The sequence below is a fragment of the Coenobita brevimanus genome, chromosome 91, assembly GCF_032717465.1.
Source record: "Coenobita brevimanus isolate Jiangsu-jjx chromosome 91, ASM3271746v2, whole genome shotgun sequence".
NCBI classification, from domain to species: Eukaryota; Metazoa; Arthropoda; class Malacostraca; order Decapoda; family Coenobitidae; genus Coenobita; species Coenobita brevimanus.
Window position 1 is genome coordinate 3,721,716 of NC_137044.1, and position 144,179 is coordinate 3,865,894.

The following is a 144,179-nucleotide window of genomic DNA, read 5'->3' on the forward strand; positions in this document are numbered from 1 at the left end:
CTCCAGTTCAAAAAATTTTCCCACAAAGAGAATAAAATTGTCCGTTCAGTTTTCCCGGTTTTCTTCTCCTTTCCTTCCCTCCTTTTTACATTAATTTCCTTTTGCAGCATTATTGATAAGCACAACGGATTTTTAAAAAAATCGAATAGGAAGAGTCCCATGATATCCCTAATCATTATAGCTCCTGATGTTTCGAGGTAATTTTATCATATATACTGTATATATATATATATATATATATATATATATATTATATATATATATAATGTGTGTGTGTGTGTGTGTGTGTGTGTGTGTGTGTGTGTGTGTGTGTGTGTGTGTGTGTGTGTGTGTGAACAGTACTGACAAGAAAATGTCAAGCAAGCGATATGTGTGTCATCCTTACGACACCAATCGTATCAACGTAGGGCAGAATTAGGTGGGATTGTGCAGTAGCCATCTGCTGTAGTGTCATTGTTTCGCGCATATGTGTATACAAATATTTTGTTATCCACCGTACAGTTCAGTTTCCCAGGTCAAGAAAACATTTATGGACGATTGTACCAAATTATCCAAAGACCACAGCTGATTTGGGTGACTTTAAAATAATGACGATATTGGAGAGGGATGCCTTCATGTGGTGGCTTTAATATAACTGGGTGGATCTACTGTCCAGTTACACAAACTTCCCTCATATCCCTCCCAGGTGCCCGAAAGAAGAATGGTGGACTGTCGGAGAAGGGTAACTCCAGCCTTCAGTCCACCGGGTTTGTGTTTTAGACGAACCAGAGGCAACAATATTACTGCAGAAATATTAGTCTCACACATCCGAAAGCCATGTAGGTGTTATACTCTTTTTACTCTAACTTGGCCCAGATTTTTGTCCTTTTTCAGCGTATTTCACGTAGCTTAATGGCAGACGACAATGCTTCGAGTCTTTATCCTATTCATAGCACTTAATGACTAAGGTCTTTGTCCAAGTGTTGATCAATTGTTACAGCTCAGTATTCAAGATGGAAGCGTAGGAAATTTAGGCCAAGTTAGAGTAAGAAGAGTAAAGTATATTTTGGTTCAACAATCAACAGGACAACGCTGCTGTGATTGTACCCAACTACCTACCCGTTTATTTATTTACCTGCCTACTTGCCGATCCACCCACCCACAATCTACTATAACCTACCCACCATCAACTCTTCGTATTTACCGGCTACCTGTTCAATTGTCTACCTACCTGCTCATTCACACCTACCTGCCTGTCTGCGTGTTTATTAACCCATTAACCAACCCACTGTCTACCTTCCTTCGTACCTACCAGTCCACTTACCTGCTTACCAGTCTGCCTCCCTTGCTGCATACCTATCTACCTATCCACTTACCTACCAGTCTTCCTCCCTTCATACCGACCAACTTATAAACCCACCCACGTATCCACTTACCTGCGTACCGGTCTCCCTCTCTACCTTCCAGCACACGCACCTGCTAACCAACCAACCTGCTGACTCACCTACTTACCTACCACCCTCCTACCTGCTACCTTTCTACCTACCTCAGTACTTACCACTTCCCTACCTACCACCTTCCTACCTGCTACCTTCCTACCTACCACCACCTTCCTGCCTACCTACCGCCTTCTTACATACCACCTTCCTACTTACCACCTCACTACCTACCATCTCCCTACCTACCACCTCCCTACCTACCACCTTCCTACCTACCACCCTCCTACCTACCACCCTCCTACCTACCACCTCCCTGCCTACCACCCTCCTACGTGCTACCCTCCTACCTACTACCTTCCTACCTACCACCGTCCTACCTACGTAACAAACTGCTTAATTAACTAACCAATCACCGCCCTCCCTCGTGCCGTAATGTAGGTAAACATTCTCCATAACTTGATTATTTTCTTCCTCCACCTCCCATTCCTCTTCTTCCACCTCCCTTTCCTTTTCCTCTTCTCCTTCCATACCCTTTCCTCTTTCTTCACCACCTCCTCTTCCTCCACCACGTCCTCCTAGGCCTCCACCTCCACCTCTTTTTCCTATACTTCCACTTCTTCGGTTTATACTTCCTCTTCCTCTTCGACTTATACTTTCTCTTCCTCTTCGACTTATACTTTCTCTTCCTCTTCCACCTCTTCTTTCTCTTCCTCCCACTCCCTTCCTCCTCCTCTTCCTTTACCAGTATCTCCTCTGTCTTCACCTCCTCATCCGGTTCCTCCTACACCTTTCTTTCCTCCCACACCTGTCGTACCCTTTTCCTCCACATCCCCAGTCTTTTCTGTCTCCTGGCATTGTATTTTCTCCAACGCACCTCCTCCTCCTCCTCCTCCATTCTTCTTCCTCCTCCTCCTCCTCCTCCTCCTCCATTCTTCTTCCTTCTCCTCTTCTTCCATTCTTCTTCCTCCTTCTCCTCAAATAATACCTCTCCTACATTCTAAATCCCCCTCTCTCCTGGAAGCTTAAAATCTCTCTTTCCTTACCTCTCTCTCTCTCTCTCTCTCTCTCTCTCTCTCTCTCGTGTGTGTGTGTGTGTGTGTGTGTGTGTGTGTGTGTGTGTGTGTGTGTGTGTGTGTGTGTGTGTGTGTAATCCTGTCCATCTGTTTACCTACCCATTTATCAGTCTAAGTTTATCTATGTATCTATATATCTCTCTCTCTATCTGTACGTCTGTCTATCTATCTCTGTAATATACATAAATAATTATACCTTCTACCCACTTCTCATTCTCACCCCTTTTATTCATCGTCCCATACATTACTCCCTTCCTTCCTTCCTTCCTTTCTACCGCACACTTTCCACTCTATCCTTCACTCCCTTCTTCCTCTTCTCCTCCCTATTATATCCTCCCTTCTCATTTCTTTCCCCTCTTCCCTATTCTCTCTCTCTCTCTCTCTCTCTCTCTCTCTCTCTCTCTCTCTCTCTCTCTCTCTTTCTCTTTCTCTTTCTCTCTCCTAATTTGTGTTCACCTTCCTCCTTTCTCGCTCCCTATCCTCCCTTCCCATCTCTTCCTTTCCCCTCTCACCCTTGCTCCATCCCTTCCTCCTCCCTTCCCCTCTCTGACTCCCCTCCCTTCCCCTCCCTTCCCTCCCTCCCCCTCACTTCATCCCTTCCTCCTCCCTTCCCCTCTCCGACCCCCCCTCCCCTCTCCGACCCCCCCCTCCCCTCCCTCCCCCTCACTTCATCCCTTCCTCCTCCCTTCCCCTCTCCGACTCCCCTCCCCTCCCTCCCCCACCTCCCCCCACCAATTCTTTTGTCGGCGTCTCCCTTCTAATTATAACCCCAATCTACCTTTGCTCTCTGCCTCAGTGGAGAGAGAGAGAGAGAGAGAGAGAGAGAGAGAGAGAGAGAGAGAGAGAGAGAGAGAGACAGACAGACAGACAGACAGACATAGCAATTGTCAGATAGCAGTTTCCATCAACCTAACGTACCTTGTTTTTCTTACCTGGCTTCAGTGATTAGGTGAAGTTACCATAGAAACTGAGAGAGAGAGAGAGAGAGAGAGAGAGAGAGAGAGAGAGAGAGAGAGAGAAGGGGGGGAAGGATGAAGGAGGGGGATGGTGGGAGAGAAGTAGGGAGCGTAGATGACAAGGCATCCAGTCAGTAGCAAGATAGACCAGGGTGGCCACATTTTTTTACTCTCTCTCTCTCCTCTTTCGTCCGTGCTGTTATTACGTATTTTTGCTTTCCACAGTTGCTCCTTCCCTTCATTAATACTTTCTTCACCATCCTCTGTTTTTTCCTCTTCTTTCCTCTTTTCATTTTTCTTCCATGCCTTCCTTCGTGCATGTTATTCCTTCTTTTTTGCCCTTGATTTTGTGCTTCTTTCCTTCCTTCCTTTCCTTTTCTTGTTCCTCATCTTTTACTTCCTTTTCATCTTGTTTCCGATCTTCCTCCCCTCCCTTTCGTCCATATTCTTAAGTCTGACCTTCGTTTCTTCCTTCCTTCCTTCCATCACTTATTAATTTTACTTTTTTACCCCCCTATTCTCTCCTATCCTTCCTTCATATCAAAATCTCCGTTTAGTTCTCACTTCTGTTTCTTCCTCTTTAGCTTCCCTTTTGCCTATTCTTCTTCTTTCCTCCCACTTCTCTGCGCACCTTTCTTCCTCATTTCTTTCCTTCTTTTCTTGTCTCTCCTTCTTATCAATTTCTTTCCTAATGTTCTTTCTTCCTTCTTCCTCTCTTTCTTATTCTTTGTCTTGTGTTTTTTCTTCCCTCTTTTCTTCCTTCCTTCCTGCCTGTCCAGTTTTTCTCCTTCCTCCCTTCCCTCCTTTCCTGCACTCTGTTCTGTATTTATCATTCTTTCATAACTCGATTCGGTCCTTTCGTACCTTTTCTCCCCTTTATCTGTTCTTCCCTTCTTCCTTCCTTCCTTCCTTCTTCCATTCCCTCCTTCCTTCCTTCCTCCATTCACTCCTTCCTTTAACTTTCCTTCATGTCACTTCTTCGCTTCCCTCTCCTTTTCTTCCATTCAGTTTCCTTCCATTCCTTTCCTTTCCTTTCCTTCCCTTTTCTTTTCTTTTCCTTTCTTTTCCTTTCCTTTCTTTCGTTTCCTTTCGTGTCCTTTCCATTCCTTTCCTTTCCTTTCTATTTTCTTTCGTTCTTGCTTGCTTGCTTGCTTCCTTCCTTCCTTCCTTCCTTCCTTTTCTCTCGTCCTACCATTTCTTCCTTCCCTTCTTCATTCCGTCTTTCCTGCCCTTCTTATTTCCTCCCTCCCTCCTTGCATTCTTTCTCCCTGCTTTCTCATTCCCGAAAATTGTTTGTACCTTTGATAACAGAAGCCAGCGACAGGAAAAAAGCGCAGTGAAGGTGTCTTTAGAAATCCGAGTAAGGAGAACGTGATAAAAACAAAGATACGAGTGAGAGAAGGGAAAGTTATCAAGAAATTTGTGAAGGTAAACTGAAGAAATGATAAAAAAAAAGAGAAAGGAAATATAAAGTGGGAAAGTGAGGAGAGTGAAAAGAAATATAAAAATAAGAAATAAGTGAAGATAGAGGCTCTGAAATTGACGATTAATATTAAGGAATTGAAGTGAAAACACGTGAAAGGACGATTATGGTCATGTGAAAAATCCGATAATATATATGACGAAAAAATCAGTATAGATATAGAGATAGAGATATAGATAGATAGATATAGTTGGATAAATATAGATAGATAGATAGATTGATTGATATAGGATGTAAGAGTCAAATAAGTGACTCACAGGAGCGACGAATAGAAGTAAAATAGCAAGGGAGAGAGAGAGAGAGAGAAATTAGTGGGTCACTGGAGTACTGCACTTCCTAATAACTGGAAGGGAGGTAGGTAGGGTTAGGTAGACAGGTAGGTAGGTAGGCAGGAAAGTAGGTAGAATGGTAGACAGGTGGGTAGGTAAGGACGCAGGCATGCGGGTAGGCAAGATGGGTAGGCGGGCGGGTAGGTATTGACGTAGGTAGCAAGGTTGATAGATGGGTAGGCAGGTGGGTAGGTACGGAAGTAGGTAAGGAGGGATGTAGGCAGGTAGGTAGACAATATGATAGGCAGGTTTGTAGATAGGGAGGTTGGCAGGTAGGTAAACAGTAAGGTAAGCAGGCAGGGGAGTAGGAAGGTAGGTAGAATGTGAGGTAGGCAGATTGGTAAGTAGTTAGACAGGCAGGCAGGGAGGTAGGAAGACATGTAGACAGTGAGGTAAGCAGGAACCAGGAAGAGAAGCAGGTAGGAAGGGTGGCAGTCAGGCAGGTAGGTAGATAGGGAAAAGGGGCAAGTGAATAAGAAATAGGCAGTTGAGCAGGTGGGAAGGTTGACAGTTGGGTAAACAATAAGGTAGGCAGGCAGGGAGGGTATGTAGTAAGGTGAGCAGGCAGGTTGGCAGGTAGGCAGGTAAATAGGGAAGCAGACCGGGAGGTAGATGGGCAAGTAAACAGCGAGGTAGGCATGGAGGGGGATAACAGACAGGTAGGTTGTAAGGAGGGAAATAGGCAGAAGGTAGACAGGATGGTTGTTAGGTAAGAAGGTAGACAGTTAGGTAGACAGGTGGGTAGGAAGAGGGGTACTGTAGGTAGGGGGATAGATTTTTGTTATTGTTATTGACGTTGCTAGTGTTGTTGCTGAGCCTCGATCTTTCTGCCCCAGCAGACTCGTCGACCGCAAATAAACAACTGCCCCTATGGAGTCTCCCCATAGATGCCCTGCACCATTGATGTTGTGTGGCATGTGTTATGCAGTGATCCATAACATATACTGTGATTCGGGGCCTCTTGTACAAGCGGGGCACGTGTCATCTGTGAGTCCACCCAACCTGAATCTAATGTGGTATCTGAGGAGGGCTGGAGTGGTGAATTAATCTAAGAGTAGTTAGGCGAACTCGATCAGCTCTGTTTAACGATGCCTCTGATGGATGGATGGCTGGAGGGGAGGCTTGCAGTATAGTGTTCTGATCGAGGTGTATTACGGTCCTGCATGTAAAAGGAGTATGTGTTTCACTGCTAATACTGGAGTGTCTGGAGGCGATAGATGGGTGTTGGTTGGTGGCAGATAGGTGAGCAGATGGGTAGATAGCCAAGTAGATAGGCAGGTGGATGAGTAGGAAGGTGTGCAGACTAGGAGGTAGGCAAGTGGGTTGGAGGGTGGGTAGGCGGGAGGTAAGCAGGTTAAGAGGGAAGAGGCGGAGAGGGCGACGAAGAGGAAAGCAAATATAGTCAGGCGTGCTTGGGAGAAGGGAAACAGGAAGAGAAGGACGCACGGAGGGAGGAAACGAGGGAAGAAAGGAAAATACAGAGGAAAAGATAGAGAGGTCAGAGAATGGAAGAAAGGAAAAAAAAACGAGCTTGAAGGGAAGGAAGCATACATACATCCACACACCCATACATACATGCAGAGAGAGAGAGAGAGAGAGAAATATGAAATGGTGTGAAAGGAAGGTGCTGGCGGGAAATTGTTAAAGGTGGTCAGTATAAAGACACGAAAGAAATACCTGTAGACAGAAGTAAAGGAGAAATGAATATGTTTAACGAGTGAACCGCTTTATTAATGTAGTGTCATTTTAATTAAATTCCTGCTACTACATGAAAGTTTTATTAATCGTAGGAGAGACTTTTCGAGCTGGTATGGTTAACTTTTGTCCTTATCTCTTCATGGCAGGGGGCTTTAGTAAGGTAAATAAAATCGACAAGGAGCAGAAAGAATTTGCAAAAAAGAAATGTCGCCTGGTTCAAGGGGTTAATAACAGTGTATATATGTATTTTTTTTTTTTCTTTTTACAAGTGATCTCATCCATAAGACAGAATCCCGTCCGTCACCATCACCACACCCCTCCATGCCCCACTGCCCATTCTATCCCCTCCCACCTCGCCACGTCTCACCCCTCACCCCGCCCAACCTCTCCATCTCACCCCATTTCGTGCTCCACCCCACCCCACCCCCACTCCACCCCACCCCACCCCACCCCCACTCCACCCCAACCCAACCTCACCCTCGCGATGAAAACGAACAAAACACTCTCGCTATTAACCCCATTATCTCGATTTGCTAAACTTGGCATTTCGTTCTGGTCTTACTAATGCCAGACGATTTTATTCTGTCTTGGGCTACCTCTCCTGTCCCCCGCGGTGGATGGTAAAAAAGAAGTCCATATTTTACCCTCTCATAGCCAAAGCAACTCGAGTATTCAATTCCACGTAACACCAGACCGTTTTATTCAGAGGAAAATGAGTCACATCGGTATGACAGTCTTACACAGAGGTTGTTCAAAGATTTTTCTCATCATAATTCACTTATATGGAGGCGTGCGTGTCGTAAAAGGTGGTTAAGATCTTAGGTGAATATTCTGCAGGTAAATATAGGTACAGTCGGCAATATTAGTAATGTCGCCATCACCACTTTTCACGAACGAGAATCGGCCTTTTAACCTTTTCACTGCGATGACTTTTCGTACAGTTTTCAGACGATTTAATGGAGCTTTTTATTATTATTATTATTATTTTTTAGAACTGGAAGGCTTGACTTACATTAACCCCTTTCACTTGAACAGGTCCATCCTAATTTGAACAAAGCCGTTTGGTGAAAGCCTTACTAGAAATACACAGACGACATGGTGCTGGAAGGGATAAATTGGTGATAGTCAACAACAACAACAGGTCACTGCGATGACTCTTTTTGCGTTTTCTTACAGCTACTTCCAGGCAGTTTAATTAATCTGTGTAGAGGTTTTTCAATCTGAGGAGGTTAAAAATAGATCCCACTAACCCCACCACCGATCCACATAAATCTTCTAGTGTTATTAAGAACATATCAATAAAATACTATAACCCGCTTCAACGGATTAGCACTGTGGAGGATGCGTGTGTTCGGTGAGTTTCTGGATATGTATTTTTAGTCCTTATCCAACCAGCAATTCCCTTCTAGTATTGAAATGGGGACCTGGATTGTAAACGAAAGAGTACCGTAGCGTATCAGTAAGAGGGAATGTTTGCTGGGTGATATCCTTGTCAGTTACTCTTGTTTGCTTTAGAGTTCGACCCCTTGAATCTGGTGGATATTTTCGTTCTTTTGCAGCGTATCAGTAGGAGGATAAGACACTAATGTACATCCTTTCCATAGTACTTCTTCGTGACTAGCATCGTATTGTAATGTTCGTATTTTGTTACAGCTCAGCATTCACAATGGAGAGATAGCATCTTTAGGCCAGGTTAAAGTGGAGAGAGTATAGTTCCCCTCGTCCCTAAGGAGAGGAGAAACAAGCAGGCATGTAGGAGAGAGAGAGAGAGAGAGAGAGAGAGAGAGAGAGAGAGAGAGAGAGGGTGGGGGGGAAGGGAGGCTGAAGAGCCTTCTTCTTTGCTATCCTTATCTCATTCTAGTAGTTCAGTTACTCTTCTAGGAGCTGCCTAGCATGGGCCAACCGGCCTACTGCAGTTATCCTCTCTTCTTATGTTCCTAAGAATTATTAGCCAGTAAGTCTTGTCGTAGAGAAAGTAATCAGCTTAGAGAACATGATGTGAATGTCCACGTCATAACTACAGTAGTCTTGTGAGAGTTCGTATCTCTGTCATTCGGAAGATGTGTGTGCTTAGGTGTGGGTGTTATAAAACACACACACACACACACACACACACACACACACACACACACACACACACACACACACACACACACACACACACACACACACACACACACACACACACACACACACACACACAAAATATATACGTTCACTATATATATTTTTTGAATATATATATATATATATATATATATATATATATATATATAAAATTCCCTTAAAACGATGATACATTTTTTCCTCTTTGCTAAAGAAAGAATTTCATTTGGACTAGGGCAGACCTTGTTTATTAAGGGGCTTATGAAGATCTTTCAAATCCATTCATTACGATGAGTATCTGCTGAGCTGAATAGAATTGTCTCATGGTAGTAAGAACGAGGAAAAAAAATTCTTGCAGAAGGAATTGAGCCAGGGTCCTGTGCCACGATAGGTATTTATTAAAAGTGAGCGCGGGAAGGTGTAGACAAACTCCTAAACTGTAAGGATGTGGATAGGAAATGTTTAAGCTGCTTTCCACTATACATAACACTGTCAGCAACGAGGAAGAATGGTCAGTTTTCATTTCGTTTCACTAACGACGTCAAAAAATGGGTTATCTGTGTTCCCTTTCGTGATCTTGGGTGTACTGTTTATCTTTCAAAGTAATGTTCGTCTCTTACAATGAATATATTTATCGTATGTACTGTAGTTTATGCATCAGCTCTTTTTTCATCTTTGTTAGGCTGTACCGGTGTAAGTTCTTGAGTATATATTTTGCATCATACACGTGCGCGCGCTATAATTATTTGTTATTTCATTCATTAGTTTATTGGTTTATACAATATCCATCTGTCAGTTAACCACTTTAATCTTCAGCCCATCAGTTCAAGAACGGTACCTGTTTATTTACTTATGTCTCTCTTGGTCTGCGTCCGTCTATAACCCTGCCATCCATGTGTGTGTGTGTGTGTGTGTGTGTGTGTGTGTTTATGGTATATGCCTTTTTGTTTACATATCTGCCTGTCTACCTGTCTATCTATCTGTTTATCTATCTATCTAGTGCAATAAGTAGAGTGGTTCCAAGATACCAAAATGAGATGGAACTTCCTTGCTTCTCCGAACTGGACAAAAATACCCCCTAGACTGTGATTGGCCGAGTGAGTCAGATATTACTTTCGACTGGGAGAGAGAGGGAGAGAGAAAGAGAGAGAATGATGGAGGGAGGGAGAAAGGGGAAGGATGGAGAGAGATGGAGGGAAAGATAAATGTCGAGATGAAGGTGAGGGATTATTGAAGAACCAGCTGATTTTAGGTAGGACTTGAGGGGATGAAGAATGGGGGAGAGGGAGAGAGAGGGAAGGGTAGGGGGAGAGAAAGGGGGAGAGAGAAGTGGAGGGGGGAGGGGTAGGGAAGAATGGGAAGGGACTGAATAATGAAGAAGCGAAGATTGCAGGGTAATGATTTTTTTTTCCAATTTTGAGCATAGGCTTGGTAGCTCGTCTCTTAAGGCCCAGTGGTCTTACTATGTGCCACACTCCTTCACATGTCACCACTTCATCACCAATACCCACCGTCCTTACAGAATATGTGATAAGGAAGTTTCATTCACGACTTGTGTGATGGTAGAATTATGGATGTTTTTGGCATGTTTCCGTGTCCCAGCCAAGGTTGGAACTCTCATCCTCCCAGACAACAGACCACTTCTCTGATTGTGGGGCAGGGGGGAAGGAAGAAGAGAGGAGTGGAGGTGAGAGTGAATGAGGGAAGAGACGACAGAAAGGAAAGGGAGAAGAATGGGGGAAGGAAAGGAAGGGGAAGAGAAGTGGAGAATAGGGGAGGGGTCGTGAAAGAAGGGGGAGGGAGGAGAGTGGGTTAACAAGGGGAAAGTGGGTTAAGGAAGGGGGGAGTGAAGAGGGGGGAGGGGAGAATGGAAGAGAAGGAGAAACAGAGTGGGAAAGGGAAGGTAGGTGGAGAGGATAATGTAAAATGGTGGGGAAGAGGTAAGGGGGAGAGGGAGGGAATGGGAAGAGAGGGGTTTTGGAGGGGGGGTTAGTGGGGGAGAGAGCTTCAGGTATAAGAGAAAACGATGAGAGAAAACGAAAATGAGGGAAGTTGTCGAGGAATAGGGGATACTTATGTAAAAAAAAAAGTAAACTTAAAGAATCTGAAGGTAAAGTAGGAAGGAGATAAAACGGAGACAAGTATTATAAGGAATGATGGAGAAATTTTACCCCCTCATTACAGTGAATAATTAAATAAATAAATCCTAAATGAAGAAAGAAAATGGAGGTAGTTTAAATTTAATTAGAAAATCGTACTGAAGGGTTATATAATAGTTTTTTTTTTATAGCCCTTTCACTACGAGAGATTTTCCCCGGGTAAAATGAAAAATTGTTCATAGATACGTAGAATAGAAAAAAAGACTTCATCATTTTGGAACAGTTTACGTTTAAAAGTGAGAGAGAGAGAGAGAGAGAGAGAGAGAGAGAGAGGATGAAAATGGGGGTTACCAAACTTTAAAAGGTTACTCTGTTAGCTTTTACAACCAGTCCAATATCCCGATTTTGTGATGGTGGTAGCTGTGGTTAGAGTGGGAATTGTGGTAGCTGTGGTGATAGTAGTTGTGGTTAGATTGGCCATTATGGTAGTTGTGGTGAGGACGGTGGTAGTGGTGATGTTGGTAGTTCTGGTGATGATGGTAGTTATAAATAGGGCGATGGTGGTTGTTGTGATGGTGGTAATTGTGGTTTGATTTGCAGTGGTAGTAGTTGTGGTGATGGTGATTGCGATTGTTATGGTAGAAGTAGTAGTATTGGTGATGGTAGTTGTGATAGTTTGATATATGGTAGGGATGGTGATGATGATAGTGGTACCGTAATATTAATGACTAGTTGTAGTAGTATTAGTAGTAGTGGTAGCTATGGTAGTGAACTAAGGTAATACTAGTAGTTTGAGTAGATAAATTAATTGATAGAATTGATGGTGGTAGTTGTGGTAGGTGGAGTTCTGGTGATACTACCGATTGTAATGGTTGGAGGAAGTGTGGTAGTATTGATAGTATTGGTGGTGGTGTTTGTGGTAGGTTAAATATTGATGATGGTAGTTGTGGGTGGTATTTGTAGTGATTGTGGTAGTTGTGGTAGGTGAATTATGGGCTAGGGTGTTGTGGTAGGTGTGGTGGTGGTGATGGTAGTTGTGGTATGTGATGTACTCATGGTAGTGTTTGTATTAAGTACGGTAAAGATTATAGTAGTTGTGATTGGTGTAGTAAGGATGCTGGTAGTTGTGGTTGGTGTACTAAGGACCATGATAATTATGGTAGGTGTTATAAGGATGCTGGTAGTTAAGGATGCTGGTAGTTGTGGTAGGTGATGTATTAGTGGTAGTTGTGCTGGTGCAGTAAGGATGCTGGTAGTTGTGGTTGATGTAATACGGATGATGGTAGTTATGGTAGGTGCAGTATAGTAAGTGTGACGGTGGTTGTGGTGGATTATGTAAGGGTGTTGAGGGTGAGTCTATGAACGCAGTGTGATCATGTATCTGGAAGTGAATGTATCTAGATTTTTTAACGCACATCCTTCAACTTTTCCGTAAAATAGACAACTTTGGCAGTCTGCAGGCCTTTGTTTCTTTCTTTTTATGAAGGAAAATAATGGCAATAGTTCTCGTATGCAGAACGAGTGTCTTGTACCCTTTTTAACTCTCTGAAATAACCATCTCTCCATCTTGGTTACGGAGATGTGGCGAGAGATTACCGATAGAATATGGTGCTAGTCACGAAGAAGTGCTGTGGAAAGGGTGTAGAGCTGCAGTAATTTCTTCTGCCAATGAGCTACGTGAAATAAGCTGCCAAAGGACGAAACTCTTGGCCAGGTTGAGGTAAAGAGGCTAAAGTATTGATAATTTAGGCGTTGTGGTTGTAAAAGAAGTATTGGTATTGGCGTTCTGTCGATTCTCTTGCAATAAACACGCTATCCTATCATATCCCCAGTTACTACGTCAATCACGGCACTCTCTCTCTCTCTCTCTCTCTCTCTCTCTCTCTCTCTCTCTCTCTCTCTCTCACACACACACACACACACACACACACACACACACACACACACACACACACACACACACACACACACACACACACACACACACACACACACACACACACACACACACACACACACACACACACACACACACACACACACACACACACACACACAAAAGCTGCGGGACAGACCATTAGTGAGATCAATGCTTAGAAGGGAATTGAGTATTGGGCACTGATCCACTTCATCCCACCGAGAGAGAGAGAGAGAGAGAGAGAGAGAGAGAAGGGGCGGGGGTGAGGGGTAATTGACTGATAGCTCCGGTTCAGAACGCTTGGAATATTATGTTGTCTGAATCCTGTGAATATCCTCTCTCTCTCTCTCTTTGCCTTCCCATACTCCTCTCACTCCTCTCTCCTTTCCCATATCATCTCATCCCTCACTTCTCCTCTCCATGCTCCTCTCATCCCTCTTCTTCCCTCCTTTCCTTTCTCTCCTTCCTTTCTCTCCATTGCTCTTTCCTTTCGCTTCCCCTCTTCACTCCCTCACATAATCCCTCAGGCATAATTTTTTTTTTTTTTGGGGGGGAGGGGGGGCGGCAAAGGTGGAGCGGAGAATTTCGAATGTTTGAATGAGTGACTGAACTTAAGGCTCCTTTTGCTGGACACTTTGATCGCTGCCTCTACTTATGCACGTGCAGGCTTCTGGATAAGTCCCACGCCTTGAATAAGTGGGGCGTAGGACTCTGTTGCTGGTAATGATGGTGATGATGATGATGATGATGATGATGATTTCTAGCTTTAACTTTGATACTCTAGTTCTTGACAAAACGTTAATAAAATGGTGATGATTATAACGATGATGATGATGATGATGATGATGATGATGATGATGATGATGATGATGATGATGAGGAGGAGGAGGAGGCTTTTCAGACTCTAACTTTGGAAATCTAATTGTCAGGAAAATATTAATAAAATGATGATGATGATGATGATGATGATGATGATGATGATGGTGATGATTTCTAGCTTTAACTTTCATATTCTAATTTTTGACAATGTTAATAAAATGATGATGATTATAATGATGATGATTTTCTAACTTTAGCTGTAATTTTGATTCTTGGCAAATTGATAATAACCAGTATTTTAGAACTGAACAGCCATGATTTCCATTTTTGCGGCAGCGAGATGGTGAATGTTAGAAAAATTAGGTAACAGTTAGACTCTAAATATTTCTCCTATAAGGGTGGAATTCCTGCATGAGCGATAGAAATAAATGACACGCGAGTTTTAAGACTAAGGATGCATTAGTGAGCTTTGAGAGAGAGAGAGAGAGAGAGAGAGAGAGAATGTGTGTTTGTGTGTGCGTGTGTGCGTGCGGGAATGGGGTTCGTGTGGATATCTCCAGTTGGGTAAATGTCAGTGGAAGGTTGAGTTTGGTTAATTCATCCCCTCCACTCGGACCCGAAAGGAGGGGAGTGGGGAGGGGGAGGGGGAGTAGAAAGGAGAGGATCGGATGGGAATGGAAGAGGTAGAGGGGAAGAAAGAGGAAGTGGAAAGAGTGATGAAGGTCGAGAGAGAAAAAGGGAGGGAGGAACGGATATGAGAGAGAGAGAGGAATTAAGAGTGTATTGGAGGGGAAAGGAAGACAGAGAGGAAGAGAGAAAGATAGTAAAAGAGGAGAAGAGGAAGTGAGGGGAAGGAAAGAAATAAGGGTGGGGAAAGGAGAGAGGATGGGGAGAATGGAATGGTGAAAAAGAGGAAGGAGAGAGGAGGACGAGAAGACATGAGAGAGGAAGAAAGAAGACAGTAGGGATTAGGAAGATGGGTACAAGAGGGGAAAAAAGGGAAGGAAAAGATCTGAAGGGGAGAAAGGGAGAAAAGTGGATGGGGAGAAAACGGAAAAGGGTTGAAGGATAAAGTAGGAGTAGGGGAAGATAGGAATGTGAGTGGAGGAAAGAGGGAATGGGGAGGAAAAAAGGAAGGGGAAGGAAAGATGATGATTCAGGTTTAGAATCAACAGTTCAAAGGCAAAGAGCAGAAAACAGTGAGAAAGGAAAAACAAAGAGATGAGAGAAGGAAAAACTGAGGATGGAATGAAGTCGAAGAGGAAGGTAAAGGAGGAGGAAAAGAAGAATTAAGCCTTAGGAAGAAAATATTGACTGCAGGACGACGAAGACAGAAGGAAAGAGGGTGAAAAAAGAAAAGAGAAGGAAGAGGAATAGAGAGGAAGGAAAGAATAATGAAAGATGAGAAATGAGCAAAGGGCAGTGAGGAATAAAATATAAGGCGGAAAGAGAGAGAGAGAGAGAGAGAGACGAATGTTATCAAGACCCTGAGGATATTAACACATTTATCTGTTGAAAAGTTGACAGTGACGCAACACCACACCTTCCTCATAACCTCACACTCTCCCCACAACCCTACATGCTACCCACAACCCCACACCCTTCCTTCAACTCCACCCCTCCCCTGCCGCCCCACACCCACATCACAACCTCACACCGTACCCACAGCTGCACACCTTACTCACAGTCCCACACCCACAACTTCACACCTTACTCCCTACTCACAACCCTACACCCTACCCACAGCCCTACACCTTACCCACAGCCCACACCTTACCCACAACCCCACACCCTCTCCCCAGTCCCACACTCTCTCCTCAACCCCAAACCCCCACCTGAACCCCACCTCAGTTATACACGGACACACGCAACTCATCCTAACCCCAGCCTCACCCTAGCCCCAGCCTCACCCTAACCCTGACCACTTATTTTGAACCTCACACCCCACATCTAACCTTTCTGATTTAGAAAAAATAACAAGGTTAATTTGGCATTTCTGCTTTCCACACCCTCACACTCTGCTTTCTCTCCCTAACCCCGTACCTCGCTCCAGATCTCGCACCAGTCCAGAACCTCACACCTTTCCCACTTCACTTCATTCTCTTACCTCATCCCAAACCCCCCATCTTCACCCCAGTCCCAATCTTCACTCCTGCCAAACCCAACTTTCCCCCCACTCTCCCCCGCCCATTAAACTGACCTAACTCACCCCAATCCTTAAACTCGTTACAGTCCCCAACCTCTCCCCAACACAAGACTTCATTCCACTCTCACCCCAGCTTCATTTCAACTCCTAATCCCACTTAACAACACCTCAGACTCCAACCTCACCCCAATTGCAGCCTCATCAAAACCCTGCAACCTCACCCGAACCCCCAAGCCTCGCCTCACCCTCCCAATAACGCCCCAGTCTAACCTGAACATCCCAAGCGCACCTCATTCCAATTTCACTCCATCCCAACAGTCCTAGAGCACGCGAATTTCACCCCAACTTCCAACCTCATCCCAGCCCCCACCCTCTCCACAACTCATAGCCTCTCATCAGCCCTATCCCTAACCCAAACCCCTAACCCTCTTCCAACCCCTAACCCTTCCCCTAACCCCTAATCCCACCCCTAACCACACCCAACTTTAACTCAGCCCATAACCCCACCGCATCCCACCCATAACTTCACCCCAACCCACCACTCACTTCCTCACTCCAGCCCATTACACAGCCCTCACAACCTATCCCCACAACTTCTGACCCTAATTACTCCCTCACTCTAACCCCACAACCCCCCCTAACCCCTAACCCGAACCCTTAACCCGACCCTAACCCCCACGCCCTGTTTAGGCTCCGTGTTCCCGAAACTTGGAAACAGTATTCAATTATTAGGCAGAATCTTGGTGGGTTAGCCTGCCCTGGACACAATGAACTGCATATCGTGTTGCCCCTATCAGATATTGAGAGAGGGAGAGAGAGAGAGAGAGAGAGAGAGAGATGGGGAGAAAGTTATAACCAGTAGATGTGTAGGCTGATGGATAAATACTGATTGATTAATTATATTGAAAAGATCGTGGCATCGTAACAACAGAGGTCATTGATAGCTACCTGATAAAGACATACAGACAGACAGACTGACAGATATGACAATGGACTGAGAGAGAGGGGGGGAGGAGGAAGGTACTCATATAATAAGGGGAAGGTGGATGAGAGGGGATTAGGAAGGCGATGAAGAGAGAGAGAGAGATAGAGAGAGAGAGAGAGAGAGAGAGAGAGTGAGAGAAAAGGGTGGGGTGGGGGGAATAGAAGGTAATGGAAGAGGACGGAGGGAGGGAGGAAGGATTGAGTTACTGGAAGAGAGTGAAGGAGGGAAGGAGGCAGGGGAAGGGAGATAGGAGAGATGAAAGGAGGAGGGGGGAGGGGAGGATAGGTGAACGAGAAGGGAGGGAGAGGGGAGAGAGTCACTGGTAGAAGGAGGGAGGGTGGGAGGAAAGGTAAAGGGGGAGGGAGGGGAGGGAGCACATCTGAGTCAGTTCGTGTGTGTGAGTGATGGGGAGAGGTGGTGGTGATGGGGGATGGTGATGGTGAGGGAGAGGGGTGGGGGTGGGTGAGGACAAAAACCAGAAGTGGGGATGTTCTTGGAATCTGGGGTGCTAATGAGAAAGACAGTGTTGTTTTGGTGATGATGGTGGTGAAAAAGATGGCGGTGGTGACATTGATGGTGATGAAGTGATGGTGATGGTGATAATGGTAGTGTTGGTGATCTTGGTTGTGATGATTATGTGGTTAAATCATAATCTGGTGATGAGAGAATGTGGATTAGCTAGTGGTGATGACTTGTTTGATGTGTTGATAATGAATGTAGTTGGTGATAGTGAGGTGATGATAGTGATGATAGTGGTAATGGTGAGGGATGGTAATGGATGAGTGTGGGTTAGTGTTGATGGCGGTGAGATGTTGATGCTTCGGTGTCAGATGGTGATGTTGGTGATGGTGATAATGGCGGTGTGGGTGATTTTGGTGGTGATGGTGGTAGGATAGTGATGGGAGAGTGACATATTAATAGTAAGCTACTTGGTTCCTCAGTGACGGTAATGATGATGGTGATGATAACATGGTTGGTGATGGTGAAAATGAGGTATTGTGGTGATGCTAATAATGTCAGTGGTGGTAATGATGATGCTGGTACTATGTTGGTATTTTAGTGATTATAATCGTAATGATTTTTGGAGACGCAGATGACAGTAGTGGTGATGAAGATTGATAGTGATGATGACTTGTGATGAACATAATTGAGATAATGGTGGTCTTTATGGCCAAGTTTTTTGTTTATTTATTTATTTTTTGATATGGAAGAGATTTTTATATCGGTGATATGAAAAAAGTGATTGTGATCTTGAGAGTAGCTTCAGAAAAGACAAAGACACTGGCTTGAAAATGAGTGAAAATGAAGGTTTCTGATGGCGACAGGTGAAACAGAATAATCACGGTGGAGACGATGGCTGCACGAAAATGAGTGAAATTGTAAGTGCCTGGTGTCGATAGTGAAGGTAACAGTAGCCATGAAAGTGACAGTGGACGATAATAGCTCGAAGATGAATGTTATGAAAGTGACTGAGGATGATGATTAATGTGACTTGTGAAGATAGTGATCATGATGTTGTGAAAGTGACTGATGGAGATGCTGTATATGACATGTAATGATGATGGTGATGATGATGATCATGATCATGTTGATAGTGATGACAGCGATAGTGATAGTTCGGTGGTGAAAGGATATTGCAATGGTGAAAATGATAATTATAGCAGTAAGAGTAGTATAGCGATAATGAATGGGATAATACTGTATAAGTGAGATCTTTACAAAGGTGATAGTGGTGGGGAAAACTGCAATACGATGATGATGATGATGATGATATGAAAAAGAACGGTAATTGCGGTAGTGGTGAGGATGGCAGAATGATGATGATGATGATGATGATGATGATGGTGATGACGATTGTATATGAGATAATGATAGTAGCTGCGCACCTGATTAAGGTGATGGGATTGTAATGAAGATAAAATTAGGGGACTAGTAATGAAAGTGATGGTGTTTATCATGACGTACAAAAATAATGATAGTGACGGTAAATGAAGCCGATAATGATGATGCAGGAGTGACTAGCGTTGATGGTAATGACAGTGATAATGATAGATAAGGACGCCTGATATGATAATAGTAATAATTGGAACACACAAAAATGGTGACAATGGTGATAATTATGGTGAAAAAAAAAATAGCGGTGAGATCAATTACAGTCAGAATGTAATTGGGGTTTGAAAGAAAATTGCCCTGTCAGTAAAGGTCAGAACTACTGTTTGGAAAGGTACCAACAATGACCTTTTCACACACACACACACACACACACACACACACACACACACACACACACACACACACAGTAGCGCCATCAAATCATCCAGTAAAGGAATGTGGGGCAACCACACTTTTGCTCTCACTTCGTTGACATTGTATAGATGAATAGATAGATACAGGTAGTAGATACCGTATGGATATTTTGTATGCATGAGAGAGAGAGAGAGAGAGAGAGAGAGAGAGAGAGAGAGAGAGAGAGAGAGAGAGAGAAAGAGAGAGAGGGTGGGCGGGGGTTGAATATTGAGTTTCATGAGGATATCGGCTGACGAATGAACATTTGCGGGAATTGGTGTTGGGTATGAGGTTGTTTGGGAGAGTGGGGCTGAGGAAGTCTAAAGCAATGGTTCCTAAATTTTTTCGATTTGTGACCCCCCTCCTATTTCTTCATTCGAAAAAACAGAGCAACTTCGCTCGAATGATCATTTTCGATGAAAAATTGTAACAATTCTGGTATTTAAACATGGGGAGAAATTGAACAGAAAATCTAGTTTTACCGCTGAACTTGCATTTTTGCCACCAGTTTGGTTATCACTCGTTGAGAGACAGTATGGGTGAAGAAGAGGTCATCCACTGGGAACTGATTAAACGCCTTCTATTTAATATTTAACACCTTCGAAAATTCTGCTCTGTAGAAACAGGTAAACAAGATCAACAAAAGCACAGACAGTCAGTAAGTTGTAGCGTTCTATTCTCATCTAAACTCCGCCAAGTTCTTTTCTCCAGTTATTCTGTGGCAAATGAGTCATTTCGAATTTGCAGGAATTTAGCCAGTTTTGCCCCCAGCTGTGGTGTGCGTGAGATAGTAGACAGAAAAGGAAAGGGGATATATTTCACATAGCATGTCAGGAAAATGACCGTAAAGTTCTTTCCCCAGTGAAAAACCACGTACTTCAGATTACCCCAGAGCTTCCCCGGGGAATACACTGTGAACCCCAACTACTGGTCTAGAGGAATGAGGATATAGAGGCAAGGGGTTGAGGAATTGGGGATTGAGATTGGGGAATGAAGGGGGTTTCAGAAGTGAGGTTAAGGAATAAAGTGGTTTGAAAAGTGGGGCTGAGGAATGAGGGATTAAGGGAGGGGGGGTGAGGAATGAAGGACTCGGTTAGGGAAGTGGGCTTGAGGAATGAGAGGGTTTGGGGAGTGGGGTTGGAATGAGAGGGTTTGGAAAATGGGATTGAGGAATAAGGGGTTTGGAGAGCCGGGTGAGGAATGAGGGGTTGGGTTAGGGAAGTGGGGGTTGGGGAGTGAAAGGGTTTGGGGAGTGAGGTGGAGGAATGAGGTAAATGTGGGGTGCTGAGAGGGAACAGCTTTGGTCTCGATGTCAACACACGACTAAGAGTGGCTGCCTCTTGACCTGAGAGAGAGAGAGAGAGAGAGAGAGAGAGAGAGAGAAACCTCACCTCATTTGTGGGTAACCCCTAGGAGCATCAGAAGTCATCATTACCTCCCATCTTCTTCCATCTTTATTACCATTAACACTGTGATAAAGGTGGGGGGGGGTGCTAATGATGGGTGCAGCGTGATGGTGGGATATGAAAGAGGTAGAGATGTGGTGATAGGGGAAATGATAGGGAGTAATGATGATGATGATGATGATGAATAGAGATGATGATGGTAGGAAATTAGTTGTGAAATTAGTTTTGATGATTGGGGGATGATAAAGAGCGGATGATGATGATGATGATGATGATGATAATGATGATGATAATGATGATGATGATGGAGTGGATGGTTAAGGAGTTGTTGATGATGATAATGGTGGAGAAATAATGTGATGATACTATGGGAGGAGGATGGGTAAAAAGGTTGTGATGATGATGATGATGATGATGCTGTTGATTACGATGATGGTGATGATGATGGGAAATGAGCTGTCGTGATAGGAGAATAATGAGGGGTGATAGTGATGGAGAGTGATTTCATGAGAGGAAAATGACAGGGGAGGAAACGATGATGCTATGATGATGATGATGGAGAAGGAAAGTGAGATGATAGTGGAGATGACGGCAAGAAGGTGGTGATGACAGACATGAAGTGATGCTATGGGAGTGATGAGAGAGATAATGATGGTAGGTGAAGATGATGATGATGACAGTTATGGAAGTGTAATGATAGTGAAATGACAGGACGGAAATGAAGATGGAGGGGGCTTGTGATGGTGATAATAATACTGATGACGATGGTGATGGAGGGAAGAAGTGTCAGTGTGATGATTGGGAAGGAAATGATGGTAATTGAGGAATGAAATGTGATGCCAGCATGAGAAAACGATTACAGAAGGAACATGATGGAAGACGCTGATGATAACGATAGAGAAATGAGGTGAAGATCAGACGTACGAGTAGTGATGAAGAACTGAGGTAATAGTAGTGTATGTTGTGATGAAGGATGGAATGATGATGAGAAATGAGCACAGATGATAGCCTCAGAAGATGCAGAATGGGAAATGAGAGGTGATGATAAAGGACAGAGATAAAGTTATGACTGATTTGTGAGGAGTAATGACATAGTTAATATTTAGATGAAGTGTGATGATAAGAAGGTCATCACTAACATTATCGAGAGAAGAGATGATGATGATGATGAGACTTATGACAGAAGGATAAAAGGTAATGATAGAGGGATGAATTTATGATAGATGAATTCGAGAGAGGGAGAGAGAGAGAGAGAGAGAGAGAGAGAGAGAGAGAGAGAGAGAGAGAGAGAATAGACAAGTGGGGAAGATGTCAACATGGAAGGAGAGACGGATCTTGTGAGAGGGAGAGGGAGGGCAGAGAAAATAGAGGGAGAGAGAGAGAGAGAGAGAGAGAGAGAGAGAGAATAAAGGAGAAGCACAAGGAAGGACATCTGAAGCATATATTATATAGTAATATAAAGACAGAGAGTGTTAACAAATTGAGACAGTTAAAAGAAAGTTCTCTAAATTAGTACGGTACCGGTATGTGTGTGTGTGTGTGTGTGTGTGTGTGTGTGTGAGAGAGAGAGAGAGAGAGAGAGAGAGAGAGAAAGAGAGATCAGTAATGCTGGGTGACCTACACTCTCAGATCGAAGGTTATTCTTGGTGGGGGAGGGGGAGGGGTTGGGGAAGAGGGGAAAGGGGGCAGGGAAGGGTGGTGGGGGAGGGGGAGAGTAGGGAGGAGGGGAAGAATAGCGGGGAGGAAGGGAGGGGAGAGGAGGGGGAATGAAGGCAAGGGTGGGGGAAATGAGTGGATCTTAGATGAATGGGGAGGAATGGGAAATGTGAAAGGAGAAAATGTCTTAAGATAGAGATTAAGGATTAAATTATTATGTGGAAGAATGAGAGAGAGAGAGAGAGAGAGAGAGAGAGAGAGAGAGAGATTCACCAGGGGAGAAAGAGGAGGGGTGAATGACAGGATAAGTTAACTGACATGTACAGGGTTGATGAGTGGGAGAGGGGATGAGAGGGAAGGGGAAGGGAGGGAAGGAAGGGGTGGGGAATTGGGGTGAAGGGTAGGGAAGGAAGAGGGAAGGGTAATTTAGGCATGAAAGGAAGGAAGGAAGGGGAGGGGAATGGAAAGGGGAGGATGGGGATGTGGGGTGAGGGGTAATGGAAGGAGAGGGAAGGGTGATAGGTATGGAAGAATGGAGGGCAGGGGGGATGTGAAAGGAAGGGGAAGAGGGAGTGGTTGGTGGAGACTAGAGGTGGATGGGAGGGGAAGGGAGATAAAAGTGAGGTGGGAGAGGAAAGATAGATAGGGGAGTGAGATGGGGGAAGAAAGAAAATGGTTGGGGAACACTGGGTTAAAACGGTAAGGCAGGAGGGTTGTGTTCATGGGCTCACGTGGGAGGGGGAGGGGTGAAGGGGAGATGGGAATGTTGAGCGGGGGAGCTGAGATTACTGAGGGGGAGGCAGATAGGTACACTGACCCTTTCCTTATTCCTTACGATTTTTTTTAAAGATGAATGAAGCCCCCCGGTACTAAGAAGATTAAAAGCAAAGGTCGTGGTCTTGTTGAAGGGAGTAAAGGGAGGAAAGGTGAGGATAGTAAAGGAAGGGAGGGGAAGGGAGGTTATTGGGAGGATGAGATGGGACAGAGGGAAGAGGGGTGAAAGAGAGGTGGGGATGTTAAGAAGAGGGGAAGTGAGGTGTGGAAATTAAGGGGGTTGGGAGGTGGGGTGAGAATATTGAATGTAGGTGGGGCGGTAATATTGAGAGGAAGGCAGGGGAGGGGAGGGGAAGGAAGATGAAATGGGAATATTTTCGGGGGTAGGGAAGGGAGGTGTGATTGGAGTATTGAGGGGAGGGAAAGGACGTGGGATGGAGTGGGAGTACTGAAGAGAGGGGAGGGGAGGGGAGGGGAGGGGAGGGGAGATATATTGGGATATTGAGGGAAGAGGAGGGGAGAGTCGGGGAGGGGAAGTAGGGTGGGAATATTGAGAGGAGGGGAGGGGAGAGTCGGCGTGGGGAAGTAGGGTGGGAATATTGAGAGGAGGGGAGGTGAGATGGGGATGTTGATGAGAGAGGTAGGAAGGTTGGGAGAGGCATATTGTGTCAGGGAAGACGGTGATATGATGAACGTATAGGAGGGAGAAGCAGAGAGGAAGATTAACAAAGACCACGAACGAAAAGAGAAAAAAATTGCTTAAAGAAGGGAAGCAAAAATACTGTTGAAACTTTTAACCGCATCACTACATTATCGTCTTTGATTAGTTCTTACAGCCTTGAAACGCTTTGCTAAGGAAAATCATACTGTACTGAAATAATGAAATCTGTATGTAACTCCACTATTTCGGAAAACATATATCAAGAGTAGAGAGAGGTTGAAAGAGGATAAGAGGCCGTGAGTAGTAAGCAATAGCATATCCAGAAGCATCATTGACCTGTTAGTCTGAGCTTCATTTATAATCCTCATTACGAGAGAGAGAGAGAGAGAGAGTCCCCAGGTCTAAAGATTCGGGGTAGAACTTCGTGATGGGGTTCGAGTGGGTTCGAGTGTCAACGATAACGAGACAAGACTTGACCTGACGATATTGGAGAGAGCCAGTGGAGAAAAAGGAATAATGTTTGTGTGGATTTTCGTTTTATTTAGCCCCGGTGACTGATGTTGAGTGGGAGGAGGAGGAGGAGGAGGAGGAGAGGAGAGGAGGTGGGATCTAGAGGATGGAGCTTCAGTCGCGCGTGGGATTCGAACCCGAGGGAAAGATTATACCGGGAGTTGTGTCGTGTGGGTAAGACAAGGAGGGAGAACAATAGGGGGAGAGAAGCAGAAGCGTTGGAAAAAAAAAGTTGAGATTAAAAAGAAGCATTGAAAAAACAGGAAATGAAAGAGAGAAACGCTGAGACAGTAAGGAATGTTGAGGAAAGTACGAAACGTTGATGAAGTAGAGAAACTGAAAAAAAAAAAAGGTTGAAATGTAAAAAAAAGTGAGAAACATTGATAAAGTAAGGGAACTGATAAACAAAAAAGTTAAAAAAAAAAAAAGAGAAATGTTGATGAAAGTAAGGAATCAAAGAATAGTAAGGTTGAAAAGTAAAAAATGTAAGAAATGTTAATAAAGAAACGTTGAATAATAAATTAACGTGGAGCAAATATACATTGAAAAAAGAAACGTTAAAACAAATAAGAAACATTGAGAATCTTTACGAAAAACAGGAAACCATGAGAAAATTAAGAAACAAAATGTAGGAAATAAAGGAGCGAAAAAAAATGGTGAAAAATAATGAAATATAAGAATTCATACATCTGTACCTCATCCAGTCCTTTGTTTTTCAGTCAGGAGTTTGGAGGATAAAGGATCTAATATCTTGTTTTGGAAATAGTACAGTGGCAGAAAAGAAACAAGAGCTAGACAACACAAATGACTAGATGAGAAAAGAGTTGCCGAACAAAAGGGAGAGAGGGTGAGAAAAAAGAAAAGTTTGAGTACAGGAAAATACTGTAGGGAGAAGATAAAGAAAGGATTATTATAGAATGAAAACTAGAACTAAGTACTGTAAGATATCCAAGTATTTAAACTGCACATGAAGGACTAGAGACATATGTGACTGTGACTGAGTAAAGGAGAATGCAGAATGAGGGAACAGTACTAAAACACGTAGCATACACTTTAAGACTGGGCGAATAATAGAGGGAGAAGGAATGAGAGGAGGAAGAAAATAAAGAGAAGAAAATTAAGAGAAGGTAAAGAGGAGAAGAAAGCAAAGAGGAGAAGAAAATAAAGTGGAGAAGGAAGTAAAGAGGAGACGAAAGTAAAGGGAATGCAGAATGAGAAAACTGAGGTAGTTGCTTGACCCATAGAAGACAGTGACCGGAAGGGTGAAAGACTGGAGAGAAAAGAAAGTGAGAGAATACAGAATGAGAAAGCCTAGGTAAATATTTGACTATTCCGTAGGTATGACAGCGAGAGAAACGGTTGGATAGAATTTAGAGAGGAAAGAGAATATGGAATGAGAAGACAGATAAATTTTGTATACGTACGTTAGACAGCGACAGGAAAAGAAAAGTGTGAGAGGAGATTTAAGAAACTGTTTAGTGAGTAACGGGGCAAAATCAGTAACAGTTTCATTAAAAAGCAGCAGCAGGGAGAGAACTGAGGAGAAAAAAGAGTGATATAGAGAAAAAGTACGAGAAAGCAGAATGAAAAGACGAACCTGAGTGCTTGACACGTGCTTTAAAATGTGCTAAGGAAGAATAAAGAAGAGATACAGATTTAAAAGTGGCAGAGACTGGATAAGGGAAAAAAAGGTGTAGTGGTAAAAGGGAACTAAATAATTAACATCTGCATAAAAACAAGTGACAGAAAAAGTAAGAGGGGGAGAGAGAGAGAAAAAAAAAGCGAGATTAAAGAGAGAGAGAAAAAAAAAATGGGAGAGAAATAAGAACATGTCCAGTGGAAGGACGAGGTAAATAAAAAAAAAAAAAACATACACTAAAACACAGACCGAAAAGGTGCAAAAGGAGGGAGAAAACTGAAAAGAGATAAAGTGAACAGGTGGGAAAAACGGGAAAAAGAGGATATGATATAGATAAAAGTGGGAGAGGACATGTAAAGGAAGGGGTTAGCGAAAACCAATGGAAGAATGGGAAGAAAAGCTAGAGAAAAAAGTGGAGGAGAAATAGACCCAAAAGAGAACCAGGAAGTGGGAGAGAAATAAAGAGAGGATAAAAGTGAGAGAGAAATAAAGAGAAGATTAGAGTGAGAAAGAAATAACGAGAAGATAAAGAGTAAAAAGTGGGAGCAGGGGAAAGGAAGAAAAAGGAAACTAAAGAACACAAAAGGCTGGATGAGAAAACAGTAGCTGAAGAGGAGGAAGAGAGAGAGAAAGAGAAAGAAAAAGAGACGTTAGACAGTAAGAAAAGCTAGAAAAAGAAGAGGATAAAGAGAAGAAGGTGCGAGGAGAAAAAACTAAAGAAGATAGGGGAAGCGAGAGAAGAAAGCAGTCGCTGAAAAAGTGGGAAAGAGGGAGAGAGAAATAAAAAAGTGAGGACTAAAGAAGAGCGAGAAAAGAAAGCTGTCGCCATGGAAACGCCGAGGGGGGACGCCGGACCTCCTCATCGGCGTGGCTTCAGGTAGGCTTAGGATGTGAATAATGTCTGGCCTGCTGAGTATCGGTTCTCGCGCGGCCAGTGTGCGTCGCCACCGCCGTCAGCAGCAACTACAAGGATTATCGTCATCAGCCTGCTCCTCCGCCCGTACCTCGCCCACCCGCGCCCGCAGCTTCTCCAGTTCCGCCCGTACCTCACCAACCCTCGGGTATTCCAGGTCTCTTCGTGCATCGCCCACTCGCAGCTTCTCAAAGTCCGCCCACACTTCCCCGACTCTTGGCTACTCCAGGTCACTCAGCGTCAATTCATCCCAGAGTCGTGGCATCTCCAAATCTACCCACACTTCTCCAACCCAGACCAAGGCCTCTAAATCATCTCATACGTCACCAACCCAGGCCCACACCAAATCCGCCTGTACCTCTCCGACCCAGGCCCACACCTCCAAATCCGCCCGTACTTCTCCAACCCAGGTCCACACCCCCTACCCCCTGCACTTATCACCTGGCGAAGCTCTCCTTCCCCCAGCTCGCAGCGCCCCAGCCAGTCCCGGCCCTCGCTCCCCACCTGGGTGTAAGGGGGACGTGTTTTCTTACCCTCCCGCTCCACCCACACGCCCCAATAACCTGTGCCTCCTTGCCCCACCCGAGCACCTCCTCCCTCCCGTGGTGAAGAGTGCCCCTAACACGCCTCTGCTCAGGCGGAGACTTTCCAGCTCTCTTTCACCTACTCCTTCAGAAGCCTACAATAGGTCACTCTGTTCAGTTCCCAGTAGCAGGTCCCATACGCCCTCTGGTTCACCCAGGAGGTCACCCACACCCTGTAATTCTCCAAGGAGGTCACCTACGCCCTCGCATTCCCCAGAAAGGTCACCCACACCCTCCTATTCCCCAAGGAGGTCACCCACACCCTCCCATTCCCCAAGGAGGTCACCCACACCCTCCCATTCCCCAAGGAGGTCACCCACACCCTCACATTCCCCAAGGAGGTCACCCACACCCTCCCATTCCCCAAGGAGGTCTTACTCAAATTCCCCTAAAAGGTCGCGTACTTCCTCAAACTCCCCAAAGAGGTCACGTGCGGCATCACTCTCGCTCAAGGACTCACCCAGTAACTCAGCTTCTTTTGAAAGGTCACCCACGCCCTCGGTCTCGCCCAAAAGGTCACCCAGCGCCTCGTCATCGTCACAGTATAGGTCAAGTGGCTCCAGAAGGTCGCCGACTCACTCCCCTTCAGCTGAAGGATCACCTACTCACGCCACTTCCGCTAGAGGGTCGCCTTCCCACTCTAAGTCGTCGCAAGGCTCACCCACGCCCTCCACATCGGCACAAGGTTCACCTGTACATCATCCAGTGAGAGGGGTGCTCAGTCGCGCCTACTCGATCAGGGAATCCCCAACGTATTCTCCTCAGTTGTCCCTAAAAAGAGGCGTACTCACTCGCTCGTTTTCTATAAGAGGCTCCCCAACGCATTCGACGTCTTTACGAGACTCGCCCACCCACTCCATCTCGGTTAGGGATTCGCCAACGTACTCTTATTCGCTGCGTGGGTGTCGAACTCCCACTTCCACTGCCTCCACTCCCCTCACGCCGGCGCCTTCTGCCTCTGCCTCATACAGCACCTTCGACTCCCTCCCCTGGGGCCTCACGCACGTCCACTACCAGGTAAAATGATTCGTCGTACTGAAAGATTCTCACTTACACACCGAGACCATTATGTCACTCTCATTCTCATTGCCCCATCCTCATTCTAATCCTCACTGATTCATCCTAAACAGTCATTATTCAGTCACTTATTTATTCATGGATTCTTACTCACTCAGACCTCATTCTTTTGCCGATCCTCACTGACTCTCCAAGACCCAGTCCCCACATGATATACTATTACAGACTTATGCACATGTCATTCTCACTTTGATCCTCACTGATTCACCCAAACTTACTGTTTTCTCATTCTGATTTATTGGCTTATTGTAAACTACCTTGACCTATTGTTTCTCACTCAGCCTTCCCCCCATCCCCCCGATCCTCTCTCTCTCTCTCTCTCTCTCTCTCTCTCTCTCTCTCTCTCTCACGGAGGTAGATAGCCTGGTTTTGTATTCGTGGAAGGTATGTTGTATAAGCAGGGTTTAATAGAGGTGTTGGATTAGAGAGAGGTCGCCTCAGGGAACAAGAGTCCTCGACGAACTTGCCATTATTCTGAGAAGGATGGGTGATTAGCTTGGATGAGAAGACGACTCCCGCTTTGATTTATTCCTTTCACACACCCTCACGAGTGTACACATTAATAACATGCGTCTGTTAAACTTTGATTCCATAATTTCTTAACATCTTCATTGTTTGTTTACTCTGTCATATACTTTCTCCAGATGCATGATGGCAACATCCACCTTCCTTCACTTCATTTTTGTACTACGCATCTCAGATAGATCTCGTCGGCACTTCTCTTCTCCTTCCATAAATCTCCATGTTCCTTTCCAGTCATTCCCTTGGTTGGCTCCCTCACTTTGTCAGTAACTATCTTAAGTCTTTCCTTCTACATTAAGAATACCCAGCTGATTGCCACACAAGCCGCTGTTCCTCATTCTCATCGTTCAAGGAAAGTAGTTTGCCTCTTGACACATTACCATTCTCTCTGGTCATTTTGCATATTTTTCCACATACAGTCAGTCACTGTCTCTCTCCTGTGTTTCAACATTTCCCATCGCGCATCATCACTCCCTGTGCATAAATCATAATAATTAAAACATCTATGGTGAGGTAGACTTCTCAAGATTAAATAATATCACTTAGCGTTAGCTGGAAAATAACACAAATACTGTACGTCCCTTTTTCTGACAGCGTAAGTTACTATTAAGCCTTTTCACTTTGGTAGTTTTGCTGCCATTGTGTAAACATAGTCTAGACAATTTTTGCTGTGGTAAGTTTCTTTGAGTTAATGAAATCGTCTGATGTTTGCTGGAGTGAAGATCAAAGGTCATAGTTCATTGTCAGCGGTTTAATGATGTCATTTTCCGGGCTATTGACGCGCTCAGGTAGTTTAATCAGGCCAGCACCAGACGTTATTAGGTATTAAGGAAATCCAAGAAGTCAGATGGTTGAAGTGATCCTGGTGAACTTGGTCTTTGGTTTGGCTGCACACTGGTAATTAACATTTAGCCAAACACCAAAGTGCTTACGCCACATGAGAGAATTCCCAGAAGAGAACTAGGCTGAATGAGTCTCTTCCTTGATATGAAATAATTAGGCATTTTCTGTAGGTTAAAAACCAGACTGGTTAGTCAACTAAGCTGTTCTGACACCATAAAGATGATCTCGATTATCCGCTTTGTTGTCAGAGGCACATACTGAGCTTGTGGTGGCAATAATAAGACGAAAACCTTATCATCGTTTTGAAGCCGGGTAGGTCATTCCTGAGCTGAACTATATCGCATGGAGTTAGCCAGAATAGAATAAGCATTGTCCGCCTAAAGGAGTTACCCCATAGCCTGCCGTGAACGAACAGAAGCCTTTTATCCTGGCAAACGACGTGCGATTCGGGTCAGTTGCGTGAAGTTTTAATGACGAAAAGCAAACTATTCTGATTAACCTTTTCGGCGGTGTGGACCATATTGTGCATGTTACTCAGGATAACAAGGGACAGTTTTGTTGAGTCAAACTTTAAACCGTTTGAGAAGTTATATTGGGATGCACTCTAGGATGTTGTGTCGTTTGCCTGTTTGTATTGGTCTTGGTGACCAAGTGGTGGCATGTGTCAGGTGCTTGACAGGACCGTTGGTCCAGGGCTAAGCTACCGTGGTTCATATTATTATAGCCATAAGGGATCATCCTATGTCCCTGGCAGCGTTTCCATGATAGAAAAACTCCGATGACCTCTTGAATTTAAACGCAGGCGCGTAAAGCACAGCCATCACTCTCATGTTACCTAGAGAGCGAACTGACAAATAAATCCCCAAGGAAGACATTGTACACCACCACCACCACGACCACGACTCCTTTCAGCGTCTAAAAACTGGATGAGGTACGAGCTAGAAACAAGGAATGAGAACTTACAGTGTGGGAGAATTATCAGAAGTATGCCCAGTGAAGTGGGTCTCTCTCCCTCTCTCTCTCTCTCTCTCTCACACACACACACACACACACACACACACACACACACACACACACACACACACACACACACACACACACACACACACACACACACACACACACACACACACACACACACACACACACACACACACACACACACACACACACACACACACACACACACATACGTACCTACGTACGTACATTTAAGTCACGAAATCCTTACTTCATTTCACAGAGTAAGTACCATATACGGTATACGTACCGTGTGTGTGTGTGTACATATATATATATATATATATATATATATATATATATATATATATATATATATATATATATATATATCTGTTTCTCCACATTCTCGCAACGACTTGCAATTACGTAAACTCTTCTTGGTTCATAATACATGGAGAAAGGTGCCGGCTTTTAATCTCACCTGCAGTGTTGATTACAGGGGAGAGAGTGAGGTGGTGAGTGTCAGGGTGTGGCAGGTGACCATTGCCCTGCCTGAATTAGAGAGGGAACTCTGTAATTGTGCTCACTCTTCCTACCCTTGTAATTTTAATTCACACTATTTTTACCCGCCGCTGAGAGGTACAGTCAGCGTCAGAAGATTGCAGAGTGTCCCTAGCCAGCATTATGTTTACTAATATAATGATTTAATTCCTCTCTAAACGAAAATAGTGTTCTTCTTTCTCAAACATTCCTGTCGTGTACCAGTTATTGCATGTTGCTGTCTGTCCTATAAACGATCATGTGCTTTCATCGCTACAGCCGTCATGGAAATATTGGCGAAGATTTGATTGTGGGAGTGACTTGATTAAAAGTACGGTATTCGTAAGTTCCTCTTTTTAACATTCTGAGTCAGCGGATTATGCTGTAAAACACTGTGTGTTAACTTCTCATACATGTGTATTCGTGTTGTTTCTGGTAATTCAATGTAATGATGGAACTTTATATACATGTGATTTACGCTTTCCTTTAAGAAAACATAGCAGACAGAAACAGTGCTCATTGTGGTTAACAATACTGCTTTAGGCATGGTACTATAGAGCGGGTGAGTGTCTTAAAAGCTGCGTGGGTGTGAGGTCATTCCCCAGTCCCTGCCCCTGCTGCCATCGTTATCCCCACTCCTGTTTCCTTGACCGACCTTCTACCACCTTATGTAAGCCTTGAGAATCGTCTTGCGAGAACACAAGATAGTGAAATATTGTGACTAGGAACCGTAGACTTTTCAAATTAATTGTGGTGCACACCTCTGACTTTGAAATTGTACACACACACACACACACACACACACACACACACACACACACACACACACACACACACACACACACACACACACACACACACACACACACACACACACACACACACACACACACACACACACACACACCAAAGCAAAGCACAACACAATACACAACGGGCAAATTGAACCAGCAGTTATCGTAAAAACATTTGTTAGTTCCACGCAGTACTTTTTTGTCTGCTCAGGTTTATTTCCTGAAGGACCTGTATGTCGAAACTTGCACGTGCATAGGATCTGTTAGTGCTGAACGAGTCTTTGGAAAAATATCAGTTTTCTGGCATTTACTTGAAACTCAGATTTGTTTTAAGAATAAATGCACAGCCCACTGCAAAAGTTCCGTTTCCTTTCCTGACCTTCAGTATTGTATTAGTGTAGGTAAAGCTGCATGTAGCCACTATCGGTTTGGTTAAATTAAGCAGGTACTTGTAGCTAGCGGTTACTTTTTTCTCCCTAACTGATTTAAAGTTATGAGTTTCTGAGGGGAAGTAGAGGAACCAAACTTTTGCTTGCAGCTGTACTTAGGACTTTTATCAGAAGCACCAGTACCGATATTTAGAGACTGTTGGTTTTCTTGTCCTATACTTGTGTGCATTAGTTATTCTCGAGAGTCGACCGTGTACGCAAATAACTACCACACATAATTCCAGCCAAACTTCAGGCATTGGACGCGGCGTCAACTTGTTTTTAAACGGTGACCCATGATACTACTGCGCAGTGATTGCCACACGAGACACTATACTTTTTTGTTGTTCTCAGGCTTCACAATGAAACCATACATCGTCTTGCGTAATACCGGCTGTGCAAATTATGTTACATTTGATAAGCTGCATGAGAATTTAAGCTTGTGGGATGGAACAGAGAATTTCAAATGACTAAGTGATGAGGGAATGGCTGTGCAACACTTAATGCCGTATCTGTCATTTTGCTGTTTTTTTTCTTGTTGTTGGTGGTGGTGGTGGTGGTGGTGGCGGCGTTGTTGTGGTTGGTGGTGGTGGTGGTGGCGGTGATAATGGTGTTCGACAACCTCACTGATCACCATGAGTGCGTATGCCTGCTGTTTGATGTTTTCCTCTACTTGGTATGGGTTATCTCCAGTCTTTAGAAACAGTGGGAGGTGGAGCTAGGAAGATGATGATGGCAGTGTTGATGACGACGACAGTGATGATGATGATGATGATGATTGTCTGTCTGTCTGTCTGTCGCCTTAATCCCGTATGAGGTGACCACAGACGAATTGTCTCCATGTCACCCTTTCCATTGCCATCAGGGTGCCCTTTCTCCAGCTCACACCTACGTCTCCCGTATGCCTCTCCACTCTATGCCTTATCTCATCCTTGGTCTCCCCCTCCTCCTTACTCACTCCACTTCACTCACATCACTCTCCTAGTCAGTCTAATTCTCCCTCTTCTTCACAAGGCAAAGTGCTCTTCTGTATTCAGATAATGAAGATACAACCCACTTTACAATAATGTAGACTTAAATATGAAAGTTAATTATTCAGCCATCCACACCCACACAGAAGCCACATAATCATTTCAGAGACAGAGGAGACTTGAGGTGATTAACTCTTCTTATTCCCCCTCAGGACGTGCTGTGTGTGTGTGTGTGTGTGTGTGTGTGTGCGTGTGCGTGTGCGTGTAATATAGGAGGTACGTGGGCGCCTGAGTCTATCTACCCCTTACCTTTTAATCGCCAGGTGTATACCCTCTTCTCTTCACCTTTCGTCCTTTTTATCTTAGCCTGTTTTTTTTTTTTTTAATCACAGCTTCTTTCAGTCATCACCATGTTATTACCTCCACCTTTTTTTCACGTTTTACCTTTTACCACCTTCACCTACTTGTTCACCTTTGTCGTTTTCACCTTTTTGTAATTATCACTTTCACCTTTGTCACATTGATCTTTCACTTTCACCTACCTTTGGCATGCTGTTTGTTTTCATTATGCTGGACTTTCATCTCTTTTTGCCCTATTTTTTTTTTTTTTAATACGTACACCTCTTCTTAGCTTGATAGATAGATGAATTCATTGATTGATTGACTGATTATTTAATACAGATAGATAGATAGATAGGTCGGTAGATAGATATTCATTGACCACAAAGTCCTAACTCTCGTCTATCATGTATTTATTTTAGTTATTTATTTTCCTGTTTCCCTTGGTACGTTCACTTCTTTCCTTTCACTTTCTTTTCACTTTGGTTAATTTCCCTTGTTGTACGTCCACCTCCACCTTGCTTCCAGGCCATTGTTTTATTTTTAGAGCTAAATTGGTTGGGGACAAATTTTCTTTCTTTTTCTTTTATGCTGAAAGGACACCAAAGGAAGACCCCCTGAATAACTGGTACCTGAGAGAGAGAGAGAGAGAGAGAGAGAGAGAGAGAGAGAGAGAGACTGACAGACAGACAGACAACAGAGAGACAGACGGACAGACGGAGGGAAGGGGAGAGAGAGAGAGAGAGAGAGAGAGAGAGAGAGAGTAAAATGATTGTATCCACCTCCTCGGGGCGGCTTTACAGTGGATTAATTCAGAGGGGAAAAATCTACGTCACTGCCTCCCACGTCACTTACACGCGCTGAGAGAGAGAGAGAGAGAGAGAGTACAGCAACAACAAGGGCTGTGATGAAAGGCAGAATATAATAGCGTTGAGAATGAGAGGTATAAGAGTACATGAAAACATCGATAGTGATAGGAATGAGGGTACGTAGAGATAGGAGGAAGGAGTAGGAGGAGGTGGAGGAAGAAAGAATGGAGTAGAGGGATCTGGAGAAGAAAAAGGAGAGAGAGAATGCAGGGAAATGGAAGAAAGAGAGGGATGGAGGAAGAGATACGTAGGAGGAGGAGGAGGAAGAGGAAGAAGAAGAGGAGGAGGAGGAAATAGGAAATATAAGAAGGAGAGGAAGTTAAATGAACGGAAACGAAAGGAAGAGAGGGAGGAGGAAAGGAAGGAATGAAGAGACAGGGAAGGATGAAAGGAGAAGGGGAGATGACAGGAGGTTGAGGAAATGAAGGTGGAGCAAGAAAGGTAGGGAAAGAAAAAGAGAGCGTGGAGGATAATGAAAAGGAGGGAAGGAAGAGAGGAAGAAGAGAGGAGAGGAGAGTGTGTGTAATCTGTAATAAGAATCGTGAAGTACATGTGAAGCTGTGAGGAGAGCCTTAGAATTCCTGTGTGGGAGGAGGAGGAGGATGAAAGAGGAGAGAAAGGGAGAAGGGGAGAGTGGAATAAGATGAAAGTAGGATACACGTAATCTGCAATAAGAGTCGTCAAGTATCAATATACGTAGCCTAGAGGAGAGAATTTCTTGCGTATGGGAGGAGGAGGAGGAGAAAGAGGAGGAGGAGGAGGAGAAAAATACTGGACTAGGAGGAAAATTGAGAAATGAATAGATGGATATGAAAGGGAAGACAGTGTTGAAAGGTGGTACGAATCAGAGGGAGAATTTAAAGTGAAAGGAAGGAAAGAGTGAGGGGAAGTGAGGAGGAAAGGAAAAGAAAGAGGGAGAGGCAAGAAGGAAGTGGTGTGAAGGAAAATAGAAAAAGTAAAGGGGAAAGGAAGGAAGAAGGAAAAAAAGAAACAAAGGAAGGAATTGGTGGAGGTATCGGGAGAAATGAATGGGTGTGAAAGAAGGAAGGCGTGAGAGGAAGAAAGGAAAGTCAGATGGAAGGAGAGAGAGGAAGCAAGAAAAACGATGAAGGAAAGAATGAGAGGAAAGAAAGAAGAAATGAGAGGAAAACAGGAAAGACATATGAAAGGAGAGAGGAAACGTAAGAAGGGACAGGAAGAAAGAAGATAATGAAAGTGAAGGAAGTAGGAAAAGGAAGGAAGAACTGAAGAGCAGAAATAAAAGAGGAAAAGGGAGTATGGAAATTAAATGGGTTAAAGGAAAATTATTGTTTTTGTCAAAGAAAATTCATCTGTCGCTTTTGTCAGAGAAATTTTATTGGTTTTGTCGATCTAACAATTTATCCATCAGTTGCCATGACAATAATAATAATAATATGATGATGATGATGATGATGATGATGGTGATGATGATGATATTATTATTATTATTATTATTAATAACAAGCCGGTAGGCGACGATGGCCAGCTTAAAGCGGACCAAGCATTGTCAGCGACCAGAAGTGAGTTTCGACTCTAAGTCATTTCTGTATGGAAGTACTCCAATGCAACATTCCACCCAAGAATCATGGCCCTGGCTTAATAATCTTCGGAACCTTAGCATTTTGCGCGAGCAAGGTCGTAATTTTATCGCTTTTCATTTTTTCTGCACGTGATGACCTTTGTCCCCTGACCTGGCGGATATAGGTCATGCACGTACGAAGCACACTTGTAGTACTCATTGACGTCTATCAGCAAGCAACTTAAGTGGCACTTAAGTGGCATTAAAGTGGCACTTAAGTGCCACTTTAGTGGAACTTGAACTTAGTGTAACTAAAGTAGAACTCTTCCGGATCGGTGCCATCTGAGTGCCACTTTAGGCACTTAAGTTAGCACTTAAATTGGGACAAGTTGGAACTTAGTTGGCACTTGAGTTGGGACTTTAGTTGGCGCTTGAGTTGGGACTTAAGTTGGCGCTTGAGTTGAAACTTAAGTTCGCGCTTGAGTTGGAATTTAAGTTGTCGCTTGAGTTGGGACTTAAATTAGCGCTTGAGTTGGGGCTTAAGTTGGCGCTTGAGTTGGAATTTCAGTTGGCACTTGAATTGGGACTTAAGTTGGTGCTTGAGTTGGGACTTATGTCGGCGCTTGAGTTGGGACTTATGTTGGCGCTTGAGTTGGGAGCTACTTTGGCACTTGAGTTTGGACTTACGTTGGCGCTTGAGTTGGGACGTAGGTTGGCGCTTGAGTTGGGACGTAGGTTGGAGCTTGAGTTGGGACTTAAGTTGGCGCTTGAGTTGGGACTTAGGTTGGTGCTTGTGTTGGGACTTAATTTGGTGCTTGAGTTGGGACTTAAGTTGGCGCTTGAGTTGGGACTTAAGTTGGCACTTGAATTGGGGCTTGAGTTGGGACTTAAGTTGGTGCTTGAGTTGGGAATTAGTTTGGCGCTTGAGTTAGGACTTAAGTTGGCGCTTGAGTTGGGACTTAAGTTTTCGCTTGAGTTGGGACTTAAGTTGACGCTTGAGTCGTGACTTAAGTTGGTGCTTGATTTGGGACTTAAGTTGGCGCTTGAGTTATGACTCAAAGTTCGCGCTTGAGTTAGGACTTAGGTTGGCGCTTGAGTTTTTACTTAAGTTGGCGCTTGAGTTGGGGCTAAAGTTCGCGCTTGAGTTAGGATTTAAGTTGGCGCTTGAGTTGGTGCTTCAGTTGGGACTTAAATTGGTGCTTCAGTTGGGACTTAAGCTGGTGCTTGAGTTCAGAGCTACTTTGGCACTTGAGTTGAGACTTAGGTTGGCGCTTGAGTTGGGACTTAGGTTGGTGCTTGTGTTAGGACTTAAGTTGGTGCTTGAGTTGGGACTTAGGTTGGCTCTTAAGTTAGGACTTAAGTTGGCGCTTGAATTAGGAATTAAGTTTTCGCTTGAGTTGGGACTTAGGTTAGCGCTCGAGTTCGGACTTAAGTTGGCGCTTAATTTGGGACTTAAGTTGGCGCTTGAGTTAGGACTCAAAGTTCGCGCTTGAGTTGGGACTTACGTTGGCGCTTGAGTTGGGACTTAAGTTTGCGCTTGACTTGGGACTTAAGGTCGCGCTTGGGTTGGGGCTTAAGTTTGCAATTGAGTTGAGACTTATGTTGGAACGCTTGAGTTGGGACTTAAGTACGCGCTTGAGCTTGGACCTACGTTGGCGCTTGAGTTTTTACCCAAGTTGGCACTAAGGTTTCACTTGAGTTGGGATTAATGTTGGTACTTGAGATGCAGCATAAGTTGGCGCATGAGTTGGGACTTGAGTTGACTCGTGATTTGAGATTTATGTTGGTGCTTGAGTCGTTACTTGCGTTGGCACTTGAGTTGGGACATTAGTTGGTGCTTGAGTTGGGACTTCAGTTGGTGCTTGAGTTGGGACTTCAGTTGGTGCTTGAGTTGGGACTAAAGTTGGTGCTTGGATTGGGACAAGTTTACGCTTGAGTTGGGACTTAAGTTGGCGCTTAAGTTGGGACTTAGGTTGGTGCTTGAGTTGGGACTTCAGTTGGTGCTTGAGTTGGGACTTAAGTTGGCGCTTGAGTTGGGACTTAAGTTGGCACTTGAATTGGGGCTTGAGTTGGGATCTACTTTGGTGCTTGAGTTGGGACTTAGGTTGTCGCTTGAGTTGGGACTTAAGTTGGTGCTTGAGTTGGGAATTAGTTTGGTGCTTGAGTTAGGACTTAAGTTGGCGCTTGAGTTGGGACTTAAGTTTTCGCTTGAGTTGGGACTTAGGTTGGCGTTTGAGTTAGGACTTAAGTTGGCGCTTGAGTCGTGACTTAAGTTGGCGCTTAATTTGGGACTTAAGTTGGCGCTTGAGTTAGGACTCAAAGTTCGCGCTTGAGTTGGGACTTACGTTGGCGCTTGAGTTGGGACTTAAGTTTGCGCTTGACTTGGGACTTAAGGTCGCGCTTGGGTTGGGGCTTAAGTTTGCAATTGAGTTGAGACTTATGTTGGAACGCTTGAGTTGGGACTTAAGTACGCGCTTGAGCTTGGACCTACGTTGGCGCTTGAGTTTTTACCCAAGTTGGCACTAAGGTTTCACTTGAGTTGGGATTAATGTTGGTACTTGAGATGCAGCATAAGTTGGCGCATGAGTTGGGACTTGAGTTGACTCGTGATTTGAGATTTATGTTGGTGCTTGAGTCGTTACTTGCGTTGGCACTTGAGTTGGGACATTAGTTGGTGCTTGAGTTGGGACTTCAGTTGGTGCTTGAGTTGGGACATCAGTTGGTGCTTAAGTTGGGACTAAAGTTGGTGCTTGGATTGGGACAAGTTTACGCTTGAGTTGGGACTTAAGTTGGCGCTTAAGTTGGGACTTAGGTTGGTGCTTGAGTTGGGACTTCAGTTGGTGCTTGAGTTGGGACTTAAGTTGGCGCTTGAGTTGGGACTTAAGTTGGCACTTGAATTGGGGCTTGAGTTGGGATCTACTTTGGTGCTTGAGTTGGGACTTAGGTTGTCGCTTGAGTTGGGACTTAAGTTGGTGCTTGAGTTGGGAATTAGTTTGGTGCTTGAGTTAGGACTTAAGTTGGCGCTTGAGTTGGGACTTAAGTTTTCGCTTGAGTTGGGACTTAGGTTGGCGTTTGAGTTAGGACTTAAGTTGGCGCTTGAGTCGTGACTTAAGTTGGCGCTTGATTTGGGACTTAAGTTGGCGCTTGAGTTATGACTCAAAGTTCGCGCTTGAGTTAGGACTTAGGTTGGCGCTTGAGTTTTTACTTAAGTTGGCGCTTGAGTTGGAGCTTAAGTTCGCGCTTGAGTTAGGATTTAAGTTGGCGCTTGAGTTGAGACTTAGGTTGGCGCTTGAGTTGGGACTTTGGTTGACGCTTGAGCTGGGACCTAAGTTGGCGCTTGAGTTGGGACTTAGGTTGGTATTTGTGTTAGGACTTAAGTTGGTGCTTGAGTTGGGACTTAAGTTGGCGCTTGAGTTGGGGCTTAAGTTGGTGCTTGAGTTGGGACCTACTTTGGCGCTTGAGTTGGGACTTAGGTTGTCGCTTGAATTGGGACTTAGGTTGTCGCTTGAATTGGGACTTAGGTTGTCGCTTGAGTTGGGACTTAAGTTGGTGCTTGAGTTGGGACTTAGGTTGGCTCTTAAGTTAGGACTTAAGTTGGCGCTTGAATTGGGACTTAAGTTGGTGCTTGAGTTGGGACTTAGGTTAGCGCTCGAGTTCGGACTTAAGTTGGCGCTTAATTTGGGACTTAAGTTGGCGCTTGAATTAGGACTCAAAGTTCGCGCTTGAGTTGGGACTTACGTTGGCACTTGAGTTGGGACTTTAGTTGGTGCTTGAGTTGGGACTTCAGTTGGTGCTTGAGTTGGGACTAAAGTTGGTGCTTGGATTGGGATAAGTTTACGCTTGACTTGGGACTTAAGTTGGCGCCTGAGTTGAGACCTTAGTTGGCGCTTAAGTTGGGACTTAAGTTAGCGCTTGAGTTAGGACTTGATCTCGTACTTGTGTTAGGACTTAAGTTGGTACTTGTGTTTGGACCCAAATGGTACCTGTGTTGGGACGAATTGACACTTGAGTTTGATCATTAGGTGGTACTTGAGTTGGGATTTAAATTGGCGCTTGTGTTGGATTTAATTTGGCACTTTTTTTAGGACTTAAGTTGGCACTTGTTATAGGACTTAAGTTGGCACTTATTTTGGGACTTAATTTGGCACACAAAGTTTCATTCGATTCCATCCACCCACTGTGGAGCTAGGGAACTTGAAATTCGTAGAATGGCCTCCGAGAGGTATAACTTCTAGGAGGCGCTACCAGCGACTGGAAGTGAGTTTCAACACTAAATGTCATTTTTATATGGAGGTGCTCCAATGCAACAATCCTCCCAAGAATCATGGCCCGGGCTTTATAATCTTCAGAGCTCTAGCATTTCGTACGAGCATAGTTGTGATTTTAGCTATTTTCACCTTTCGCATTTAATAACAGTTAACCCCTGACTTGGCCGATGTAACAAATAGGTGTACATTAGAAAGTTGTAGTACTATAGTCTGTCTCAGGAAAAACGAATGTAGAAAATCGTCTATTTTACTCCAAAGTCACTGTCAAAGGCCGAAGGCATCTGATTTAACGACCTGTGGGAATACAGGCTGGCCAGGGACAAGGCCTGAGGCCAAGAGGCACACACACACACACACACACACACACACACACACACACACACACACATCAATGAATGGGTATAAGTGACCCGCTATGCTCACAGGTCAATATGAACTTAGGTTCCTGTTTTGGATGCAACTTTTTTTTTTTTTTTTTTTTTTTTTGTTACAAAGCGCTAAAAATAAACGATAAATATTGGACCAGTTATTCGTTGTATATTTAGATTTAATGGCATATTATTCCTTTTATTATACTTTTTTTTTTTTTTTTTTTTTTGAGCTTGATTCGCCTGTCATCAAGAATTTGTAAGTTGGCATCTCAGGTCACAGCACCTGACTGACTCCTGGAAGATGACAAGACAGAGTTGTCTGCAGTTTTCCCCTTGCTTCAATCAGAGCTGGATATCCATATTCGCATTTCATCAACGGACTTACCCCCTCTCTCTCTCTCTCTCTCTCTCTCTCTCTCTCTCTCTAAACCCCTGCTTCCCTCCTTTCTTCTCTCCCTCCTCCCTCCCCCATCTAGCATCTCTCTCTCTCTCTCTCTCTCTCTCTCTCTCTCTCTCTCTCTCTAAAAACCTCTGCTTCCGTCCTTTCTTGTCTCCCTCCTCCCTCCCCCATCTACCCTCTCTCTCTCTCTCTATAGTCAGATTAGAGGACTGAATAGACTGTAGTCGCGGAGCAGGACTCTGAGGTTGTCATTATCGTACCCTGGCAACCTACCATTCGAGAGTGCGTCCGATTTCGTATCATTATACACGAATCATTATATGGACGAATATATTATGCACGAATATTATTATACACGAACATATTATACACGAATCATATTATTATGCACGAATATATTATACACGAATATTATTATACACGAACATATTATACACGAATCATATTATTGTGCACGAATATATTATACACGAATAATATGACACACGAATATAAGTATGCACGAATATATTATACACGAATAATATTACACACGAACATATTATACACGAATCTTATTATTATGCACTGATATATTATCCACGAATATTATTATTCACGAACATATTATACACGAATATTATTATACACGAATATTATTATACACGAACATATTGTACACGAATCATATTGTTGTTCACGAATATATTATACACGAATAATATTCCACACGAACATATTATGCACGAATCACATGCGTCTGATATACGCGAAATCACGCACTTTTGAATCGTAGGTTGCCAGGGCACGATAATAACAACCTCAGAGTCGCGCGCCGCGGCTATAGTAACCAAAGAGACTCATTTTTAAAGGAGGAATAAAGCTGACTAAATTTCATGGAACCACAACATAATATTCAAGCTGTCAGTGGCCCACTTCCGTCAGATAAACACAAATTTACAGTAGAATTAGTGTTGTTTTTGTTAGCATTATGATGTTTAGTTTGCTTCATGTTTACGTCTGTCCGATAGCACGATAACTCTCTCTCTCTCTCTCTCCCTCTCTCTCTCTCTCTCTCTTTTGTCTGCCTGTCTCGAAGCTTTGTGGGAACGACCTTGCTTCTTTTTACGTCTCAGGCTAATTCCTTCTTTCCTTCCCTTTTTTCCTTAATTCCTTCCTTTCTTCGACGTCTCCTTCTTTCCCTATTTCCCCTTCCTCACTTTTTCCCATCCAGTTCCCTTTTCCTCCTCCTAATTCTTTTCACCATTTCCACTTCTTTTCCTTCCTTCTTCCTTTTCACATCCTTCCCTCTTCTCCCTCCCTGTTCTTTTCAGCATTTCCTCCCTTCCTGCCATTATCTCCTTCGCCCCCTCCTTTTCTCCCCTCCTTGCCAGTCCTCGTACCCTCTCCCCCCCTCCTCTCCTCCCCCTACGACTCCCCCCTTCCTCTCCTCCCCCTACCCATCCCCATCCTCTCTGCACAAGGGCCAATTTAAATCCCAACTCCAGTACGAACTGACGTTCAAACTCAAGTGCCAACTCAGGTCCCAACACAGTTACCAAACGCAAGTACCAGCTTAAGTCTTAACACAAGTACCAACTCAAGTCATAACTCAAGCGTTAACTTAGTCCCAACTCAAGCGGAAACTTAAGTATCAGCTCAAGCGTCCCAACCCAAGCGCCAACCTAAGTCCCAACTCAAGTGCCAACGTAAATTACAACTCAAGTGTCAACTTAAGTCCCAACTAATGAATCAACTTAAGTGCCAACTCAAGTGACAACGTGCCAACTCAGGTATGAACATTAATCCCAACTCAAGTGAAACCTTAAGTGCCAACTCAAGCGCCAACGTAGGTCCCAACTCAAGTGCCAACCCATGTCTCAACTCAAGCGCCAACCTTAGTCCCAACTCAAGCACCAGCTTAATCATAACTCACGGGTCAGCATAGGTCCCAACTCAAGTGCCAACGTTAGCTCCAACTCAAGTGCCAACGTAAGTGTCAACGAAAGCTCCAACTAGTGCCAACGTAAATGCCAATTCAAGAGCTAACTTAAGTGCCAACTAAAGCGCCAACTTATGTTGCAACTGAAGCGCTTACATATCTCCCAACTCAAGTGACAACATAAGTGCCAACTCAAGTGACAACATAAGTGCCAACTCAAGTGACAACACAAGTGCCAACTCAAGTGACAACATAAGTGCCAACTCAAGTGACAAAATAAGTGCCAACTCAAGTGACAAAATAAGTGCCAGCTCAAACGTCAACTCAGGTCCAAACTCATGCGCCAGCTTGGGTCTTAGCTTAAGTTACAACTTAAGTCCCAACTCAAGCTCCATCATGTTTAATCTCAAGCGGAAACTCAAGTCCCAGTTCAAGCACCATCTTTAGTCCCAACGAAAGGGCGAGCTTGCGTCCCAACTCAAGCATCAACTGAAGTTCCAATTCAAGCACCAGCTTAAGTCCCAACTCAAGCGCTACCTTAAGTCCAAACTTATCTGCCAACTTAAGTGCCATATAAAGTGTTATCGTAAATGATAAGTGCAAATGTGAGTGCCAGTTCAAGTGCCAACTTAAGTGCCAACTCAAATGCAAACTTAAGAGAAAACTCAAATGCCAACTTAAATGCCAACTTAAGTGCAAACTCACGTGGTGACGTAAGTGCCAATTCAAATGTTAAGCTCCGACCAAAGTGCCAAATTAAGTCCCAAAATAGGTGCCAACTTAAATCCTAAGACAAGTGCCAGCTTAAGTCCTAAAACAAGTGCCAACTTAACTCCAACACAAGCGCCAATTTAAATCCCAACTCAAGTACCAATTATAGCTCAAACTCAAGTGTCAACTCAAGTCCCAACACAGGCACTACTTGGGCCCATTCACAAGTACCAACTGAAGTCCTAACACAAGTACGAGCTCAAGTCCTAACTCAAGCGCTAACTTAAGTCCCAACTCAAGTGCCAACTAAGATCAACACAGGCACTACTTGGGTCCATTCACAAGTACCAACTGAAGTCCTAACACAAGTACGAGCTCAAGTCCTAACTCAAGCGCTAACTTAAGTCCCAACTCAAGTGCCAACTAAGATCCCAACTCATGCGTCAACTTGTCCCAATCCAAGCACCAACTTAAGTTCCAACTCAAGCACCAACTGAAGTCCCAACTCAAGCACCAACTGAAGTCCCAACTCAAGTGCCAACGTAAGTCACAACTCAAGTGCCAACGTAAGTTACAACTCAAGCACCAGCTTAAGTCCCAGTTCACAAGTCAACTCAAGTCCCAACTAAAGCGCCAACTTACGCTGCATCTCAAGCACCAACATTAATCCCAACTCAATTGAAACCTTAAGTGCCAACTTAGGTCAAAACTCAAGCGCCAGTGTAGATCCCAGCTCAAGCGCAAACTTAAGTTCCAACTCAAGCGCCAACTTATGTCCAACTCAGGCGCCAACCTAAGTCCGAACTCAAGCTCTAAAATACGTCTCAACTCAAGCGCCAACTCAAGCGCCAACTTAAGTCCCAACTCAAGCACCAACTTAAATCCCAACTCAAGCGCCAACATAAGTCCCAATTCAAGCGCCAACTTAAGTCCCAACCCAAGCGCCAACTAAAGTCCCAAGTCAAGTGCGAACTTAGTTCAAACTTGTCCCAATTTAAGTGCCAACGTCAAGTGCCTCAAGTGGCACTCAGATTACACCTATGTGGAAGCTTTCTACTTAAGTGCCACTTAAGTTCAAGTTCCACTTAAGTGCCACTGAAGTTCCACTCAGCTTCCTCTTAAGTCGTTCTTAAGTGCAACTTAAGTGGCAATTAAGTGGAACTTAAGTTCAACTTAAGTTGCACTTAAGTTCCACTTAAGTTCCACTAAGTTCCACTTAAGTGGAACTTGAACTTAGTGGAACTAAAGTAGAACCCTTCCGGATAGGTGCCATCTGAGTGCCACTTTAGGCACTTAAATTGGGACAAGTTGGAACTAAGTTGGCATTTGAGTTGGGACTTTAGTTGACGCTTGAGTTGGGACTTAAGTTGGCGCTTGAGTTTGGACTTAAGTTAGCGCTTGAGTTGGAATTTCAGTTGGCGCTTCAGTTGGGACTTAAGTTGGCGCTTGAGTTGGAATTTAAGTTGGCGCTTGAGTTGGGACTTAAACTGGCGCTTGAGTTGGGACTTAAGTTGGCGCTTGAGTTGGAATTTCAGTTGGCGCTTCAGTTGGGACTTAAGTTGGCGCTTGAGTTGGGACTTATGTTGGCGCTTGAGTTGGGACTTAAGTTGGTGCTTGAGTTGGGAGCTGCTTTGGCACTTGAGTTTGGACTTAGGTTGGCGCTTGAGTTGGGACGTAGGTTGGAGCTTGAGTTGGGACTTAAGTTGGTGCTTGAGTTGGGACTTAAGTTGGTGCTTGAGTTGGGACTTAAGTTGGCGCTTGAGTTGGGACTTAAGTTGGCACTTGAATTGGGGTTTGAGTTGGGATCTATTTTGGTGCTTGAGTTGGGACTTTGGTTGTCGCTTGAGTTGGAACTTAAGTTGGTGCTTGAGTTGGGAATTAGTTTGGCGCTTGAGTTAGGACTTAAGTTGGCGCTTGAGTTGGGACTTAAGTTTTCGCTTGAGTTGGGACTTAGGTTGGCGCTTGAGTTGGGACTTAGGTTGGCGCTTGAGTTGGGACTTAAGTTGGCGCTTGAGTTGGGACTTAAGTTGGCGCTTGAGTTATGACTCAAAGTTCGCGCTTGAGTTAGGACTTAGGTTGGCGCTTGAGTTTTTACTTAAGTTGGCCCTTGAGTTGGGGTTTAAGTTCGCTCTTGAGTTGGGACTTAAGTTGGTGCTTGAGTTCGGAGCTACTTTGGCACTTGAGTTGAGACTTAGGTTGACGCTTGAGTTGAGACTTAGGTTGGCGCTTGAGTTGGGACTTAGGTTGACGCTTAAGTTGGGACCTAAGTTGGCGCTTGAGTTGGGACTTAGGTTGGTGCTTGTGTTAGGACTTAAGTTGGTGCTTGAGTTGGGACTTAAGTTGGCGCGTGAGTTGGGGCTTAAGTTGGTGCTTGAGTTGGGACCTACTTTGGCGCTTGAGTTGGGACTTTGGTTGGCGCTTGAATTGGGACTTAGGTTGTCGCTTGAGTTGGGACTTAAGTTGGTGCTTGAGTTGGGACTTAGGTTGGCTCTTAAGTTAGGACTTAAGTTGGCGCTTGAATTGGGAATTAAGTTTTCGCTTGAGTTGGGACTTAGGTTAGCGCTCGAGTTCGGACTTTAGTTGGCGGTTAATTTGGGACTTAAGTTGGCGCTTGAGTTAGGACTCAAAGTTCGCGCTTGAGTTGGGACTTACGTTGGCGCTTGAGTTGGGACTTACGTTGGCGCTTGAGTTGGAACTTACGTTGGCGCTTGAGTTGGGACTTACGTTGGCGCTTGAGTTGGGACTTAAGTTGGCGCTTGAGTTGGAATTTCAGTTGGCACTTGAATTGGGACTTAAGTTGGTGCTTGAGTTGGGACTTATGTCGGCGCTTGAGTTGGGACTTATGTCGGCGCTTGAGTTGGGACTTATGTTGGCGCTTGAGTTGGGAGCTACTTTGGCACTTGAGTTTGGACTTACGTTGGCGCTTGAGTTGGGACGTAGGTTGGCGCTTGAGTTGGGATGTAGGTTGGAGCTTGAGTTGGGACTTAAGTTGGCGCTTGAGTTGGGACTTAGGTTGGTGCTTGTGTTGGGACTTAATTTGGTGCTTGAGTTGGGACTTAAGTTGGCGCTTGAGTTGAGACTTAAGTTGGCACTTTAATTGGGGCTTGAGTTGGGACTTAAGTTGGTGCTTGAGTTGGGAATTAGTTTGGCGCTTGAGCTAGGACTTAAGTTGGCGCTTGAGTTGGGACTTAAGTTTTCGCTTGAGTTGGGACTTAAGTTGACGCTTGAGTCGTGACTTAAGTTGGTGCTTGATTTGGGACTTAAGTTGGCGCTTGAGTTATGACTCAAAGTTCGCGCTTGAGTTAGGACTTAGGTTGGCGCTTGAGTTTTTACTTAAGTTGGCGCTTGAGTTGGGGCTAAAGTTCGCGCTTGAGTTAGGATTTAAGTTGGCGCTTGAGTTGGTGCTTCAGTTGGGACTTAAATTGGTGCTTCAGTTGGGACTTAAGCTGGTGCTTGAGTTCAGAGCTACTTTGGCACTTGAGTTGAGACTTAGGTTGGCGCTTGAGTTGGGACTTAGGTTGGTGCTTGTGTTAGGACTTAGGTTGGTGCTTGAGTTGGGACTTAGGTTGGCTCTTAAGTTAGAACTTAAGTTGGCGCTTGAATTGGGAATTAAGTTTTCGCTTGAGTTGGGACTTAGGTTAGCGCTCGAGTTCGGACTTAAGTTGGCGCTTAATTTGGGACTTAAGTTGGCGCTTGAGTTAGGACTCAAAGTTCGCGCTTGAGTTGGGACTTACGTTGGCGCTTGAGTTGGGACTTAAGTTTGCGCTTGACTTGGGACTTAAGGTCGCGCTTGGGTTGGGGCTTAAGTTTGCAATTGAGTTGAGACTTATGTTGGAACGCTTGAGTTGGGACTTAAGTACGCGCTTGAGCTTGGACCTACGTTGGCGCTTGAGTTTTTACCCAAGTTGGCACTAAGGTTTCACTTGAGTTGGGATTAATGTTGGTACTTGAGATGCAGCATAAGTTGGCGCATGAGTTGGGACTTGAGTTGACTCGTGATTTGAGATTTATGTTGGTGCTTGAGTCGTTACTTGCGTTGGCACTTGAGTTGGAACATTAGTTGGTGCTTGAGTTGGGACTTCAGTTGGTGCTTGAGTTGGGACTTCAGTTGGTGCTTGAGTTGGGACTTCAGTTGGTGCTTGAGTTGGGACTAAAGTTGGTGCTTGGATTGGGACAAGTTTACGCTTGACTTGGGACTTAAGTTGGCGCTTAAGTTGGGACTTCAGTTGGTGCTTGAGTTGGGACTTCAGTTGGTGCTTGAGTTGGGACTTAAGTTGGCGCTTGAGTTGGGACTTAAGTTGGCACTTGAATTGGGGCTTGAGTTGGGATCTACTTTGGTGCTTGAGTTGGGACTTAGGTTGTCGCTTGAGTTGGGACTTAGGTTGTCGCTTGAGTTGGGACTTAAGTTGGTGCTTGAGTTGGGAATTAGTTTGGTGCTTGAGTTAGGACTTAAGTTGGCGCTTGAGTTGGGACTTAAGTTTTCGCATGAGTTGGGACTTAGGTTGGCGTTTGAGTTAGGACTTAAGTTGGCGCTTGAGTCGTGACTTAAGTTGGCGCTTGATTTGGGACTTAAGTTGGCGCTTGAGTTATGACTCAAAGTTCGCGCTTGAGTTAGGACTTAGGTTGGCGCTTGAGTTTTTACTTAAGTTGGCGCTTGAGTTGGAGCTTAAGTTCACGCTTGAGTTAGGATTTAAGTTGGCGCTTGAGTTGAGACTTAGGTTGGCGCTTGAGTTGGGACTTTGGTTGACGCTTGAGCTGGGACCTAAGTTGGCGCTTGAGTTGGGACTTAGGTTGGTGTTTGTGTTAGGACTTAAGTTGGTGCTTGAGTTGGGACTTAAGTTGGCGCTTGAGTTGGGGCTTAAGTTGGTGCTTGAGTTGGGACCTACTTTGGCTCTTGAGTTGGGACTTAGGTTGTCGCTTGAATTGGGACTTAGGTTGTCGCTTGAATTGGGACTTAGGTTGTTGCTTGAGTTGGGACTTAAGTTGGTGCTTGAGTTGGGACTTAGGTTGGCTCTTAATTTAGGACTTAAGTTGGCGCTTGAATTGGGACTTAAGTTGGTGCTTGAGTTGGGACTTAGGTTAGCGCTCGAGTTCGGACTTAAGTTGGCGCTTAATTTGGGACTTAAGTTGGCGCTTGAATTAGGACTCAAAGTTCGCGCTTGAGTTGGGACTACGTTGGCACTTGAGTTGGGACTTTAGTTGGTGCTTGAGTTGGGACTTCAGTTGGTGCTTGAGTTGGGACTAAAGTTGGTGCTTGGATTGGGACAAGTTTACGCTTGACTTGGGACTTAAGTTGGCGCCTGAGTTGAGACCTTAGTTGGCGCTTAAGTTGGGACTTAAGTTAGCGCTTGAGTTAGGACTTGATCTCGTACTTGTGTTAGGACTTAAGTTGGTACTTGTGTTTGGACCCAAATGGTACCTGTGTTGGGACGAATTGACACTTGAGTTTGATCATTAGGTGGTACTTGAGTTGGGATTTAAATTGGCGCTTGTGTTGGATTTAATTTGGCACTTGTTTTAGGACTTAAGTTGGCACTTGTTATAGGACTTAAGTTGGCACTTATTTTGGGACTTAATTTGGCACACAAAGTTTCATTCGATTCCATCCACCCACTGTGGAGCTAGGGAACTTGAAATTCGTAGAATGGCCTCCGAGAGGTATAACTTCTAGGAGGCGCTACCAGCGACTGGAAGTGAGTTTCAACACTAAATGTCATTTTTATATGGAGGTGCTCCAATGCAACAATCCTCCCAAGAATCATGGCCCGGGCTTTATAATCTTCAGAGCTCTAGCATTTCGTACGAGCATAGTTGTGATTTTAGCTATTTTCACCTTTCGCATTTAATAACAGTTAACCCCTGACTTGGCCGATGTAACAAATAGGTGTACATTAGAAAGTTGTAGTACTATAGTCTGTCTCAGGAAAAACGAATGTAGAATATCGTCTATTTTACTCCAAAGTCACTGTCAAAGGCCGAAGGCATCTGATTTAACGACCTGTGGGAATACAGGCTGGCCAGGGACAAGGCCTGAGGCCAAGAGGCACACACACACACACACACACACACACACACACACACACACACACACACACACACAATCAATGAATGGGTATAAGTGACCCGCTATGCTCACAGGTCAATATGAACTTAGGTTCCTGTTTTGGATGCAACTTTTTTTTTTCTTTTTTTTTTTTTCTTTTTTTTTTTTGTTACAAAGCGCTAAAAATAAACGATAAATATTGGACCAGTTATTCGTTGTATATTTAGATTTAATGGCATATTATTCCTTTTATTATACTTTTTTTTTTTTTTTTTTTTTTTTTTTTTTGAGCTTGATTCGCCTGTCATCAAGAATTTGTAAGTTGGCATCTCAGGTCACAGCACCTGACTGAATCCTGGAAGATGACAAGACAGAGTTGTCTGCAGTTTTCCCCTTGCTTCAATCAGAGCTGGATATCCATATTCGCATTTCATCAACGGACTTACCCCCTCTCTCTCTCTCTCTCTCTCTCTCTCTCTCTCTCTCTCTCTCTCTCTCTCTAAACCCCTGCTTCCCTCCTTTCTTCTCTCCCTCCTCCCTCCCCCATCTAGCATCTCTCTCTCTCTCTCTCTCTCTCTCTCTAAAAAACTCTGCTTCCGTCCTTTCTTGTCTCCCTCCTCCCTCCCCCATCTACCCTCTCTCTCTCTCTCTATAGTCAGATTAGAGGACTGAATAGACTGTAGTCGCGGAGCAGGACTCTGAGGTTGTCATTATCGTACCCTGGCAACCTACCATTCGAGAGTGCGTCCGATTTCGTATCATTATACACGAATCATTATATGGACGAATATATTATGCACGAATATTATTATACACGAACATATTATACACGAATCATATTATTATGCACGAATATATTATACACGAATATTATTATACACGAACATATTATACACGAATCATATTATTGTGCACGAATATATTATACACGAATAATATGACACACGAATATAAGTATGCACGAATATATTATACACGAATAATATTACACACGAACATATTATACACGAATCTTATTATTATGCACTGATATATTATCCACGAATATTATCATTCACGAACATATTATACACGAATATTATTATACACGAATATTATTATACACGAACATATTGTACACGAATCATATAGTTGTTCACGAATATATTATACACGAATAATATTCCACACGAACATATTATGCACGAATCACATGCGTCTGATATACGCGAAATCACGCACTTTTGAATCGTAGGTTGCCAGGGCACGATAATAACAACCTCAGAGTCGCGCGCCGCGGCTATAGTAACCAAAGAGACTCATTTTTAAAGCAGGAATAAAGCTGACTAAATTTCATGGAACCACAACATAATATTCAAGCTGTCAGTGGCCCACTTCCGTCAGATAAACACAAATTTACAGTAGAATTAGTGTTGTTTTTGTTAGCATTATGATGTTTAGTTTGCTTCATGTTTACGTCTGTCCGATAGCACGATAACTCTCTCTCTCTCTCTCTCTCTCTCTCTCTCTCTCTCTCTTTTGTCTGCCTGTCTCGAAGCTTTGTGGGAACGACCTTGCTTCTTTTTACGTCTCAGGCTAATTCCTTCTTTCCTTCCCTTTTTTCCTTAATTCCTTCCTTTCTTCGACGTCTCCTTCTTTCCCTATTTCCCCTTCCTCACTTTTTCCCATCCAGTTCCCTTTTCCTCCTCCTAATTCTTTTCACCATTTCCACTTCTTTTCCTTCCTTCTTCCTTTTCACATCCTTCCCTCTTCTCCCTCCCTGTTCTTTTCAGCATTTCCTCCCTTCCTGCCATTATCTCCTTCGCCCCCTCCTTTTCTCCCCTCCTTGCCAGTCCTCGTACCCTCTCCCCCCCTCCTCTCCTCCCCCTACGACTCCCCCCTTCCTCTCCTCCCCCTACCCTTCCCCATCCTCTCTGCACAAGAGCCAATTTAAATCCCAACTCCAGTAGGAACTGACGTTCAAACTCAAGTGCCAACTCAGGTCCCAACACAGTTACCAAACGCAAGTACCAGCTTAAGTCTTAACACAAGTACCAACTCAAGTCATAACTCAAGCGTTAACTTAGTCCCAACTCAAGCGGAAACTTAAGTATCAGCTCAAGCGTCCCAACCCAAGCGCCAACCTAAGTCCCAACTCAAGTGCCAACGTAAATTACAACTCAAGTGTCAACTTAAGTCCCAACTAATGAATCAACATAAGTGCCAACTCAAGTGACAACGTGCCAACTCAGGTATGAACATTAATCCCAACTCAAGTGAAACCTTAAGTGCCAACTCAAGCGCCAACGTAGGTCCCAACTCAAGTGCCAACCCATGTCTCAACTCAAGCGCCAACCTTAGTCCCAACTCAAGCACCAGCTTAATCATAACTCACGGGTCAGCATAGGTCCCAACTCAAGTGCCAACGTTAGCTCCAACTCAAGTGCCAACGTAAGTGTCAACGAAAGCTCCAACTAGTGCCAACGTAAATGCCAATTCAAGAGCTAACTTAAGTGCCAACTAAAGCGCCAACTTATGTTGCAACTCAAGCGCTTACATATCTCCCAACTCAAGTGACAACATAAGTGCCAACTCAAGTGACAACACAAGTGCCAACTCAAGTGACAACACAAGTGCCAACTCAAGTGACAACACAAGTGCCAACTCAAGTGACAACATAAGTGCCAACTCAAGTGACAAAATAAGTGCCAACTCAAGTGACAAAATAAGTGCCAGCTCAAACGTCAACTCAGGTCCAAACTCATGCGCCAGCTTGGGTCTTAGCTTAAGTTACAACTTAAGTCCCAACTCAAGCTCCATCATGTTTAATCTCAAGCGGAAACTCAAGTCCCAATTCAAGCACCATCTTTAGTCCCAACGAAAGGGCGAGCTTGCGTCCCAACTCAAGCATCAACTGAAGTTCCAATTCAAGCACCAGCTTAAGTCCCAACTCAAGCGCTACCTTAAGTCCAAACTTATCTGCCAACTTAAGTGCCATATAAAGTGTTATCGTAAATGATAAGTGCAAATGTGAGTGCCAGTTCAAGTGCCAACTTAAGTGCCAACTCAAATGCAAACTTAAGAGAAAACTCAAATGCCAACTTAAATGCCAACTTAAGTGCAAACTCACGTGGTGACGTAAGTGCCAATTCAAATGTTAAGCTCCGACCAAAGTGCCAAATTAAGTCCCAAAATAGGTGCCAACTTAAATCCTAAGACAAGTGCCAGCTTAAGTCCTAAAACAAGTGCCAACTTAACTCCAACACAAGCGCCAATTTAAATCCCAACTCAAGTACCAATTATAGCTCAAACTCAAGTGTCAACTCAAGTCCCAACACAGGCACTACTTGGGCCCATTCACAAGTACCAACTGAAGTCCTAACACAAGTACGAGCTCAAGTCCTAACTCAAGCGCTAACTTAAGTCCCAACTCAAGTGCCAACTAAGATCAACACAGGCACTACTTGGGTCCATTCACAAGTACCAACTGAAGTCCTAACACAAGTACGAGCTCAAGTCCTAACTCAAGCGCTAACTTAAGTCCCAACTCAAGTGCCAACTAAGATCCCAACTCATGCGTCAACTTGTCCCAATCCAAGCACCAACTTAAGTTCCAACTCAAGCACCAACTGAAGTCCCAACTCAAGCACCAACTGAAGTCCCAACTCAAGTGCCAACGTAAGTCACAACTCAAGTGCCAACGTAAGTTACAACTCAAGCACCAACTTAAGTCCCAGTTCACAAGTCAACTCAAGTCCCAACTAAAGCGCCAACTTACGCTGCATCTCAAGCACCAACATTAATCCCAACTCAATTGAAACCTTAAGTGCCAACTTAGGTCAAAACTCAAGCGCCAATGTAGATCCCAGCTCAAGCGCCAACTTAAGTTCCAACTCAAGCGCCAACTTATGTCCAACTCAGGCGCCAACCTAAGTCCGAACTCAAGCTCTAAAATACGTCTCAACTCAAGCGCCAACTCAAGCGCCAACTTAAGTCCCAACTCAAGCACCAACTTAAATCCCAACTCAAGCGCCAACATAAGTCCCAACTCAAGCGCCAACTTAAGTCCCAACCCAAGCGCCAACTAAAGTCCCAAGTCAAGTGCGAACTTAGTTCAAACTTGTCCCAATTTAAGTGCCAACGTCAAGTGCCTCAAGTGGCACTCAGATTACACCTATGTGGAAGCTTTCTACTTAAGTGCCACTTAAGTTCAAGTTCCACTTAAGTGCCACTGAAGTTCCACTCAGGTTCCTCTTAAGTGGTTCTTAAGTGCAACTTAAGTGGCAATTAAGTGGAACTTAAGTTCAACTTAAGTTGCACTTAAGTTCCACTTAAGTTCCACTAAGTTCCACTTAAGTGGAACTTGAACTTAGTGGAACTAAAGTAGAACTCTTCCGGATAGGTGCCATCTGAGTGCCACTTTAGGCACTTAAGTTGGCACTTAAATTGGGACAAGTTGGAACTAAGTTGGCATTTGAGTTGGGACTTTAGTTGACGCTTGAGTTGGGACTTAAGTTGGCGCTTGAGTTTGGACTTAAGTTAGCGTTTGAGTTGGAATTTAAGTTGGTGCTTGAGTTGGGACTTAAATTGGCGCTTGAGTTGGGACTTAAGTTGGCGCTTGAGTTGGAATTTCAGTTGGCGCTTCAGTTGGGACTTAAGTTGGCGCTTGAGTTGGGACTTATGTTGGCGCTTGAGTTGGGACTTAAGTTGGTGCTTGAGTTGGGAGCTACTTTGGCACTTGAGTTTGGACTTAGGTTGGCGCTTGAGTTGGGACGTAGGTTGGAGCTTGAGTTGGGACTTAAGTTGGCGCTTGAGTTGGGACTTAGGTTGGTGCTTGAGTTGGGACTTAAGTTGGTGCTTGAGTTGGGACTTAAGTTGGCGCTTGAGTTGGGACTTAAGTTGGCACTTGAATTGGGGTTTGAGTTGGGATCTATTTTGGTGCTTGAGTTGGGACTTAGGTTGTCGCTTGAGTTGGAACTTAAGTTGGTGCTTGAGTTGGGAATTAGTTTGGCGCTTGAGTTAGGGACTTAAGTTGGCGCTTGAGTTGGGACTTAAGTTTTCGCTTGAGTTGGGACTTAGGTTGGCGCTTGAGTTGGGACTTAGGTTGGCGCTTGAGTTGGGACTTAAGTTGGCGCTTGAGTTGGGACTTAAGTTGGCGCTTGAGTTATGACTCAAAGTTCGCGCTTGAGTTAGGACTTAGGTTGGCGCTTGAGTTTTTACTTAAGTTGGCCCTTGAGTTGGGGTTTAAGTTCGCTCTTGAGTTGGGACTTAAGTTGGTGCTTGAGTTCGGAGCTACTTTGGCACTTGAGTTGAGACTTAGGTTGGCGCTTGAGTTGAGACTTAGGTTGGCGCTTGAGTTGGGACTTAGGTTGACGCTTAAGTTGGGACCTAAGTTGGCGCTTGAGTTGGGACTTAGGTTGGTGCTTGTGTTAGGACTTAAGTTGGTGCTTGAGTTGGGACTTAAGTTGGCGCGTGAGTTGGGGCTTAAGTTGGTGCTTGAGTTGGGACCTACTTTGGCGCTTGAGTTGGGACTTTGGTTGGCGCTTGAATTGGGACTTAGGTTGTCGCTTGAGTTGGGACTTAAGTTGGTGCTTGAGTTGGGACTTAGGTTGGCTCTTAAGTTAGGACTTAAGTTGGCGCTTGAATTGGGAATTAAGTTTTCGCTTGAGTTGGGACTTAGGTTAGCGCTCGAGTTCGGACTTTAGTTGGCGGTTAATTTGGGACTTAAGTTGGCGCTTGAGTTAGGACTCAAAGTTCGCGCTTGAGTTGGGACTTACGTTGGCGCGTGAGTTGGGACTTACGTTGGCGCTTGAGTTGGGACTTACGTTGGCGCTTGAGTTGGGACTTACGTTGGCGCTTGAGTTGGGACTTAAGTTGGCGCTTGAGTTGGAATTTCAGTTGGCACTTGAATTGGGACTTAAGTTGGTGCTTGAGTTGGGACTTATGTCGGCGCTTGAGTTGGGACTTATGTTGGCGCTTGAGTTGGGAGCTACTTTGGCACTTGAGTTTGGACTTACGTTGGCGCTTGAGTTGGGACGTAGGTTGGCGCTTGAGTTGGGACGTAGGTTGGAGCTTGAGTTGGGACTTAAGTTGGCGCTTGAGTTGGGACTTAGGTTGGTGCTTGTGTTGGGACTTAATTTGGTGCTTGAGTTGGGACTTAAGTTGGCGCTTGAGTTGGGACTTAAGTTGGCACTTTAATTGGGGCTTGAGTTGGGACTTAAGTTGGTGCTTGAGTTGGGAATTAGTTTGGCGCTTGAGTTAGGACTTAAGTTTTCGCTTGAGTTGGGACTTAAGTTGACGCTTGAGTCGTGACTTAAGTTGGTACTTGATTTGGGACTTAAGTTGGCGCTTGAGTTATGACTCAAAGTTCGCGCTTGAGTTAGGACTTAGGTTGGCGCTTGAGTTTTTACTTAAGTTGGCGCTTGAGTTGGGGCTAAAGTTCGCGCTTGAGTTAGGATTTAAGTTGGCGCTTGAGTTGGTGCTTCAGTTGGGACTTAAATTGGTGCTTCAGTTGGGACTTAAGCTGGTGCTTGAGTTCAGAGCTACTTTGGCACTTGAGTTGAGACTTAGGTTGGCGCTTGAGTTGGGACTTAGGTTGGTGCTTGTGTTAGGACTTAAGTTGGTGCTTGAGTTGGGACTTAGGTTGGCTCTTAAGTTAGGACTTAAGTTGGCGCTTGAATTGGGAATTAAGTTTTCGCTTGAGTTGGGACTTAGGTTAGCGCTCGAGTTCGGACTTAAGTTGGCGCTTAATTTGGGACTTAAGTTGGCGCTTGAGTTAGGACTCAAAGTTCGCGCTTGAGTTGGGACTTACGTTGGCGCTTGAGTTGGGACTTAAGTTTGCACTTGACTTGGGACTTAAGGTCGCGCTTGGGTTGGGGCTTAAGTTTGCAATTGAGTTGAGACTTATGTTGGAACGCTTGAGTTGGGACTTAAGTACGCGCTTGAGCTTGGACCTACGTTGGCGCTTGAGTTTTTACCCAAGTTGGCACTAAGGTTTCACTTGAGTTGGGATTAATGTTGGTACTTGAGATGCAGCATAAGTTGGCGCATGAGTTGGGACTTGAGTTGACTCGTGATTTGAGATTTATGTTGGTGCTTGAGTCGTTACTTGCGTTGGCACTTGAGTTGGGACATTAGTTGGTGCTTGAGTTGGGACTTCAGTTGGTGCTTGAGTTGGGACTTCAGTTGGTGCTTGAGTTGGGACTAAAGTTGGTGCTTGGATTGGGACAAGTTTACGCTTGAGTTGGGACTTAAGTTGGCGCTTAAGTTGGGACTTAGGTTGGTGCTTGAGTTGGGACTTCAGTTGGTGCTTGAGTTGGGACTTAAGTTGGCGCTTGAGTTGGGACTTAAGTTGGCACTTGAATTGGGGCTTGAGTTGGGATCTACTTTGGTGCTTGAGTTGGGACTTAGGTTGTCGCTTGAGTTGGGACTTAAGTTGGTGCTTGAGTTGGGAATTAGTTTGGTGCTTGAGTTAGGACTTAAGTTGGCGCTTGAGTTGGGACTTAAGTTTTCGCTTGAGTTGGGACTTAGGTTGGCGTTTGAGTTAGGACTTAAGTTGGCGCTTGAGTCGTGACTTAAGTTGGCGCTTGATTTGGGACTTAAGTTGGCGCTTGAGTTATGACTCAAAGTTCGCGCTTGAGTTAGGACTTAGGTTGGCGCTTGTGTTTTTACTTAAGTTGGCGCTTGAGTTGGAGCTTAAGTTCGCGCTTGAGTTAGGATTTAAGTTGGCGCTTGAGTTGAGACTTAGGTTGGCGCTTGAGTTGGGACTTTGGTTGACGCTTGAGCTGGGACCTAAGTTGGCGCTTGAGTTGGGACTTAGGTTGGTGTTTGTGTTAGGACTTAAGTTGGTGCTTGAGTTGGGACTTAAGTTGGCGCTTGAGTTGGGGCTTAAGTTGGTGCTTGAGTTGGGACCTACTTTGGCGCTTGAGTTGGGACTTAGGTTGTCGCTTGAATTGGGACTTAGGTTGTCGCTTGAATTGGGACTTAGGTTGTCGCTTGAGTTGGGACTTAAGTTGGTGCTTGAGTTGGGACTTAGGTTGGCTCTTAAGTTAGGACTTAAGTTGGCGCTTGAATTGGGACTTAAGTTGGTGCTTGAGTTGGGACTTAGGTTAGCGCTCGAGTTCGGACTTAAGTTGGCGCTTAATTTGGGACTTAAGTTGGCGCTTGAATTAGGACTCAAAGTTCGCGCTTGAGTTGGGACTTACGTTGGCACTTGAGTTGGGACTTTAGTTGGTGCTTGAGTTGGGACTTCAGTTGGTGCTTGAGTTGGGACTAAAGTTGGTGCTTGGATTGGGACAAGTTTACGCTTGACTTGGGACTTAAGTTGGCGCCTGAGTTGAGACCTTAGTTGGCGCTTAAGTTGGGACTTAAGTTAGCGCTTGAGTTAGGACTTGATCTCGTACTTGTGTTAGGACTTAAGTTGGTACTTGTGTTTGGACCCAAATGGTACCTGTGTTGGGACGAATTGACACTTGAGTTTGATCATTAGGTGGTACTTGAGTTGGGATTTAAATTGGCGCTTGTGTTGGATTTAATTTGGCACTTGTTTTAGGACTTAAGTTGGCACTTGTTATAGGACTTAAGTTGGCACTTATTTTGGGACTTAATTTGGCACACAAAGTTTCATTCGATTCCATCCACCCACTGTGGAGCTAGGGAACTTGAAATTCGTAGAATGGCCTCCGAGAGGTATAACTTCTAGGAGGCGCTACCAGCGACTGGAAGTGAGTTTCAACACTAAATGTCATTTTTATATGGAGGTGCTCCAATGCAACAATCCTCCCAAGAATCATGGCCCGGGCTTTATAATCTTCAGAGCTCTAGCATTTCGTACGAGCATAGTTGTGATTTTAGCTATTTTCACCTTTCGCATTTAATAACAGTTAACCCCTGACTTGGCCGATGTAACAAATAGGTGTACATTAGAAAGTTGTAGTACTATAGTCTGTCTCAGGAAAAACGAATGTAGAATATCGTCTATTTTACTCCAAAGTCACTGTCAAAGGCCGAAGGCATCTGATTTAACGACCTGTGGGAATACAGGCTGGCCAGGGACAAGGCCTGAGGCCAAGAGGCACACACACACACACACACACACACACACACACACACACACACACACACACACACACACAATCAGTGAATGGGTATAAGTGACCCGCTATGCTCACAGGTCAATATGAACTTAGGTTCCTGTTTTGGATGCAACTTTTTTTTTTTTGTTACAAAGCGCTAAAAATAAACGATAAATATTGGACCAGTTATTCGTTGTATATTTAGATTTAATGGCATATTATTCCTTTTATTATACTTTTTTTTTTTTTTTTTTTTTTTTTTTTTTTTTTTTTTAGCTTGATTCGCCTGTCATCAAGAATTTGTAAGTTGGCATCTCAGGTCACAGCACCTGACTGACTCCTGGAAGATGACAAGACAGAGTTGTCTGCAGTTTTCCCCTTGCTTCAATCAGAGCTGGATATCCATATTCGCATTTCATCAACGGACTTACCCCCTCTCTCTCTCTCTCTCTCTCTCTCTCTCTCTCTAAACCCCTGCTTCCCTCCTTTCTTCTCTCCCTCCTCCCTCCCCCATCTAGCATCTCTCTCTCTCTCTCTCTCTCTCTCTCTCTAAAAACCTCTGCTTCCGTCCTTTCTTGTCTCCCTCCTCCCTCCCCCATCTACCCTCTCTCTCTCTCTCTATAGTCAGATTAGAGGACTGAATAGACTGTAGTCGCGGAGCAGGACTCTGAGGTTGTCATTATCGTACCCTGGCAACCTACCATTCGAGAGTGCGTCCGATTTCGTATCATTATACACGAATCATTATATGGACGAATATATTATGCACGAATATTATTATACACGAACATATTATACACGAATCATATTATTATGCACGAATATATTATACACGAATATTATTATACACGAACATATTATACACGAATCATATTATTGTGCACGAATATATTATACACGAATAATATGACACACGAATATAAGTATGCACGAATATATTATACACGAATAATATTACACACGAACATATTATACACGAATCTTATTATTATGCACTGATATATTATCCACGAATATTATTATTCACGAACATATTATACACGAATATTATTATACACGAATATTATTATACACGAACATATTGTACACGAATCATATTGTTGTTCACGAATATATTATACACGAATAATATTCCACACGAACATATTATGCACGAATCACATGCGTCTGATATACGCGAAATCACGCACTTTTGAATCGTAGGTTGCCAGGGCACGATAATAACAACCTCAGAGTCGCGCGCCGCGGCTATAGTAACCAAAGAGACTCATTTTTAAAGCAGGAATAAAGCTGACTAAATTTCATGGAACCACAACATAATATTCAAGCTGTCAGTGGCCCACTTCCGTCAGATAAACACAAATTTACAGTAGAATTAGTGTTGTTTTTGTTAGCATTATGATGTTTAGTTTGCTTCATGTTTACGTCTGTCCGATAGCACGATAACTCTCTCTCTCTCTCTCTCTCTCTCTCTCTCTCTTATCTTTTGTCTGCCTGTCTCGAAGCTTTGTGGGAACGACCTTGCTTCTTTTTACGTCTCAGGCTAATTCCTTCTTTCCTTCCCTTTTTTCCTTAATTCCTTCCTTTCTTCGACGTCTCCTTCTTTCCCTATTTCCCCTTCCTCACTTTTTCCCATCCAGTTCCCTTTTCCTCCTCCTAATTCTTTTCACCATTTCCACTTCTTTTCCTTCCTTCTTCCTTTTCACATCCTTCCCTCTTCTCCCTCCCTGTTCTTTTCAGCATTTCCTCCCTTCCTGCCATTATCTCCTTCGCCCCCTCCTTTTCTCCCCTCCTTGCCAGTCCTCGTACCCTCTCCCCCCCTCCTCTCCTCCCCCTACGACTCCCCCTTCCTCTCCTCCCCCTACCCTTCCCCATCCTCTCTGCACAAGGGCCAATTTAAATCCCAACTCCAGTACGAACTGACGTTCAAACTCAAGTGCCAACTCAGGTCCCAACACAGTTACCAAACGCAAGTACCAGCTTAAGTCTTAACACAAGTACCAACTCAAGTCATAACTCAAGCGTTAACTTAGTCCCAACTCAAGCGGAAACTTAAGTATCAGCTCAAGCGTCCCAACCCAAGCGCCAACCTAAGTCCCAACTCAAGTGCCAACGTAAATTACAACTCAAGTGTCAACTTAAGTCCCAACTAATGAATCAACTTAAGTGCCAACTCAAGTGACAACGTGCCAACTCAGGTATGAACATTAATCCCAACTCAAGTGAAACCTTAAGTGCCAACTCAAGCGCCAACGTAGGTCCCAACTCAAGTGCCAACCCATGTCTCAACTCAAGCGCCAACCTTAGTCCCAACTCAAGCACCAGCTTAATCATAACTCACGGGTCAGCATAGGTCCCAACTCAAGTGCCAACGTTAGCTCCAACTCAAGTGCCAACGTAAGTGTCAACGAAAGCTCCAACTAGTGCCAACGTAAATGCCAACTCAAGAGCTAACTTAAGTGCCAACTAAAGCGCCAACTTATGTTGCAACTCAAGCGCTTACATATCTCCCAAGTCAAGTGACAACATAAGTGCCAACTCAAGTGACAACACAAGTGCCAACTCAAGTGACAACATAAGTGCCAACTCAAGTGACAAAATAAGTGCCAACTCAAGTGACAAAATAAGTGCCAGCTCAAACGTCAACTCAGGTCCAAACTCATGCGCCAGCTTGGGTCTTAGCTTAAGTTACAACTTAAGTCCCAACTCAAGCTCCATCATGTTTAATCTCAAGCGGAAACTCAAGTCCCAATTCAAGCACCATCTTTAGTCCCAACGAAAGGGCGAGCTTGCGTCCCAACTCAAGCATCAACTGAAGTTCCAATTCAAGCACCAGCTTAAGTCCCAACTCAAGCGCTACCTTAAGTCCAAACTTATCTGCCAACTTAAGTGCCATATAAAGTGTTATCGTAAATGATAAGTGCAAATGTGAGTGCCAGTTCAAGTGCCAACTTAAGTGCCAACTCAAATGCAAACTTAAGAGAAAACTCAAATGCCAACTTAAATGCCAACTTAAGTGCAAACTCACGTGGTGACGTAAGTGCCAATTCAAATGTTAAGCTCCGACCAAAGTGCCAAATTAAGTCCCAAAATAGGTGCCAACTTAAATCCTAAGACAAGTGCCAGCTTAAGTCCTAAAACAAGTGCCAACTTAACTCCAACACAAGCGCCAATTTAAATCCCAACTCAAGTACCAATTATAGCTCAAACTCAAGTGTCAACTCAAGTCCCAACACAGGCACTACTTGGGCCCATTCACAAGTACCAACTGAAGTCCTAACACAAGTACGAGCTCAAGTCCTAACTCAAGCGCTAACTTAAGTCCCAACTCAAGTGCCAACTAAGATCAACACAGGCACTACTTGGGTCCATTCACAAGTACCAACTGAAGTCCTAACACAAGTACGAGCTCAAGTCCTAACTCAAGCGCTAACTTAAGTCCCAACTCAAGTGCCAACTAAGATCCCAACTCATGCGTCAACTTGTCCCAATCCAAGCACCAACTTAAGTTCCAACTCAAGCACCAACTGAAGTCCCAACTCAAGCACCAACTGAAGTCCCAACTCAAGTGCCAACGTAAGTCACAACTCAAGTGCCAACGTAAGTTACAACTCAAGCACCAACTTAAGTCCCAGTTCACAAGTCAACTCAAGTCCCAACTAAAGCGCCAACTTACGCTGCATCTCAAGCACCAACATTAATCCCAACTCAATTGAAACCTTAAGTGCCAACTTAGGTCAAAACTCAAGCGCCAATGTAGATCCCAGCTCAAGCGCAAACTTAAGTTCCAACTCAAGCGCCAACTTATGTCCAACTCAGGCGCCAACCTAAGTCCGAACTCAAGCTCTAAAATACGTCTCAACTCAAGCGCCAACTCAAGCGCCAACTTAAGTCCCAACTCAAGCACCAACTTAAATCCCAACTCAAGCGCCAACATAAGTCCCAACTCAAGCGCCAACTTAAGTCCCAACCCAAGCGCCAACTAAAGTCCCAAGTCAAGTGCGAACTTAGTTCAAACTTGTCCCAATTTAAGTGCCAACGTCAAGTGCCTCAAGTGGCACTCAGATTACACCTATGTGGAAGCTTTCTACTTAAGTGCCACTTAAGTTCAAGTTCCACTTAAGTGCCACTGAAGTTCCACTCAGGTTCCTCTTAAGTGGTTCTTAAGTGGTTCTTAAGTGCAACTTAAGTGGCAATTAAGTGGAACTTAAGTTCAACTTAAGTTGCACTTAAGTTCCACTTAAGTTCCACTAAGTTCCACTTAAGTGGAACTTGAACTTAGTGGAACTAAAGTAGAACTCTTCCGGATAGGTGCCATCTGAGTGCCACTTTAGGCACTTAAGTTGGCACTTAAATTGGGACAAGTTGGAACTAAGTTGGCATTTGAGTTGGGACTTTAGTTGACGCTTGAGTTGGGACTTAAGTTGGCGCTTGAGTTTGGACTTAAGTTAGCGCTTGAGTTGGAATTTAAGTTGGCGCTTGAGTTGGGACTTAAATTGGCGCTTGAGTTGGGACTTAAGTTGGCGCTTGAGTTGGAATTTCAGTTGGCGCTTCAGTTGGGACTTAAGTTGGCGCTTGAGTTGGGACTTATGTTGGCGCTTGAGTTGGGACTTAAGTTGGTGCTTGAGTTGGGAGCTACTTTGGCACTTGAGTTTGGACTTAGGTTGGCGCTTGAGTTGGGACGTAGGTTGGAGCTTGAGTTGGGACTTAAGTTGGCGCTTGAGTTGGGACTTAAGTTGGCGCTTGAGTTGGGACTTAGGTTGGTGCTTGAGTTGGGACTTAAGTTGGTGCTTGAGTTGGGACTTAAGTTGGCGCTTGAGTTGGGACTTAAGTTGGCACTTGAATTGGGGTTTGAGTTGGGATCTATTTTGGTGCTTGAGTTGGGACTTAGGTTGTCGCTTGAGTTGGAACTTAAGTTGGTGCTTGAGTTGGGAATTAGTTTGGCGCTTGAGTTAGGACTTAAGTTGGCGCTTGAGTTGGGACTTAAGTTTTCGCTTGAGTTGGGACTTAGGTTGGCGCTTGAGTTGGGACTTAGGTTGGCGCTTGAGTTGGGACTTAGGTTGGCGCTTGAGTTGGGACTTAAGTTGGCGCTTGAGTTGGGACTTAAGTTGGCGCTTGAGTTATGACTCAAAGTTCGCGCTTGAGTTAGGACTTAGGTTGGCGCTTGAGTTTTTACTTAAGTTGGCCCTTGAGTTGGGGTTTAAGTTCGCTCTTGAGTTGGGACTTAAGTTGGTGCTTGAGTTCGGAGCTACTTTGGCACTTGAGTTGAGACTTAGGTTGGCGCTTGAGTTGAGACTTAGGTTGGCGCTTGAGTTGGGACTTAGGTTGACGCTTAAGTTGGGACCTAAGTTGGCGCTTGAGTTGGGACTTAGGTTGGTGCTTGTGTTAGGACTTAAGTTGGTGCTTGAGTTGGGACTTAAGTTGGCGCGTGAGTTGGGGCTTAAGTTGGTGCTTGAGTTGGGACCTACTTTGGCGCTTGAGTTGGGACTTTGGTTGGCGCTTGAATTGGGACTTAGGTTGTCGCTTGAGTTGGGACTTAAGTTGGTGCTTGAGTTGGGACTTAGGTTGGCTCTTAAGTTAGGACTTAAGTTGGCGCTTGAATTGGGAATTAAGTTTTCGCTTGAGTTGGGACTTAGGTTAGCGCTCGAGTTCGGACTTTAGTTGGCGGTTAATTTGGGACTTAAGTTGGCGCTTGAGTTAGGACTCAAAGTTCGCGCTTGAGTTGGGACTTACGTTGGCGCTTGAGTTGGGACTTACGTTGGCGCTTGAGTTGGGACTTACGTTGGCGCTTGAGTTGGGACTTACGTTGGCGCTTGAGTTGGGACTTAAGTTGGCGCTTGAGTTGGAATTTCAGTTGGCACTTGAATTGGGACTTAAGTTGGTGCTTGAGTTGGGACTTATGTCGGCGCTTGAGTTGGGACTTATGTTGGCGCTTGAGTTGGGAGCTACTTTGGCACTTGAGTTTGGACTTACGTTGGCGCTTGAGTTGGGACGTAGGTTGGCGCTTGAGTTGGGACGTAGGTTGGCGCTTGAGTTGGGACGTAGGTTGGAGCTTGAGTTGGGACTTAAGTTGGCGCTTGAGTTGGGACTTAGGTTGGTGCTTGTGTTGGGACTTAATTTGGTGCTTGAGTTGGGACTTAAGTTGGCGCTTGAGTTGGGACTTAAGTTGGCACTTTAATTGGGGCTTGAGTTGGGACTTAAGTTGGTGCTTGAGTTGGGAATTAGTTTGGCGCTTGAGTTAGGACTTAAGTTGGCGCTTGAGTTGGGACTTAAATTTTCGCTTGAGTTGGGACTTAAGTTGACGCTTGAGTCGTGACTTAAGTTGGTGCTTGATTTGGGACTTAAGTTGGCGCTTGAGTTATGACTCAAAGTTCGCGCTTGAGTTAGGACTTAGGTTGGCGCTTGAGTTGGGGCTAAAGTTCGCGCTTGAGTTAGGATTTAAGTTGGCGCTTGAGTTGGTGCTTCAGTTGGGACTTAAATTGGTGCTTCGGTTGGGACTTAAGCTGGTGCTTGAGTTCAGAGCTACTTTGGCACTTGAGTTGAGACTTAGGTTGGCGCTTGAGTTGGGACTTAGGTTGGTGCTTGTGTTAGGACTTAAGTTGGTGCTTGAGTTGGGACTTAGGTTGGCTCTTAAGTTAGGACTTAAGTTGGCGCTTGAATTGGGAATTAAGTTTTCGCTTGAGTTGGGACTTAGGTTAGCGCTCGAGTTCGGACTTAAGTTGGCGCTTAATTTGGGACTTAAGTTGGCGCTTGAGTTAGGACTCAAAGTTCGCGCTTGAGTTGGGACTTACGTTGGCGCTTGAGTTGGGACTTAAGTTTGCGCTTGACTTGGGACTTAAGGTCGCGCTTGGGTTGGGGCTTAAGTTTGCAATTGAGTTGAGACTTATGTTGGAACGCTTGAGTTGGGACTTAAGTACGCGCTTGAGCTTGGACCTACGTTGGCGCTTGAGTTTTTACCCAAGTTGGCACTAAGGTTTCACTTGAGTTGGGATTAATGTTGGTACTTGAGATGCAGCATAAGTTGGCGCATGAGTTGGGACTTGAGTTGACTCGTGATTTGAGATTTATGTTGGTGCTTGAGTCGTTACTTGCGTTGGCACTTGAGTTGGGACATTAGTTGGTGCTTGAGTTGGGACTTCAGTTGGTGCTTGAGTTGGGACTTCAGTTGGTGCTTGAGTTGGGACTAAAGTTGGTGCTTGGATTGGGACAAGTTTACGCTTGACTTGGGACTTAAGTTGGCGCTTAAGTTGGGACTTAGGTTGGTGCTTGAGTTGGGACTTCAGTTGGTGCTTGAGTTGGGACTTAAGTTGGCGCTTGAGTTGGGACTTAAGTTGGCACTTGAATTGGGGCTTGAGTTGGGATCTACTTTGGTGCTTGAGTTGGGACTTAGGTTGTCGCTTGAGTTGGGACTTAAGTTGGTGCTTGAGTTGGGAATTAGTTTGGTGCTTGAGTTAGGACTTAAGTTGGCGCTTGAGTTGGGACTTAAGTTTTCGCATGAGTTGGGACTTAGGTTGGCGTTTGAGTTAGGACTTAAGTTGGCGCTTGAGTCGTGACTTAAGTTGGCGCTTGATTTGGGACTTAAGTTGGCGCTTGAGTTATGACTCAAAGTTCGCGCTTGAGTTAGGACTTAGGTTGGCGCTTGAGTTTTTACTTAAGTTGGCGCTTGAGTTGGAGCTTAAGTTCGCGCTTGAGTTAGGATTTAAGTTGGCGCTTGAGTTGAGACTTAGGTTGGCGCTTGAGTTGGGACTTTGGTTGACGCTTGAGCTGGGACCTAAGTTGGCGCTTGAGTTGGGACTTAGGTTGGTGTTTGTGTTAGGACTTAAGTTGGTGCTTGAGTTGGGACTTAAGTTGGCGCTTGAGTTGGGGCTTAAGTTGGTGCTTGAGTTGGGACCTACTTTGGCGCTTGAGTTGGGACTTAGGTTGTCGCTTGAATTGGGACTTAGGTTGTCGCTTGAATTGGGACTTAGGTTGTTGCTTGAGTTGGGACTTAAGTTGGTGCTTGAGTTGGGACTTAGGTTGGCTCTTAAGTTAGGACTTAAGTTGGCGCTTGAATTGGGACTTAAGTTGGCGCTTGAATTGGGACTTAAGTTGGTGCTTGAGTTGGGACTTAGGTTAGCGCTCGAGTTCGGACTTAAGTTGGCGCTTAATTTGGGACTTAAGTTGGCGCTTGAATTAGGACTCAAAGTTCGCGCTTGAGTTGGGACTACGTTGGCACTTGAGTTGGGACTTTAGTTGGTGCTTGAGTTGGGACTTCAGTTGGTGCTTGAGTTGGGACTAAAGTTGGTGCTTGGATTGGGACAAGTTTACGCTTGACTTGGGACTTAAGTTGGCGCCTGAGTTGAGACCTTAGTTGGCGCTTAAGTTGGGACTTAAGTTAGCGCTTGAGTTAGGACTTGATCTCGTACTTGTGTTAGGACTTAAGTTGGTACTTGTGTTTGGACCCAAATGGTACCTGTGTTGGGACGAATTGACACTTGAGTTTGATCATTAGGTGGTACTTGAGTTGGGATTTAAATTGGCGCTTGTGTTGGATTTAATTTGGCACTTGTTTTAGGACTTAAGTTGGCACTTGTTATAGGACTTAAGTTGGCACTTATTTTGGGACTTAATTTGGCACACAAAGTTTCATTCGATTCCATCCACCCACTGTGGAGCTAGGGAACTTGAAATTCGTAGAATGGCCTCCGAGAGGTATAACTTCTAGGAGGCGCTACCAGCGACTGGAAGTGAGTTTCAACACTAAATGTCATTTTTATATGGAGGTGCTCCAATGCAACAATCCTCCCAAGAATCATGGCCCGGGCTTTATAATCTTCAGAGCTCTAGCATTTCGTACGAGCATAGTTGTGATTTTAGCTATTTTCACCTTTCGCATTTAATAACAGTTAACCCCTGACTTGGCCGATGTAACAAATAGGTGTACATTAGAAAGTTGTAGTACTATAGTCTGTCTCAGGAAAAACGAATGTAGAATATCGTCTATTTTACTCCAAAGTCACTGTCAAAGGCCGAAGGCATCTGATTTAACGACCTGTGGGAATACAGGCTGGCCAGGGACAAGGCCTGAGGCCAAGAGGCACACACACACACACACACACACACACACACACACACACACACACACACACACAATCAATGAATGGGTATAAGTGACCCGCTATGCTCACAGGTCAATATGAACTGTGGTTCCTGTTTTGGATGCAACTTTTTTTTTTTCTTTTTTTTTTTTTTTTGTTACAAAGCGCTAAAAATAAACGATAAATATTGGACCAGTTATTCGTTGTATATTTAGATTTAATGGCATATTATTCCTTTTATTATGCCTTTTTTTTTTTTTTTTTTTTGAGCTTGATTCGCCTGTCATCAAGAATTTGTAAGTTGGCATCTCAGGTCACAGCACCTGACTGACTCCTGGAAGATGACAAGACAGAGTTGTCTGCAGTTTTCCCCTTGCTTCAATCAGAGCTGGATATCCATATTCGCATTTCATCAACGGACTTACCCTCTCTCTCTCTCTCTCTCTCTAAACCCCTGCTTCCCTCCTTTCTTCTCTCCCTCCTCCCTCCCCCATCTAGCATCTCTCTCTCTCTCTCTCTCTCTCTCTCTAAAAACCTCTGCGTCCTTTCTTGTCTCCCTCCTCCCTCCCCCATCTACCCTCTCTCTCTCTCTCTATAGTCAGATTAGAGGACTGAATAGACTGTAGTCGCGGAGCAGGACTCTGAGGTTGTCATTATCGTACCCTGGCAACCTACCATTCGAGAGTGCGTCCGATTTCGTATCATTATACACGAATCATTATATGGACGAATATATTATGCACGAATATTATTATACACGAACATATTATACACGAATCATATTATTATGCACGAATATATTATACACGAATATTATTATACACGAACATATTATACACGAATCATATTATTGTGCACGAATATATTATACACGAATAATATGACACACGAATATAAGTATGCACGAATATATTATACACGAATAATATTACACACGAACATATTATACACGAATCTTATTATTATGCACTGATATATTATCCACGAATATTATTATTCACGAACATATTATACACGAATATTATTATACACGAATATTATTATACACGAACATACAGTATTGTACACGAATCATATTGTTGTTCACGAATATATTATACACGAATAATATTCCACACGAACATATTATGCACGAATCACATGCGTCTGATATACGCGAAATCACGCACTTTTGAATCGTAGGTTGCCAGGGCACGATAATAACAACCTCAGAGTCGCGCGCCGCGGCTATAGTAACCAAAGAGACTCATTTTTAAAGCAGGAATAAAGCTGACTAAATTTCATGGAACCACAACATAATATTCAAGCTGTCAGTGGCCCACTTCCGTCAGATAAACACAAATTTACAGTAGAATTAGTGTTGTTTTTGTTAGCATTATGATGTTTAGTTTGCTTCATGTTTACGTCTGTCCGATAGCACGATAACTCTCTCTCTCTCTCTCTCTCTCTCTCTCTCTCTCTTATCTTTTGTCTGCCTGTCTCGAAGCTTTGTGGGAACGACCTTGCTTCTTTTTACGTCTCAGGCTAACTCCTTCTTTCCTTCCCTTTTTTCCTTAATTCCTTCCTTTCTTCGACGTCTCTTTCTTTCCCTATTTCCCCTTCCTCACTTTTTCCCATCCAGTTCCCTTTTCCTCCTCCTAATTCTTTTCACCATTTCCACTTCTTTTCCTTCCTTCTTCCTTTTCACATCCTTCCCTCTTCTCCCTCCCTGTTCTTTTCAGCATTTCCTCCCTTCCTGCCATTATCTCCTTCGCCCCCTCCTTTTCTCCCCTCCTTGCCAGTCCTCGTACCCTCTCCCCCCCTCCTCTCCTCCCCCTACGACTCCCCCCTTCCTCTCCTCCCCCTACCCTTCCCCATCCTCTCTGCACAAGGGCCAATTTAAATCCCAACTCCAGTAGGAACTGACGTTCAAACTCAAGTGCCAACTCAGGTCCCAACACAGTTACCAAACGCAAGTACCAGCTTAAGTCTTAACACAAGTACCAACTCAAGTCATAACTCAAGCGTTAACTTAGTCCCAACTCAAGCGGAAACTTAAGTATCAGGTCAAGCGTCCCAACCCAAGCGCCAGCCTAAGTCCCAACTCAAGTGCCAACGTAAATTACAACTCAAGTGTCAACTTAAGTCCCAACTAATGAATCAACTTAAGTGCCAACTCAAGTGACAACGTGCCAACTCAGGTATGAACATTAATCCCAACTCAAGTGAAACCTTAAGTGCCAACTCAAGTGCCAACTTGGGTCAAAACTCAAGCGCCAACGTAGGTCCCAACTCAAGTGCCAACCCATGTCTCAACTCAAGCGCCAACCTTAGTCCCAACTCAAGCACCAGCTTAATCATAACTCACGGGTCAGCATAGGTCCCAACTCAAGTGCTAACGTTAGCTCCAACTCAAGTGCGAACGTAAGTGTCAACGAAAGCTCCAACTAGTGCCAACGTAAATGCCAACTCAAGAGCTAACTTAAGTGCCAACTAAAGCGCCAACTTATGTTGCAACTCAAGCGCTTACATATCTCCCAACTCAAGTGACAACATAAGTGCCAACTCAAGTGACAACACAAGTGCCAACTCAAGTGACAACATAAGTGCCAACTCAAGTGACAAAATAAGTGCCAACTCAAGTGACAAAATAAGTGCCAGCTCAAACGTCAACTCAGGTCCAAACTCATGCGCCAGCTTGGGTCTTAGCTTAAGTTACAACTTAAGTCCCAACTCAAGCTCCATCATGTTTCATCTCAAGCGGAAACTCAAGTCCCAATTCAAGCACCATCTTTAGTCCCAACGAAAGGGCGAGCTTGCGTCCCAACTCAAGCATCAACTGAAGTTCCAATTCAAGCACCAGCTTAAGTCCCAACTCAAGCGCTACCTTAAGTCCAAACTTATCTGCCAACTTAAGTGCCATATAAAGTGTTATCGTAAATGATAAGTGCAAATGTGAGTGCCAGTTCAAGTGCCAACTTAAGTGCCAACTCAAATGCAAACTTAAGAGAAAACTCAAATGCCAACTTAAATGCCAACTTAAGTGCAAACTCACGTGGTGACGTAAGTGCCAATTCAAATGTTAAGCTCCGACCAAAGTGCCAAATTAAGTCCCAAAATAAGTGCCAACTTAAATCCTAAGACAAGTGCCAGCTTAAGTCCTAAAACAAGTGCCAACTTAACTCCAACACAAGCGCCAATTTAAATCCCAACTCAAGTACCAATTATAGCTCAAACTCAAGTGTCAACTCAAGTCCCAACACAGGCACTACTTGGGCCCATTCACAAGTACCAACTGAAGTCCTAACACAAGTACGAGCTCAAGTCCTAACTCAAGCGCTAACTTAAGTCCCAACTCAAGTGCCAACTAAGATCCCAACTCATGCGTCAACTTGTCCCAATCCAAGCACCAACTTAAGTTCCAACTCAAGCACCAACTGAAGTCCCAACTCAAGCACCAACTGAAGTCCCAACTCAAGTGCCAACGTAAGTCACAACTCAAGTGCCAACGTAAGTTACAACTCAAGCACCAACTTAAGTCCCAGTTCACAAGTCAACTCAAGTCCCAACTAAAGCGCCAACTTACGCTGCATCTCAAGCACCAACATTAATCCCAACTCAATTGAAACCTTAAGTGCCAACTTAGGTCAAAACTCAAGCGCCAATGTAGATCCCAGCTCAAGCGCAAACTTAAGTTCCAACTCAAGCGCCAACTTATGTTCAACTCAGGCGCCAACCTAAGTCCTAACTCAAGCTCTAAAATACGTCTCAACTCAAGCGCCAACTCAAGCGCCAACTTAAGTCCCAACTCAAGCGCCAACTTAAGTCTCAACTCAAGCGCCAACTTAAGTCCCTACTTAAGCGCCAACCTAAGTCCCTACTCAAGCGCCAACCTAAGTCCCAACTCAAGCGCCAACTTAAGTCCCAATTCAAGCGTCAACTTAAGTCCCAACTCAAGCACCAACTTAAATCCCAACTCAAGCGCCAACTTAAGTCCCAACTCAAGCGCCAACTTAAGTCCCAACCCAAGCGCCAACTAAAGTCCCAAGTCAAGTGCGAACTTAGTTCAAACTTGTCCCAATTTAAGTGCCAACGTCAAGTGTCTCAAGTGGCACTCAGATTACACCTATGTGGAAGTTTTCTACTTAAGTGCCACTGAAGTTCCACTCAGGTTCCTCTTAAGTGGTTCTTAAGTGCAACTTAAGTGGCAATTAAGTGCAACTTAAGTTCAACTTAAGTGCCACTTAAGTGCCACTTAAGTTCCACTTAAGTGGAACTTGAACTTAGTGGAACTAAAGTAGAACTCTTCCGGATAGGTGCCATCTGAGTGCCACTTTAGGCACTTAAGTTGGCACTTAAATTGGGACAAGTTGGAACTAAGTTGGCATTTTAGTTGGGACTTTAGTTGACGCTTGAGTTGGGACTTAAGTTGGCGCTTGAGTTTGGACTTAAGTTAGCGCTTGAGTTGAAACTTAAGTTGGCGCTTGAGTTGGAATTTAAGTTGGCGCTTGAGTTGGGACTTAAATTGGCGCTTGAGTTGGGACTTAAGTTGGCGCTTGAGTTGGAATTTCAGTTGGCGCTTGAGTTGGGACTTAAGTTGGCGCTTGAGTTGGGACTTATGTTGGCGCTTGAGTTGGGACTTAAGTTGGTGCTTGAGTTGGGAGCTACTTTGGCACTTGAGTTTGGACTTAGGTTGGCGCTTGAGTTGGGACGTAGGTTGGAGCTTGAGTTGGGACGTAGGTTGGAGCTTGAGTTGGGACTTAAGTTGGCGCTTGAGTTGGGACTTAGGTTGGTGCTTGAGTTGGGACTTAAGTTGGTGCTTGAGTTGGGACTTAAGTTGGCGCTTGAGTTGGGACTTAAGTTGGCACTTGAATTGGGGTTTGAGTTGGGATCTATTTTGGTGCTTGAGTTGGGACTTAGGTTGTCGCTTGAGTTGGGACTTAAGTTGGTGCTTGAGTTGGGAATTAGTTTGGCGCTTGAGTTGGGACTTAAGTTGGCGCTTGAGTTATGACTCAAAGTTCGCGCTTGAGTTAGGACTTAGGTTGGCGCTTGAGTTTTTACTTAAGTTGGCCCTTGAGTTGGGGTTTAAGTTCGCTCTTGAGTTAGGATTTAAGTTGGTGCTTGAGTTGGGACTTAAGTTGGTGCTTGAGTTGGGACTTAAGTTGGTACTTGAGTTGGGACTTAAGTTGGTGCTTGAGTTGGGACTTAAGTTGGTGCTTGAGTTCGGAGCTACTTTGGCACTTGAGTTGAGACTTAGGTTGGCGCTTGAGTTGAGACTTAGGTTGGCGCTTGAGTTGGGACTTAGGTTGACGCTTAAGTTGGGACCTAAGTTGGCGCTTGAGTTGGGACTTAGGTTGGTGCTTGTGTTAGGACTTAAGTTGGTGCTTGAGTTGGGACTTAAGTTGGCGCTTGAGTTGGGGCTTAAGTTGGTGCTTGAGTTGGGACCTACTTTGGCGCTTGAGTTGGGACTTTGGTTGGCCCTTGAATTGGGACTTAGTTGTCGCTTGAGTTGGGACTTAAGTTGGTGCTTGAGTTGGGACTTAAGTTGGTGCTTGAGTTGGGACTTAGGTTGGCTCTTAAGTTAGGACTTAAGTTGGCGCTTGAATTGGGAATTAAGTTTTCGCTTGAGTTGGGACTTAGGTTAGCGCTTGAGTTGAATCTTAAGTTGGCGCTTGAGTTGGAATTTAAGTTGGCGCTTGAGTTGGGACTTAAATTGGCGCTTGAGTTGGGACTTAAGTTGGCGCTTGAGTTGGAATTTCAGTTGGCGCTTGAGTTGGGACTTAAGTTGGCGCTTGAGTTGGGACTTATGTTGGCGCTTGAGTTGGGACTTAAGTTGGTGCTTGAGTTGGGAGCTACTTTGGCACTTGAGTTTGGACTTAGGTTGGCGCTTGAGTTGGGACGTAGGTTGGAGCTTGAGTTGGGACGTAGGTTGGAGCTTGAGTTGGGACTTAAGTTGGCGCTTGAGTTGGGACTTAGGTTGGTGCTTGAGTTGGGACTTAAGTTGGTGCTTGAGTTGGGACTTAAGTTGGCGCTTGAGTTGGGACTTAAGTTGGCACTTGAATTGGGGTTTGAGTTGGGATCTATTTTGGTGCTTGAGTTGGGACTTAGGTTGTCGCTTGAGTTGGGACTTAAGTTGGTGCTTGAGTTGGGAATTAGTTTGGCGCTTGAGTTGGGACTTAAGTTGGCGCTTGAGTTATGACTCAAAGTTCGCGCTTGAGTTAGGACTTAGGTTGGCGCTTGAGTTTTTACTTAAGTTGGCCCTTGAGTTGGGGTTTAAGTTCGCTCTTGAGTTAGGATTTAAGTTGGTGCTTGAGTTGGGACTTAAGTTGGTGCTTGAGTTGGGACTTAAGTTGGTACTTGAGTTGGGACTTAAGTTGGTGCTTGAGTTGGGACTTAAGTTGGTGCTTGAGTTCGGAGCTACTTTGGCACTTGAGTTGAGACTTAGGTTGGCGCTTGAGTTGAGACTTAGGTTGGCGCTTGAGTTGGGACTTAGGTTGGTGCTTGTGTTAGGACTTAAGTTGGTGCTTGAGTTGGGACTTAAGTTGGCGCTTGAGTTGGGGCTTAAGTTGGTGCTTGAGTTGGGACCTACTTTGGCGCTTGAGTTGGGACTTTGGTTGGCCCTTGAATTGGGACTTAGGTTGTCGCTTGAGTTGGGACTTAAGTTGGTGCTTGAGTTGGGACTTAAGTTGGTGCTTGAGTTGGGACTTAGGTTGGCTCTTAAGTTAGGACTTAAGTTGGCGCTTGAATTGGGAATTAAGTTTTCGCTTGAGTTGGGACTTAGGTTAGCGCTCGAGTTCGGACTTAAGGTGGCGCTTAATTTGGGACTTAAGTTGGCGCTTGAGTTAGGACTCAATGTTCGCGCTTGAGTTGGGACTTACGTTGGCGCTTGAGTTGGGACTTAAGTTGGCGCTTGAGATGGGACTTAAGTTGGCGCTTGACTTGGGACTTAAGGTCGCGCTTGGGTTGGGGCTTAAGTTTGCAATTGAGTTGAGACTTATGTTGGAATGCTTGAGTTGGGACTTAAGTTCGCGCTTGAGCTTGGACCTACGTTGGCGCTTGAGTTTTTACCCAAGTTGGCACTAAGGTTTCACTTGAGTTGGGATTAATGTTGGTGCTTGAGATGCAGCATAAGTTGGCGCATGAGTTGGGACTTGAGTTGACTCGTGATTTGAAATTTATGTTGGTGCTTGAGTCGTTACTTGCGTTGGCACTTGAGTTGTAACTTACGTTGGCACTTGAGTTGGGACTTTAGTTGGTGCTTGAGTTGGGACTTCAGTTGGTGCTTGAGTTGGGACTTCAGTTGGTGCTTGAGTTGGGACTTCAATTGGTGCTTGAGTTGGGACTTCAGTTGGTGCTTGAGTTGGTACTTCAGTTGGTGCTTGAGTTGGTACTTCAGTTGGTGCTTGAGTTGGGACTTCACTTGGTGCTTGAGTTGGGACTAAAGTTGGTGCTTGGATTGGGACAAGTTTACGCTTGACTTGGGACTTAAGTTGGTGCTTGAGTTGAGACCTTAGTTGGCACTTAAGTTGGGACTTAAATTAGCGCTTGAGTTAGGACTTGATCTCGTACTTGTGTTAGGACTTAAGTTGGTACTTGTGTTTGGACCCAAATGGTGCCTGTGTTGGGACTAATTGACACTTGAGTTTGATCATTAGGTGGTACTTGAGTTGGGATTTAAATTGGCGCTTGTGTTGGATTTAAGTTGGCACTTGTTTTAGGACTTAAGTTGGCACTTGTTATAGGACTTAAGTTGGCACTTATTTTGGGACTTAATTTGGCACTTGAGTCGGAGCTTTAGTTAACATTTGAATTGGAACTTACGTCACCACGTGAGTTTGCACTTAAGTTGGGATTTGCTTTTGCACTTAAGTTGGCATTCGCGTTTGCACTTATGGTAGCATTTGCGTTTCCAGTTAAGTTGACATTTGAGTTTTCTCTTCAGTTTGCATTTGAGTTGGCACTTAAGTTGGCACTTGAATTGGCACACAAGTTTGCACTTATCATTTACGTTAGCACTTTATTTGGCATTTACGTTGGCAGTTAAGTTTGGACTTAAGTTTGCACTTGAGTTGTGACTTAAGCTGCTGCTTGAAATGGAACTTAAGTTGGTGCTTGAGTTGGGACCTATGTTCGCCCTTTAATTGGGACTAAATGTGGCGCTTGAGTTGGTACTTAAGTTTGCGCTTGAGATGAGACTTCTTGCCGCTTGAGCTGGGACTTTAGTTGTCACTTGAGATAGGATCTAAGTTGGCGCTTGAGTTTGGACCTGAGTCAGCATTTGAGTTGGCACTTATTTTGTCCCTTGTGTTTACGCTTATGATGTCACTTGAATTGGTTATTGTGTTGTCACGAGTTGGCACGTAAGTTATCTCTTGAGTTGGCACTTACATTGGCACGAGTTGGAGCTTAAACTGGCACTTGAGTTGGAGCTTACCTTGGCACTTAAGTTGGGAACTATGCTGACCTTTGAATTGTAATTAAGCTGGTGCTAGAGTTGAGACTAAGGTTGGCGCTTGAGTTGAGACATGGGTTGGCACTTGAGTTGGGACCTACGTTGGCGCTTGAGTTTTGCCCCAAGTTGGCACTTGAGTTGGCACTTAAGGTTTCACTTGAGTTGGGATTAATGTTCGTACTTGAGTTGACACGTTGTCACTTGAGTTGGCACTTAAGTTGATTCATGAGTTGAGACTTAAGTTGGCACTTGAGTTGTAACTTACATTGGCACTTGAGTTGAGACTTAGGTTGGCGCTTGAGTTGGGACTAAGCGCTTGAGTTATGACTTGAGTTGGTACTTGTGTTAAGACTTAAGTTGGTACTTGCGTTTGGTACCTGTGTTGGGACATGAGTTGGCACTTGAGTTTGAACTTTAGTTGGAACTTGAGTTGGGATTTAAATTGGCCCCTGTGAAGAGAGGAGGGGGAGGGGTAGAGGGAGGAGAGGAAGGGGGAGTCGTAGGGGGAGGAGAGGAGAGGGTACGAGGACGGGCAAGGAGGGGAGAGAAAGAGGGGGCGAAGGAGAAAATGGAAGGAAGGGAGGAAATGCTGAAAAGAACTGGGAAGGAGAATATGGAAGGAGGTGAAAAGAAAGGAAGGAAAAGGAGAGGAAATGGTGAAAAGAATTAGGAGGAAGAAAAGGGAACTGGATGGGAAAAAGTGAGGAAGGGGAAACAAGGAAAGAAAGAGACGTCGAGGAAAGGAAGGAAGGAATTAAGGAAGAATGGAAGGAAAGGAAAGAAGGAGTTACCCTGAGACGTAATGTGAAGCAAGGTCGTTCCCACAAAGGTTCAAGACAGGCAGACAAAAGATGAGAGGGAGAGAGAGAGAAGGAAGAGAGGGAGTCTGACTGTAAAATATCCCATTCTTTGAGGAAGGAAAGTCAGAACATCTTCAAAGCAAATATCCTCATCAGCAGTGCTGGGAACGCTACTAATAAAAAGTAGCGGCGCTCCCATTCCCGTTACTAGCCCGAAAAAGTAGTGGCGTTACTGGTTTCGCTACTTGATACGAAATGTAGCGGTGCTCCCGCTCCTGCTGCTTTGGATAAGAAAAACGTACACGAAGGAAAGGTTAACAAAAATCTGCGATATAGCAATACACTATATACTGTTTTGATAATATTAGTCAGTCTGAATGGTTATGTTGTGTACCAGTAATGTCAGTATACACTTATACTGAATAAATAAAATCATACATGTCGGTGTCACTTTAATGAAGCTTAGAGCCGAAGGTACAGGAAAAAAGCTATTTACTGTATAATGTAACAAATGTTCTTTTACACTGTTACCTAGTATACCTACTGAAAGTAACATACGTAAGTAACAGGCAAAAAAATGTGGTCTACCATTGATACTTATTATATAGATTTATTATATTTTCAATGATACTCATTTAAGATATATACGAAAACGAGAGTAAAAATGAACTGGGGCTTTCTGTTAAAGGCTATACAATGGCAACGTTTTTTTTCCATTACCTTAAACTGAAAGTAACCTACTTTTACGAAATAATAACGTAGTGAGTAAGAATTAGTCTGAAAGAGAGAGTGAGGGAGAGAGCGCAAGTTAGAGACGGGAATAGTTAGAGGTGTGTGTGTGTGTGTGTGTGTGTGTGTGTTAGCATTGCCTACATCTAGCTGACATCCTTATTTATCTTTAGGCCTACTTAATTTAAATGACCGATAATTAACTAGCAACTTCCAGTCTAATTATTGCACAATTACTAATAAATAATATATATAGTTTAAGAAATTACTGATGTAGTGTAGAACAAACATCCTTAATGGACAGAATTGACGAAAGTATTATTTTTCGTCATTAATAAATACAACCAAACCGTCGGCATATCTGTATGTACTCACGACTCCGGACTGTATTCGTCGCGTGAGTAGCGAGGAGCGCGGTAACGCGTGAGTACAGCCATAAAGTAGCGGAGCTCTCAGTTCCGCAGCTGGCTAAAAAAAAGTAATGGTGTTACCACCATCGCTATTAAAATAGTAGCGGCGCTATTCCCAGCATTGCTCAAGTGCCATCCCATGTTTCAGCTCAAGCGCCAACCTTAGTCCCAACTCAAGCACCAGCTTAATCACAACTCAGGGGTCAGCATAGGTCCCTACTCAAGTGCGAACGTAAACTCCAACTCAAGTGCCAACGTAAGCTCCAACTTAAGTGCCAACATAAGCTCCAACTTAAGTGCCAACATAAGCTCCAACTCAAGTGCCAACGTAAGTGCCAACGTAAGCTCCAATTCAAGTGCCAACGTAAGCTCCAACTCGTGCCAACGGATTGCCAACTCAAGAGCTAACTTTAGTGCCAACTAAAACGCTAACTTATGATGCAACTCAAGCGCAAACATAACTCCCAACTCAAGTGACAACACAAGTGCCAACTCAAGTGACAACATAAGTGCCAACTCAAATGCCAACTCAGGTCCAAACACAAGCGCCAACTTGGATCTCAGCTCAAGTGACAGTTTAAGTCCCAACTCAAGCGGCAACATGTCTCAGCTCAAGCGCAAACTTAAGTACCAACTCAAGCGCCATCTTTAGTCCCAACTAAAGGGCGACCTTAGGTCCCAACTCAAGTATCAAGTTAAGTTCCAGTTCAAACACCTGCTTAAGTCCCAACTCAAGCGCCAACTTAAGTACAAACTTAACTGCCAACTTAAGTGCCAAATAAAGTGCTAACGTAAATAATAAGTGCAAATGTGAGTGCCAATTCAAGTGCCAACTTAAGTGTCAACTCAAATGCAAACTTAAGAGAAAACTCATATGCCAACTTACGTGCAAACGCAAATGCCAACTTAAGTGCAAACTCACGTGTTGACGTAAGTGCCAATTCATATTTTAACTAAAGCTCCGACTTAAATGCCAAGTTAAGTCCTATAACAAGTGCCAACTTAAGTCCTAAAACAAGTGCCAACTTAAATCCAACACAAGAGCCGATTTAAATCCCAACTCAAGTACCACCAAAAGTTCAAACTCAAGTGTCAACTCAAATCCCAACACAGGTACCATTTGGGTCCAAACACAAGTACCAACTTAAATCCTAACACAAGTACGAGCTCAAGTCCTAACTCAAGCGCTAACTTAAGTCCCAACTCAAGCGCTAACTAAGGTCTCAACTCAAGCGCCAACATAAGTCCCAACTCAAGCGTCGACTTGTCCCAATCCAAGCACCAACTTAAGTCCCAACTTAAGCTCAAACTGAAGTCCCAACTCAAGCACCAACTGAAGTGCCAACGTAAGTTAAAACTCAAGCACCAACTGTAGTCCCAGTTCAAGTGCCAACATAAGTTACAACTCAAGTGCCAACGTAAGTTACAACTCAAGCACCAATTTAAGTCCCAGTTCACGAGTCAACTCGTGTGTGTGTGTGTGTGTGTGTGTGTGTGTGTGTGTAGAGGAAAGAAAACGGAAGAGGGAAGGAGGAAGGTCCAGAATCCCGAGGGGACCTCTTAATCCTTCACACGGTCACTCGCGTTCCGATTTTGGCAAAGGCTTTGTAAAATTCTCTCCTTCATGTTTCCTGAGAAAGGGTATAAGCATGCAAACTTTCATTCAGTTCCATCGAGCCACCAGGGAACTAGGGGGGCATTTTTGAAAACCGGTACTGGTTGCTAGGGACGCTGAAGCCAATCTTCGCTGGGTTGCCACTCGAAAACTAGAGGAGAGAGGGGAAAAATGGATGGCACACGTCGATAGGGAATGACCTCAAAAAGTCAGAACTTTTTACTCTCGTCAGTAATGTTGCTACAGCTCAAAACGTGAAAAGTAGAAAGAAAAAAAAAAAAAAAAAAAAAGGGTTTTCGGCCGTTGCTGGGCAACGAGTAGTTGCCTAGCAGCCAAAGCCTTGCAGACACAACTACTATCCATTTCAGACCCCATGAGGCGTCGCTTTTCACAAATATGTTCTAAACAAACAGTTGGATCAATATGACATTTTGGCACAGCTTGTTTGACACCGTCCCCTAATTTATGGCACTACAGTGCATTGCCAAGTATGTTTCATTAAGGAGTTTACTCTTGGCTTTGAAGGCGAAGCTGGCAAGAGCCGAGTAGACATTCGGACAGGGGAAGGTTTTACGTGACGTAGTTGTGACGTGTATCACTCCACCACCTCTCCCTCCACTCCCGTCTTCCCCTGTCCGAATGTCTACTTGGCTCTTGCCAGCTTCGCCTTCAAAGCCAAGAGTAAACTCCTTAATGAAACACACTTGGCAATGCACTGTAGTGCCATAAATTAGGGGACGGTGTCAAACAAGCTGTGCCAAAATGTCATATTGATCCAACTGTTTGTTTAGAACATATTTGCGAAAAACGATGCCTCATGGGGTCTGAAATGGATAGTAGGTCATATGTCATTCATTGTATCCAAGTTTGGTCGGAATCGGTCAATTCTGAAGGGTAGAAGTGCCTGCCACGATTAAATAAGAAAAAATACAAGAAAGGAAGCAATAAAGAAAACGCGAGTAACAAAAGTGCAGCATGGAGCTGGCCAATAACAATAATAATAGCAGAAGTAGCAGCAGTAGTAGTAGTAGTAGTAGTAGTAGCAGGAGTAGTAATAAAACTAATAACTCCTTCAGGCTCCTCTGTCACCCTGCCCTTTATTCAGCTATCTTGCACTTCAGTCTTTCTCTCGTCTTTCGCCCATCTTCCTCTCGTCATTTTCCCGTCATATTTACGTCAGTTCTGTACAGTGTATTTCATATATTATACAGTTCCATTTCTTTGCCATATGAATTCAAATAGCAGACATGCAAACTGATATTACAGGGGAATGCGAGTTCTGTATTTCATTCACTGTTTCATAATGTTGAGACGAAAAAGAGTAAGAATAGTTTTTTTGTGTTTTATTGCATAGTTTTATTTAGGCATAATATATTGTATGAGGAAGTGAGAGAAAATAAACTGTAAATATGAAAAAGGAAGTCCACGTAGAGAGAGAGAGAGAGAGAGAGAGAGCGAGAGCGTTTACAGAAATAGGAAAACGACCTTTGTTTCTTCTCGCTTCGTTTCTTCTTTCACTTCACTTCTTGCCTTCTTTACTCATTTTGTCTTCTTTAATTCTTCTCCCTCCTTCTCCTTTGACTTTCTCGTGTTTTCTGTATCTTGTGCGTTTCTCATCTCACCTCTCTTCCTCTCGGATTTTTCTTCTTCTCTGCTGTCCTCTCCTCGCCTCTGTCGTTTTTTCTCTTCCCTTCTTCTCATCCCTTCTGCATCTTTTCTTCACAGACTTTTTCTCCTCCTCCGTTTTACCTCTTTCTTCTCTTCTCTCCTTTTCTTTCCTTTTCTCGATTTTATCCTCTCCTCATTCCTCTGAATTAAATTTTTTTTTTCTCTCTCTCTCTCTCTCTCTCTCTCTCTCTCTCTCTCTCTCTCTCACACACACACACACACACACACACACACACACACACACACACACACACACACACACACACACACACACACACACACACACACACACACACACACACACACACACACACACACACACACACACTATTTCCCGCTACACAAAGCCGATTCTCATGGGGTTCGGATATCATTAATTAAAAGTTGATTCTCTCTGTTTGTAAGCGCCTGTGTTGTTTCCCTAATTGTCGTACCTCCCCCGCACTGCACTAGGCGAGAGAGAGAGAGAGAGAGAGAGAGAGAGAGAGAGAGAGAGAGAGTATTAGTACTCTTTATGTTATTTAGACCGGCAAACTAAAAGAACATGAGGAAAAATATCTATCTATCTATCTATCTGTATATCTATAGCCCGACGCCCTAATCCCGCAAAGGGTGGCCGCAGACAAAACGCCTCCAAGTCGCTCTGTCACCCACCATTTGACTACCCTCCCCCCCAACTCATCCCCCCTCCCTCATATACCTCTCAACTCCATCCCTCCACCTCATCCTCGGTCTACCCCTCCCTCTCCCTCCCTCCACCTCACCTACATACACCCTTTTAGTCAGTCTTTCATTCTCCATTCTCTCCACATGTCCAAACCACCTCAGTGTATTTCTCCTAATCTTCTCAACCACATCCACATCTACCCCACAACGTTCCTTCACTTCTTCATTCGTCAACCTGTCCCTCCACGTCACTCCACAGTCTGCTCTCAAGTAACTCATTTCCACTGCTCTCACTCTTGACTTGTTCCCCTCTTGCAAGGTCCACTGAACTTTAAAAATGATATTAAGGAAACACAAATATAGATCAATATGAAATGTGTAATTTTTATAACCAGAGTGAAAGAACATTAATGATAGCAGGAAGTTCATTTGTGGATTAATGTTCCTAGAGACATTTGATCAAAACATTCCCACCACGAACACTGGGCGAAATACTGCGCCTCTCTCCACAATGTAATTATCCCTGTGTGTTCATTCCATTGTATTCATCCGGGTGTATTCATCTTAGTGTATTCATCCCGGTGTATTGATCTTAGTGTATTCATCCCGGTGTATTGATCTCAGTGTATTCATCCCTGTGTATTCATCTCACTGTGCCCCTCCACTCACCACCGTCGCAGCCCATCCCGCCCACTCCTCCCTGTCCACCTCACCCATTTCTTCCCTGCTCCTCTTGATTCCCTGAAAAGTAAGTCAAATACAGTGCCTATCTTCACAGGGTGTACCCCCCCTACCCTCTCACTTTGCCCCTCCACTCACCACCGTCGCAGCACATCCCGCCCACTCCTCCCTGTCCACCTCACCCATATCTTCCCTGCTCCTCTTGATTCTCTGAAAAGTAAGTCATAATATTGTGCCTATCTTCACAGGGTGTATCCCCCCTACCCTGTTCCACCACCCCCCTCCTTCTCCCCACCCACCCCCACCTCCCTCTCTTTGACCTCCCTCCCAGGAAAAGTTTTAACGATGTGTATCTCTGGAACTATTGGCTGGATACTGATATTTGGATCATAGGCTTGTTTTTACCTTCCAGTGTGTGTGTGTGTGTGTGTGTGTGTGTGTGTGTGTGTGTGTGTGTGTGTGTGTAACCTTGTTTTCTCTCTCTCTCTCTCTCTGAACCTTACACCACCCACGCTACAAAAACAAACTCTATATATATATTATCTTTTCCACGAAGCCAGTTTCCCTTCAGGTGATATTTGATTAATTAAAAGTTCTCGCAGTTTTTTTTTTACCCATAGAGCTGCCAAGTCCAGTACGTCTCTGTGTCACTTGTCATTGTATCAGGAGAGGCTTGGAGTGGTGGAAGAGAGTGGTGGTAGAGAGGCTTGGAGTGGTGGAAGAGAGTGGTGGTAGAGAAGCATGGAGTGGTGGAAGAGAGTGGTGGTAGAGAGGCTTGGAGTGGTGGAAGAGAGTGGTGGTAGAGAGGCTTGGAGTGGTGGAAGAGAGTGGTGGTAGAGAGGCTTGGAGTGGTGGAAGAGAATGGTGGTAGAGAAGCATGGAGTGGTGGAAGAGAGTGGTGGTAGAGAGGCTTGGAGTGGTGGAAGAGAGTGGTGGTAGAGAGGCTTGGAGTGGTGGAAGAGAGGCATGGAGTGGTGGTAGAGAGGCGTGGAGTGGTGGAAGAGAGTGGTGGTAGAGAGGCATGGAGTGGTGGGAGAGAGTGGTGATGGAGAGGCTTAGAATGGTGATGTGAGACTTGGAGCTTCAAGATAAGGTGGTGATGAGCTATGGTAAAGAAGTTTGGAATGGTAATGAGGCTTGATGGAAGGACTTGGAATGGTGAGAGACAACGATAATGAGTTATAGTAAAAAAAAAAAATATGGAATGATGATGTTTATGATGATGAAGGTGACAGCGATGATAATGGTGAAGGTGATGATGATGGTGCTGATGATGATGTGATAAAGAGACTGGGAGACGAGTTGTTGAGGCCACCCTAGATGACTCCCGGAAATATTAAGGGCCGTCTCGTCGAGTTAGGGAGGCATTCTAGCACTTCTTCCTTATCATTGTAATTCTCTATATGGCTTGCTAATATTCTCTCTTGTGCAGTGTATGGAATCTTTGTTTATTGAAATGCCGTAAATGAAATACCTACGAGATGGTAAGGCGTAATAAACAAAATGAATGTTACTAGAGAGGGATGCTTTCATGCGGCGGCACCGATATAGCTCCGTAGCTCCTCTGTCAGATTATACAAACGTCCCTCGACTCCCTTCCCTTTCCCCGTAAATAGGATAGTGGATTGCAGGAGTAAGGCCATTTCAGTCTTCTGGGCTTACGTCCGGAGGAGTTTGGGCCATATCGACAACAGCAGGTTGCCATCACCACCACCACCACCACCATAACAACAACAGTAGCAACAACAACAACTACATCAGCGAACAAAGTAAACCGCTAAGAAAGGGGTGCTTGGAAGCAATATTAACCGACCAGAAATACGACTCGAGGTGTCTGGGAATAGCCGAATACTAAAATGAAATTGAAAACGTCTTCAGGCACTTATCTCACATGCGTTTATAAAGTGGGAGATCAGCTGGTGAATATTGTAATAATATTTTCATGTCTTTGGGGAGATATACGTAGGCAGTGCAGTAAAATAATGAATATTGAAAATGGTCTCTCTCTCTCTCTCTCTCTCTCTCTCTCTCTCTCTCTCTCTCTCTCTCTCTCTCGCGAACTTTGTTCAGGGCAAACTTCTTCTTGTGAAATTGTTTATGCATGGTTGTACCTAACCTTTGCAGTTTACCTTTTCCACCTTAGAACGTCCTTCTCATTATTCGAGTTATTACAAGACGAATTTATTTAGTTTCAGAGACTAATTTTGGGCTAATGGAGTTAGAGATCAGTAACTTTTAAAAACCACCTCCCATTAAATTGGAAAAAGATGGTAAGTATAAAACCAACAATAAATCCTCGCGATGAAGGGGTTAATCTGAGTAAACTTATCTGTGTGCAGCAAGAGAAGTGAAAATGGATTCGCAGAGGTAAAGCACCGTAATGAAGAACAGGCTGGCAAAACAAGAGGCCCCGACCCGACCGTATGGGTCTTGACCGCACTGGCAAATAGACAGAGAAAACGTTTTGTTGGAACGATATGTGGGAGGGAGTGTAACAGGAACAGTGAACTTTAGTATTAAAAGTGAGGCAAATGGTTATAAGCTGATGTTAATGATACTGCCAGTCATGTCATTTTCATTAACTTTTACATATGCAGTTGAAATAGAATATAATGGTACCAACTTCTATAGTGTGATGTAAGTCATATATGTACAAAGACTGTTCTGACAGTATATTTACGTATTCAGAATCGAGGTATAAGATTTGAAAGCGTTCATAATAATCTTGCTCATATACTTCGACTGAGGCATAACTGTAAATCACTCGACACCTTACTAACTCCCTCAACCCAATGACGTACTTGATAGCTCATTCTTGCCAGTCAGACAATTTGATTCAGCCTAGAGGAGACTTTTAGAGTTAGAGGGGTTAGATACAGCCCTCACTAACCCTTCCAGTTCTAGAGATCTAGCTGAATAAAATCGTCTGGAGGTAGTAAAAGTAAAATATTATGCTATTAGATTGAAGTGGTCAATTGACAAGTTACAGAAATATTATGGAGGTGGCTCAACCATTTGTTACATACGGTACTTCCATTTTTGTTTAGTGATATTACAGTGATGATTATTTGCATATCTTTGTATAGCAGTGCATTTCTTGACAGCGTCGTCGTTTGCTTAGAAAATTGTCTTGTGTTTTATGCAGTATTTTCCAGTAACCCGTTCTGTTCATTTAGAGAGAGAGAGAGAGAGAGAGAGAGAGAGAGAGGAGTGTGGGAGACAAGCTAACAATGGACACAGAAAAGACTCACTGGAAAGGAATATGAAATGCTCCCTTCCTCCCCTCCTCTCTCTCTCTCTCTCTCTCTCTCTCTCTCTCTCTCTCTCTCTCACACACACACACACACACACACACACACACACACACACACACACACACACACACACACACACACCACCTATGAAATATGATCACGTTATATTTAATGTCCACTGTCTGTCTGTCATTTTACCGTCTTACAGAAAAGTTAAGGTGAAAATCATAATGAAAGTTTGTGAATATTTTGATTATCCTGAGACTGAAGTGGTCGCATTTTGGTGGACGTACCTCATATTAAAATGTCCATTGTGGTTTCAGCAAGGGAGTAGGCTTAGAGAGTTTCCACAGGTCCACTGAGAAATGTGGAGTTTGTTTCCATTTCTTTATTTATCGTTTCGTTTTTCGTTTCGTTTTTAAAGGCTCCAACATGCTTGCATGTGTCGGCCTTGGTCACCTAATGGCGGCTCTCCACGCTGCACGATCCATTGCAGCCTCCCTGTTCAGTCCCTTAACCCTAAGGTCACACTTAATGACCTCGTCCCATGTCTTTCTCGGTCTACCCCTCATAACCCCACCCCCAATATTAACACTTCTCACCTTCCTCACCCAATTATCATCCCCCATCCTCTCCACATGTCCAAACCACCTCAATCTACCTCTCCTCATCACAACACCAATACACTCCAGTCCCATCCTACCTCTCAACTCTTCCATTGTAAACCCAGCCCCTCCAGGCCTTGGACGCAGGGACGCACTGCACATCCACCTAATCATTGTCATTTCTGTACGTCTGAGCCGGCGAATATCTTCCTCCTTCACTGCCCAGGTCTCACTGCCATACAGCATTACACTCCTAACACATGCTGCATACAAAGACCCCTTAGCACGTAGGGAGAGCCCTCTCAATGTCAGGAGAGGCAAGAGCTCCCTGAACTTCTTCCAACCACTTCTCACCTTAGCCACAGAGCTAGCTCCAGCCCCACCTCCAGCACACAACATGTCTCCCAAATAACAAAACTCTTCCACACACTCAAGAGATTCACCAGCAAGTTCAATCCTTTCACGTCTGACGATCTCCACCTGCTCACCCCGGCACGCCGTACACATAAAATCAGCATTATCTCGCAGTCTACCTCTGATACCACTACATCTCTTATGCACCCATTTATCACACACACCGCACAAGATGGAATTACTTCCCACGCCCTTGTGGCAAACTGCACATGGCCACTCTCCCTCGTCTTTGACAGTACCACCACCAACCCTAGATATCATCACTTTTGTTTTATCTGCATTTACCCTTAAACCCTTTTGCCCCATACCATCTCTCCACTTCCTAAACCTTTCCTCCGCCTCCCTTTCATTCTCTGCAGTCAACACCAAATCATCAGCATACAACAACTCCCACGGGAGTCCGTTTCTAAAGTCACGTTAAAGGGCTTCAAGTACCATGATAAACAACATGGGACTCAAGGCTGACCCCTGATGCACACCAGCATTCACGGAAAACTCATCACTCAAATCTCCATTCACTCTCACCTGGGTGTGAGCACCCACATACATGGCCATAACCACCCTAACCAGCCACTCCTCCAAGCCAAGCTTTCTCATTGCCCACTTCACCACCTCTCTAGGGACTCTGTCAAAGGCCTTTTCCAAATCAACAAAAACAAAATAAAGATCCCTTCTCCTACCAATATACTTTTCCTGAAGCTGTCGAACAATGAATGTGGCATCAGTGGTCCCCCTACCTGGCATAAACCCAAACTGCATCTCATCAATATTCACTCTTTCTCTAATCATACCTTCTAAAACTCTCTCCATTACCTTCATTATCTGATCTAAAAGCTTTATACCTCTATAATTTCCTCTTTCCAGGGCATCACCCTTCCCTTTATACACATTTACAATTACACTCTTCAGCCAATCATCTGGGACAACACACTCATAAATAATCCTATTTATCAGGTCAGTGACTAAACTCACCCCTATATCGCCTGAGGCCTTCAACATTTCGGCAGTCAACCCAGACACACCTGCTGCCTTCCCCACCCTCATCCTGCCTATTGCCTCACTCACAGTAGCAGTATCAATCAAAGGCCAAGGGCCAGACACTGGATCTGCTGGCTCCAAACCTTCCCTGTCCCAGTCAAACTCCTCATTCAACAACCGGTTATAATGCTCTCTCCATGCATCTTTAATATCCTCACTGTTCACCACTACCCTTCCTTCATCAATCTTCACACACTGCTCACCTATGATATCCCGATTATCCCTCTTCACCTGACCTGCCACCCTAAATATATTTTTCCTTTCCCCATGATTTAGGTTATCAAGTAATTGTCTCTGTGACTCAGACTTTGCCCTGTATACCTCTCTCCTAGCCCTACGCTTGGCAGCCAAATATTCCTCTTTGCTACCACCCTTCTTCCATTCCCGGAAAAGCCTTCTTTTCTCCTTAATTGCAGCTTCTACACCCTCATCCCACCACCAAGTTACTTTATGTCTTGGTGGTCCTCTTGTCCAGCCGCATGTTACATCAGTAACTCTCAAGAAATTGTTCTTGAGGGCACTGTACTGTTCATTAACGCCTCTGTCTACAGCTCCCTGTTCAGCCACCACTCTCCTCAACTCGCTATACAAGGCATCCCTTACTACTTGGTTTTCCAGCTTCCATATTTTCCTCCTAGGTACATAAGTCCTCTTTTTCATCACTTGTTCTTTAAGCACCATATCACAAATCAATAGTTTGTGCTGCTGCACACACTCCTCACTTCCTATAACTTTAACATCCTTCACTAACCTCCTATCGGCCCTCCTAACCAGAAAATAATCTATCTGACTGCTATTATTTATCCTTATTATTATTATTATTATTATTATAACTTACTGCTGCTGCTGCTAATAATAATAATAATAATAATAATAAATTTTTTTTGACCGCCAGTACTGAAGGTATAGATATTGATTCTACTGTACATCTCTAGTATCTCATTATCCTTACATATCTGTCTACTGTCTACTTAATTTCATGTGGTTCTTGCTTCATCTACCCCACCCTCTCCATACTCATACATGATTTTCTGACCCCTCCTCCTCCTACTAGATTTTATGTTGTTACTGCATGACCTCTTTCCATCCCTCTATACCTCACCCCCTCTCTGGACACTTCACTTTCGTATTATCACCTTTTCTGTTCCAACTGTACGTTCTCACCACCTCTTCACCTCGCCATCCCTCTCTACCCACCCCAATTTTACCTCGCCATCCCTCCCTACCCACCCCATCTTCACCTCCCCACCCCTCCCCACCCGCCCTTCATCACCTCGCCACCCTTTCCTACCCACACCATCTTCACCCCGCCACCCTTCCTTACCCACACGATCTTCACCTCCCAGCCTTTCCTTGCCCACACCGTCTTCACCCCTTCTCTCCCCTTAAAACCACTATATCTTCGTCCTCCCCTACAGGTGTCAGTGGACGACCGAAGGCAGCTTTTCTCCGCGGGCAAGTTCAGCAACGTGGAATCCGGGATGTCAGCATACGGCTCCATCGCGTACCAGATGAGGGACGCCAACATGGACTCCAACAGCACCTGCGAGTTCGTGTACAAGGCGCTCAAGGTCATCAGTAAGACAGGTGTGTGTAGGGCAGGTGTGTGAGGGGCAGGCGTGTGAGAGGTAGGTGTGTCTGGATAGGTGCGATGGACAGTTATGTGAAGCAGGTGTGAGGGAGGGGAGTGATGGATACGTGTGTGAGATTTGGTGATTAATGGATAGGTTTGTGGGAAGAAAAATGTGATGGATAGCGACGTATTTCGTAGAATGGTATATAAGGAAATAGGTGGAAAATAGGTGTGGGTTGGTGGGGGTGGGTGGATGCATCAGATGGGTGTGGGTGTGGATATGTGGAGGTATTTAGGGGTGTGGGTATGGGTGTGGGTGTATGTAAATGGATGATTGGTTGGATGGATGGTTGGGTTGGTTTTTAGGACGTGTGAAAAACAAATACGAATATGTATTGGCGCGTGATGAACAGATAATGTAGTAGGTGTGGTAAACAGGTGTGTGGGAAGATAAAGTACAATAGTTAGACATTTCGGGCAAGAGAGGTAATTGTGATGAAAGGAATATGTTTGACAGATTTATTTGAAGACAGATGTGGCAGACGGACATGTCAGGCAGGTGAGGTAATGTGTTGGATGTAATATGTTTGGGAAGATTCGTAATAAAGAGATATTAGGGACGAAGGACAGGTAAGCAGTAGATACAGGGGAGGAAAGATAGGTATACAAGAGACCTGGGGATGAGGGACAGTTTTTGCTGGAAAAGTACGTATATGTTTCAAAGAATGTAATGGGCTGATTGTGTGAGATATGTAAATTATGTGTGGGTGTGGTGACGAAGGATGTGATATGTGGGGGCGGACAGGTGCCTAGGGTAAGATGGGGTCGGTAATGGGGAAGTAGGGGTGGCTTGATGTGAGAGGTGAGGATGACGTTAAGATGACAGGGTAATGTAGTTGAGAAGGGAAGAGGGAAGAAGAGTGAAAGATGAAGCGGAGAGAGAGAGAGAGAGAGAGAGAGAGAGAGAGAGAGAGAGAGTAATCGTTGTATATGATTTTAGTTAGAAGCAAGTGAAAGATAAAGCACCGTTGGTGATAAGTGTGTGAAATATTGTTCAGGATATTTAACTGAACAGTTGTGGGACTTTGCTGTGTGGGAAGTAAGTTACAAACATAAGAGCAATTGCTGATCCCTCTAGTTAGGAGGGGCACCGTTCCCTGTAGCTTAATGTGATGAATTGATGTGCGATGCGTTGAATAAAATTGAAATAAATGTTGTTCTTGGTGTGAGACAAAGCGTGTACCTTGAAATACTTGATTGGTTTGAGATGTATGTGGGAGGCAGGTTATACACATAGGAAGTGCTGTCGGTAGGAATTATGAGAAGGAATGTGTACTTAGAAATATCTTAGTGATGTTAGATGTATGCGAGTAGTAAATAATCTACACAAGAAGCTGTTTGTGGGTGATATGAGAGGGAGGATGAGATTTGACATTACTTTATCAGTTTCAAGATGTATCTGAGACACAGTTACATGTATCAGAAGTGTATGTGTTGTGTAGTAATTATAAGACTGAACGTGTGATTTGAACTTATTTATATGAGATATAAATGTGAGTACAACGGTCGATAGTACACATATGAAGAAATTATATTTATTGCTTGGTATGAGACAGACCATGACGTGAGATGTGTCATGTACAGTATGTTAGTAGTAAAGGAGACACGTAGAAAAAAATGCTGTTGGTAATAGATATGAGAGGAAGTGTATGGTTTGAAATGAACTGTGTTGGATGTGTGGGGGGATTGGATTATATACTCAGATGAGAAAAAGATGTTGGCGGTAAATGTGAGGGGAAACGAGTACGTAAATGTGAGAGAAAACGTGTAATTTGATTTTCTGCCTCTAGGGAATGTGGGAAGTCATGTAACCGTGGTAGTTGGGTTGAGGTCAGTGTTGAACTCTTCTCCGTCTCATTTTCCCCTGTTGACTAATGTTCCTAAGCTGAGAGGATTTGTATGTTTCCATTCCCATAGATGATGCTGTTTGATATAATACGTCAGGGAGGAAAGTGACGGACATGCCTGAGTGTGAAGTGAAAGTGAAAAAGGTTTTATCCCTGTATGTGCAGTTGCCATAGTTACCCTCCGCAACGAACCCAGATACACCCACGTGACTTGTATAACTAAACTAATATTAATAAAAACTAGTTGATTTAATAGTAGCGGAGTCATTAGTGTTTTCGTACAGTGTCATATAACTAAACTAATAATAGTCCTGAGATAAGCTGGGATGTTGTTAGTATTTTCGTACATTCTTCTTAGGTTCAGAAAATACTTGCGTTATAATGAACCAGACGACACAGACGACAGACACGTTGGTGAGGTAAATAAAGGATACTCATGCATAAATTTGCAGATTGTGTGTGTGTGTGTGTGTGTGTGTGTGTGTGTGTGTGTGTGTGTGTGTGTGTGTGTGTCAGAGAGAGAGAGAGAGGCGGTGGATAGATGCGTTAGATATTTACAAGCGGGTGTCAAGCAACAAGACAGGTATGTGGAGTAGGTGTGTGGGATATGCAACAAGACAGGTGTGTGGAGCAGGTGTGTGGGATATGCATTACGTCGGCCACATGGCACACCACTACTCCTTGACTACAATATGGCCCAGTACTTGGATTTTCTCTTATATAAAATTGTCAGGTACCGTCAAAAAGAAAATATAATATGGCCATCTCACCTTCACTTATAGGTAGGCTGCTGCAGGTACTGGTGTGCCGGTGGTCTTAGGTAGCACCATCGTATTTGTTTACGTCTCAGTTCTACTACAATACTCTCACAAAAACATCCAACACATTCACTGTAGTACTTTTAAGTGAAGGTGAGTGTATTGTGGCTCAAGAGGTTAAGTCTTTCAGAACGAATGAATTTTTAGCCAAATGAACTGTAGCGGCCGGCTTGGGTAAGCATGACAAGGGCTGTCATGTTTAATTTAAACATTCAGATCATGTTTTTACTGGTCCAGAAGGATGGTTGATCCATAGAGGCGAGGGACACCACTTTTTGTCAATGGAGCTGTGACTCGCCCCAACCTGTGCTACATACTCGTTTGTGAGTGTTGGAGGCATTCGAAGTGTTGAACGTATAATGACTGTGGACATTTTACAGCTACAGGAAGATGCTTTGTATTTATGGGGTTAGGAACAGTCACCAACCACTTCAGTACGACTTTATACAAAATTCGTGAGACCGCCAAATGACTTACTAATTTTAACAAATTTTTCGTAAATAAATTGATTAAATAGAGTGGGGCAGGTTTAGTAAAAGCAAAGGGATAATGAAACTGGGGACACACGTAATCAAGGTTAAGGACTAGTGTAGTAAAAAGTAATGGTGGGAACAGGTGTAGGAAAGGTAATTGTGGTGACTTGTAATAAAGATAAATATAGGGATAGGTGTAGTAAAAGTAAAGGTGGGGACAGTCATAGGAAAGGTAAATGTGGGAAGTAATGGTCGGAACAGGTGTACAGGTAAAAGTGGGGTCAGGTGTAGTAAAGGTAAAGATGGGGGAAAGGTGCAGGAAGTGGGGTGCATCACGGTCTGATTTGTAGTGCAAAGTACTGTTGGGTTAGGAATATAGTTTTCAGACAAGCTCTCTCTCTCTCTCTCTCTCTCTCTCTCTCTCTCTCTCTCTCTCAAAAACGGTAAAAAAGAGGGAAAAAATTATTCCTCTTGTTTTATATATTCGTAACTACAGAACGCGCGCGCGCACACACACACGCGCACAAACGCGCACACACGCGCACACACGCGCACACACACACACACACACACACACACACACACACACACACACACACACACACACACACACACACAATACATTCATTTGTCAACAGACGCAGTAGAAGCACATTCTGGGAATTTTAACAATGGCAAAGACGTGTGTGACGAATTATAAGTGTGTGCATGCAGGCAGATAGTCTCTCTCTCTCTCTCTCTCTCTCTCTCACACACACACACACACACACACACACACACACACACACACACACACAATGACGTATATTGATTATCTTCCTACACTCTTACTATTTTATTCAGCTTAGAAGAGACATTTTTTTTTTTTTCGAACTTCACAGGTTGTACTTCGCTGTCATAAACCCTTTCATGAGCGAGCGTCCCCTGTAAGCTGCATAAAATCGTCTAAGATAGTAAGAAAATATAAAAATAGTCCGGATTGAAAGGGATAAAATATTAGCTCTTATTCAACCCCCCCTCCCTCCCCTGTACAGAATAAATCGCTAGGGAGGAGATGTTACGAGATCTCAAAGTCCATTTCAAATACGAGTCTGTAATCATGCTTCCCTCCCCTTGCAGTGCTGATGACGGTGCTCCTGGTGATGTCCATGGTCGTGCCTGTGCTTATGACCATCATGGGTGAGCTTATACGTGTACCATTGCGGACAAAAATATCGATCCACTGCCGTACGATAAATAGCAAGACGGTGAACGATGGCTTCTGCAACTTAGTGGTGTTACCTGCGAGAGTCAAGAAATTTATCAGAATATTGTGTTAGTGTCGTAATTCTTCGATCAAAAAGTGGAGCGATATTCCTGTCCGCAACTGTACCTTCTTCCTATTGTTTACCTGTTTGGATAATTACAATAATGGTAATGAGAAAAGTAGTAGCTGTATATTAATAGTGGTAGTCGTAGTTGTAGGATTAAAGGAGGTAATGTTAATAATCATCATCCATTATCATCATCACCACCACCACCTTTTTTCCCCACATAAGGATGGAATGAGATGATGATGCTAATAATAATAATAATAATAATAATAGTAGTAGTAGTAGTAGTAGTAGTAATAGTAATAACCAATAATAACAATAATAATAATTTATTTCATCATCATCATCATCATCATCATCATCATCATTTTATCATTAGTAGTAGTATTAATATTTTAAGGAGTACTACCACTTACAGTAGGTATGGTTTAAAGTTAGCTACATCATTGACTTTGAGCGTGCTTGAAACCATGAGCATTATTTATTTATTTTTTTACCTATTAAAAGTCGTGAATACATCTTTTCAAGAAACTAATATTTTACCCTGAAGGTTTCTTTTAATAAATCTGTGGCAAATAGTATCATTCGTGAGTAATAATGATAGGGGATATACAGTACGTAAAAAACATGCAAGGATATTTTAAGCAATATGTGTAGTCTTGATTGTAAATATGCCTGCCTGAAATGTCATGCACGTGCAGTTTAGGAAAATCTTTTTAGAACATAATTTTAAAAAAGCTGTGAATAAAGATACATAAAGGTGGTTATGTTGATAGAAGTTACTTGTGATTTGTGTTCTTCGTGTCGTTATTTGTCGTCAGTGTGTTACATTTTACGGATTTTTGTTAATGGAATTTTTTAGGGAATTTCAAATCGAGGTCTGATATGGATATTTAATGCACGTGACTTCGTAACTTTATAACATTTATATTGTTTATGATTAAAGCAGCATGTTACATGTGAATAAGCACTACTAATTAAGTGACTGACCTTCTCAGGCATGCACTACCTGCACGAGTGTCCCCGGGAGCCCAACATCCCGATTTACCTGCTGGTGGGAGGATGCTTCGGCACACTCAAGTTGCTGTGGCTCATCTGTCAGCAGGTGAGCAAGCAGACAGGAGGCGGGAAAGCAGGTAGGGGGGGAAAGCAGACAGGGGGGAAAGCAGGCAAAAGGGGAGGGGTGGGCGTGAACTAGGCAGAAAAGCAAGCAGGAGGCAGGAAAGCAGGCAGGAGGGGTGGGGGGAAAGTAGGCAAAAGAGGAGGGGTGGGCTTGAGCTAAGCAGGAAAGCAAGCAGAAGGAGAGGGGTAAATGGATGGTAAGCTGGAAAACAAGCAGAAGGGGAGGCGTGGACGTGGGAGGCGTGGACGTGGGTTGAGGTGAAGGCTAACTGAATGCAGGTAAGCAGGAAGATTGGGAGGATGTGAGAAGTTGGAACGGAATGCGGATAAAGTGGCAGGTACAGTCAGCATCAAAATTCGTGTCGCCTCTCCTGCCTTTGTCTCCATACACTTTGAAAATCATTGTGGGTGAATCCACAGCAACCAACACTGATGATTTTATGTAACTTCAGATCAGTGTCATTAGCGTAGTTTGCAGCAGGTCCACCACAATGATATTCAGAGTTCGTGGAGAGAGAGGTGGGAGAGGCGACAGGACTTCTGATGCTGACTGAATATAGATTGGCAGACAGGCAGGCAAGGTTTATGGGGGCAATAGACGAGAGGAATGGAAGAAGCGATAGGTAAGAAGGCACATCGGTAGTAGTGTGGAAGCTGTAGGGGTGTACGAACAGGATGAGGAGGCAACACATTAACAGGTGGAAGACAGAAGAGAGTAAAGAGAGGAAGCAGAGAAAGAGAAAGTGGGGAGATTCAGAGAAGACGTGTAGACAGAGACCAGGTAGGCAGGCAGGCAGGCAGTGCATGAATAGGCAGAAAATTAAGGTGTGATTTAGTAGGTAAAAAAGCAAGCAAAAAGAAAGGGCAGACGCAGGGAAGTAAATTTGGAACAGACTAAATAATGTTGGTATTGAGTCAGAAATTCATGCTCTGTATTGGGAGGGGATTAATTTCTTGTTATATTCAATGGGACTGAGTTTCATATCATATATATATTACGATGGAATTAAGGCCATGTCATATTGGAATAGAATAATGCAGGACGGAAATCAGGCATGTTTTATTAGGAAGGAATCAGTGCTGTATCGTATTTGGAGGTCAGTCCTATGTCGTCATGGGAGGGAATCGATGTCTTCATACTGGGAGGGAATCAGATTTAGGAAGACAAGATTGGGTGGGCAGGAATACAAGGACCCATTTATAACAGAAGACAGAGTGGGAAGGAATACGCCAAGACCCATTTATAATAGGGGGGAAGAGTTGGCATGAATAAGATAACGCCCATTTATAACCGATGATTGACTAGGCAGGAACACGACAGGACTCAGATAGCAGAAGATAGGGTAGGCAGGAAATTGATAAGGCACATTTGTAACCTACATGGGAAGGAAGATGGAATTGGGTGGACTAGATGAAGAGAGCGACAGGAATTTAAAAACAAAATGTAAGCTTCCAGACGAGAAAAGGTTGAGTTGGCAGGATAAAAGAAGACCCAGTTGTGACGAGAGAGAGAGAGAGAGAGAGAGAGAACCAGTCACCCAGTTTAACTCCTCCCCTCGTCCCCTCACAGGTTCGGTCTCGGCGCTACGAAAGGATAGATGACGCGTTTGCCGAGGACAGCCTAGACGAGATCTTCACCTCCACGAGCTACAGGGCGACGGACGTGGCGCTCTCGATCTTCCTGGTGGTGTGGTTCGGCATGGGCAACTACTGGGTGTACCGCATCTACCTGCCCACCTTCCAGGCCACCCTCTTACAGCCCAATGACTGGTAGGTGCAGGGAGAGGGGTGGAGGAGGAGGAGGAGGGGAGAGATGGAGGGAAATTGAAGGGTGAACCGGGAGGAATGGGAAGGGAGGGAGTATGGGGAAGAGGGAAGGGGAGGAGTAGCGGGATAATGGGAAACTGAATGAGAAGGATGGCAAAGGATGGAGAGGAATAGGAAGGGAGTGCAGAAGACTGAGAGAGTGGGGGAGGAATGGAAAGCAGAGCTGGGAGTAAAGGATAAAGATTGTATGGTTCTTAACTACTGAGTGTACTGCATCTGTTAATCCATTTTCCAAGCCACTCGAGCACAACTCAATTGCTGGTAGGTGCGGGGATGGCAGGGATAGTAGGGACGGATGGAGAAGAGTGGAAGAGGAAAGAGGAAGGGACGGTTGTGAACGGAGAGAGGTGGAATGGAATGAATTAGGAGTGTCTGTATTTTTCACATTTTTCGTTTTTCCTTAGAGTGGATATTTGGTTTCTTTATTTTTTTTTATTTTTCGCGTTTTTTCGCTTTCGTTCTTTTCCTGGCGGTGGATATTCGAATTTTTTTTGTCGTGTTTTTCACCTTTTCCGTTTTGCCAAAGCACGCTGATTTTATGTATAATCGTTTTAATATCGATTTTCGTGTATTTTTTATTCCTTTCGCTTGTCTTGACCATTGATTTTTATTTTGAATATATTTTCGTGTTTCTCCGTATACTGTATATTTTTTGTCGGTGGATTTTTTTTTTTTTTTTTTTTTTTTTTTTAAGGTTTCGTGTTTATATTTTTTCCTCTTTTTCGTGACTGTGATGTTTCGAGTTTCTCATTTTTTTTGGAGTTTACGTGTTTGTTTTTAGCTTTATTTTGTTCACTCCAGGGTGTGAAGATTTGCATGTCGGCGTGCTTGTGTTGGTTCTCATCTCGCCATCATCCTTTACGAAAATAGTTACTACGATCATTTTAGTTGACTTTTGCAGTAAGATAATAGGGTTACGTTGATGATGATGATGATATATATTTTGGACTGCTGTTCTTGATTCCTTGTATAAATATGGTTGATCTTGTATGATTAATTTTTGGTTATTTTTGTGTTCATGCTTATGCTCTCTTCACCTAAACTTGGCCCAGATTTTCATTCTCTTAGTAGGTTAATTCATACAGTTCAGTGACAGAAAAAGGCAATGCAACAACTCCAAATCCTCTCCGGGGTACCTCTTCATGACTAGCCCCATTTTCTAGTGTTAATCTAATGATACAATCTGCATTCACGATGGGGAGATGGAAGTTTTGGGCCAAATTATAATTAAAAGAATATAGTTTAATTATACCTGTTAATATATTATTCAAGTTGTGCTCATGCTATCTTTATATTAAATGTTTATTTGTATGTTGATATATATATATTTTTTTTCTGTTGACTCCCAGTTAATACATGGCTGTTATTATGTTGGATAGTTTTATGTACTGTATATGGTTTATTTTGTGTTATCGGTTCTTTGATTATTATTGTGTTGATGGTTTATATATATATATATATATATATATATATATATATATATATATATATATATATATATATATATATATATATATATATATATATATGGTAATATTTCTTGATTTTTTTATCATTCTGTTAATGCCTTGAGTGTTTTGGGCTAATTTTGTTTAACCTCTTCAATCCGATGATTTTTTGTAGTCTTGCTGTCTCCAGATTATTGTATTCACTGTAGAATCGGCTTTTTGACCTGGAGGGCTTTAATGTTTATTTTGTCTTCTCCACAGGACGACTCTTAAAATTAGAAAGCTCATAGTAGGGAAGGTAAAAAAAAAAAAAAAATCATGGAATTGAAAGGGTTCATGATAGTTTGTGTTTTTTTCCATACGTTTCACCTGTATTGTTTTGCCAGTAATGTTTTATCGATTAACTTTTATGATTGGGACAACTTTGCTATTTTACTTCACCTAACGTCATACTATTATATTCTGTTCAGATTGAGTAATTAGAGCTTGAGTGTTAATACTGTTTTCAGTCTCTCTCTCTCTCTCTCTCTCTCTCTCTCTCTCAAAACGAGGTTATTTAACCGAGAGAGAGAGAGAGAGATTCATAGGAGCTTGAACACAGATACCACTATCATCAAGAGTTGTTCCGACCATGAAAGTTAGTTTTTTTTTATATTTAAGTTCCCTCTGTTACCTTTGTTTTTCCTTTGTTTTGCGACATTAACTCGTTCACTACAGCGACTTTTTTCACCATTATTTATGCTACTAGACAATTTTTCTTTTCATCTTAGGGGTAAATGAAAACTATCTACCCTGTCCATTGCGAAAAATCTCTCGAAGCTGAATAAAATCGTCTTAATATGGCAGAAATAAAAGAAAGAGGACGCCGCCAGATTCGGTAGGCGTTTTCTCTTATTCTTCCCATCTCCAGACGATTTTATGCAGTTTTGGAAGGATTATTTGAGCTGGAAGGGTTGTGTTCAGTCATCATTGACGTTAGCAAGATCATGAGGAGAGACGTCGTGAGGCTGAAGGAGCTAACCAGTATATTTAGCCTTACTGTGGATTTTGTTTATATTATTTGTGTGTTTTACCTTTTTTTATGTTCCTACCCACTTCATAAATAAAGGAGTCAATAGGGTTAGGTCAGGATGATGATGATGATGATGATGATTCTTTTCCACTTTCTTCCGGTATTCTGTGTAGTGGTAGTGTAACAATCTTTTCCAGCTTTACTAACACGGTTTTTTCCTCTTCTTCCCCTCCCCACTTTTTCCTTTTATACTTCCTACCTTCCCTGTCATTATACGCTGTTCTTTATCTCCCATTATAACCTCCTACAATCTTATTCCACTTTCATTCCGTATTTTACAAACTTTTGACTCTCTCTCTCTCTCTCTCTCTCTCTCTCTCTCTCTCTCTCTCTCCCTTCCTTCCTTCCTTCCTTCCTTCCTTCCTTTGCCTCAGGTGTGCCAAGACCGTGTACCTGTTCGCCATTGCTCAGCTCATCTTCATCTACTGCGTCATCGGCATCACCATCCTCCTCATCTTCTGCCTCGCGTGCGGCCAGAAATGCGTCACCCTCTTCGGCGAGAGCTACAAGTGAGTGAGGGACAGCCGGAGAGCTCGTCGCGCCCGAAGGAAGAGAAGGGCGAGCAGCAGAAGTAGTGACGGGGCTGGCGAGTCATCTAACAACAAAAAGGGCGCTGAGAAAGTGGACAGCTTGGGCAGCGAGACTGAGGCAGACCGAGCAATTACGAAGACGGGGAGTAAAGGTGACATGGTGATGGTTGGGAACGGGAGGAAGTGCGGAGACATTCCCGAAACCAAAGAGGAACCTCCGGTCTCGAGACTGGATCCGAATCTGGGGAATCAGATGCCCAGGAAGAGCAGCATTGGTGACTACATGAACCTCACCAAGCCTAGCGTCGTCTACCTCCCGCACGAACTCGGTGGAGAACTAGGTGGGCGCTCGGATTCAAACCGGATGGATGGTCCGACCCGCATGAATGGTTCAAATCGCGACCTGAGCAAACCCATGAGTCGGTACCATTACCCTAGGGAGGATGAACAGGAGGAGGATGAGATTTACATATCAAGAGACAGAGACGGTGGGATAAACGGGGGCAGCTACCAGAGTCGAACCAAGAAAGTGGTGTTGTTCGTCTGAAACCTTAAGCACAACCTTCACCGTTATCCCCTTCACTACCATGATGTCCTGATATTTGCCACTTGTGCTTTCCCAAACGATTTTATCCATCGTAGAAGAGAGTTTTTTTTTTTTTTTCATCTGTGAGACTTACATACAGCCTTCCTTAATCTTTTGACTGGGGTGGATCTTTTCTAAGTTAAATAAAATCGTATGCAGGTAGCAAGAATATTCTGCCAGTAAGACGTCACATGTTAAATGGGTTAACCCATTCATTGGGCTGACGTCTTAGTGTATGTATCATTCTTACTATTGTTAGATGATTTTCTTTCCTTTTAAGGATTGATAGAGACTATATCTAACCAGTCCAGTTCAGTTTCTCTCCAAAGCTGAGAAAAATCGTCTGAAAGTAACAAGAATCAAAACAGAAAAGGACGTCATTGTATTGAAGCGGATAATTCACCAGTGATTTGACAGTTGGGCTACTTCTGACAGCGAGCATTATTCCTGTAAATGTAAAAAGAAATACTGCAATTCACTCGTTGGCCTTCTTCATAATCTCCTGTAACAAAGTAGCGTCATATCGTAGCCTTTTAATGGAGGTAGTTTACAGACTGAAGCATATCAAAGTACCCTACACATATCAAGTTTCTGTGTGTGTGTGTGTGTGTGTGTGTGTGTGTGTGTGTGTGTGTGTGTGTGTGTGTGTGTGTGTGTGTGTGTGTGTGTGTGTGTGTGTGTGTGTGTGTGTAAATAGTCGCGACCAGTATATATAATTGGCATGTGTTATTGGAGGTATGTGCACTATTACTGAATAACCTGTATGAACGTTTGTGTGTGTGTGTGTGTGTGTGTGTGTGTGTGTGTGTGTGTGTGTGTGTGTGTGTGTGTGTGTGTGTGTGTGTTCGTGTAAATACTCACGGTCATTATAATTCATATGTACGGTACGCAATTCATATATGCCGTACACGTTGGTGTGTGATTACCGTAAAACCTTTATGTACATTTTTGACGTGTGTAATTAATCAACTGTGTGTGCACATATTTACGGGTGTGTATGTTTAGGTGTGGGTCGGTGTAAAAATTAATTAATGTGAAGGACGTATCGGTGAATTAAGTGTATATAATGTATGTAGAAAAAAATGGAAACAATGCCCCACCTGTTATTATAATGATGTATATAAATTTCGTGCTATCTTTAGACGAATTTATTTTGAATGAGGGAGACGCTTTGTAATGGGGGAGTTAGATATACAGGTTCGCCTTTAATATCCCTTTAATACAGGCGGTTCAGGTGAAATTTAATATTATATGAAGCAGCAAGAATAAATTAACTGGAATCGTGCTGGAAGATTTAATGCCTTCAACCCAGGGACGTGGTTTTATCTCATTACTGATACTTCCATTTAATTTAACATTAGGGGATATTTCTTGTAGGGGAAGTAGTTAATGACAAATTTGTTCCCTGCAATTCGAACCCCCCTCCCCACCCCGCCATTCGGAAAACTCTAACCTGCCATTTGAAAAACTCGCCCTGCAACTTGAGAAACTCTCCCCTGCCATTCTGAAAACTCTTTCCCCTGCCATTTGAAAAACTGTCTCCCCTGGCATACGGAAACTCTCTCCCCTACCACTCGAAAAACTCTCCTCTGCCTTTCTAAAAACGCTTTCTCCTGCCATTCGAGAAAATCTTTCTGCAGCTCGAAAAAATCTCCTCTGCCATTCGAAAAATTCTCTCCTCTGCCATTCGAAAAACTCTCCCTGCAACTTGAAAAACTCTCCCCAGCCATTCGAAAAACTCTCTCCCCCGCCATTCGAAAAACTCTCTCCCCCGCCATTCGAAAAACTCTCCTTTGCCATTCGAAAAACACTTCCCTAAGCTGAATGATATCGTCTGGAGGCAATGGAAATAAACTAAGACGTTTACTGAAAGACTTAGGGTCATATTATAAGTGGCTTTGGAAATTTCTTAACACTTCTTCCTTGGCGATTTTTTCTACACTCTTCCTCGGGGATTTTTTCTGCTTTCTTCTTTGGCGATTTTTTTCTGCGCTCTTCCTTGGCGATTTTTTCTACGCTCTTCCTTGGCGATTTTTTCTACACTCTTCCTTGGCGATTTTTTCTACACTCCTCCTTGGCGATTTTTCTCCATTCTTCCTTGGCGATTTTTCTCCATTCTTCCTTGGCAATTTTTGTGCACTCTTGGCCGTTTTTTCTAAACTTCCTCGGCCATTCTTTTATCTGCACTCTTCCTTGGCCATTTTTCTGAACTCTCCACTTGCCATTTTTTCTCGACACTTCATTGGTCATTTTCCTGCACTCATCTTTGGCCATTTCTTGTGCATTCTTCCTTGGCCATTCCTTCTGCCTTCTTCCTTGGCCATTTTTCTGCTCTCTTCCTTGGCCATTTTATCTGCCATCTTCGTTGGCCACTTTTCTGCTCTCTTTCTTGGTAACTTTTCTTCAGTTCCTTGGTCTTTTTCCCTACACTCTTCCTTGGCCATTTTTCTACACTTCCTTGGCCATTTTTTTTCGGCTCATTACAATTCAGTATCTCTTGGGCGCTACTAATACAAAACAATGTCTGCATGAAAACGGTATAAAAAAGCGTAGAGTGTTAATGGGAGACATGTCAAAATGAATCGCTAAGGAAGAGGTGTGACGAGGCCATCTACTGTATGCCGTATTCCAGGAGACATTTATAGACTTCGCTGTGCTTCCTCCATTGCGGCTGATTTTGCTTATTTACACCGTCATGTTCTCGTGTATGTTATCTTCTGTCTTCTCGGTTCTTCTTTGTTCCTGCAATCCGAAGACACATATATCTCATTCTTGCTGCAATCAGACATTTTATTCACCTCAAGGAGTGGATAAAGTTACTGAAGGCTATATCCAACCCTTCCTATTAGTAAAGCCTCTCCCAAGCCTACTTTATTTGGCCGGATATACCATGAAGAGAGCAGAAATAGTAATCTCTGGCGAAAAAAAATTAAAGTGACATTTTTTTTCCATCAACAACCTAAAATAGACTAAATTGTTAAAGGCAAAATAAATCGCTACAGAGGAGGTGTTGTGGAATGTAGCAAAATAAACAAGACTGCGACGCACTGTGTAAACGACAACCAAAATACAAAAATAAAGAAAAAACGAAAAAGAAAGCATCCAAACTACTGCTTCCATTATCGTATAGCATAAAGCCAGCCTTGTAGAAAGTGGGACGGCCCCGACCCTGAAGGCTTTATTTTTAGTTGACCTTGAAGTGAATATTTAGATGCAGATTCACAGTTAGTCATTATCTTATCAGTTTATAGCAGGAAGGACAAGGAAAGGAGAGTGCAGGGTCCGGATTCACAAACTTACGATTCGCTCCCTGTTCTCTCTCTCTCTCTCTCTCTCTCTCTCTCTCTCTATCTATCTATCTATCTATCTATCTATCTCTCTGGAAAGGCTAGTTACGACAGGGCTTTGATCGTCAGTTTGTTTGTGAATTCGAATTCTGAGCGGTACCTTCTCATATATTTTAATTATTATCCACCGTAACTCGCGGATTCACAGATTTTTCTTCTTTTCGTCAGCTTAAGAGGCCCACTATAGTTCATTCACCTCAACTCGGCACAGATTTTCGTCCTTTTTGAAGCTTATTTCTCTCAGTTCAGTGGCAGAATGAGTCAATATTACGGCTATACATAATTTTCATTGACAATTCTTCGTGACTAACCGTATTTCAGTGTTGTTACAGATCAACGTTCAAGATGGAGTTCGTAATTTTGAGGCAGATAAAAGTGGACAGAGTATAGCATCTCTTCCTTACCAATGGATTTTTTTTTTCTTTTTTCGCATATTGGACACTGTCATATTCAACCCGAGGATGTCTTATTATTCTTGTTGCTAGTAGGTGACTGAATTCAACCCAGGAGAACGCCTTAGGAGAGTTAATGAAGGCTTTATATATCACCCCAGTTCGAAGTCTTGAGCTGAAGGAGAAGACCTGGATGAAAAGGATGAATCGATAAAGACTCGGTAATATTGAAAGATCTGGATTATTTATCATATTTATGGAATTAGTGTCGACCTCACAAGACAAAAATGGCTCACAAGATAATAAAAAGACTGATAAAAGAAAAATACATCACTAAAGAGGGTGTTCTAGAAAGCCTGTGAAGCTCACGAACGTAAAGCTTCAGTATAGTGGCGTCCTAATGTATTCTTGCTACCTCCGGACGATATTATTCAGCACTGGAGAGACTTTTCGAACTGGAGGGGTTAGCTGTGGCCTTCATTGCCCCCCTTAATCTGAATAAAATCGTCTGGTGGTGGCCTGATTAGCCCTTTCAATCCGATGACGTATATAGTTTTCCATATTACCCTTTTCTTCGGTTTAATTAAGCTTAGGGAGACTTTTCGAACCAAAAGAGTGAGATAAACCAACAGTAAGCCATTCTCCACAAGAGATCTCTCCCCCCCCAAAAAAAAAAAAAAAAATCGTCTGGGGGTCACCAAGAATGATTCAGTAAAAGGCGTCACCGGATTGAAGGGGTAAGAAAAATAGATTGATAAATAAATAAAAAATAATTGTATGGAATGGGGTTAACCTCGGGCCACCTGTCCCACCCATATCATGATGCCTTTCCTTATCTGTCTTGAGGTCGTACTGAAGTGGCTCTGGAGATTTCGTAACGCTTCTTTCTAGGCGATTTATTTTCTTCACTTTTGCCAACTGTGAGGACAAAACGAAATGAATGAGGTAGATGCAGCTAAGATGTAAAATGCAAAATAAATCGCTAAGGATAAGGCGCGACGAAACCTCCCCTGGCACCCAGTACACATCCCTATATCGGAGGCTTTCCTAGTGCATTTAATAAGCTAAGGAGGACGAAATGTGTGTAGATTCTTAAATTTCCGCACGTAAATATGTATCTGTAAATTTCATGTATATATAAAATTTCTCACACACTGTTTTGATTTGCCCAGGGGCCGTATGTATAAAGTATCTTAACAGTTGAATAGGATTAACAGGTCTACAAAACACTTAAAGGTAATTGCAGGTCTTTTTCAATATTCATTTTAACTTTGCTGTGACTTGTTTTGTTTGATGTGTGAGTGAGGAAAACAATATGTATGTGGGATAGGGCTGAAGTGGAGTGGAATGGAGTGAAGTTAAGTGGAGTGGAGTGGCGGGTTTAGTGGAGTGGAGTGACGGATGGAGTAGAGTGGAGTGATGAGGGGGCTTAGGAAAATTTCTAACCTCTTCCCTATTAGCGTGTGTGTCTGGTACGTCTATATATTCTAGCGTGATATTACTACAAACTGTGTCTATTTAAAAAAGAAATGAGTAGCCAACAATAAAGTAATCTGTCACGTGTAAAATAAATCGGTCAGGAAAGGGTACCAAGAAGCTAAACCTGAGTGGAATACGTCTCTTTAAGTCCTCTTTTTCTTTTCGTCTTTTACGGTGATGTCTTTACTGCTAGGCCGCGGAAAGTTAAGGAAGAATTGCATATTAAAATTTCATTGCTTCTAGTTTCTCCTAGTTTGCATAGCATTAATATAAAAAAAAATTTGATATACTGGAACACATCTTAGGTTCGTAACAAGGGTTGAATTACATATTGGATGAGAGAGAGAGAGAGAGAGAGAGAGATGATGATGATGATGATGATGATGATGGTAACGGTGATGATGATAATGAGACAGCTTATTCAGTCTGTTTATCCATTCACGCAAGCTCTCCTAATTGCCCCCATAACCACCAAGGCGCTCCAATTAATCTCCGACATCCAATCAGCACTGAGGGACTTCAAGGTGCTGACCAATTAGCGTTCAGCACCATCCACCAATTAATACCGTGGCTTAGCTCGTATTCGCGTGGGCTTGATAGGCTTCCTGGTTACCTCTTCCTTAGCGATTTATTTTGCATTTAGAACATACGGACACGGAAAAATATTACCGTGTCATATGCATCTGTAAGGGAAAATAACATGAGAGATAATGTACAGGTCGCTGGGCCTGTGAGGTGGAGCTATGATTCCGGGAGCTTGAATGATGAGTGTGTGGTTCATTTCCCTGGCCTTGATGCTGATAGTTCTCCCACTTGTACATTTTCTGTTGCCTTGCTTACTGGATCCTACATCATTCCATTCATAAGTGGAGGAAGAAAAAAGTGATGATAACAATAATGATACCATATGCATAAACAACTGATAAGGAAGAGGTTTGGGGAAGGTTTTAACGCTGACGAGAATACGGACTGAAAAAAATAACACTGACTGGAATAGTGTGAGGAAACTAATTATCTTATGTTGTAGTATCGCAGGTATTGAGTTCGGGATGCATAATGTTATCATAAACATAATTAACAAATACAGGACGTGGGTTAATATGGCTGGGATGTATCGATATAATGAATGTTTATAGCGGAGGAATAAAATGCTCTACATCCATGTAATATTTGTGTGTGTGTGTGTGTGTGTGTGTGTGTGTGTGTGGTATAATTTTCACTGAGTATATAATGATGTATATGAATCAGCGCCTACTGGAGGGGATTGAGGAAACAGGTATAGTGGCGGTCAGTAGTTCATTTACAGTATCTCCAAACTGTGCTCGGACCCATTGATTCCTTGCTAAACTGATCCGTAATATTTCAGTCGGTCTTGAGGGTTGTAATCTCACCTTATTAAAACTCCAGACGCGTAAAAGGATTATTGCCCACAGCTGTAGCCTGTATTGAGTGAAATTGGGATATACAGTATTTGTAACGTTTTTTAATGATACACTATCCAATTTTGACGAAGCAGTTTGAAAGGAAAGGAAACTACGACCTTGTATATCGTGATTATGTGATGCGTTTGTATAGTTATATTTAATGGGTGTCGTTATGGGCTCTATGTGGCCAGTTGCGATATAACGGAGAAGTTTTGTACTGGAGGAGACTATAAATATAAAGTAGGCCTATCAACCCCTTTATTGCGAGTTGTCTCAGAGGCTAAATACCATCATCTAGAGGTAGCTGGAAATTATCCTGCCTCGCTCAGCTGAATCAAATCGCCTGGTGTTAGGTAGATCAGAATACTAGAGTTGCCCTGACCATGAGAAGGTTCATAATGGCAGTATTGACTCTCGGGCACCTATACTTGCTTTTTGCTGATTAGAATTATATGACATCAGCTGAAATAAAATGCTATAGTGATCTCGGCCCTGGGAGTGGTAATTAGGGTTGCCTTATGAGTGCTACCGAAATATGTATCCATCTCCAGTGTTAAAACATTGTATTTGAAGAATATTTATAAGACAGAGGCAGTGGAGGATCCGGAGGGGAAGGGGGGTTTCATAGACCCTTTATTTATTTATTTATTTATTTATGTATTTACTGTTTGTGATTTTTCATTTTTGTCTTGCACCAACTGTACAGAATAATTGAATGAAAAACATTGTAGATATTTGAAATATCCTCGCTGCATGAATCTAACCCTTTTGTGCTCAGCCTAATTTTTTTTTTTTAATAAATTTTATCTGCATTCTCGCCAGGGGAAAAAAAAAAAAAAAGAGCTTGATGTGCCTCTGCATAGGTGAATGCCATGAATAGAAGGGGTTGCATAAGTAACAGATAATTATACTATGTGAGGATTTAAAAATTACACATATAATGGTAATCGCGGGTTGCCTTATAAGTGACACCAAAGTTTGTACGGTATTAAATATATATATATATATATATATATATATATATATATATATATATATATATATATATATATATATATATATATATATATAACCCACAAGTAGACATTTTAAACAAATGTGGATTGCCTTATCAGCGATAATATCGAGGTCAATAATTTTATTGACCAGTTTGACTGCTTAAAATTCTCAAGACTGAACCTTTAATATGTCCAGTTTTGATGTGATGAAGAAATCTAATTTTTAAGGGAATCTCGGTATAACGTTTGAGTGCAATTAAGTATGTTTCCGATTTTTGTAAGATGAAAAATTTGATTGTATATATATATATATATATATATATATATATATATATATATATATATATATATATATATATATATATAAACACCGTGTGTGTATTGATTTGTGAGCAAATTTGAGTGGTACTAGATGGCGTATCTAGTTTTGATATATTGCAGAAGTATTTGATATTAGATATATTTATAAAAGCATGGTTACACTAAATGATGATAAGGCAGCTTGAGTAGAATAAGAATCATTATCCAATTACCATGTAGTGGATAAGTTTAAGGCTAACCATGCGTGAACGTTCAGATACCCATGTAACGTAGATATGATGCTGCTACTTTTGCAAGTATACGAGAAGCAGTGTATATACAGGACGTCCTCGTAATAAGGCGCTTCTCTTGGTGGTCTTTGTAATTAAGTCAGCAGTAAATTGGAGGAAAATATTACACAAAGTTTCATTGTTACCTTGAAAGCACATTTGTTAATTCCTTCAGTTAACGGCTCGAGGTGATTAGAAAAGACTTGATGGTTTGGAACATCTGTGACGTTAAATACACCTGCCTGCATAACTTAGATGCATTGATTGTTGCCGGGTCAGGTTACGGATAATAATTAAGGCAGACTAACCCTTTGACTGCTCTGATCCAATTCAACTGAGCCTATTCGCTAGGAGTTTTCTTAAATATATTCTTAAGTGTACCAATAGCAGAGAAATGATACCTTGGGATACGATGTTGAAGGCTTTAAGTGCTAGGATTCTCTCGGCGCGACAAAGTCTTCTGGGGGCGGAATTCTGGTATAGTTTTGAAGGTTACCAACACCTCTTCCTTAGCGGTTTATTTCTGATTTTGCTCTGTTACTGTATTCTTGTGTTTTATTCATGCAAAGCTATGTCGATATTGTAAAAGATTAGAAAGTAAAAAAGAGGATATTAATGGAAAGTTTGGAAAATAATATGTTATGGTAGAGGTGTTATGGTAGAGGTGCTAGTGAGAATACGGGCCCTGGTGTTAGCTTGAATAAAATACCCAAGTCCACCAACCTCAACAAAAGGGTAAAGTGTACTGTATAGAAAACGAAAGCACCCCCCGTAAACACTTGCTGGGAGGCCTGTCAAGGAGCTAATGAACTAATTCGATTGATAAACATTTGCGCTGCCCTAAAAGCATGTAGGTCGGCCATATTTATTCCCCACGGGTGCTGAAGAGGAACACCTTCATGGGATGACATAATTCAGCTAGCCACTTTTAAATGAACAATTATTCAGAGCCTAATATTGAAAACTTGATTCATACGTGCCGTGGATGCGTTGAATTATCCGATCGAACCTTGGGAATATGTCATTTTGCTGTCTGTTGGCCACATGTAAAAGACTGGTATTGAGAGAGAGAGAGAGAGAGAGAGAGAGAGAGAGAGAGAGAGAGAGAATGTGCGTGTGTGTGAACCTTCAGGCTTCGGGTATAATCACATCTCTCCATGTTTTCTCTCTTAGAATTGAATTAACTACCGTAACTAATTCAAGGCTGTAAAGTAGTTCTAATATACCTTAAGCGAATCTGAGCAATTATAGAAGCAATTTGATCAACCCAGGAGTGTGTTAACCTCTAAACTTGGGTCCATAATCACGTTTGCATGTGTTATCCCGCGCAAAATTAAATCACGAACTAAGTTGACCCCTTCAGTCCCGTGATGTATTTTAATCAGGCTCCCAACAGATGAATCTATTCAGGTTATCAGTGAGTTATCCTAAAGTGAAAGGGTTGTTGCAGGCTATATATCTAAGTTTTCCAGTTCGAAAGCCATCCCAAAACAGAGATAGAGAGAGAGAGAGAGAGAGAGAGAGAGAGAGAGGGAGAAGTCTAAAGGTGAAGAATAAAATGTAAAATGTCATCTTAGTTTCGTGAAAACTGAGAAATGGTTTTAATGATCTCTAATAAAACTGGATAAGTGCTGTGTATAAGTAGACTAATCGACACACAGTGAAGAGTATGGTGCTGTAGTTAGACTGGAGATTAAAATTTTAGGCTGGCATTCTTAAATATACGTAAGATCAGTTTCCTGCCGTAGTAAAGGAGATTTGTTTTTCTAAAGATCAAGGAAAGGAGAATGCAGAATTGTTCCGTATATTTTGTCAACCCTGGAGGGAAAAAAATCGATGGGGGATTCATTGTACTGCATGTTTCTTTGTGGAGTCTGGCCCTGGGCGGGAAACTAGAAACTCATGATGATTATAAGATATATGATTATCATTTCCAGTACGATATTTTCCATAGTGTAACCAGACGATTTTATTCAGCTTGGGAAAGAGTCGTTTTAAATGAAGGGGTTAATTAAAGTTTATATATAACCCACTCCAGTTGGAAAAGTTTCTCCTAAGCTGAATAAAATTGTCTGGAGATAGGACAGATATATATAAAAGATCAAGGATCAAGTGTGTGACGTTAAGGATGTTTCAGATATATATTAAAGAGGATTAAGGGTGAAGTGTGTGACGTTAAGAATTCTTCAGATTTATAGAAAAGAGGATTAAAGGTGAAGTGTGTGACGTTAAGAATTTTTCAGATTTATAGAAAAGAGGATTAAGAGTAAAGTGTGTGACGTAAAGGATGTTTCAGATATATATTAAAGAGGATTAAGGGTGAAGTGTGTGACGATCGGGATGTTTGTATCGTCAGTTTGATGTGGTTGATAGCCGTAGAGTTTAATATGTTTGTATCATGCAGTGTTGATGTGGATGATAGCTGTAGAGTTTAATATGGAAACTTCCCTCTAATATAAACGGATTCTGAGATATACATATTAGTGAGTAAAGTAGGGACGCGTTTATTAGGAATCTGTTAACCTCTAGAAGTATGCTGGGACTTCTTTTTTTAATTCGCGAATCTACATATGCTGAAAAAGGATATAGATTTGGTTTATATATTTTGTATTTCCTCACCTGAGTGCATGATTTCAGTGTTGACATTGCTTTAAGAGAAATATATATCAAAACAGTACCATATGTGTTTTTTTTTTCTGATCATACCTTTGCCAGGCGTTTCTCTTCTCGTCATCAGAACTCTCGCAATCGTCACTGATCGCACCTGAATAACATCGTATCTTAAAGTACTCTCATCTGCGTGGGTCTTGAAACCACTTCGCCGCAGCAGGTCTAAGCTGATTAACATTTTCCATTGGAGCCACACACGGCCACACATCTTTTAGCCCTTCAATGGCGAGGTGGATTCGAGTCTCTCACAGATAAGGGTGCATTACTGTACGATGTTACTCAATGTGTCGTTAATATATATACAGTTTGATAATGGAGGTATGGGGCCTCTTTTGCCTTGTTTACTTGTTAGATAACATAGTAAAAATCGATATCCATGCATTATCTTCACTGGTTCTTTCCCTACAAGTTTTTCCCCACTTTTTTTTTTTACGATTTTTTCTCCTTGGGTTCTCCCCACGGGTTTTATTCGGTGTTTTTTTTCTTACAATTTCGTGTTCTATTTCTTCCAATGCTTTACGTTTTTTACCCAGCGAGTTTTTCCCTTGGAGTTCCCCCCCACCCCCCACAGTTTTTTATTTGCGATTTTTTTCCGCAGTTATTTCGTATCAGCGATTTCTTCCACGATTTTTTTCGGTTAAATATTTTCTTCTCCGTTCCCCGCGATATTTTCCCCAGTATTTTTTTCTCACGCCATTGGTTCTTGCAAGTTTTCCCCAAGTTTTTTCCTACGAGTTTTTAAGACGAACTTCCTCCATGAGTGTTTTTTTTACACGCGTTTATTTTTTACCGCGTTTTTCCCCTTGAGCCTTTTCTCATGCGTTTTTCCCCTTGAGCCTTTTCTCATGCGTTTTTCCCCTTGAGCCTTTTCTCATGCGTTTTTCCCAACGAGTGTTTTTTTTTTCCCCAAAGAGCTTTTCCGCACGGTTTTTCCCGTCACTTTCCCTCCGATTACTTTCACGCGTTTTTCACCAGGAGTTTTTCCATGCGAGTTCCTTCTATGCTTTTGTCCCGTGAGTTTTCCTCAGTGTTTTTTTTTTTTTTTTCCTGCAAGCTTTTTCTCCGTGACTTTCACCACAACTCTCTTTCCTTGCGATTTTTCTCATTTTTCCCCAAGTTTTTTCACCAGCGAATTTTTTCCAATAAGTCTTTCCCTGAGATTTTTGCCAGTGTTTTTCCCGTAGTTTCCTTGCGATTTTTTTCCCAGCCTTTTTTTCAATGAGTTTTTAATCGCAAGTTCTTTTTTCCAAACAAGTTTTTTTCGGCGATTTTTTCCCAGCGAAATTTTCCTTCACAGTTTTTCCGCAGATTACATTCAGCTTTCTGCCTCTTTTTCAGCGATTTTCTGCGAAGTTTTCTTGCAATTGGCGCGTTTTGTTCAGCAAGTTTTTCCCCCGCGAATGTTCCGCTAGTTAAGTTTCCCACACGAGTTTTATTATCGCGAGTTGTTTCCCGAAGGTTTATTTTTACCCCGAGATTTTACCCCACGATCTTTCTTGCGATTTTCCCCTGCGATTTTTTTCTAAGATTTTTGCATTTAATATGGTACATCTCTCTAATAATGATTACGTTAAATTATACAACTCATTAGCGGTGATGTCCCATTCAGAATATTAAGAGCAGTTTGGATGAAACACGCAATAAAGTCCAGGTGAATGGGAGAGAGAGCTTCCAACATGTAAAAAAAATGATCGGGCATTGGTTATATATGGACAAGAAATACATTAAAATTTATGCACTATTACTTTCAGAACAGTTCCTTAAAAAAAAAAAAAGAGAGAGAGAGAGAGAGAGAGAGAGAGAGAGAGAGAGAGAGAATATGGATTTCAACTAAAATTATGAGTCAGTTAGTCTGTTTGAAGCACTGTAATTGTGGGAAATGTCACCCCACGTTACCTGTTGTGGACCCGATCCAGCCTTACAGAATCTTCTACTAAAGAGTAATGTGCGGTGTAGATCTTCATTTATGATCATTGACCTCCACTGATTTTGATGTGTTAGGCAGAGGAAAAGAGGCATTTCAAAAGCATGAGGACAGTGATACAAACCTGCAGTACAGGTAGAATGAGGGGGGAGGATTTTAGTGACTGAAACTATTAATCGAAGATCATTTTGTCCTAACTGTAGCTCAGGATAGAGGTGTAATTACAGCAACCGTTTCAAAATTTCCTAATAAAACTCACAACAACGTCCCACCACTAAATTATGAAAAGCATTATACATGATTCATTACAGTAGAAGCACTTGGATCACTGTAACTCTCAATAGTGTGGCATGCCGTTTTATCCTATCGTCAGTCCTTAGGTTATTTTAGCAGCCAGTGTGCTACATCGGGAGTTTATTATAACAGTTTAAGTGACCACTCATAAACATCCATTGCACAGCTGCTACCAAGGGATACCAAGGATTATGACTGTTACGGACATGGGACGTTTCTTTTACTCCAGTAGCAAAGAAAATCTCTACATTTCACGTTCTGAATATTAATTCTAAAACCGGTAATGACTACAACAGGGGGTGACACGGACAACTCTCGCTCCTGATAAAATCCTAATCCCTTATACTTGGAGACAGACAGGTGAGGAAATTCTGAAGCGATGTGGTGTTAGTATGGACGCTGAAGAATATTTTAGAAGTACTCTGGCTTTTGGCCCTATGGAAAGATATGTTAGTGAGGTAGAAGGCGAGAGGAAATCCAAGGATGAGGTACAGGGACGGGTTGAAGAAGTATCCTATTCGATTCAACACGGTGCTAGTTCGTAGGTAAACAAAACTATAATTGAAGATGTATGAATGAGAGTGGTACGAGATGGAAAAAGGACTGTCTAATGGTGGAGGACCGGGCGATGTGGAGGTAATTTGTTTGTGGCCACCCCCACCTAGAATAAGGCGTCTAGTGGCACACACACACACACACACACACACACACACACACACACACACACACACACACACACACATGGATAGATAGATTTGTACAGACAGAGATACATACACAAACGTGGATAGTAGATCGGATATTATTTCGGAATTACACCCAGCAAACGGAGATTGGAATATATGTGCCCACCATTCCGTTTATGCATTTTAATAGCAATTTCTCTTTTATACACCCCGTCAAAAATGCACTTTTTAGTTCTTAATAAGTGTGTGTATATGGGGGTGGGGGTCCAGCGCCTACCTCCGTCCGGTATAGCATCTGCGTTAGAATTAGGTAAGGTTGGGTTAGGTTAGGCTGGCTCATTTCGGAGATGGGGGCTGCAAAATGTCCCCCCCTCCCCCTGCCCCAACATCTTGTAAAAAGTGCATAAAAAAGCATCTGCAACGGATGCTTATAGAAGAGAAAGGGATTACCAGTGCTGCAGTCCACTAACGAGCATAATATTTTCAGTGCCCGTTAGTTGGGTGTAATTCCGAAAATTTACTGTAGATAAAAAACATGTGGACCCAGACATGCAGAAAAGTGAACCCTGTGGACCGCAGACTGGATTTGCTCTTGCAGTTCACCATCTTCCTGTTAAAGAATACGAAGACATGAACGTTTGTATTACTGGGCAGTGGTGCCGTCTGGTATTGTCGGTGCTACTGCGTGAAGGCGTACCTCGTTCACATTATATATATATATATATATATATATATATATATATATATATATATATATATATATATATATATATATGTGTGTGTGTGTGTGTGTGTGTGTGTGTGTGTGTGTGTGTGTGTGTGGAGAAAAGTACATTCGATCAACTTGAACATTCAGGGAAACAGCTCCGGTGGAAGGCATAGAAATCAGTTAAATGAGAGAAGGTATCCAGGGAGTATACAAAAGGGACTTAAAAATAATATATATATATAGATATATAGATGGATAGATAGATAGATATAGATATAGCATGGTTACCCTGTAATCAAGCGTTTTCGTTTTCTTTCCGAGGAACGTGTAAGAAAACGAGGTTGTGAGGGTAAATGTTATTGCGGGCTAAAGTTCTTAACAGTAACAACTTTGAACCATATATGTCATTATATGTCATTGTTCATCACTGTGCTTGTAGTGATAATTACCATTATATCTTTTATGCCCTAAGGTATCTATGTAACCCCTTTGCTCTCATGCACCTTTCCCTGCTTGGCCTTAGCGACAATGGTCCCCAGAGTGTTGGGGCTTGTACTGAATGGTAATTAAAGAACCTACAGTAAATTAAAAAAAAAAAAAAAATGCTTTTACTACTTTGTGAACAAACTTATCATTTAACTTCATTATTTCAAGCCAGTAGCGACACTCCAGCACATTCCAGGCATAAGGAACAGTAAGTAAAGTCTGATATTCTGAACCCCTCATAATGCATTCATCTTTTTGCTTATACTAAAGAGAGACTAACAAATGTATCAGTAGTTGGTCCACTGATAAAACAAATGGAGAGCCAGCAAATGTTTTTAGCCCACAAAATGTAGAGAAAAGTTAACAGCCCAATTGACCATCGTTAATGAAGATCTAGCAACACCACACACCCTCTCAGCAATTGATATATCAATTGAAGACATGTTTGCCTCCGTTGAAAAACATAGCACCAAATTCATCAGCAGCACAAGGGCTGCGTTTCAACACCTGGAGCGCAACGGAACGTGACGGCGCTTTCGAGAGCGAAAGTGTAGGAGGTGAAGAAGGGGTTGTCGCGGCCTTCGTCGCGGTTGAAACTATATGAAGAGGTGGATCTCTGGTAACATCTGACAGCTGTAAATTGTTTAGATCACAGTTGTGTAAAGGATAACAGAACTCTTAAGTACCTGGGTATTTCTCTGTGTAATTTGGGAGAGTGAACGGGTTCTGAATATCATGTCATAAATGAAAAGATTTGTTACAATATCCTCTTTATTTCAGTTAAGTAATTAAGTAATAAGTTTTCGCTTAATGAAAGTAAAGCCCATGCGGATCGAAAGAGTACATAGTGAGGGTTTGTTTTCAGTCATTCCCTCTAAAATCATACTTCCATGAAATACCTCCTCACCTCCGCACAATCATCATGTCTTCCAAAGTTATCTTGTTCCACTGCAGTCTTGCACTATAGGGTCCATTTCGTCTTCAAATCGGGGGAAATCACAGGAGGAACCAACTGTGATGAAGGCAGGATTTGTTATGGTTCTTCGATACAGCTTTCATAGTGGTTAAATATTTCCAAAGTACTTCGGAAATATACATTTATTATATGTTGCAGACAAATATTCATTTAACTTGTTAATACTGTTGTCAATAATGCTCAAATATACATAATTACGAAGGTATTATTCAAATTAATGTGTTCTATATCTAGAGTAAAAGCGAATTCACGCTCCAAGTCTTTGGTGGTTTCACTGCTACCCCCACTACCCCAGGTTCGCTTTGTGGTGCTAAGGCCTGTTGAAGCGCAGCCCAGATGCATTCCATATTTAGCTACAGAAAAACTGCAGACATCAACGTGGCCTGTTGCATAAACCATTAATTCATTGCCAAACGCGATAATTCCATATGTGGTGGCCGTTTGTCTTTAAGTTAGTGGTTTTCCGGGGAGGGGCACAAACTCTCCGCCAACTTACTTGTTGGCACTTAGGGAACGCATGTGGGTACTGGGTTGGTTACACGGTCACCACCCAGTATCGTAAATGGCCTGGCTTACAGGAAGCCACTAGGCTTGTCGCTCATTGTAAAGCCACCTGAAGAGGAAAGAAGAATTGATGGGAAAGATGGGAGAAATCTGCTATGGGATAAAGCCCCTGTGAGTTGACCATGTGCAGTACCTCAAATGCGTAAAACAGAGTACAGTAATACTACTACACAAAGCAGGTAGGAAAGGCCTGGCTTAAAACTATCGGCCAGTGATTCTATCATCACCTCCTACAAAGATACTGTACTGCAGTTGTATAATAGAAAAAGTAATGCAAGCTAAGGTGGACCATAAGAAGCGATTTCAATGAAGGTCAGCATCCTACAATACCTTCCCCTCACATACCTAATGGGGAAAAGAAAATTATCTTACGAAGGGAAGTAAAACAGTTTCAGATAAAAAGACGCCTTTGTAAAGTCTTCCGAACGTAAGAGCACACACAAAACAGTATGGTAAGAATACACAATTTTGTAAGGCATTACCTTATTGTGCTTGTACATTAACCATTGGGTACAGTACAACTTCGTTTTGTTTCATTTTTAAAGGCACCAACATGCTTGCTTGCGTCGGCCTCGGTCGCCTAATGGCGGGTGTACATGCTGCTCGATCTCTGGCAGCCTCCCTATTCAGTCCCTTATCCCTGAGGTCACACTGAATGACCTCATCCCAGGTCTTTTTCGGTCTAACTCTCGCAACCCTACCCCTGACGTTGACACTTCTCACTTTCCGCACCCAATTATTATCCCCCAGAATGATTGTGTAATATTATAATGGGGGATGATTGAAATGAGTAAATGGTTTCATAGATATAGCCCGAAATACATGAGCCTGACAAGGAATAATCACACTGTCAGGGTCCTGTGGTTCACGTTAAGTTGGATACAGTTTATGGCGTCAGTCAGAATAAAATACTAAGAGTTGACCCGACTGAGGTTAATGATAGCAGTATTAACATAGCGACTCCTGTGACTAAATATCGGTTTAATAGAATCGTCTGGGATTAGAGGGAAAAGAATACTAGAGTTGTCCAACCATGAGAGGATTAATATAACCTCAGTATTCACCATGATTCGACAGTGTCTTGTTTATCTCTATTATAGAGACATTATGGTAGAACCGAATAGTTGTGTGTTTTTACAGTTCTGGTGAATAATCCCTTTACTTGTGTGGGGTTCAGAACTGAAGTAATATCTTGTACCGCTTGATTGTTATTGATTAGTTGAACAATTTATTTGTCTAAAATTCTGAAATAATGAAGCAAAAATCGAACCTGCTTGGTTATGATATACTAGTCTTGAAAGCCTTTAAGCTTCAAAACCTTTGCTTTGCTTTCAAACAAAAAGATGATTTTTTTTTTTTCCTTAGTTTGCAAGGTCGCAGGTTTTGATATAATTAGTTTGAATTCGGAAATAATAAAGCGAGGTTTAAAACTGGTAGTTTATTATTAAACGTGTGACTTTGTCATGATCGGGACAACTCCTGGTATTCCATTCCAGCAAACGCCAGGCGATTTATATGCAGTTAAGAGTAAGTCATAGGAGCCTGAAAGTGTTAAGCAAGATCGGTTTCCAGAGAGTGGAAAGGAACAAATTAAACAAGGGAGAACTCTTTCGTGTCCCGACTGACGTGTGCTCCTTAAATATTTCCATATTAACGAAGACTTAATTTTAAAATGTAGATGTTGTGTTTGTATGTAGTTGAAAGAAAATTGTAGTATTGTTTTGAAATGAGTAAATCATGAACGTTGTGACGTAATGGAATGTGTTAACCATGAATGACCATCTTCTTGTATACAGCCAAACGGAAGATATTTACAGATCTGACTTTGTTGTGTAGGTACTTATTCATAAAATTAGGACCTTATGACAAACGGTGGTTAAGTAGCCTAATAAGTTTTGTAAAAAAAAAAAAAATCTTTTACTTTTTTGTTAATGATTCCATTACAATTAATGCGACAGCACAGAAATAATTAGCTGCAGGAATTTGACCAAGAAAAGGTTCTTCCATGCAAAACCTTTAATATGACCATTTCTCAAATTATAATCATGTATTTGTATATTTATTACTGTGCTCGGTGGTATCCATATAACCAGATTTTGGCGCCTGTTGGTTTAGTGGGCAATTGAGGCGCTCCAGTCGGACTGAGCCGGTGCAGGTTTGTATCATGGGAGTGACTGGGGTTTATTGCTCACGCAGTGCCACTCATGGATGAGTGAGGCTGGTCACTCTCATCTTAAATGTCAGGACCAACTTGCCAACCCCTGGCACTTACGCTCCTTATGGGGCAACGCTGGATTAGATGATGAATGAATGAATATTTATTCTTTCTCCCCCCCCCCCCTTGAACCTGTTGCATCATCCCTGCTTTTGTCTGTAAGAACAACAACAACAAAGGCTGGGAAGTAAACATAACATATCGGTAACGTTTGAGTCCCCTCCCGATCAGCCCACACATGATAAACAAAGAAGCTCCGAATCGTTCACTGCCTCTACCACAGTGCTGATTCACTGTCCACACTATCTTACAAAATCACGCCTTCTATAGCGATATCTTGTGTTCACTTGGGCTCACTGTCTTTATCAGTCTATCTTTTGCCAGACGCCTTAGTTCCGTAATGGTTGGCTACAAACAAATCTCCACGTTTGCCCTGTCCACCACTCTGCTGCCCTCCCTCCAGCTCACCCTCCTCCCTCATATATCAATTCATCTCCATCCTTACATTTCATCCGTGGTCTTACGTCCTCTCCTCTCCTCCAGTCCGTGCCCTCTCACATACATTCTTCTTGTCAGCCTCTCAGTCTCTAACCTCTTATAACAGCATAATATTCTCGTGTGTCCTTTATAAAACTAACGCCGTAGTTTGCATCCGTATCATACAAGAGAATATGAATGTTAAAACTGTAAAATAAATCGCCGAAGGTAAAGTGTTACCTAATCTGTGCCCGTGACAACACAGCTTTTTATTGGTGGATGACGTGAATGGCATTGAACGTTGTGAATCGGGAAGTCACATTGGATTTACTTTTTGTGGGAAATTATTGCGCCATCTTCATTGTTTAATATGTTGTATGATGCGTCAGAATGGTATTAGAATGATGCGTATTTCCTAAACCAATTATTGCATTATCTGTGGTTAGTGAACGTTACGGGAGTCTTTGTTTTTGTAGTGACTTTTTATTTTTTAATTCAGACATGATGCAAGGTCCTTTTGAGAATGTGTTAGAAGCGGTTGATGAGATTTGTTTATTTTTTTTATTTTTTTATTTTTTGAAGTCGGCTAAAGAATATGAAATTGTGCGAAAAACGGTTGCTTTCTAGCTGATAGTCCATCTTGTAGATTCGGAAAAAATTAGTTTTGAGAAAGTTGGGGAATATGTACAGTAGATATGCTGTAGATAAATAAATGGATAGGTATATATAGACGATTGTTAAAAGATTCATTTAAGTATGATGGGTAGATAAATAGACAGATAGACAAGTAATTAAGATGGGCACCAAGTATTTCAGAGTTAGTGACAAATTGTATATGGAACGTAGGGCACAATTTTTGCAGTACAATTGATTCTTTAAAGTTCCCTTAACCATATCACCCCGATGTTGCCCTCATCATGTCTTCAGACCACAGACATGCAATATTATTCATTTTGAGGGAGCCCTGTCATTGTGGAGGGGTTGTTCAAGGTTATAGCGAAACTCATTGCTTCGAAAAGTCTCTAAGTTGAAAGGGTTGATGTTCCATGTTGTTGTTATTATTATTATTATTATTATTATTATTATTATTTTTATTGTTATTATTATTTTTACCATTACTATTATCTCCGCCAACGAAGTTGGAGGAGGTTATGTATGTTTGTCTGTGTGTTTGTCCACACGATATCTCCAAAAGTTCTCAATGAATTTCAATGAAATTTTATGGAAGGGTGGGCCATGGGCCAAGAAGGAATTTATTTGGGGGCGGATCCGGATCCTTCTGTATGTATCCTGCACAATATCTCAAAAAGTTCTCTGTGAATTTCAATAATATTTTGAGGAAGAGTGAGACATGGGTCTAGGAACAGTAATCCAGATCCTATGTATTCCACACAGTATCTCCACGGATCCAGCTCCAGATCCTTTTTCATGGCAGTGGCATTGGCTGAGGTATGCGCTTTCTGAGTGCTTCGTACTTATTATTATTATTATTATTATTGCCGAACATAGTCGTGTAGTGACATTAGCAATAAAATACCGAGACAAAAACGTAATATAGTGTTATTTTGAATACAGTACGTTAGTGAACTTAGTGTTTTCACAGCAACGAACAGTTTGACCAGTGTTGATCCTGTGTACCATAGGGGTTTATCTTTTAACTTCTTTACTGTGAGGGATCTCTTAACTGAATAAAACTGGCTGATTTGAGCAAGAATAGGGAAAAATAGCGTCTCCGTACAGAAGGGGTTAATTAGCGTTTGATCCAGCCCTTTGTTAGGATTCATTAGTTTCCTTGGCCCTGTGAGTGCTGGGATTCATTAGTTTCTTTAGCCCTATGACTGCCGGGATTAATTAGTTTCTTTTACCCTTTGACTGCTGGGATTCATTAGTTTCTTTAACCCCTTGACTGCTGGGATTAATTAGTTTCTTTAGCCCTTTGACTGCTGGGATTCATTAGTTTCTTTAGCCCTTTGACTGCTGGGATTAATTAGTTTCTTTAACCCTTTGACTGCTGGGATTCATTAGTTTCTTTAACCGTTTGACTGCTGGGATTAATTAGTTTCTTTAACCCTTTGACTGCTGGGATTCATGTCGAACAGAGTCATCGGGTGTTAGCCTATATAAATTTCCCAGGTGTACATCAGCGGAAAAATAGTTACTCCAATTAACTTTTGAAGCTTTTGAGTTGGGATTTCTCACCATTGAACAAAATCGTACGTTGCCAGCTTAAGAAAACTGCACCAGCCTGAGCGCAAGGGTAATCAGGGAATCAATCAGTCAGTAAGCCAGTGAATCAGTCAATGAACCAGTAAATCAGTCAATCAGTCAGTCAGTCAGTCAGCCCTTCAGTTTATCCGTCCTTCAGTCAGTCAGTTAGTTAGTCATTTTCTTTCTTTGTATCTCTCGCCTAGACCTTCGAATGCGTCACTTCGCCGTGGACACTACCCCGGACTGTGCCTTCTTCTGCGACATCACCCAGAACGACTTGTAAGAACGACATGACCTACATTCTCTACGTTGAACAGTTTGTCGGTCGAAAAGGATATTTATCTATTTTAATGAAACAGCTGTACAATGACGAAGGCGACAGATGCTTGACAAGTTTGTGAATCAGAGCTCAGTATCATGACATCTTATATTAGTGCCTTCTTACAACCACTGTACCACTTTATTCTACCCTTTATCCTTGCCTTGTTCTCCCTTCAGGCAGATGTTGAAGTTGCTGAGGCGAACTGGGTTGGTGCCAAGGCTGTGGGCTACTGTGCCGCCACAGACCCTGCCCACTCACTCGCCTCCTGGTCCGCCGACTACCACGGCTTGCACAAGGAAGGTCACCCGACGGTCCTCCTGCTGCCATTGTCGCATCTCCTGACTGCGGTTGCAAACACACGAGTGCCTAGAATTAACCCATTGTCTCTGAGGTCAAGCTTGAAGTAAGTGTGGAAATAAATAGGTAAAGATATACTAACGGCACAGGTAGACTAACTGATTCAGAAGTATTTATAGTCACACCTAATTTCTTTGACCTCCCTTCGCCGTGCATACGCATTTGGAATTAAGAGCCAAAGAAACTGCACTGTTCTGAGGTTTAAGCTGAAGTAAGTGCAGAGGGAACCGTTGAGGCAGGGTTAGCTGTATTTATTGTTACCTAGATTCACACAGTATTTCAGTGATGTAGACAAAAGTAGGTTGTAGTCAATGTAGATAACCCATAGGTATACTAGTGGCACAACTGTATCAACTTCTACTAACTGATGATGAAGTAATGTGTAGATGTAAATCTGATGTAGAATGTAGAACAGTATAGCATATTTCTTCATCGTTTGGCAGATTTTGTGAGAAACAGACGTCAAAAATTGGTAACTAATTATTCGTTATTTTATTCGGAACTGTCGCAAATAGTCGTAAGAAATGTAATTACAAAATAAAATTACTTAAGCACGCTGTAAGTTTAAAACCTTCTAGTGTTTTCCGCCACTTAAATATATTTAGAAAGGAAATGCCTGACGACTTTTCAGCTACAAATGTGCTAAGAAATAGAAAAGAACGCAAACAGTAACATACATAAGGTCGGTTACGACATACGAAACTCCCGTACTACCCATAGGATCTTAGTATTTAGGGAAGTTAGATGAGAATACCTAAGGATTTCATTATGGGTGACGTTAGATGATGGTATTGAGGTTAGGGAAGTCCCCAGTACTCGAAGGTTTATGTAGGGCAAACGAAAATTCTGTATTACCAACCCATACAGCCTGGATAGTGGGGGAAGTTTCGTGAGAGCGCTGAATTATGTATGTGACTGTAATGAATGTTTGAGTAATGTGTGTGTGTGTGTGTGTGTGTGTGTGTGTGTGTGTGTGTGTATGCGTGAGAGGGAGAGAGAGAGAGAGAGAGAGAGAGAGACAGACAGACAGACGTAGGGAAGCACCGTGACTCACCGGCGCGCCCAGGTGAGAATTGCGGGAAGAAGCGTGAATAAGTTACCTTACGTACACACCTTAAATGTGTGTGTGTGTGTGTGCGTGTATGTGTGCGTGTGTGTGTGTGTGTGTGTGTGAGAGAGAGAGAGAGAGAGAGAGAGAGAGAGAGAGAGAGAGAGAGAGAGAGGTGTTAGAGTTGTTTTATCCTTTCGAAATTTATCAAACTTTATCATTTCTATGTGACGTTAATAAGTGTTGTGACAGGTATATTTTGCCTGCCCACTAGAAACAAAATATATGTCTGTTGCTGGACTTGTCGTTAAATAAGATTGACTCCAACGAAAAGACGTCCGAACATTCCTTTCCCTACTCAGCAACGATATAGCTTCAAAAATCACACAACTGTCCCTCATATACTTCTTTTCGTAATGTGATATTGGGTCGCATGTTAACCCATTCTTTATAAACGTACAGAATGATGAAGTGTATATCTATCGGTATAAATAATGTTGTCTGATTTCGCCTATGAACTGGCACCCTCCATAGTACTCTCTCTCTCTCTCTCTCTCTCTCTCTCTCTCTCTCTCTCTCTCTCTCTCTCTCTCTCTCTCTCTCTCTCTCTCTCTCCGTTATATCCCATCCCAGTTCATTTTGGAAGGCAGCAACGTTTAGCTGATTGTTAAACCCCAGCTATTGCTACTGTCTTAGTTAATTTGTTTCGTCATATTTGGAGTGTATTAACCTTAGAGTTATATTACTAACGGAAAGTTATACACGCGAGCTGTTATGGAGGCTTAGTTATTATTTTTTCATTATTGATAAAGCAGTACCGGGTATTTGTGTGTGTGTGTGTGTGTGTGTGTGTGTGTGTGTGTGTGGAAGCAAGTATGAAGTACAGTATTTCCCATGAATTTTTAACAAAAGTTTCGTCTTTTTATATATCTAAAGGGGGATGCATTTAAAAATAATGTATTCACTGTTCATACTTCACGCTGTTGTAAGTTTTTATACGATAACCATTATATTAGTGGCCGTATTATAAGCTTAACATGGCGGTGAGGAGTGCAAGTGTACAATATTTTACAGTTTATGAAGCGCCTTACGAAGATAAACCATGCCTGATTTCACCACACCTGACTGCGTTGTGTTGTGTGGGAGGCAGAGTAATATAATATAATAATCACAGGCATCCCACAGGTTAATTTCAAAACCCGTGGGCTTGCATTTCGCCAAGTTGTCTCCCTTTAAACAACACGCTTCTTCCTTGCATTAAAATATATATAAATAAATAAACATTCCCAAGAGATGACGCGACACAAACTTCCGGACCGATGCCTGTTTTGGGGAAGATAATAAGGAAGTGTTTTCGGAAAGATAAGAAGCATTTTCAGCGAGGTGATAAGTATGCGTGCAGAGGTGATAAGATGGGAGGGTGTGTGGTGTGTGTGTGGGAGGTAAGACGCGTTGCCTTATATTTCCTGAAGATTTTAAAGATTTGCTTTTTTTTTTTCCTTCGCTGTCAGAAGTGGTACCTACCTTCTGTGGATTTTTTTTTCTATTATTATTATTATTATTATTATTATTATTATTATTATTATTATTATTATTATTATTACGTACTACTGCTGCTACTACTGCCACAATTACTACTTCTTAAACGTTTAACGAACTTATAATATGAACTATACAGGATATTGTGTAGTATATCCTTGTATGATAAATTGTTTGGATGTGTTTTTATTATATCCGATTATATGTGATATATATTTCGTAAATAATAATATTATATATGGTGATGTACGCTATGATAATATTTCCTTAATTTTTCGTTTATATTAGTACGATATCCGACTGATAAATTTTTCGTTGTCGGTGGCAGATGTCGTATGAAGAGAAATTTCGAAACATTCATGCATTAATAATTTTGTTTCATTTTATATGCACATGTCTGTGAACATCACACCACGTGGTTGTTTGCTGACACGGCCACGCTAGATATGACGTCACTTTGTTGGGTTCTTCCTTCCATCCACTTGACTGGGCTGTGTGTGTGTGTGTGTGTGTGTGTGTGTGTGTGTGTGTGTGTGTGTGTGTGTGTGTGTGTCTTACGCTTAGAGAGTGTTGGGAGGGGGAGTGGAAGCTGGACCAACCTTAATCTTGGTGTCACACAGCCAGGTCACAGGGCATTGCAGTCTACGGGGTTGCGCGCAAGGTATTGCCATATTGGTGTGGGTGATCCCAGGTTTCACCATAACGGATGGTGTCACACAGTTCTTGCGTCATAGCTACCGTGTGACTCTGAACTAGAATGGGAACTCTCATCTATACCGTAGATCCGCCATCACGGAGAGGGATTGGTGCATACGAAACTACTAGCTTTATCAGTGAAGGAAGTAAGGACCGTCGTCAGAACTGGGGAGAGATAACACACCAAGGAGATAGTTTTCCCATTGGTGTTATCAGAGATGCTGATGACGTTCCATAACAAATAACTATCATCTTGTCTATATTCTCGTTTTTTTCTTCTTTTTCGTTTCACTTTCATTTTTTTTTATGTGTAAGCCATGTTCGCCTGATGCCGGCTCTCTGTGCAGCACGATCTCTGGCTGCATCTTTATTCTGTTCCTTGGTCACTAACTGATTTTTTTTAGGACCTCACACCATGTCTTCTGAAGCGTTATTTCTTGGTGCTTAATCCACCATATTCACTCACAGATCTTTTCACCCACTTTTCATCCTCCACGCACGTTTGCTGCGAAGACTACAGTACCACATAGACTACGGTCCCCTTCACTGTCATGACTTTTTAAAATGTACTCTTGCCACAGATGGTTATACTGACCATGGGGGATCCTTCTTAAAGTGAATGGACTGAAAAACTATATCCACTTCCTTTTAGTACAAGAACGTCATACATATTTCGTGCTGCGATGTTGCTCAGCTTAGGACAAAATCTTGGAGTGAAGTAAGCTAAATTGATTGCGGGAACGGGGTACCCTTATTCTGTGTTTAGGCCTATATCTCATGTGGCTTAAGCATAAAATTATTCACCGTAATTTTTTTTCTGTTTTTTTACGTTATAGTTTTGTGGTAAGCTTCCAGTTCGACGGACATTCGCTCGAATAATCCGGCGGAGTAAAATTGTGCGCCGAACAGCGAATTAGTACCCGATGCAGTCCAGTATTTAGAATACCAGTTATTCATTTTGACAACTTTGAGACTGTTTTGATATTCATTGAGGCCTGCTAAGTATGGTTTATATTGAGAAGCAGCCTGGACATGAGAGAGAACTGTGCAAATGAAAAATCAAGTGGAAATATGAAGTCTGTTAATTGAAGATAATTAAAACGTTAAGTGATTTAGTATAACACAGGAAAACACCCGTGAACTTGCACCGAGTGATAACAGCGGAAGTTCGTTATTATTATGACGAGAGTATTTTTATGACAGGGTAAAATTATGACAACCAGGACTCTATTATGACAGGTCGGCTGTTATTATGACATGTACTGTGATGATGGTAATGCCGAAAGTACTGTAAATGTAATCGGAAATGAAAAACCAACATACTCCCAACCACTGTGTTTACCTCCAACTTCCGACCCTGGTTTACCTGCCCAGTACTTGTTTCATGGAATTTTGACCATGTTCTCGTCGGTAAAGGTGGCTCCCATGCACCTCTTCCTTACCAGCTTACAGTATTTCCATATATGGCAGTTAATATTCTCTTTTATATTAGGCAGTCAGTGTCGATGTTACAGAGATTTAGATACCATACAGGAGATTATTAAGGTGTAGTTGATAGATGTAGATGTAGATTTAGATACCATGCAACAAAGTATTAAGTTGTAGTTGACAGATTTAGATACCATACCGGAAAATATACAGATGTAGCATGTATTGCAAAGATATAAGAAAAAAATACTTCTGTAGGTCAAAACAAATCAGTAAGGACGAAATACTAGAAAGCCACGAGAATAGGACTCAAAATCAATTGATGATGTGAAGTTGGGAGGGGAGAGCCACTGGTGCACTGATTAGCATCCATCAGTGCGATAACGTCTTATTTTTTCTATCCCCTGACGATTTCAGTCAATTTAGGATAGACCACTCGTTGCAGGGGTTAACGAAGGCTAAACCTGAGCCCTTCATTTCGAAAATTCTTCTGTAAGAATCGATAAGCATATATATATATATATATATATATATATATATATATATATATATATATATATATATATATATATATATATATATATATATAATCTATTCTAAAGCTGACTCGTTCTAACAATCATTTTCAAAATGTATATATAATTTTTACGGGTACACAGTTCAGACCTTCCGTAGTTCTGACAAGAGTTCTTGCATAAAAACTTTAACCGTAATAAATGTTTAACATTTATAGTTTTGGTTTTGGCCAACTTTACATAGTCGATCACCTGTATCCTGTGTTTCAGCCATAAATTCTAAGTGTTATTACGGATGAGGACAGGAATTACTAAACAGGTATGTGTTTATTGCACTCCGCAGGGAAGGACATTGTTTCTCGGTGTGTGTGTGTGTGTGTGTGTGTGTGTGTGTGTGTGTGTGTGTGTGTGTGTGTGTGTGTGTGTGTGTGAACAATTCAAACGGTGTTGATCCCATGTAGATCAGACGATGGTATGGTTAAGGGTCAGCCAAAATGAAATATGATTGTATGAACAATAGGTCAAGGTCATAGAGCTTGTTAAACTCAGACAGTTTTGGCGAATGCATCACTAATGCTTTATTTCAGTAGAAAAAGCATCATATTGAAGGGCTTTATTACAGTGACTTTGCTGTGGTTCTTTCACCTTAACTTGCCGCAGATTTTCATTCTTTTTCATTCTGTTTCACGTGGCTCAGTAGCAGAGAAACACAATGTTATGATTCTGCATCGTTAACATAGGACTTTCTTTTAATGACAAACACCATATTCTAATATTAATCTCTTGTTACAGCTTAGCGTTCTAGATGGAGAGATGGGAATTTTAGGCCAAGTTAGAGTAAAATGAGTATAATGGAAGTTATGGTCAATAAAAAAAAGTCCTCGTACTGAAGGAGACAATGAAGTGTACAGTTATCGTAGTGAAGGGATTGATGAAAGAAATATTAAGAGTGAAAACGATCATACCACTTCACCTCGATGACGCACTTTTGATTTCATTCTCGGTAGCTTCAAACCATGATATTTTACGAGACCATAAGAGATTTTTTTCGACCTCAAGGGGTTTAATAGGACTTAGATAAAACCGTTTAGTATAAAAAGTCTTCCCAGGGGTACCATGAATATAGCTGAAATTAAGGTCCTTGTTGTGTAGGAGCTCATGGGAGAATATTGTGCCCAGGAAGTTTTAATTCTGGTTGAGTTCGCAGTTTGCATTTCAGTCTTGCTGCCTCCAGACGATTTAATTCAGCTGAGAAGAGCCCCCTGGTAGTGAAGGGGTGAATTGAACTTGTAGCTAGTCTCTCTAGTTTGAAAAGTTACCCGTATACGCAGTTACATCATCTGGGGATAACTAGATTAGAAAAAAAAAGTAGGCCATGGGAATTAAAGGGTTTATATCCGTCCGACTGAGATAAGGAGGACTCGTGCCGGATGCTGTTTACATCATTCAGCCCAGGGAACGTCTCACTTTTGTCTTATTTTGTTCTTGATATCTCCGGAGACGTTTTCTTCACCTTAGGATATACTTTTCAAACCGGAGGGGTTAGACTGAGGCCCATATTATCGTCGGTTAAGGAAGCTCCGGAACACCTCTTCCTTATCGAGTTATTTTGGGATGTGGCTGGTTAATATCCTTTTGTACGTTGTTTATGCAGAGTATGGCGGTACCTGAACGATTTATATAAGTCGGAATAGGGCAGTAAGGCGTAATGAGCAAAGTAAATCGCTTAGGAAGATGTGTTAGGTTAATAGAATTGTGATTCTTTACTCTGTTATCCTTTGGGCCGTATCGTATGCTCGTGGCCACCTTATTCCTTTTAATACTATGACGTTTAATATAATCGTATTCCTGTGGGCCTAGGAAGTTCCTTGACACCACTTCCTTAGAGATTTATCTTGTGTAGTTCACCTTATCCCTGTCAGTACGATGGCTGTCTTTTTACCTGCCCGCCAACACAAAGGATATGAGAATGGAGGTTAGATTAAAATACAAAAGACGTCAGCAGTACCCTCTCTCTCTCTCTCTCTCTCTCTCTCTCTCTCTCTCTCTCTCTCTCTCTCTCTCATTTTTATTCATCTCCAGAAGGACCCATCGTAATGAAAGGGCTGTAACCCTACCAGGCAAGTTTATTCAGCTATGGAATCATGAAATAGTGAAGTAAGGATATATGAGTGTCTAGTATCTCCAGTTTCAGAAATAAAAAAGAAGCGGTGCCAAGACACAACAATCCCGTTCCCGGCAGTCATTTTATTGCTGGCGTATAAACACAACTGGATATCTAGTCAGACATGTCCCATATCAAAACTGGAGTAAATCGGGTGAAAACGGACGATTTTATGCCCATTTAAAATTTTAGGCCCGACTCACCTGACATTGACCCCTCTACCGCTCACTGGGGGGTTACCCTTTGATGTAATGAGGCATGTTATAGGATGCAGATTTGAAAGATGCACCTTTAGGTTTTGGTTTCATGTCGATAAGACGAATTTGAAAGGAGTTATGGCGAGATAAACGATTTTTACCCGTCTCCGTTTTTTTTTTTTTTACATTTTCTTGGCCCTACAGCATAGGCCTTGGCCCAATTTGGCCCAAAATTTAGCTAGACCACCAGAAGGTCATAGCCCATCATCCCTGTAATTTTAGTCAAAATCGCACAAGTAATTTTCGCGTAAAGTTGTTACCAGACCGACCGACGGACAGACAAACAAACAAACCGAGTGAAAATAATACCCGTCCCCGAGCCCCTCCGGGGCGGAGACGGTAATAAATAAGCAAATAAAATAATATAAATCTTCCCCAGCCAGAATATGATCATTTTTGTATAGTCCTGTACTAATAAAATAAATACGGCGTCTTTCTGGAGATAGCACAGATAAGAAAGACGATCTCATAGTGAAGAGGGTAACTCCATGACGATGACACTAGAATATATTTTTACAGTTTTGACAATTTTATTTTGAGAAAGACCCCGTGCCGAATGGGTTGATGAGAGCTGTACCTAACCCCTTATTTTGCAGTTTCCTTGAACGATATATTTTAGTAGCAACAAAAATATAATACAGAGACGTAATCGTAGTTAAAGGGGTTAAAATAGGAACGAGTACAGAAGACTCATTCAGTGAAGGAAGAGTTATAGAGCTTAAGAATACAAAATACGTAAGAATACAAAAGACGTAAGTATGCAAAAGACGTAATACAAAAGACCTAAGAAAGCAGAAGACGTAAGAATACAAAAAAACTACTGACAAAGGAGCAAAAAAGGCAAGCGAATAAAAAAAAAAAAAAAAAAAAACGCAGCTATAGCGAAGGTGTGAAAAAGGAACTTAAGAATGCAAAAGACGCATCTGTAGCGAAGGGGATAAAAAAAAGGGCTCAAGCATTATTTTCCTCCTCTCCATCGTCCTTTCCCTTCCTGCTGACGCGCGTAGTAATCAAGCGTGAGGCAAGAATCAGCGCGTCACATCCCTCCATCCGCCCATGAAACTAATCCTCAAGGCTGTGTCCTCTTCCCCTTCCCTCTCTTCCTCTCCCCCTCCCCCTTCCTCCTGATACCTTTCACCTGGCCAAAACTAGATCAAGCGACAGGTGAATCCCAACGAGGACGGAAAGTAATTAAATGAAGGTTAGGAATGACGAAGGCGGGAAGTGTTGAAAGGAACTGGTGGTTTCGGTACTTTTATATTGTTATTACTAAGTTCTTCGCGTGAGTTAGGCCAGTTTAGGCTGTCAGTATGCGAGTTTAAAAAAAAAAAAAAAATAGCTTACAGTAATAATAAAACCTACTGGGTGAAGGATGAGGATGATTTTCAGTGATTTGTTTAAAAGTGGACAGTTTGACATAATGCACTTCACTTCGGTGAAGTATTTTTTTTAGCTTATTCTTGCCACTTCCAGACGGCTTCATTCAGCTTAAGAGTGACTTTTTGAACTGAAGGGGCAATGGCTATGTTTAATTAACCCCATCATAACTAGAGATCTTTCATTCGCATAAAAGCCGTCTGGTGATTAAAAAAAAAAAAAATGAAAAATACATTACTGAATTCAAGGGGTTAAATATTCGGGATTATTAGACTGAGAAAACAATAAAACTGAACCATTATATAGATTTGATCAATTTTTAGCCCTTCAGTTGCAGATAGTGCACTTGGGTATTTTTATATAGGTTAACCATGGGAGATTTTGTTTAATTGAGAGGTTATCCTGGCAGTAAATAATAATAATAATAATAATAATAATAATAATAACGGTAATAGTAGTAATAGTAGTAGTAGTAGAAGTAAATAGAACTGTCCTGCGGACAGTCACAGTTCTTCATCTGGTGTTTCTTACAATGACCTGGACCCCATTAGGGGGATTTGGAATATTTCTATCAGTAAGGGCCCATACCAGGACACATAACCTGGCAATTCACATTTCTTGTTCAGGTCCCATTGAAATCTTCAATAGACACGACCAACTTAACTCATTCACAACGTAATACTGACATGACACTCTATCATGCCCTTCCACAGCACATAAAGGATTTGATTTTTTTTTCTATCAGCTAGGGTCCATGTCAGGACACATAACCTGGGCCCTTCAGATTCCTCGCGCAGTCTCCGGTTCTCCTGAAATCGCCGCGAGACTCTGAGGCCGGAATAATTATAATACCAGCAGAAACAGTAGTCACCACCTGTCTAATAGGTGGAGACTAATAACATCAACAATAACAACAATAGTAATAATAATAATAGTAATAAAAATAATAATAATAATAAATAATAATAATAATAATAATAATAATAATAACAACACTTTGGACTAACACCGGACGATTTTGTATAGTGGGGAGAATCCTACCAGTCAGAGGATTAATGGCCTAGAAATGTAGAATAGTTAAATACTTTGAGCTGGTGACGTCTTGCTTTGTTTATATTTGTTGCTGCCGGACGATTTTATTCAGCTTCAAGAGTCGTGTGGTGATGAATGGGTTTGCTTATCTTTTATCTAACCCCGCCAGTTTGCCCAGTTATCATTAAGCTGAATATAATTGACAAGAGGTAGCTAAAAATAAAGTAAATAAACAAACAGGCTGACTTACGTAAACTCATGTCTTCAATTCTATTATGCTCCTAACCTTTTCAGTAAACTGGCGTCATTTGTTTTTCATTTTTTATTCTTTACACGATTATACAAGGCAGGGCATACCTCGTACCGAAATTATTAGAAAAATATTTAGCAAGGATTCACACACACACACACACACACACACACACACACACACACACACACACACACACACACACACACACACACACACACACACACACACACACACACAAAAAACACACACACACTTTCATATATATATATATATATATATATATATATATATATATATATATATATATATACTGTATATATATATATACTGTATATGGAAGAGTGAGTGAGGTGTGTGTGTGTGTGTGTGTGTGTGTGTGTGTGTGTGTGTCTCCCCACGCGCAGATAGAAAGCTGGAAGCGGGTCAATTGCTGGGGGCAGTGACCAAGCACAGAAACTAATGACGTCACACACTGTTCTTTCCTGCCTCTCTGACCCGGGATCTCCCCAGTCCTCCCAGTCCTTTCACACAGTACTATGCACACTTGCCTGACAACCGCAGCTCCCCCCTTTTCAGTATACATGGTTTATTTATACAATATACAAGTATGCTAAAATCTTCCTGTAAGAATCAGTGTACAGTTCTTTACACACACACACACACACACACACACACACACACACACACACACACACACACACACACACACTCACACTCACACACACACACACACACACACACAGTGTATATGTTTGTGTGTATATACCGATATATATATATATATATATATATATATATATATATATATATATATATATATATATATATATATATATATATATATATATATATATAAAGTTTTACAGCTGTACTGATGGGAAATTTGATGCAAATTTACAAATATCCTACGGAATGCCACACACTGCTGTCATTGTCAAATCAGCTGACCAGCAGATCATGACCACACATTACTTCTGTTTAAATATTCTGATTCAGAAGATCGTGCAGAAGCGAACAAAATATGCAAGTACTTCATCTGATCATAATGCAAACTTCTGCACAGCTCCTTTCCTAGTTTCAAGGTCTAGTCTCCTTGTTGATAGTTCGAAATCTTTTCCGTCTTTTCCGATTTTCAAAGGAACACAGGTCATGGTCTTATTACTTTCTCTTTTCCCGTGCATATTGTACTGATGCATGAGTCGTCTGTTTCTGGTACTCTGCACCAATGTAAGCATATCACGGTATTTTATGCGCTGATTGAAATCACCAAAATTTTGCTAGTTCCTCTTTCACAGTGACCTCCTCTGACTCAGTTCCTAACTCTGGATAACCCTAAATATTTTCTGTTTCCATATTTCGGTTTCCTTAAGCTTCCTTTAGAAGTCGAGCAACTTTGCTGACACGTTCACTTCACCCTGACGAGCGTCTTGGTCATCCTCGGATAACGAAATAGGGGTATTACTAGGACAAGAATATGAATCTACTGATATGTTCACTGAACTATTTTTCCACATTGCAACTTTTACTCACAAGTGAAATGTTTTTTTTTTTTTTTTTTTCCTCCAAGGAGATGACACTAACATAATGCCTTATTGCTACATGTGATGCATGTTTATAATATGGTTCCATTTGCCGGAGACATACCAAAAAGTGCTCCAGCACAGGTTGGGTAGCCTGTATATATAACTTGTCGACGTTGAAGAGATGCTGGAGTGGGACGCCTTCACGTAGTGGCATCGATATGATCAGACGAATCTACTGCTCAGTTATACAAACATCCCTCGCTTTCCTTCTTCCCCGAAAGGAGGATGGTGGACAGTCAGAAAATTGTAATTTCCACCTGCAGTCCACCAGGCTCTCATTTCACATGAACCTGTGGCAACAACTGTTACCACTAGATGTTGAAGTAGTTCATGTCAGCCTGTGGCAACAACTATTACTGACAGATGTTGCAGTGGTTATATACTATTTTCATTAATGTAGGTACAGCAATTATGAGTCCTTTGTACCGCTATTGTGAGTCCTTTGTAAAGCCATTGTATTTTAAATACTTTGTTTTTGCAACTTCAGTAATTCGTAGGGAAACGATGGAAAGCGATAGTCTCCGTTATTGCATAAGTTGGGAAATACCCGTACAGAGCACAATAACTGGGTATTACTGTCCCCCAGACTGTAGGAAGAGAGTGCTGAACACCGTGGTATGAACCGGGCTTAACAGGGATTGGGGTCAAGTGTGAGAGGGAAGGAACTCGTGGCGTCACTGCCTAACGTGCTCCCACTTTCTCCTTCCCGTGGGCAGATCTCTGCTCTCTCGACCTTGACACTGAATGTGTTGATGCAAAGACGTCTGTGGCAGGCTGAGGTTTGCATTCTGAAGGCGCGCGTCACATGTCCCGGTCTTGACGATATTAAGCCTTCGGACACAAGATGTCATTCCAGAGTTGAATATACGTCGACCCGAATACAAGAAGAATAAATATAAAACCAAACAATTACGTGCTCCCTACGTGTCATCAAGTGGGTTGGTGGAGGGTTAGTGCCCCTTCCTGTAAAACAAATAACTCGGAGTCAAATGGCCACCCCTAACGGGATTATGGCATCAGGCAATAGATAGATAGAAATATATAATGTCATACTAAGGAAAGGGTTAATGGAGATCCGAACCCCTTTTTAACAACATATCGGTCCTAGAATAAAATCGTGTGGAGGCCGCAAGAATTTTAAGACAAACGTACCGTTACCCTGGCTTTGTTTTGCGATGTAAGTTCATAACAAGAAGGAGTATTCAGAGTGCAGCACCCGCCACCACCAGTTTGTCTAAGGGACGAACACTGAATTTGCCCTGTGACCTTCACCTTTGACCGATTGCTTTCAATATCGTACTTTTTGTTCATGCCTGCCCCTTTATCCTGCCACCCTTCACCGAATGAGGTTAAAACTGTTTGGGTTGACCTTGTCCAGTGACCTTGAATTTTGACATTTCTGCCTTTCTCCATTCTGACGTTGACCTTTGACTGGTTTTATCTTTGCCGTACCTAAACCCTTGCACAAAGCTTGGTTTAAATCTGTAACTTGACCGCGCTATGTGAGCTTGAACTTTGACTTCAGTTGACCTCGTCGTGAGCTTGACCTTTGACGTACTCTTCTCAAAAGCAAGTCAACCCCTTGGCCCATCCTCAGCCCTTATATCAAGTATGATCCATAGCCGATCTACACTATTGCAGTTCTTGTTCACACACGGGCCGAACTTTGATGATGTCTTGTAACCCTGACTGGTTGTTTTCCAGAGCGAATCCCATTGATTCTCGCATTACCGCAACCTTTACACAAAGTTTAACCTAAATTGGATAGAAACTTTAGATTGATCTTTCTAGATCTTCTTTAACCTTGACCTTTAACCTATTATTCTAAAAAAAAATGAACAGTAGGTCAGCCTTTGGCTGCTCCTTTAGCCCTCAACCAAATTTGGTTAAAATAGGGCAGCAACTGTTTGAGCTCTTGTGTTCACACACACACACACACACACACACACACACACACACACACACACACACACACACACACACACACACACACACACACACACACACACACACACACACACACACACACACACACACACACACACACTCACACACACACACACACACACACACACACACACACACACACACACACACACACACACACACACACACACACACACACACACACACACACACACACACACACACACACACACACACACACACACACACACACACACACACACACACACACACACACACACACACACACACACACACACACACACACACACACACACACACACACACACACACACACACACACACACACAAACAAATACCTGCTGCCGTTTCGCGAGCGCGGGGGTAACAATCTAAGCTGACTACACAGTGCTGATTCTTTGAGGTCTGAATAATCCTTCCCCGTTCATTAACGTACCATCGATAAAAAAAAAAGTATCGCCATCCTTTCAGTGTGAGACATAATGATACACGAACTACGATTTAAGGGAAATGGCACGTTTATGTCGCTTTGTATCCCTCATCTGTGCTGTTATCATATATTTTACAGATACATATAGCTGGATTAGTCAGAGTAACATTGTACTACATGGTAAATCAACCATTTTTGTGAATTAAACAGGCATGCCAACACTTCCGATTGAACCAAAGACGAAGTATTTCACATCTTATGCGACCCCAGGGTGACGATACATTTTCTTTTTATCGATGGTACAGTACAAGGCCGGGAATAGTTACTCTGTTCTGCACATTAACACCTGCGTCTGAATTGGACTGGGAAAACGTAGACAATTTTTATGTTGTTTGGGGTCAGTTCCTTGTTGTCTAACAGTACCTGGAAATCTTTATACTTCGGGAAGAACACCACTACCGAGTACCGCTCTAGAGCGTTCTGCTGGACTTTTTCTTACAGGATGTTCGTAATAGGAGAATTAATAATAATAATAATTAAATAATAATAATGATAATAATAATAATAATAATAATAATAATAATAGTAATAATAATAATAAAATGAGAATATTGTGCCTGACTGGAAGCATCGTAATAAATAATAATAGTCAAGTTACCAGGGATATTCATACTGCAAACGCAGGTTCTTAAAGCCATAGTGCTGCTCAAGATTTGTTACCCCTTTTTAGAAGATGTTTACAGGTTCACTTTGTGGTGGTTTGATTGGTTTAACTGTTCGAGGGAGGGAGCGAAGCGAGCGAGGAAGAACACGTACAGTAAACCTTCTCCCCAGGTCAAAAGATGAGGGTTGTAAATTGGGGGCTACTGGTGATCGTGCACTTTTGTGGAAATATTGAACTTACAGATACGAATTATAATGTTTTGAAATCCTAATGGAAAAATAACGTGACCATGAATGACTTTCTCAAAACTCACCAAAGTTCTCAATTCTGTATTGCCATAAGACTGAACCTACTTTTTTTTGTAGTTCATTTGACTGACTGAGCTTCCTTTAAAAGCATGGGGTTTTTTACTTTGATTTAAAAAACTGGTTCAGTTCTAATGATTTCATGAGAGATTATGCTTCAACGTTTGTTTGATACCCAATGCCACTCTGACTATAAGCAAAGTGCGCGAATTAGAGCTTTGGTACTTGTCACTAGTCACGACGTGCTTATTAAATTATTTTGAGGAAAACTTACTACTCGGAAATCACGTCAGGCAAAGCAAAAATTTTTTATTTTTTTGGATATTGGTGGATATGAAGAACATGTGTCCTTAATATTTTCATCAGATTTAAGCACGTTACTCTCGCGCGAACACGTTCCACACGTTACCGTGAACACCTGTTACAGAGTTTAATTAAAAAAAAAAAAAAAACTGTCGAAATACGTTTTACAAGTTTAGTAACGGTATATGTTAATGAATGTCAGTGAAATAACAAATACATTAGTTACATATTTTGTAAGAAAAAGAGCAGATTCTTTTTATGTTATCTTTATTCATAAAGTAAAAAACATATCAGACAACAGCTTTGGTGAACATGATGTGTGAATAATGGATGATCTATGCCCATTTATGAAAAATGTGAAATTACCCACCACTTAAACTAAGTGCAGTATATGACGCACACAGCACACTCATTACTGAAACAGTAAAAATGCGTGCGTGTAATTTAGTACATCAGTACCAAGTAAGGTGCATGTACCAGAGCATATGTAAGAATGCAACACGAAGAAGGATCTCTGATCAGTAACAAATAATCGGTATTTTGTACTTTCTGCAGAAATTCTAGAAATGAGTAATATACTACATAAATTAACAGTTCCAGTCTGTGAAATGCTGCCCTTACCTAACTACCTAAGTACATAAATATATACATACAATAATATATGCATAAATAAATATTCCAGTACTGTGACTCATTTAGCCTAGATGCTGTGCGATGATGTTTCGAGGTTTGAGAATAAGTTAACGAGTTTGGCCACGTAAGAGCTCTTCGAGTTGATGATGTCGACGATGTCAGGCTTGAGTGCTGCGCTGCCCACCAGGAAGCCGTCCAGGTCGGGCAGCCTGGCCAGGTCCTGACAGTTTTTGGAGGAGACAGAGCCGGCGTAAATGATGCGGGTAGTGTTAGCGACCTTTCGGCTGACATTGTCGTGCAGCCACTGTCGCAGCTGCTGCAGCGCCTCCTGTACCTGGTCGGGGGTGGCCAGGACGCCCGTATTGCTGGCCCACAGCGCCTCGAAGGCCACCACCACACGCGACCAGTCGCTTATGCTCTCTGCCAGTGACGCCATCTGGGCCGCCAGCACCTCCTGTGTGCGCCCCGCCTCTCTGTCCTCCTTGGTCTCACACACGCACGCCACTATCTTCATTCCCGCCTGCTGTGCGTGCGCCACCTTCTCCCTGATGAGCTCATCGGGCTCATGGAACACCGTGCGTCGCTCAGGGTGGCCCAGGATCACCCACTCACACCCGCAATCCTGGATCATGGCCGGAGAGATCTCGCCACTGAAGTTACCCCGCGCCACCTGTAACAGAGAAAGCATCTCTTACTTCACTATTACCTCTCAGTTAACACTATGTATGCTTCGTCGGGTCCCCACTCCTAGATTTTTTTTTTTTTCACCCATCGCGTCCTGACAACTTTTGTTTACTGTTTAATCGATATAGCATCAGGAGTGCATGACAGTCATCATGTACTGAAATACAATACTGTACATGAGTCCTACCTTGTAGCAGTTCTGAGCCGCCACTCCGATGTTGCTGGGCAGCTGCTGTCGGGCGTAGGACAGGTAGCAGGACGGACAACCCACCACTGCCTCTGTAAGATGGACAGTAACTTTAATTATATTACTGAAGACTGTGATTCGTGCATTGTTGTGTGTTGGAATGTATGAAAAGGTGATATTCTTTTATAATCAGTGACCATTCTGACCATGACCTTACCTGTATTTGAGTCGAGGGATGCAGCCGACATGAGCTTGACAATGTTGTCAATGCGACTTTTGTCCACGTTCATTTTCCAATTTCCAATCACGAAGAACTTCCTCTGGGCAACCATCCTGAATGATCTTGGTGTGTAGAGGCACTGGTTATGGTCTGCGCTTGGGCTGCTGTCAGAGGTGACTGTGGCCGACGACAGGATCTTCGGCATTATATACGGAGCAACGGAAGCGGGCTCTTGGAATTTCACCGCCACACGTCATATCCTGCACGTGTATTAAAACTAGGAAAAACGTTTTCCCCGTTCCTTCTTTCGTCACAGGCAGAAGACGTTCCCTTCACCTGACTCCACGCAAGAACTTCCTTTCTCTCAGGGAAGATACCGGTGTGGTGACGTAAGAGTGGTCCGTACTTCTGTCGCACCTGACCCATGTTGTTGACCGATGACAGTAATGGTAAGCTGTCAGATTTTAGCTGCATTAAGAAAACTACCTAATTTTTTCTGGTTATTTCTGGAGGTAATACAGTTCATAGAACCAAGTAATGTGTGTGCATCTTAACATGGAGCAGAGTTAGTAGGTTTCTTATACTGGTTCATACTTCTATCTATCTATCTATTGCCAGACCCCTCAATCCCGTGCAGGGTGGCCACAAACAAATCGCCTCCACGTCGCCCTGTCCCCCGCCATTTCACTGCCCTGCTCCCAACTCACACCCCCCTCTCTCATATACCTCTCCAATCCATCCCTCCATCTCATCCTCAGCCTCCCCCTGGGGGTAGGGTGGTTTTCAAGAATACTCCCCCAGTATCCCTGCTTCTCGTACGAGGCGACTAAAAGGGTTGGCGGAGGGTTAGTGCCCCTTCCCGGAAGACAGCTAACTAAAAAGACGAACACTCGGACAAGGACTTCATACTTAATGCTTAATAAAATACTTGTGTTCTATCATCAGTAGCTTGTATGAAGTATGTAATAGGGAATTAGTTACGTCGTGCTCATATTTACTGCTTTGAATATTATATCGTTCTTTGCAACATTTTAGGTAATACTCTGTGCTCGTAATAATTTCTTTGAATATTATATCATTCTTTGCGACATTTTATGTAATACGTCGTGCTTTTATTTATTACTTTGATACAATATCGTTGCTTCCGACACTAGGTAATACGCCGTGCTCTTATTTTGCGCTGAATATTATATCGTTCTTTGAGACATTTTAGTTACTACGTCGTGCTTTTATTTGTTGATTTGAATATTATATCATTCTTTGCGACATTTTAGTTAATACGGCGTGCTCATATTTATTGATTTGAACATTGTATTCTCTTGAGTGTAGGATTGAAGGATAGGAAAGAGAAGGAAGGGCATACTAGTCCATAGGTTTCATAGGAGGCTTTCTAATCTTTCTTCCGTAGCATGTTTATCACGCTTTAGTCTCTCTCTCTCTCTCTCTCTCTCTCTCTCTCTCTGTCAGATAAGTTACAGGAGAATATTATCATGCCGTGAGGAGAAATAAACTGGTAAGGAAGAGATGTTATACTCTTTCCACATTAACTTGGCCTGATATTGCCATCTCTCCATCTTGAATTTGAACTGTAGCAGGAGATTAACACTAGAAAATGGTGCTAGTCACGAAAAAGTGCAAGGGAAAGGATATAGAGCCGTAGGATTATCTTTGTCAATGAGCTACGTGAAATAAGCAACAAAGAGACGAAAATCTGAGCCATGTTAAGGTGAAATGAGTATAGTAAGCCACTTAAATCCTTGAGTTCCCTGACGTCATTTTTAGTTAATTCTTGTTACCACCAGACGATTTTCTTGAACCTAGAGGAGACCCTTCTAACCTAGGGATTAGATCTAGCCGCCATCATTAAGCCCTTCAATAAAGCTCATTGCAAGACTGTATGACGGTAGAGGTGTTGAGAATAATAAATCCTGTCATCGTAGTGAAGAGGTTAACAAGAATACAGCAATAGGTACTGTTTAGCGTACCTGTAAGTCTCCGTAACTCAGTATAGTAAGAACGACTGGGGAAACTTACTCCTGGTGGAAAAACGGTGAATGATCTTAGTTAATTTCCACGCTAAACAGTTCTACGTACCAAATAACTCTTTAAAAATCGTATTATTTTTATTTTTATTTTTATTTGGTACTATACTGTAGTTTGGTTATGAATTGTTTCGTAGCTGTATGAGTGGAGGTGAAACTATAAGCAGGACATTTTATAAACTGTGTAGGGTCAAGATTATTTATGAATACACCTGGTTTCATAACAGCTAAAGTCATTGGCTTATCTCTTACTGGTGTGCTTATATTCGCTTCAGGAATTCCCCCCCCCCTCTCTCTCTCTCTCTCACACACACACACACACACACACACACACACACACACACACACACACACACACTCTCTCTCTCTCTCTCTCTCTCTCTCTCTCTCTCTCTCTCTCTCTCTCACACACACACACACACACACACACACACACACACACACACACACACACACACACACACACACACACACACACACACACACACAGCTGTCTGTCATTGTAAAGATTGCTGCGGCTCAGTCATATTCTTGAGCTGACCAAACTTCAACCAGCATACTAGCACAGTAATTGTTGTAGTGGACGGTGCACGCCTGCTTTGCGTCATGGTCTTATAACGTGGACAGTTTGCCATTTTTTCATGCCATTAGAGTTGTTATTTAGATTGGATCTCATAAATACTCATAAATATTCGGTCTCCGATTTCACAGACAATTCAGGAAGCCCTAATTAGTCCGTGATGAAGAATGTATGTAAATTTACTGCAAATTGTACAGTGTATAGAACAAGCATTGTTTCTTCAGAAAAAAAAAATACTTTGCGTGTGTTATTGCTAATTTTATATCATAAATGTTAATCAGATGCACGTATTTTATCGATTTATATATGTTTTATTTATATCGTAATAATTATATATTACATTCTGCTGCAATTCCTAATTTAGCTTTAAACTTGGATACTGCAGACAGAGTGTATTCGGAATAGTATCCATTTCCTGAGGTAAACTGGTACCATAACTCCATATTTAGGTTAGCAACAGTAGCCTATGCTTCACTCTACTGATAAAGCACCTATCTATGCATGAACCAGCTTGACATTACATAAGTTATGTATATGAAAATATTTTGCTGAAACATTCATTACATGTAAATACAGAAACTCTTACTTACTGATCTACAATAAATAAACCCTATAAAGACAAAGGTTATGAATTGCCAAATACTGTAATTAAATAATAGGCAATACCGACTAGCTTACAAGATGCTGCCATAAAAAGCAGTGATGGGTGTTTCCACCCTTGCATTGAAACGACTCCTTCAGATTCCCAGAGGTGATGTTTCGAGGTTTGAGAATAAGTTAACGAGTTTGGCCACGTAAGAGCTCCTCGAGTTGATAATATCGACAATGTCAGGTTTGAGTGCGGCGCTGCCCACCAGGAAGCCGTCCAGGTCAGGCAGCCTGGCCAGCTCCTGACAGTTGGTGGAGGACACGGAACCGGCGTAGATGATGCGGGTGGTGTCGGCGGCCTGGCGACTAACGTTGTGGTGCAGCCACTGTCGCAGCTGCTGCAGCGCCTCTTGCACT

General features: G+C 42.7%; 3 protein-coding genes across 3 annotated transcripts in view; 1 reads left to right on the forward strand and 2 right to left on the reverse strand.

The window, feature by feature from the left end:
• The first annotated feature begins 26,701 nt into the window (after positions 1-26,701).
• On the forward strand, positions 26,702-100,566 carry LOC145411853 (uncharacterized). The gene is made up of 7 exons (XM_080281810.1): positions 26,702-27,017; positions 27,306-28,476; positions 89,919-90,087; positions 94,391-94,450; positions 95,583-95,689; positions 97,277-97,476; positions 100,428-100,566. The coding sequence occupies exons 1-7, from the start codon at positions 26,860-26,862 to the stop codon at positions 100,564-100,566; spliced, it is 2,004 nt and encodes a 667-aa protein (XP_080137936.1). The 5' UTR covers positions 26,702-26,859.
• A 38,565-nt stretch (positions 100,567-139,131) lies between these two features.
• On the reverse strand, positions 139,132-140,713 carry LOC145411892 (triosephosphate isomerase-like). Its single transcript, XM_080281859.1, has 3 exons — positions 140,550-140,713; positions 140,333-140,424; positions 139,132-140,131 (listed from the first exon to the last, which is right to left on the reverse strand). Exons 1-3 carry the CDS (start codon positions 140,662-140,664, stop codon positions 139,529-139,531), a joined length of 810 nt encoding a protein of 269 aa, XP_080137985.1. The 5' UTR covers positions 140,665-140,713; the 3' UTR covers positions 139,132-139,528.
• A 2,753-nt stretch (positions 140,714-143,466) lies between these two features.
• LOC145411889 (triosephosphate isomerase-like) overlaps positions 143,467-144,179 on the reverse strand; it is a 1,646-nt gene continuing 933 nt past the window's right edge. Inside the window, exon 3 of the mRNA XM_080281855.1 lies at positions 143,467-144,179. This exon is cut by the window's right edge and continues 335 nt beyond it. Coding sequence (XP_080137981.1) covers positions 143,912-144,179 — 268 coding nt within the window. The 3' untranslated portion in view covers positions 143,467-143,911.

What these genes read in the sequence shown, in the direction of transcription:
- LOC145411853 (XM_080281810.1), top strand. Translation starts at nt 26,860, where the DNA reads ATGTCTGGCCTGCTGAGTATCGGTTCTCGCGCGGCCAGTGTGCGTCGC. An exon ending in TCCGCCCGTACCTCACCAAC is followed by an intron (nt 27,018 to 27,305) that starts CCTCGGGTATTC and finishes CCCCTACCCCCT; the next exon opens with GCACTTATCACCTGGCGAAG. An exon ending in TGTGGCTCATCTGTCAGCAG is followed by an intron (nt 95,690 to 97,276) that starts GTGAGCAAGCAG and finishes GTCCCCTCACAG; the next exon opens with GTTCGGTCTCGGCGCTACGA.
- LOC145411892 (XM_080281859.1), bottom strand. Translation starts at nt 140,664, where the DNA reads ATGGTTGCCCAGAGGAAGTTCTTCGTGATTGGAAATTGGAAAATGAAC. An exon ending in ATCCCTCGACTCAAATACAG is followed by an intron (nt 140,425 to 140,549) that starts GTAAGGTCATGG and finishes TCCATCTTACAG; the next exon opens with AGGCAGTGGTGGGTTGTCCG. An exon ending in CGGCTCAGAACTGCTACAAG is followed by an intron (nt 140,132 to 140,332) that starts GTAGGACTCATG and finishes TCTCTGTTACAG; the next exon opens with GTGGCGCGGGGTAACTTCAG.